Here is a 144,179-nt window from a genome sequence, read left to right on the forward strand (position 1 = left end):
TTTTCCCTAAGGATGGACTTTATTAACTGAGAAACAATGCTCAAGGTAAGAAGATTGAGGGAAGAAGATGAGGATTCAGGTGTGGTTTGGCCCTGCAGATACCAAGCTATTAACCACATTGGCTCTCTCAGACTTCTGGAAGAAAAGCAGGACATTAAAATATAGGGAAATGCCCACTGGAACAATGCAAAAATATCCTGCTGAAGAGACAACTTTTTAACGCATTTATGGACTGTCTGGTACTGATATGTGAGCACACAAGGGCCTAGTGCCCTCTACAGTCTTCCACTATAGGCTTCAGTTTTTACATTTAAATTGATAATGTTAGCAAACAGTAATTCCATACCCAAATGCACATGCTTGCTGAATACATTGGAAACAAAAGAAAGATTTCTTTTAAAATGTGTTTTATTTATAAAAGATACAAGAAAATTGCATGAAAAATCTGTGATTTAATTAAGTGACTATTCGATGAATATCCTCATAACCACCACTAAGATTAAGCACCAACTTAGTTGTGGTGACATGAAGATGTAGTCCCAGATACTTCACCACTCAAGCTCACTTGGTTGAGACCTAGCCTGGGGCAGTACAGTAAGCCCCTTATCCAAACAACAATAATATTGATCAAATAAAAAATACAAAGCAGCTTTAAAAACAGAGAACTTGCACTCCATTGCAGAAGTGTTAATATCTCTTCTCACAGAAGAGACAGGACATGAAGTCTTGTTCACAAAGCCCATTTCCTTGCTGTCCCCATCACCGCCATCCATGACTACCAAACTGTGTGGCTTAACTCTTTTACCTCGTGGATTCTGAGGGTCTGTAATCATAGGCATTGCCTGTAATCAGCACCCTCAATGCTTGCTGATTTCTGTGGTGTAAATACTTCTACTGATTTTCAAACTACTAACATGGAGCCCTGAGTGTAGAACTGGATAAAGATACCCAACAACTGCCTATTACCCATCAACGTAAGCCAGCAATACATATTATGGTCTCCATTGCATGGTTTTTCAGGGAGAGCCTGGGCATCTGGAGGTGACTCAACAACTGGGGGCTGAAATGGGGCTGAGAACATTTTTTAGTCACATGTCTGAAAGCTGAGTCTGACTCTCTGCTGGGATCTCCATCTCAGAACAGAATGCCTATCTATGGTGTCTGGGGAGACCCAACCTCCCTTACAGTAATCAGATTTCTCACATGGTGGCTCCAGATTCCAAAAGTGATTGTCCTTTCAAGCAGGGAGGAAATGTCAGCATTTTGTGGTAGAAGTCATGCAGACTGACTTCCAGTGCATTCTGTTGGCTCTGATTGAGTCAGTCACTAAAGCCAGCTCAGATTTTGGGGTGGGGGTCACATACAGGAATGTGCTGAGAGTTTTACAGACGGGTTTTAAAGTCACTGTACTTGTCACTGATTACAGCATTTACTGTTTGAATATTTCTGGAAACTGGGGTCATCTCTTTGTTTTTACTTGAGTTGTCTTTGAAATCTGTATTAATCTCCTGGCTGACTCTCGGGCTCTATCTCCCCCTTACAGTTATTTGTTAAGAGCATGGATCATTTGTCATGCCAAGTTCTCTCTGACCTAAATTTTACCCCTGGATATTTACAAGCAGCTTGGTGTGCTCTTGGTGTTCTGCACAATGGCAAGAGGGCTCCCAGAGCTGCTTATACTTGGGTTTTACACCAAGATAAAAAAGAAAATTAAGGGATGGGAGAAGAAAAGAAGCCCTCAGCCTGGCATCCACTTTGCCTTTCCTTCTCACCAAAAGTCAGAAATGTCAATGAGAAACTAATAGAGCTCTAAAATTATGCCTGCAGAGTGTATGTTTTTCCTAAAGACTTCTCAGCAAATGTACCATGTTTGCTTAGAGTTAAATGCTTGTGACATTGAGAGCTGCATGTTATCACACTCTCTCCTTAAATCAAAGCATATAACCTCATTAGGCCACCTTATAATTTTACTGGTAGTTAATAACATTTTTCTTCAAGATACGAAAATTAAGTAAATCGAAACAATATTTTTTAGTTAATTCTAAAATTACTTAAAGTTTAGCCTATCAGCCTTGTAAATTATATCTGTTCAGCAGTACAAATAGAAAGTCACAGAATCATAAATGTAGCCATCACAAAGATATGTAAGTGTGACTCTTAAAATGCTGACATCCAGTCTTGTTTGTCTACTTACCATTGTGTATCTCTCCTTCTACCATCCACTCTCAAATCTAAAGGAGTGTGCTTGTCCTTAGAGTAAACTTCCCATAACTGCTTCAACTTGACTCATCTTAAATTGTTGTCTGTGTTGTAGTCAAAGTCTAAGCTTCATTTGAGTTCAGGTGCCTAATGGAGGAGGGGGCTTCTTAGGCTGTTGGCAGCAGGGCTAGACCCATTTTCCCAGGGCGAGCGGAAAAAGAGAGATACCATAAGAGAGGGGAGCCATTATAGGTTTGAAGGGAAAACTGACTCTAGAGACCTACAAGTCTGACCCCAACTAACAATTTGAGCAGCAGTGGAAAGGCCCTTCCCTGATAGTGAGATTGATGACTAACTTATCCACCATCATAGAGCCCTCATCTAGTGCTGATGGAAATAGAAGCAGACACCCACAGCTAAACACTGAGCTGAACTGGGAAGGAGGGGAGGGGACTGGGATCAATATGCATAATAAGAAAAATAAATAAATAAATAATAAAATAAAATTGAAAGATACAAAAAAGTGCTGTAATATCCAATTCTATTATTCTTTTGGTTTCTTTGTTGGAATGCTTCATGAAGAGGTGATTGTCTTCATCCACTAGTTGTGTGCAAAGCAGGATCCTCAGCCTGTGAAACAGGACTGGTTGATTGTTCCCTCATATGTGTTGTCTTCACAATGCATCAGTTTACTATCTGAAAGTGAATGCTGGTCACTTTATTTAAAGTACACTCATGATCTGAGGGGCTTATATGTGCATGTTTCAGAGTTCATCCATTGTATTTATTTCCTTCTCACATTTTCTTTCTTTCACACTTTATTTTTTGTTACTTGATTTTCTTCTGGCATAGAATGTGGTCACCAGAATTTACAGTAGAAAATCTAATTTCACCCCAAACTCATTTGCTTTGTTTGTCTAGCTACAAAGTGTTAAGAGCAGTTTTCTCCCTGCCAGCCTGTCCTCACTGCTGCGTCAGCCCCAAATAACACCAGAGATGCTGTATTAGATATAATTCTCTTGGTCTGTTATTGGTTACTAGCATTTCTTATTGACTAGCTCTGTCTTAAATATTAGCCCTTTTCTATCCATCTAAATATTTCTACATGGTCTTATTTTACCAGAGAGAGGGGCCGGCATTCTGCTCTCTCAGTCCTACATCTTGAATTCTCCTCCCTACTTTTTCCTCTCTCCTCCTTGTCTCCTAGTCCCACCTATCTTTCTTTCCTATTGGCCAACAGGACTTTATTCATTAACCAATAAGAGAAACATATTTACAGATTGACATCTCCCATCAACAAAGATATTTTCATTACTTTTCTTTCTTAAGAGTCTGAGAGTTCTAGAGGAATATGTCCTAATGCTGATAAATCAGATTAGTGTTCTCAATGAAATATTGTTCTTTCAGTTTGTGGTTTCAAACCTGTATTTTAATGTCAATGAAGTTATTCTTTTCAAACAAGAATGCTTTTAATTGATTACTTTAGCCAGCATACAAATTTGTGATTCTTATTGTGATGTTTCCATACACATATGTCATTATACTCTGCTCTTAATCCTCTGGACTGTTTGATTCCAGCCTCCTTCCCCTTCTCACTGCTCCCCAAATATCCCCCCTTCTATTTTCATGTCCCGTATATTCTAGTACCCCACACTTTTTCCTTTTCCTCCCCCTTTCTGCTTATTATCCCATCATAGCTCTATTTTTACTCTTGTCAGTGTGTACACAGATGAAAGAAAATATTCATATTTGTCTGACTTATTTTGATTAACACAATAATTTCCAGTTCTCTACATTGTCCTACAAATACCATAATTTAATTTTTGTGACTGGATAATATTTCATTGTGTATGTATATACCATTTTCTTTATCCATTCACCTGTTGGTGGACATTTAGGCTGGTTTCATGTCTTGGCTACTGTATCACAATCAATAAACAGCAATGTGTTCAGGTCTCTGTGGGGGGCTGACTTAGGCTCAGCACAGATGAATCATATGATAGTTCTGCTTTTTGTGTTTTGAGGAACCACCCTACTGGTTTCCATAGTAAATGTACTGGTTAACATTTACCACAGAAGAAGTGTTCCTCTCTCTGCAGTCTTCAGCATTTGTTGTCACTTGTTTTCTTGGTGATAGACATTCTGTTTGGGGTAAAACTGTCTTGATTTGCATTTCCCTGAAGCCAAGAATATGGAACATTTTCAAGCATTTACTAATTATTTGTATTTCTTCTTTTTAAAAGTATCTATTCATGAGAGATGGTTCAGCAGTGAAGAGCCCTTACTGCTTTTTCAGAGAGCCAGAATTCAGGTTCCATCACCAACATGACAGCTGATAACTAACCAGCTGCAGAAGATCCAATGTCCTCTTCTTCTGCCTTTGTGGGCAGTAGGTACACAGGCATATGTGCAGGCAAAACACCTCTACACATACATTTTACTTAAAAGTTTAGAGATTATTTTTTTAAAGTGTCTGCTCAATTGATTAGTCAGTTTGGATGATGTAGGAGAGCTTGGAATATTTGTATTTCTTTCTTGATTCCAGGTCAGATGTTCAGGTGGCAAAAACATCCTCTCATTTTGTGAGCTGCCATGCTTATTGTCTCTTTCTTTTAATTTTGAAATTACATTTATCTGTTTATTAATGTATGTGGAAGGAGTGTGCATGTGTCATCAATGCAATAGGAATAGGACATTGAGTACATTTGTTGTTCTGACCCTATTAGAAAAGGTGAAAAAAAAAAAAAAAAATTGAATGGAGGAATTTTACAAACTGAAAATTTTCCCTTTTGTCTTATGTTCTGAACTATACCAAATCATTTTATATTAGTGTTACTTAATATATAAATTGTATTGCTATATAGGAAATAGAAGACAGTTTTGAAAAAAATTAAAAAGTCAAATCACGATTTGGTGGCATACACCCTTTAATCCCAGCACTGGGGAGAAACAAGCAGATCTCTTTGGATTCAAGGCTAATTTTAATCCTACCAGTCAAGCATAAAACCACTACCACAGTTTAAAGTCAAATTTGAAGCAAGCTCTAATAAAATACTGGCCAGGTTGATGGACTCTCCTGGCCAGGTCCATCTCAAAATGGCCCTGAGCCATGGTTTGCAGGGGGCTTAAGTATTTCCCATCAGGTCCAATCAGGGGCAAGTATATATCTTGTTGTATTTCCTGCCTATGTACCTCCCAACCACAAGTGGTCAATCATGTCTGGTGTAGTTGATGAGTCAAACAAACTTGTTTAGGGGAGTGAAAACTTGTGGCTTATTATCTTCCATAAACAATAGCCTCCAGCATTTCAGGAACTATCTGTCCTTGGACAAGAGGCTTGCAGCTCAGAGGCATTTGTTTCATGGATCTCTTAGGTATAGTCATTAAAACTTAAAATGTATCTTTGGCCCTCACATTAGACTGATCTATATAGCAAATTTCAGGCCAATCAGGGCTACACAGTGAGAACCTGTCTCAAAGCAAACTAAGTAAATGGGAAATGGCAATGCTTTTCTAAAGTAAATACATAAAGTAAATTATGTTTCATCTAGCACTTTCAATGTTTCAGATCTTAAGTTCCTTGATATTAGAAATGGGGTATATGCAGGGTGAGATACAAGAATCTAGTATCCCTTTTTTTTCAATGAAGGTATTCTGTTTCCTGGTATCATTTCTTGAAGAGGCTGTCTCCCCACTTTTTCAATTATCTTCATTTCTTCTTGTTGTGGTAGAACACTTTTTCTTCTTTTGACTCTCTCTCATTGAATCACATGAAGGCTGCTTCCAGCCCTCTCGCCTGGAAGAAGGACTTCTTTTGAACTACAGTTGGTAGTATTTGCTCTGTTTCTTTACCCTAAACCCCTACACTCACCTTCCTCCAACTCAAGGACATGTAATATATGCTGTGTATATTGGACCTCTTTTGTTTATAATAAATATCTGTCACTTTGTCCTTCTGCTGATTCAGTTTTGTCTTTTGCTTGTTTGACGCAAGTCAAGGTCATCTGGAGAAGAAACTCAGCTGAGAAAATGCCTCCATCAGATTGGTCTTTGGGCAAGTCTGTAGGCATTTTCTTGATGAATAAATGATTTGTGTAGGAGGGCCCAGCCTACTGTGGCCTGGGCAGGTGGTCCTGGCTTACATAAGAAAGCAGGCTGAGCAAGCCAGGGAACAACATTCCTTCATGGTCTCTGCTTCCGTTCCTGATTTCAGATTCCTGCCTTGACTACCTCAGTGATGGCCTACAAGCTGTAACCTGAAATAAATCCTGTCCTCCCAAAGTTGCTTTTGGTCATGGTGTCTTTATACAACTATAGAAAGCAAAGTAGAGCAGAAATTGGTACCAGAGAAGGACATGCTACTGTGATAGACTTGTCCATGTTGTTTGGTGGAGGATTTTAGAAGTGTTTGGAAAAGCCATTTATGTTTAAAGCTTAATGAATGTTTTGTGGGAGGTCAGAATGTTGAGAGCAATACAGGCAATGAAGGCCTGCCTTGTGAAGTTTCAGAAGGTAGTTGGAGAGTCCATCAGAGACTTTATTGAGAATCTTCCTGTAACGATTTTTAGTAAGAGTCTGGGTTTCTGGTCTGCTGGAGATAAAGAATAGGCTGTGGTTAACAAGAGACCAGCACCATTGAAGTGAAGCCTTTGTTTCCCTAGGACAGTTGATGCTGGTCAGCAGGGCTGAAAGATCCGATGTTACATGGAAGAGGCCAGCATTATTAAGAAGAAATCATCTGGGACTATTTTCTCAGGGTTATCACACAGAAGCTGTGATCCATGGTGATCAAAGTTGCGTCTCATGCTGGCAACCAAACTTGGTAAAGTGTAAGAATCTTCCATATGGTTCTGGGTTTGTAGCATGAAAGCGGCAAGATTGAAGGAGTTGTGGAGAGCACTGAAAGCTTGGCATTGTGAGATCTCAGGGGGAAGGGTCATTGGTGAAGGTGCTGCCTCTGATGCAGCAGAGACTTCAAGATTAATGGCACTGTGGCAGGATTGGAGTTTGTACAAGAGGGCAGGGAGACAGGTACTGCCTCAGTTTGAGTGAAGACTCGAGCATCCTGGAGATGCCAGGTCTGTGGGGTGACCACCAAAATCCGCAGTGGGTTTTGGAGTGGAGCTTGAGGCAGCTTGGGCTTACAAGACGAGCTAAGTGTCCTGTAGATAGGCAGAGCCAGAGAAGGGGAGCTGAGCAAGCCCTTTAGAGCGTGAAGATCACTATTAAACCCCAGGTGACAGATATGGGGCTACTTGATTTGTTATTCTGCTGAATGTTGATTTTGCTTTGTTTTGATTATAACTGTACCCTTTTCCCCTCTTGGAGTAAGGAAGTATTTAACTTACTTATTTTTATTTACCAGGAACCCAAAGTTGAGAGACTTTGGACTTTTAAAAATGATACTGGTTAAAGAAACTGAACTTTTAAAGTATTTGTCTTTTGAAAAGACTTTGGGACTTTTAAAGTTACACTATATTATATATTAACATGATACCTTGGGGATAAACAAGAAAGGAAATGTTATGGTTTAATAGTGATGAGTTTTGTGTCAAACTGACCAGTGAATTTCTTGTCAACTTGATATAAGCAAGGTTCATCTGTGAAAGGGGAACATCAAATGAGAAAATGCTTCTGTCAGATTGGCCTATGAGCAAGTCTGATTGCTGATTAATGAGGTAGGGCCGAGTCCATTGTAGTTAGTGTGACCTCTGGGTTCTGTAAGAAAGCAGGCTGAGCAAGCCATGGGAAGCAAGCCAGAAAGCAGCATTCCTCCATGGCCTGATTCTAAGTCCCAGCTTTAACTTCCTTCTGTGACTTACCTCAGTGATGAACCACAAGCTATAAAATGAAATGAACCCTTTCCTCCCCAGTTGCTCTTAGCCATGCTGTCTTTATTCCAGCAACAGAAAGAGAATGGTAACAGCCCCCTATCTGTTCTGCCTTTCCAATTCGCTGCTTTTTCATATTCTTCTCTTTTTGTACTCTTTAAGGCAACTTCAATTCTATTTATTATTCATCCTTGAGGTCTTTTAGTTTTTCATTTGAAAATGATTTTTTCTTCTCATTTCTAATTCCACTCACTTATAATGTTTCTAGTTCAGAAACACTACCATTTTGTGTTCTTTCAGACCTTTGTATTCCCTTTGAAACAGCAGTTTTGATCTGCTCAGTGGGTATGTTTCTCTGGTGTGTTTTGTCATCTGTAGGAATGTTGCTTCCTTTTTATTCCCTTTCATTACAACTCTCTTCATTTCTTTGTAGTGTGTGTGTGCATGCATGTGTACGTGCGTGTGTGGTGTCCATGTGTTCATGCATCTGTGTGTGAGTATGAGTTCATGTGGAGGCCAGATGTTGAAGTGGGGTGTCTTCTATTGCTTTACACCTTATTTTTTGAGATCAAGTCTCTCACTGAGCCTGGAATTTTAGGGTTCAGCTATGGTAGCTTTGTACCAGGGCTGGGTTCATAGATAGCTGCCATTGTGTTTAGCTTTTTATGTGTGTCTAGGAGGCAAACTCAGATCCTTGTCCTTATGCAGCAGGCACGTACAGACTGAGCTCTCCCCAGCCTGCTCACTGCATTTTTTTCAAACCTTGATTCACATACTTTGAGATAATGTTTCTGTAAAATTTGTTTTCTGAAGATTTTGAGGTGGTTTAAGACAGCTTTTCCAGTTAGATCATACTCTTAGCTGACTTTCCTTTGCCTTTGCTTCTTGTCTACTCAACTATGCTTCACCTCAGTAGTTCGTTCTCACTGTGGATCTCTTTCCTGGAAGGGGAGTCTCCTTAGGCCGTTTTTCTTTCAAAGGTCCGTCAATCTAGTTCCTCATTCTCTCCTTCCTCCAACACTCACCATATTAGGAGCCTCTTGCTTTCTCCTGCTTTGGAAGAAAGAAATATCCCATCTGTTTAGCTGCTGTCCTTCACCAGACTGGCCAGATCTTCCAGCAAACACCTTGGGCTATTCTGGAGATCTCTGGAGGCCTCAATGATTCCTGATGCTGATACTGCAAATACTTCAGGGTCATGAGCATTTGTTTGCTAGTGTCATTTGCTCTATTGTGGAAAGCTAAAGAATATAATGTCCCAAAAATGTGCTTCCTTGGGGTGTTCGGTGATTTTCTGTTTGTTTGCTCTGCTTTAATATGTTGTTTTGTCTGTTTTATATGAGGACTAAGAAACTGTTGTTTTGTCATCTAAAGTCTAAATTCTCCTAAATTCCCACCCCCCTTAATACCTTTTAAAACGCTTGTTATCTTGAAAAGCACATATTCAGCCAAAGGTAATCTTTTATAGATATCAAGTATAATCACCTCTGGCTATGTCACAGCTAGCAAATTCTCCTACTTTTATCTACACTGTTATCAAAGCCCACCAACTTGTCTTCCAAGTAGTGACACTACAGCAGTGGCTGTTTCGAAATATATGTCAGGTCACTCGCTTCTCAGCTCAGTTTCCACCTTTCAAGGACTATCACCTGGCTTGTTGTTTCCCTCCTGACCTCCTCCTCCCCTGGATAAGGCTGCTTCAGGCATCCTGGCCTCAGGTACTTAATCTGAGCTCTCACCTTGGGGTATATATGCTGCTGACCTCTGCCTCAAAACCCTTCTGACTTTCACTTCCTTTACTCCCTTCAGTCTCTGCTCAATTGACATCTATGCAGTAATGCCTTCCCTGATTTGACCTAAATCTTAATTGATAAAAGCAATGACTTTTCTCTCCCAATCTTAATTTCCTTTACAGTACCTTTAAACCATGTTATGTGTTACACATTAATTTTTTTCTTTTTACTCATAATGAAAATGTCATGAATGTAAAGAATGTTGGCCTCTTAAAAGTCCTGATTCAGACCCAATACAAAGCTAGCGCTCAATAAAGAAAAAAAAATCTGTTAATTGATTGAATAACTAAGTGAAACAAAGTATCTAGCATTCAATAGATATTGAACAAAAATTAACTCTTTTCTTTCTTCTTTCTTTTTCTGTCAAGGAAAAGAAAGTGATCTCTAGGGCATGCCAGTGTTCCCTATAAATTAGAAAAATCAACAATGAAAACAAATGTGTAATTAAACAAACAGCTTAAACGGTGACACAAAACCTCAGAGAAGGGGGTGGCCTAATATACCAAACATAGAGTAGTCAAGGTCAGAGTCTGAGAAGAGGCTGCAAAACCCATCAACAGACTGGCTTCTGTCATACCCCACCCAGTATTTAGAAACACTGATGCCCCCTGGGCTTTACCTAGAGACAGGGCCTTTAAGACAAAAGGTCAGGGTGTTAATCAGTCTCAGTGTTCTAAGAAGGCAGACCCACCATGTGAGAACATATCAAGCTATTGGCTAAAGATGCTGAGAGCCCTATTGGCCTGGTAGCATGGGCCTGTAATCCTATCTACTTCTTAGAGACTAAGGCGGGAAGATCTCAAGTTCAAGTTTAGAAACTAGGTAAAACCCTATCTCAAAATAAAGAAGTTGGTTGGAGTTCAGTGGTAGGGCACTTGCTAAATATGTGGGAAGCTCTCAGTCTAGTCCTATCGCTAGTACAGCAAGAAAGAGAAAAGGGGAAGGAAACTCAAAATCATTTTGACAGAGCCTTGATTTTGTGCTCCCTTGACTCCATAATTGTGATATATAATACATGTTTGTTATCTCTAGACCAGGGTGAATGGAGCAGCCTAATATAACAAGAGAGGGCTCAGAAGCAACAAGCCAGATCATTTAGTATTTTGAAATAGTAGCCCAAGAGTCTATGTGAGTTCCACAATATGTTACTTGAAAAAAAAAAATCCAGAAAAAATTACTATTAAGCAAAACCAATCTGGTGTTTTCCAATTTGTAAAATTTTTGCTGACATGCATATTAAAGTTGCAGATCCCAAGAAAACTTGAACAACAAAAAGTCCCAAAAGGGGCACAAGTGTCTGAAGTCTAGTAAGGGGTTAAGTCCATTTAATGTGTAGAAGTAACATCGGAATCATAAAAAGTGAATATGCACCAGTGGTTTTTCATTAGGAGTAATTCATTCCGATTTCCTCGTTGAAGTACAATCATGGTTACTAACTGATTAGCTAGAAAAGCTGGAGATCAACTCTCTAAATCTTGCTTCTCGAACACTCACACACATATACAAAATTAGCAACATTGGCACACTTGTCAACATGCTGATTGTGATTTCTAGGGCCACATCAGCTTACCTGTGATATTCATGACAAAAATGATGGGTCGGGCCTTTCTTTTTCAATGTATAAGGGCATGGAATAACACTGACTCCCTCCCACCAAAGGCTACTTCACTTCAGAAGTTAAGTCTAGAAATGCCCCAAACTTGGAAGTTGTGCTGCTCTTTGCAACTTTGGGGCAGATTCTTATTTCCACAACTTTGTGTAGTCCCCAGTGCGCTGGTGTCTTCTCTCCCTGGGCTTCTGATGACTTACCAACCAGGTCAACTGCTTTATACATGAGGATGGGAAAGAAGGGTCCAGGGACAACTAGCTTATCGTTTTTTGTTGTTGTTATTGGTTTGTTTGTTTGCTTGCTTGCTTGTTTTTGTTCACTTAAAGTTTAACGAGAAGAATAAAATCAGTAAACTAAATTGGGGATTCGGCTTTGCCAGCCAGTATCATCTGTCCTGGTCACCCAGCATGGGTCACATCTGCACCTCAAGGTTAGGTCAACTGGTAGCAAGAGGTAAAAGAAAAATCTTTCCTTGTTTCTTTGATATCTACTTTGGCAACCAGGTCTGCGATGATGCCTAGATCTTTGGGTCCTCCAACATGCAGACAACTGGAACTGTGAGGCCTCGGGTTGCCCCGGGTTCTCTTCCCCAATCTGCACCTCTCTTGCTTTAAAACCAATGCTAGCAGCTCAGCAGGGATGACTAACGGGCAGCAACTATCGCCAGATGAGAGAATCCTGAGAACTGGACAGCAGCGACACTGCACAGCGTCCACCACAACCCACAGCTGCTTTGCGTGGCCTCCTGAGCCAAGTGAGGCGCAGTAGGCGCGAGAAGGCCGCCATGACCCCTGTGGGCCTCCGTAAGAGCATTCTCTCAAGATGGCCTCTAGGGGCCCAGCGGCTCCCGGCTCCAGCGATGCTTTCCGCCACAGTGAGTGAGGCCTAGAGGCTGGGAGCTTTGGTTTCAGCTCCGCAAGCGGCTTCCGGGGATGGGCGTGTCTATGATTGGCCCCGCCCACCGCGGGCGGGCCCCTGGCGGCGTTGATCCCTGCCCGTCAGTCTGCCCGGCGGGGCGGGCCGCAGACCCTGACTGCGCTTTCGCACCGGGGACGCTGATCCCGGAGGGCGTCTGGCCGGCCACAGGGCCGGGGTGCACAGGCGGCGGCACCATGTTCTCCCTCAAGCCGCCCAGACCGAGCTTCAGGTCCTACCTCCTGCCGCCGCCCCAGGTAAGCGCTCGGTGCTCGCGCCTCCGCGGGCCGCCCGCTCGGGACCTGGACGCGAGCGACGCGGACTAGCGCGCCTCCCGGGAGCCACGGGCGCGGTGGAAACTTGTAGAGCTCCGCGGCGGCCATTCTCTGGCCGAAGTCCTGCGGTCCCTAGCCCTGCCGTGTGACGAGACCTTAGGGACCGTCCCGAGCTGAGTTTCTTTTCTTCAGGGTCGGCCACCGACCCAGCTGTGGCTACCAGATGGCTGCAGCGCCGCGACACCGGTAGAACTTACCTGTCTAGTACTTGTGAGCACTTAGAAAGCGGCTTGGGCTGTTGTAAAGGTGTTTATGGTCAGGCTCTCAAGTCGATAATGAGTAGATCTTAAAACAATCTCGATTGGGACGGGAAAGAGTTTTAAGTAGGAGATATGCCTGTCGCATGTGTCATCGCTTAGATGATTTGCCTTAGTGTCTTATGAGGGGGTGGCATTTGTATTATGCTTTATTTTGTCCATGTGTTTCAGATTGACGATAAGAGCAGTTCCGAACCGAAGATTAAAAAACTGGAGCCAGTCCTTTTGCCAGGTAAATTTCAGAATTCTAATGTGTTTTTGGACTGAAGTTTTACGGAACAGTGTTGTGGGGTGAACTTTTCCTTTCTATTATTTTTAAACAGTCTCCAGTTAGAAAACATTTACAAGTAAGAAGAAAATAAATAGGCTAGACATAATTGATGTTTGACTCAGAAAGTGACTTCCAAGAGCATAACTACCTCGTTTTCTATTCTGCCATCCGAAATGTTCATGTAAAGAAGTATCCAGTTGCTTGGGTAGTGGAAGCACTTTTTGCTGTACATATGTGTTAGCACCTCATGAATTCATGACTGACAATCATCATTTTTATGTGCTATGAGTATATGAAAAGCATGTCTGTGTCTCTAAGCTTAGCAGACATTGAATTGCTCTGCAGTTTTTTGTTTTGTTTTGTTTTTTTGAGGTTGCCAGCTGTGTGCAAATTTGTTTTTTCTGTTTTCAGTTTAGAATTTGTTTCCCAGTAGAGGCACTATTGACCTATCTGTCTGGGCAATTCTTTGTTGTGTGAGGAGCTGTCCTGAGCTGACAGCCATCCCTACATCTTTGGCCTATATCTGTTAATTGCCTATGGCACCCCATCTCTTGCTAACTAGCTGTCATGTTCTGAACACAACCAGAGTGTCTTCAGGCATTGCCCTATCTACGGGTGTGCACACGAGCGCCTCTTAGGGTCATGCTTGAGAAAGACTTGAGAACAAATTTACCCTAGATGAAGAACCTTAGAAATAGAAGTAGGGATTCATAGGGAACAATTTTACTGTGGAAAAACTATTATTTGATTAATTTCTTCACTTATGTACCAATTATGCAGTAACTAAAGAAAATCAGTTGTTTAATAAGATTCTTGGGCAAATAACCAGACATGTTGTTGGAAGGCTTATCTTAAACTATGACCAAATACCAGTTTGTTATGTCAGAAAAGAAATCCTAGAATCATTACTTCAATAAGATAAGTAAAACTTTGTAGATAGTAATTTAACAAATGTGGAAACTTAAAAAAATGTAGTCAGTAGGGATAAACAATTAAGGCACCAACCTTTGGCTCTGTGTAAGTAGATGTCAACATTTATTGTTTTTTAGACTTTATTATTAGACTTACATTTTTCTGGATTGTACTAGTGTCTTTTTGCTCAGTGTTTACTGTTGAACCCTTTCTGTACTGAGTAACCCTTGCTCCCTGTGCATGTTTTCTGTTGGTGTTCGCTACTGTAGGCATTTTAAAAACAGCAAGGGAGACAGTATGCCTGCTGACCAGGTGCCTGTGAGCTGTTGAACTTTGCCTTTACTTTCAACTGCCTGATTCTTAGACAACTGATCCCCTCCTCAACAACTCTGCTTTGACACTAAAAACAATGTTGTCTTAGCTGTAAATGCTCATTTCTTGTCTTTTAAAATTAACTTTTGAATGTAAGATATGCTTAGGAAAAGTGTCAGTGAGTATGAATATGGTTAAAGAATTTTCTTAGTGAAGAATTAGTCTTTAAAATTACTGATAAAAAAATTCTTCAGAAGATTTTAACTTCAGTTCCTGACTGTGAGTAGTATACTTTTCCTAGAAACAACACTGTCTGCTGTTTAATTGCCTGTTAAGAAACTTGCTGACCTATATTAGTTTTTCTTTCATGAAAGCTCATGTCATTCCTAAACTCCATACTTGCATACCTGGTAACTCTGATGTCCATTTTCTCTTTGCTCCTCACTTATCCTTACAGAACCCTGAGCTGATCCTGAATTACAGAGTCTTGTCCCTTGCCTAACCTCTAACCTCTGTTGTGCAATGTTTTACTCTTTGGTTTTTTTTTTTTTTTTTGGGGGGAGGGGAACGCCTAGTTTCCAAATAAATACACGGAGGCTTATTCTTAGTTATGGATGCCTAGTCTTAATTTGGTGTGTTTCTTGCCAACTTTTCTTAACTTAAATTATCCCATCAATCTTTGTCCTTTAGGGCTTTTATCTTTCTCTATTCCTGTATGCCTTTCTTTCTTACTCCTAGTCTGACTGTGTAGCGAGGTAGCTGGCCCCTTAAGTCTTCCCACTTCCAGATTTCTCCTATTTATATTCTCTGCCTGCCAACTCCACTTGTTCTTGCTTCTGCCTGGCTATCAGCCCTCCAGCTCTTTATTAGGTGTTTTAGACAGGCACAGTAACACAGCTTCAGAGAGTTAAACAAATGCAGCATAAACAAAAGTCACACACCTTAAAATAATGTTCCCCAACAAGCCTCTCCTGTTCTTACTCTCTTGTTCCCACTTTTCCATGCTCTTCAAGGTTGTGCTCTGGCTGAGCATCCCATTGTGATCACCTTTCTGTCTTAACTCTGATGTCAAATCTGTGATGTCTGTCTTCTGCCCACAGTATGGTACTCTACACATGTACACTGGAAAGCAAGCAGAAAGTATTGTTATCTAACCACCTAGAGTAGTGAGGGTTGTAGCTCATGGTAGACTGTGTGCTTAGCATGCTTAATATGTGCAAGGCACTGGGTTTGTTCCTTACCACTACAAAAAGGACAATGAACAAACCACTATAAAGACCTAAGCTAGGGCAGCACTCTTACTGAGGGTTTGGCTCATACAGTTCTGGTCTTCATTGTAGTCAGGGGTCCAAGTCACCTGTGGCTTTCTTTACCCAGGCACACAGAACAAGAAGTGATTGTTCAATGATATAGTATTACACGTTATGTTTTGGCTTACTGCCTTAGGTCCAAGGATATCCTACTTCAGTTGCCCGAAGTTTGAACTTTTAATTCAATAAGCAGATGAAAATTAGAACACAAAATCAATTGTTTTTTTTTTTTTTTTTTTTTTTTTTTGTGTGTGTGTGTGTGTGTGTGCCTTTATTATGTGTTCTGTTAGGCCTTAATGCTAAGGTTAAAATGACCCCATCATTTATTAAGTAAGGAAAATTGAAGAAAATGACTAGTAATTTAATTCAGATTCTGGTTTATGTTAGTAATTTTCAACTTTCCTGGTTCATGAAGCTCTTTGAGATGGGGGTTGTATTAAATTTAGCTTTGTGATCCTGGTATCTTACATGATACCTGAAATGTGACACTGAGCTATGACTGAGTGAATGATTGAACACAAGGACACCACCCTGCTTAGTTGGTCTATTACCTTAGCTTCTGGATTTAGGAGCAAGAGAAACACTGCTATTTCATGCTGGACATCTCAAGAGAATTGCATCTGAGCCTATAATTGGAGTAAAGTACTGTGTTAGCTTAGTTACCATTCTCTTTGTCATTAGCTCATTATATGAATCTTGTTTTCTTAGCATTATATTGTATAGCTGTCAGTCATTTCTCCTTTTAGGAGATAGAGAGTATTACATATTAAAGTATATAACTGTGTGTGTATTTATGTATGTAAGCATATGAAGACCTCCAGGGTACCAAGTTTTGTGTAGAAGGGAAGAGGTTCCTGAAATATAGGGATTGAATCTGCATCACAATAGGCCCAGAGGGGGGTCCCTTGCTGCCTGTGAAAGATTGTGACCTCATAACAGTCAATTTTGAGACAATTTATTCATTTAACTGATTGAAACAATATTGTCACCAGGTAGTGGTGTCGAATGCATGTAATCCCAGCACTTGGGAATCAGAGGCTGGCAGATTTCTGTGAGTTCAAGGCCAGCCAGGTCTACAGAAGTGAGGTCCAGGACAGCTACAGCTGTTACAAGAGAAACCTTGTCTTGAAAAACAAACAAAACAAAACAAACAAAAGAAACTATTGTCCAAGCTCTTTTTCCCTCTCTCTTTCCTTCTGTTTCCCTGGGCCAGAAAGGTCTTCCTGTCTCCCTCTTCTCTTCTGTCTTCTGTCTTTGTGTCTCTTTACCACATTTCTCTTTCCTTTCTCCTTCCCTCCCATTTCTAATAAAACTTCTCACTTAAGCTCTGTCTGCCTGGCATGTTTGTCCCTCACCTCGGTTACCTTCACCTGTCTTGGAATACACCAAGGTTCATCATGAGCTTTATCATAATAGTTACCTCCTAACTTTCTTGATTTGGGATATATTCTTTTGCTAGATTAAAAAAACAAAAACAAAAAAACTAAGTTGAAGTTGACAAAACACAAAGTTAGGAACTCTACTTTGTTTTCCACCACCCCCCCACACACTTTTAATGTACAGACATAGTTCAGAATATAAACTGGAAACCACAGGATGAGACTATTGTCAGTACCATTTGGTGAGCACCATGCAGAGATTGTCAGTTACTTGTCTCTCCAGGTGATCTCCTTTTGACAAATTGTTGTAACACAAGTCTACTCAGACATAATGTGGTCAGCACAGCACATCACTGCTTCCAAATCTGTGTAGGTTCATACTAAGGAAAGCATTTGGTGGTAGTCCCTGTCCTTTGATTCCAGAAAACCTGTGCCAAAGAATGGGAACACCAAAGGGAAAGAATGACCGAGGTCAGGCCTCTGGGTTCTGTCTTTGATGTCCATGTAACATAAAGCCGCAGAACTTCCTTGTTGCTAACCTGGTTCCAGGCATGCCTCTGACACCTGAGCTTACATCCTTGGCTGATGTACCTTAGAGGTCACAGCCGTGTCAGGCAAGGTACTAATTTGTCTTCATTTGACATGTGAGAGAACTAGGAAGAATTAAGGAAGCTGCCTAGTCCTCAAAGACAGGCAGCTGCTGTGCCTGGCTCCTATACTGTGGTGTTAGCCACAAAGCAACATGGCCCACCTAGCTACACTGGTGATGTTCACATATAGATTTATGCAGATTGAATGTCAGTCAAGAGAAAATTCTCTAATGAGATGAAAAGAGCCTTGTCTTTGGCTCTGCTATTTTTTTTTTTTTTTTTTTCAAAACAGTGACAGATTTTGACCCCGCTTGAGGGAAGAACTTTCAATTTCAGCTGCCAGAAAATGGAATGTCTTAAGAGGTAGTGATTTCCTGTTGCTGGCTTTGCTGAGGGGCTGGTAGAATGCCAGCAGCTTGGTGATTGGGATGTAAGATTTGCTGTGAGTAGGGCTTGGTGACCTTTGCTCTCTTCCCTCCCTGAGGCAGGATCTTTTTAAAGTCCTGGAGGTGGGAGGGAGAAGATTGAAATGCTGTGACTAACTATAATGGATTGCTTTGTTCAGCAGGTATGGAATGCCCGGTGTTGCTTGGCAGAGGTTTTTTGTTTTGTTTTTTGTTTTAGGAAGGTGGGGGGGGGGGGGTGTGGAAGGGTGGGATTCTGCCCTTACACAATTTCATTTTATTGAGTGAAGTGCTATAGTAGAAGAGAACAAAGGTTGTGAGGGCTCAGGATTGTTACCTAAGTCAGATTTGGGGTTCATCAAGGAGTGTCAGCAAAAGCCTTCTCAGGAAATGATTGTCATCTGAATGTAGATGTCTGCTAAGTTCCGGCCACTGTTCTGAAAGCCGTGTCAGCTCAGTTCATTTTTTCCCTTTCCAAGTAAAAAACCAACAGCACTCAGTTACAGAGACCAGCTAGTGGGTCGACAGTGAATGCCCTAATTATCAGATCTCTCGTGGTCACATCTGGGAAGTATATATCCACAGACCCTCTGGAAAAAGACTGCAGCATTGGTGCATAGCGGTCTTTATTTATTTGTTATGTATTCATTGTTTGTACCATTTATATATTGTTCTTTTCTTCTGCCTCAACCTACATCTCATATCCTCAGTTGGGTTGTGTATCACTTGCTTGTAAAACAGAAAACAAAACTGCCTTTTAAAGGGCTCATGTGATGCCCATTTGAAGATGGCTCCCTAGATGACTTAGGCTGAGTTTTGTAGTATTTCACAGATGTGCTGGTAGCATGCTCTTGGACCTGTGAAGAGTGTAACCAACTGCAGACTTTAGCATTAGACTTGAGCTTACCTAGAGCCTTCACAATGTACAGCAGTGCATTTTTCACGCTCCTGCTACAGATCAGCATGATGCTGTCACATCAGTCTTTCCACTGGTGCTTAAAAGCTCTCTGAACTTAAATAAGCTCCTACTTGAGCAGGATAAACTCTGAGGTCTTTACTGTAGATTTGCTAACATTCTGTCTGCCTTACTAACTTGTGTGATTCCAGGCTCTTTGCTCATTATGTGGGTCTTTGTCACTGTTGCCACACATTCTCTACTGTCACTGCCTTTTGTGTTCCTTATTCCACTCTGGTCCTTTCCTGAGACCTGCACTATAGCAGTGGTCCTGCCCCTGTGGGCACTGACTGCACTTACTGGATGTAGTACTTCGATGACAGGCTTTTTGTGTCTGTGTATGACCTGCACAGTCACCACCAGGGGCAGCACCACACATGTTGTTTATCTAATACATACCTCAGACTTGCAGTTACAACTCTTAAAATTAGGGTGAATCATTGACAGCTTACCCTATACTATTCTTGAGTGCTTGCCCAGGGAAGGCTTCTTGTATCAGGTAAACTGGACTGGTTCCCCCTGTTTCAAGCCATGTGTTGAATTACAGAAGACTTTGCCCTGGATTATTTTCCAAACTGAAATTTATGGGAAAAATTATTTCTGTTTACCAAATATGTATTGACTTTCTAATTCCATGGGGCATTAAAGATAACATGTACATTTTTTTTTTTTGTCATCCTAGGAGATTAAAATTTACCCTCCCTATACCATTTAGAGACGTTCTCTTTACATTTCTTTTCTCATTTTTCTTTCCAGGTAGAAGGGTTTTGAGAAAACTTCAGTGATTGCTTAGTTCCCTCCCAGGCCTTGGTACAAACTCTCAGCTAGCTCCTAATTTACAAAGTTTTGCTAGCATGCTTTTGCTTACTCCGTCCATATTGAAGCCAGTTTCCTATTGCTTGTCATGTGTACTCTGTTACTTCCCAAAGTTCTGGAAAGTGCTTGGTGATGTGTACTGTTTCTCTGTGGCTGAGTAGGGAGTTGGAGAAGTGATGGGAGCCAGTGTGAGCCATCCCTAGCACACCACCTCTCATAGCAGAGCTAGTATAGGAGCTGTCTCTAGGAAAGTCCATGGCCTCTGGAATTTTGCAGCTTTTAGTAGGAGTTTTCCCCTCAAGATCACTAATTACTTTTTTTTAATTTATTATAAAAAACATCAGAGATAAATAAAAAAATTACATACCAAAGACCCACTAATTTAAGTGTGAAGATGAAAATGTGCTTCTTGCATGGATACTCTTCATAAGTCAATGTGAGAAGAGGTTGCTTTGTGAACTCTTTCTTCCCAGCCTGTAAGCAAGGCTGTTTTTATGATAGCAACTAAGAACACCCCGCCCCTCTTTTGAAACTTTAGGAGCAGGCACTGTTGACAGCTGCAGCTCATTGGTGAGAGTAGTCTTGAGCAGGTTTCTGTATTCATCCTGGCACTGAGTGTGCCTCCTGGAACCCTTAGATCGCTGCAGCATTGCACATGCACCTGCCTTCAGACAGGAGCACTGAACACATCTAAGCTTTGTTTAAGGTAATTTAAGAGTTGTCATGTTTAGGTAGTCATCTGTAATGCAGGGGTCAGCACACTTTCCATGAAGTGCCATATAGTGAATGTTGTAGGTGTTGTGGGCCAGGTCTGTGTTATAAGTACTGTTTTGCCTTTGTCCTGTGAAGCAGCCAAAAGCAGCACAAGAATAAAACTTTTTTTATAAAGCAAGGAACTGTGGTTTACCATCCCAAGGAGCCCTATATGCATCCCTCCCCCTTCCTTTGTCTCATCCTCACTAAATTCAAAGGCTGGATGTTTTACTCCTGGCTGCATTGGTGAGAGTCCAATTGCTAGAGAAGGGCTGTTGTGGGGGTTGGGAGAGATAGGTGGGTGATTGGGTAAGAGATAGTCAGGTAGGTAGATAGGTAGAAATGGAAATAGAGATAAAATTGGCAGATGGTACTAGCATAGCCACAGTGTCCTAGTCCTGCAGCCCTTTATTCTTTTCTTACTATGATTGTCTCTGCCCCTTCCCAAGAAATCCTACAGTGTGACTTGACTTGCTTGTTATTAGGTGGTTTTTGAGTATAACTACATACAAGTATGAATGAATTATGAATGGTGCAGCTTGTCACTTTCTGTAGCATTGTTTTGAGAGTCCTTTTTCAAATAAATTGGTTGGGGTGGCACAATATGAGGTTAAGCATAAAGATTTGGTTACTGTACAGGAAGATATTTTCTGTCTGTAGTGGAAATTAGTTCAGTTATTTTAGTCATATAATTGAGAACAAAGGGGACAAAAGTTGATTATTCAGTATCTTAGATTGTGATAAGGCAGTTGGTAAACTCTCATGGAAGGAACTGTAGATAATGTCATTTGTTTCTCATTAGAATGCAATTAGGGACAACATTATGAATCTTTAATTCAATGTTGCTACTTGTTCTGTGTCACTATAACATATTTACATTAATGAAAGTATGTAGAAACGGGGACAGAAGGCCTTTGTGGCTGGGTTCCACATTCCTGGATTGCCAACTCTTGATGGCAAATCTTCTAAAAACATGGTAGCGAACACACAGAGTTTTGTTCTTGTCCTTACTCCCTGAGCAATACCATGCAGTGACACAAGCATTTTCATTGTATTAGGTACTTCAAGCCATTGAAGATGCTCCAAATATTGAATGTGAAATGTCCCACTGTTATTCATAAGGAACTTTAGCATCCATTCATAGGGTCTGGGAATCGATCCCCCATGGGTGTTGGGGGACACTTAATACATTTCACATTTATTTCTGTTTTTAAAGTCTTAGAGCATGGAATTGATTTAACCTTTTTTTGGTGCCAACTCCCTCATCTCTGTCATAGAGAAATCGTCTGCCTTCTTCTCATGTATACTCTCTAAAGAATCAGTCAGGACAAGCACCGAGAAGCCACCAATCCCAAATTATACTGTTCTCTGTGTGTCAAAGGACAGCTGTGCAGTTCTGTGATTACATTCTGCCTGTGTGTACCCACACGGTCCTCATCTTTCAACTCAACAGAGTACTTGACCAGATTGAATGACTGGTTTCAGCACTGCTCAGAGCCGCTTGAGTTCTGCTGCTGCTGGTTTTCTGTTGGGAGTATCACCTACTCACATTAAAAACTAAGCTACAGAATGTTGGGCTTTCTAGAGGAATAGAGTTGATGAGCTGGTTTATTGGTTGGTTTGTTTTGTTGTTGATCTAACCTAGGGTCTTTGTGTATGCTCTAACACCGAGCTGTGTCCCCAGCTATTGCATTTTAGGGACAGTCTCACCGTGTATTCAGGCTGATCTTGTACTCTGGGTCCTTCTGCCTCTGCCTCCGAAGTACTGGGTTACAGCACCACATCTGATTCAGTCATTTGCTTTGCTTTCCACTCATATCACTGGTTTTATTCCTTTTCAGTAAACCAAGGACTTTATTCAGCACTTTCTTTGTATCCACCTACCATATACTTGGTACTGTCCTATGCACTAAAATTTCAGCACTGAACAAAAAGTCTGTTTTCTGCCACCATTGGATGTATACTCCTAGCTGGGGAGGCAAGAATTTACTTAAAAAGCAAACGTGATCAAATTATAGCTGTGATGAGCACTGAAATTGCAAGTCTATGGTTCTGTGATAAGGGAGATTTATCTAGGCAGGGAGATTATTTTAAGCATTCTTGAGCATAGCCACTGTCTCAAAGAAAAAAAAAAATCTTCCAAGAGAGAGGGGCATGTTCAAAGACCCATAAATGGAAGCAGTGTGGTATACAAAAGGGATTCATAGAAGGCCATTGTGGGTAAATTGGAGAGGATGAGGAAGACAGCTGAGCAGGAGTTGGCATTCAGGGCCTTAAGCCCATGTGAAAGAGGCTTGTATTCAGGATGGAAATTTTCTCAAGTGATTTGAGCCAGGAATTTGACATGAGCATATGAATTAAATCCTCAGATAAATATTAGGGGTTGTTCTTAAAATTAGCCTCATGAATTTTTAGGATTGTTGAGTAAAATTTATTTATCATCACTCAGATTTATTGTTAACATTTTTGTTAGAGAAGACTGTTGAAACTAAAGTTCCATTCTTCATGAGATAGGTGTTATGGATTGTCAGCAAGAGGTTCTGGTCATCACTATGAAAACAGTTTTCAGGTAATAGGAGGTGTAAGTATCTTGATTCCCTGCCATGACACTTAAAATGTGCCTGTCCAAGCTTTCAATTCCTTTTTGAGAAATTGCTTCTGTAGGTGTTTCCAAATTTGCTTTTTCTAATCCCCCCCTTCTAACCCAACTTTATGTTAAAGTTTTATTGTTTACTCAGTTACAATTTGGAGTATATTTAAAGCAGTTTTATCTGCTGGCTCAGTCATCTCAAACTCCAGAGCTTCTTGGACTCATTCTATACCATACCCATCAAGGACACAAAGCACTCCCGATGCCCACGAATGCCAACAGCCAGGGGCCGCTCCTCTTCACAACTCCTTCAAATGCCACCAGTCATGAAGTCCTCCAGCAAGGGCACACAGTGGTTTGGGTTTTCTTGGCATATTTGTGGCTCACTGTGATTTTTCTTTCCTTTTCTTTCTTTCTTTTTTTCTTTTTTAGGAGAAATTGTTGTAAATGAAGTCAATTTTGTGAGAAAATGCATTGCAACAGACACAAGCCAGTATGATTTGTGGGGAAAGTTGATATGCAGTAACTTCAAAATCTCCTTCATTACAGATGATCCAATGCCATTACAGGTATTTATTTGTATACTGTTTAGTTTTGTTAAGGCCTTAACTCTAAGCAGAATATATTGTTATGTAAATAAGAGATATGGGAAATTGTGAAAAATTATCAGTAAATTGATGATATTGAAAATATACTCTATAAGAGTTGATAGACTTAAAAAAGAGGACATATGTGTGTGTAAGGGGTGGTAGATCTGGGAAGAGTTGGGAGGGGATGAATAGGATCAAAATACATTGTACACAATTCTCAAAAACTAACAAAAATAATTTTAAAAATCAAAATTAAGTGGAGAAGAATGTCACAACCTGCTTGAGGAATAGTGAGTGGAGTTTGTGAGTTTTGGTTTGTTTTCTTTTGGTGTAATGTTATACACCAAACTAGTTCTTTATATGTGCTCTGCTATTGAGCTAAGTCCCCAGTCCAGAGTCTCACTGTGCAACTTAGGCTGGCTTTGAACTCCTGATCTTCCTGCCTCTGCTTCCCTGAGTGATTGGTTACAACTCACACTAGGCTTAGTGAGATGATTTTAAGAACTCTGCTTCATTTATCCTTTGGAATATCCTGATCTTATATTCTCTTCAGTAAGGGAGTTATTTTCTTTCCTCCATTTTTAGAAATGTGTTTATAAAAACATATTCTTTTTGACTAATCATGAAGAGAAAATTTCAGTTATTTAGCTTAAATATTATAAATGTCAAACATTTTACTGATTTATTTGTTTGTTTTGTAATTAATTAGCTCTTTTCCCAGAAACTTGAATTCTACTTTTTAGTGTATAGTAAGAGTGAAAAAATATTGACTAAATTGTTTCTTTAATAACACAAACATTTCTTTGAGAGATCTTTGTGTAAGTATATTTTATTTCATGTAGTCATTCACTAATTTCCAATATTTTCTGCATATTCTTGTGTGCATTAATCTTCTGAATTATATTTACACTAAATTGAAGGCATTAACAAAGCAGGGAGACAAGCACACTTGTGTTTCCCCTTTGTTTTTGGCTTCATTGAATGCTCTCTGACCCAGACATACTGAGCAGGAGAAACCTTAAGTCCAGAACCGGTGGCAGACCAGGGCCTTGCTGACAGCTGTGTTTCAGTTTGGAAATGATCGGGAAGTATTTTCTAGGTGTGAACAGTGGGCTGTCACTCACCAAAAGCCTTCTCTACTGCGTTCTCCTTCATTCTCTCTGCCCCCTTCTGTCCTTTCACAGGGTCTGGGATACGCCAGGCTGGCCTCACACTCCACATGTAGTTGAGAATGAACTTGAACTTCTGATCCTCTTGCCTCTACCTCCTAAATCTTGGGATTACAGATGAGTTCCACCTTGCCAGAATATTACGCAGTGCTGGAAATCAGACTCAGGGCTTCTATCTACATCACAAGCCCAAAAGCCTTTTCTAAGAGGCAGAAGAATCACAGTTTTAAGGTGAACCTGAGCCAGACCCTGTCTTTAAACAAAACAGACTTTTAAAAAAATAACAAAACAACAAAAAACAGCAGTGATCATTATGTTCTAGATAGCCACTTATCACACTAGCTGTTATAAAAATCAGATATGATTTTACTCATTAAAGTCTGATGACCCAAGATCCCTCTTTCTTTTATTTTATGGCCAATTCATCTAGAACTAGGCATACACTTGTTTGCCTATAAAGAATTGATCATATTACATCTCTCAGATATTATAGTAACATTGTGGCATATATATTAATTTCCTTTTGTTAGAATAAAAGTGTGGGGAGAAGGTGTGGTAACCTATGCCTGTAATCGTAGCACACAGGTATCCACACAGCTAAAGAGTTTTAGGGAGCTAAAAGTCAGCCTGGGCTACCTAGTGAAACCCTGTCCCAAAACTCAAAACATGTATCCTCTCTCCACTGCCTACTAATGCATGCTGTTTGATGCCATTCCCTTCGGATGGATGGTCCTTGTTGCATAGCAAAGGATTTTGTGTTCCTTGGCAATTACTGTTGTTGTTTTTTTTTTTTTTTTTTTTTTTTTTTTTTTTTGTGGGGTTTTTTTTTTTTTTTTTTCACATTAAAGGCAAAGCTTGCTGTTACTGTTTTGAGGCCATTGAGAAAAGAATTCATTCACATGAATATCATTTTTCATTTCAGAAATTCCATTACAGAAACCTCCTTCTTGGAGAGCATGATGTCCCTTTGACATGTATTGAGCAGATTGTGACAGGTATGTGGTATTCTGCAGGTGCTCTCTCTAAAAGTTGTAGCTGAATGTGATGGCTGCACTTAGGAGGTGAGGCAGAAGTCTCACTTGAGTGCCAAGCTCAAGGCTATCCTGGGAAGCACAGTGAGACCACTTCATAAAATGAAATGTCTCTAAAAGTTGATTGAAATCCTGAAGTATTCCTTGAAGGGCCATCATCCCAAGTATTTGTGTTGGAACTTTATTTCTGTAGAGTTAATTTTACATTTATTCCTTTGTAAGTCCCAAGAACTCAACAGAGAAGTCAAGAAATTCTTGTAAAATGGAGATAAGATTTTTTAATTTATAAGTTGTGGTCTTTTTTTAATTAAAAATTCAACCATTAAATGTATCATTGCAAAGGTCCTCTAAAATATCACCAGAATCATAGAACTAGCCCTCCAAAGTTCTAGGAGCCACAGGTGGATATGAAAAGCCAGGAAGTAGTGTCCAGCAATAGGATCTGCTCCTGGAGTGGGGCCTGCTCCAGGAGTGGAGTGTGCTCCGGCAGTGGGGTGTGCTCCGGGAGTGGAGTGTGCTCCGGCAGTGGGGTGTGCTCCTGGAGTGGGGTTTGCTCCGGCAGTGGGGTCTGCTCCAGGAGTGGGGTGTGCTCCAGGAGTGGGGTCTGCTCCAGGAGTGGGGTCTGCTCCAGGAGTGGGGTGTGCTCCAGGAGTGGGGTCTGCTCCGGCAGTGGGGTGTGCTCCAGGAGTGGTGCTTCAGTGCTGGTCACTGCTGGAAAGTTGTTTAAGGATCTAAAGAGCATCAGGAATGAACGTTGTCACATTCCCACCCCACTATTTTTTCTTCTTCAGTGAATGACCACAAGAGGAAGCAGAAAGTCCTAGGTCCCAACCAGAAGCTGAAATTTAATCCAACAGAGTTAATAATTTATTGTAAAGATTTCCGAATTGTCAGGTTTCGCTTCGATGAATCGGGTCCTGAAAGTGCCAAAAAAGGTAATGCTGCTAAGCTTTATCAAATTCGAATTCTGTACTATCTTACTGTTTTTAGTTATTTGGGAGTTGTTTTTAAATAAGTATTTTTTATTTCATTTATGTGTGGTTATCAGAGGAGCAATTGCTGTAATTGGGTCTCTTCCCACCATGTGAATCCCAAGGATAAAACTCTGAGTCCTGAGGCTAGGCTGGAAGTTCCTTTCCCTGCTGAAGCCCCTCCTCGACTTGCATACATTTCTTAATTGCTCAGATGTTTAGGGTTACAGCCAAGAATATTAAGGGAACTATTTTCTTGTATTAGTTTATAGCTACTTTAAAGTAATCTATGTATTTTTATTAGCTACTAAAATATTAAAGATTCATATAGAAATAAGCATATTTTCTACTTTTTGACTGTGCTTGCCAGTTTCTTTCTTGGTTTAAAAATATGTTGAAAACTTGGAGATCTATCTGCTATAATTGCAACTAGTGAGGCTTTTAATTTAGTACTTTGTGAACTTTGTGAACAAAGTGAAAGCTAGACTCTGGCTTCATAAGGATTGGGCAAATGTGTAGTTGTGGAAGGGGCCTAATGCTTATTAGTGGTTTAAAGAAACCTTAATGATCTACTCCAAATGACTTGACAGATTTTGTTGACCCCTCCTGGAAGGCACCGCCCTCCCTGTGGAGTTGGGGGGGGGGGATGGAATGGGAGGGTGGTTGGGAAGCATGGGAGGGAGAGAAGGAGGGAGAGAAAGAGAGGGAACGGAGATCAATATGTATAATAAGAAAAAAAAATAAATAAAACAAACAAAAAGAAACCTTAATGAATGAATTTTATCCTGCAGAGGCAACTCAAAACAAGACACTTTTTAATTGACTTATTTCTCCCTCAATTTCCAGGGAATGTTTAATATTTACTTTTGCAGAAAAGTCAAGAGCAGACGCCATTTCTTTGGTTCCTTATTTTAGCTTTGCAATAGGATGAAGCTGGTAGATTACCTGCCTCTCTGTTTGGTATGATGCAGAAGATGCAGAAAGATACAAGAATTCCTGTGAGGAAAGCCTGCTTCCCTGTAGTAGGGACAGGACAGCAGCGTCCCTAATAGACTACAATTGAAGCAGTGCTAGCCTACCAAGGGTGCAGTCAAATTGTTGCCAGTTAAGGCTGTCAGAAATATCTTAAGGCAGCTAGCTGTCTTCATATCCTTTGTTGAGGAGGTGGTAGATTTGTCTTTAGAACCAGAGCCAGCAGTTTCTCCATTGGAAGGCAAACTTGAGATGGGTATCTAAAAATGCATGACTGCAGGGACTGGAGCAGAGTGACAGTAGTGTGTCTGAGATAATGTTTTTATCTGCAGTCGACATAACCATCCCATAAACATTCAGCTTGATAACTTTAGGCTCCTTTAGTGGTTGGGTTCTTAGAAGTGAATAGGTACAACACCTCAAATAAAATATTTAGCCAGGTCACTTTCTCAGACTTAAATACATACTTGTAATGTCATTGACCAAGGAAGTTAGAACCTACCTATGAAAACTGTATCACCGTGATGTGCCACTTGTTGACAGCAGGGATACCGCAATACTTACGAAATTGAGTTAATAGAGTGTTTTACCTAAGAAATCTAGAGTTGGCCCAATTTTCTTTCAGAAAGTTTAAAGCTCTTCCCCTCTTACTGTATTTTTTTCAGATGACATATTCAGTGAATGGAAGTCATAATTACCTGGTGTTGTAGCATACTTGCTGATTATGTTTGGTGTGCATTCTGTGAGGAAGGTTTCATTTTTCAGTTGTTCACATTCTTCTTGGGTGTCCTAGGTAGGGTTTCTATTAAACACCATGACCAAGAACAAGTTGGGAAGGAAAGGGTTTATTTGGCTTATACTTACATATCAGAGTACCATCACTGAAGGAAGTCAGGACAGGAACTCAAGCAGGGTAGGAACCTGGAGGTGGGAGCTGATGCAGAGGCCATGGAGGGATGCTGCTTACTGGCTTTCTCAGTCTGCTTTCTTTCAGAGTCCAGGACCAACAGCCCAGGAATGGCATACCCACAGTGGTCTGGACCCTCCCCCACCAATCACTAATTAACAAAATATCCTACAGACTTATCTACAAGCTGATCTTATGGAGGCGTTTTCTAAATTTAGGTTCCTTCCTCTCAGATGACTTAGCTTGGGTCAACTTGACATAAACTAGTCAGCACTGGATGGCAGGGAGGGTGTCATTGGATAACTCCTTCACAATGTGCTAGGTTTTCAAGATAGAAAAGAAGGGCAGGCTGTGGCTTCTTTCCTGAAAGAGTGCAAGTCTAGTCAAGAGGAAGCAGGGACAGATAAATGTGAAGGAACAGTCACAGTGGCAGCGTGACAGATGTGCTAGTCACCAACTGAACAAAGCACATTGTGCGTCAAAACCAAGCCTCTGACAATTCCTTTCCCAGTGTCTTACAAGAAAAAGCATCGCTGGGGCCTCAAAAAAGTACTCCTTGTCTTCTTTTCAGTAATGAGAAAGGAAGCTGTGGAAATAAAACAGAAGAAACTTCCCAATTTACATGTTTTAAATACAAAGTTATATGTGGCTGGCAAAACTCACTGGCTTTCTAAATTTCAAATGAAGTTTTTTGTGTCAGTTCAGTAGCAGCTGACCCCATAGCATACATATATCTATGGCCCTAGTTACTGGTAGACTGAGACCAGAGGATCTTGAGCTCAAGGTCAGCCGGTGCTACAAACATGAGGTTCCACCTCTGAAAAACCAACGAATCCTGCAATTATGACTGTGTACACCCAATGACAGTGAAGCAGGAGGATTGCCTGAACTCAGCCAGGAGTTCAAGGCTGGCATAAGCAACACAGTGACACCCTGTCTTTTTTAGAACAGTCACAGTGAGCATGAATTGGGAAGTAAAGGCTCAGTTTATTTGCTTCCTGAGGTCTTTAATGTTAAGTTGCCTATGGAAAAATGCCTTGGTTTTTGTAAGTTCTTCTAAGAGGATCAGCTATACACTTGGAATTCTGCAATGCATGACTGTGGATTGTTTTTGAAACACTGAAAGCATTTCTGTTTTTTGTTTGAAACAAGAGTGCCCAGAATACTAGATTGGCTCACTGGTTCACATTCTTGTTAAATATTGCTCTAACACTGTCTGTCTAATTGGCTCTTTTTCAGTTGTGTCATGACTAAATTAGGGTTAGTTTGTGCAACTGTATCACAGTGCTCTTCATCTTTACTATCTGTGCTCTGGTGGGAAATATGGTATTTGGTGAAGGTCTATCCAAAGAAAGGAGCTTAGTGATACAGAATTGGACATTGTCCTCATAGAAACTTTGAACCACCATTTCCTTTTGATGGACCCTTGCTCAAAACTAAGGTGGAAAAAAAGTTTGAAAAGATTTTTTTTAATTGAAATAGCTTCAGATTACTTTTAATGATTTATCATTTTAAAAATATATGGGTAGGTGGACGGATGGTAATTGAATTAAATATCTGATGTCTCTTTTATTTTCAGTTAGAAATGAATTTCATTCATCTAGTTCAACAGCAGAGCTGGAGAGATGGCTCAGTAGTTCAAGATTATCTCTGCTCTTAGAGCAGACCTGAGTTCAGTTCTCAGAACCCTTAACAGGCAGCTCATAACTACCTGGAACTCCAGCTCCAGGGGATCTCATGCTCTCTTCTAGTCTTTGTGGACATTTTAGGCACACACACATATACAGTTAAAAAACAAACCAAAGAATAAGGTTGGCAAGCCAGGCATAGTTGTATATACCTGTAATTCCAGAATTTGGGAGGCTGAGACAGAATAATACTGAATTCAAAGTCAACTTGAACTACATAGTAAAACACTTTAAAAAACAAAAATCAAAACAACAGACCAAAACCAGTCAATGTTGACTGTGATTGTATAGGCCAAAGGTCAACCTCAGGAACTATCCACCTTGTTTTTGAAACAAGGTATCTCACTGGCTTGGAGCTTGCTGTCAAGTAGTGGGCTAGGTTGGCTGGCCAGTGAGCCTTAAGGAGGTGCCTGTCTCCCCCTCTGCACATCTGAGATGATAAGTACACATTACTGCCCCTATTTCTCTCTCTCTCTCTCCCTCTCCCTCTCCCCTCCCCCTCCCCTTCCCCTTCCCCTCCCCCCTCCCTCTCTCTCGTTTGTGTGTGTATGTTGGAGATAAGTTTTCTCAGTGTAGCCCTGGCTGTCCTGGAACTTGCTCTGTAGACCTGGCTGGCCTCAAACTCAAAGATCTACCTGCCTCTGCCTCCGGAGTGCTAGGATCAAAGATGTGTACCACCATCTGCCTCCAACTCTTACTGTGGTTCTGGAGATCAAATTCAGGGCATTATGTTTATGCAGTAAACATTGTATGGACTAGTCTTACTAGCCCTGGTTCCTGGTTTCAGTTGTTTTGGCTGGCCTTGATCTCACCAGGCTGGCTTGAAAGTGGTAATCCTGTCTCGGTCTTCCATATGCTGGTAGGATCCCAGATGTGAGTACACCTGGCTTGGGCTGTCATTTTTGCCTGAAACCTGATACCTCCTTGGTCTTAAGCCAAGGTAGGGGACTTGATTTGCTTGCAGATGTGTTCATCATACCTTGGATTTGATGTCTCCAGTGCTGTGCTTGAACTGGAAGATAAATCAACTGTGGGTTTTCCCTTTTAAAAATTATTAATTAGGGAATATCTGTATAATAGAATAAATTTACATGCAAACAAGATCTTAAAAAGACTTTCAAAAGTCTCTTACAAGTAGAAGCCAGGAATTTGGACTTGGGCTTTTAAAACAGTGTGTTGGGGGAAATGCAAAACAAAAGACATTTAGCTTTCTCTCTTCTTTGGGTGTTCCACAGAAACAACATGACTCTCTAGATGCGCAAGTGTACATATATATGCCTGCACCATACAACAGCTCATGCATGCTTGTAGTCACGCTTCTGAACAGCAAATTCAATCTGAAATGCAGGCTCCCTTTCTTTTTAGAAAAGCCGCTGTCCTGGAAGTCATTGAACCAAACTTCAGTTTCACAGTTTTATTTGTAGTCTTTAAGTGTGCATGCTGTTAGACATACTTGCTTCTAGGCTAGTGTGCCACTGTGTGATTTTTAAAGGAGCTTTAGAAATCAGCTGTCTTGGGTTTTGCTTCACATATGTGCTTTGTGCTCTTTTGCTTCATAAAAATGTTCCATCATTAGTGATCTGTGAATTTTTCTGTGTAAGTGGACCTAGTTATAGTGGTGGGTAGCATTTTCATGATTTCACTAGTAAGTGATCTGTCTGCTAGCTTGTTTAGTGTGGTCACTGCTAACCACAGTGGCTGTCCAGGAAGTCACAGGTGATGCTACAGCACACAGAAGCTTCGGTTTCTTGGGCTCTATCCAGGAAAATTTGTTAAGAGTCGTGTATACTAGATATGGCTGTTTACAAGAAAGAAGGGCTGTTTAAGAGAAGTGAGCATGGCAGAGGGTGTGGCCCTAGTCAGTTAGATACAATGTATGCAGACTTGCTTTTGTCTACCATAGATGACTGATGGAACCTTGGAAAGGTTGTCTAGTGAGGAGGGCTGTGCAAGTACTTGGAAACCATAGCAGATCACCAGGAGAGCCAAGTAATAAGCCAAAAACACTTTTTTAGAAGGCAGTCATTAAGTATAGATTTCTAAAATTCAGGGAAGTTCACAGAGATACATAAAACACATCTGGCTTTAGGATGTAGTTACAGCAGCATAGCAAAATAGGGCAGTCATGAAAAGTGCATTAAGTGTAAACATGGCTATGCAGACATTGTCAAGGTATAGATTGAAAAGTTTTGCTGCTAAGTCCTTCAAAGAAGACTGTTGTAGTTTCTCCTGTTGTTGCTGACCAAAGCAACTTAAGGGAGAAAGGGATTCCAGCTCACAGTTCTAGGTTAGGAGCTTGAAGCAAACATCAGGTCACATTACACAATAGGAACAAGAATAGAGAAGCTTGCTTTTCCCACTTGCACTATCTGAGATTCCCTGCCTAGGAAATGGCTCTGCCACAGTTTAAATGGACTTTCCCATATCCATTAACCTAGTCAGGGCATGTCCAGAGGCTTGTCTCCCAGTGAGTCTAGGTTCTGTCAAGGTGACTATTAACACTAAACAGCACACAGGTTGATGTACAGGATAGGAATTGCAAAGAGGAATATAGGTAGTCTTATAAAGTTGTAAGTGGGACCCTTACAGGATGCTTTGTGGTTAGGCACTGAGAAATCAAGGCAATAGTATCGCGGTTCAATAAGGATCAGGATAAACAAATAGGCCGAATAGATGTTTATTCAGGGAGAAATAACTTACAACCTAGACAGATGAACACCAGGAAATTCAACCCGATGCTCTCCTCTCTGAGTCCCGCCAGCAAGAGAGCACCTTTCCTGGCCCCCTCCGACCTCCTTCCACAGGTCACTCCGCCCCTGGCTCCACCCCCAATGGGCGTGGTCAGTGCCACAGAACTATCTCCCTACAATTTTGAAGAAAATAGTCCATCATCTATTCTATCTTTGTGTGTCTAAAGTCTAAGTAACATATCTTTAACCCTAACTAATGAAAACTATAACCATTACTATCTGTCTTCAACTCCTTCAAAGACCACAGAAGGATAATTTATAAACTCTAGAAATGACAGAGACATCTCACTGCCTGGCCACCCGAAGTTCTTTTGTAATCTTCCATCTTCAGCCCATAGGCCATAGTGTGTCTGGCAGACTCTTCAGCAAAGCAGGAGACTTTTTTTTTTTTTTTAATATTTATAGTATTATTTCTTTTATTTATTTATTTATTTTTATTTAATTTTATATAACAAAGTCCAATTAAATGAAAACAAACATTTTACACAATATTTGGGAATTTGGGCGTCGTTCTTTCCAAACTACTTCCTGCTGGTAAGGGGCGCTGTCTAGGGGGATTCGAAGAAGATTCAGATATCCTAGCTGTAGTCTGTAGGGCTGTTTTGTCCAGCTGTTTGGAATGTAGGATCAGCTTGTACTCTGTTTCAGGCGGTCTGGCGTGATCAAACCACATTAGTCTGGAAGGAATCCACATCTTTTCATTTTCTGTGGAAACAAAAATAGAAATACTTTTCCCCAGTAACTTGTTCTTCAACTTAAATTTTGGAGTCAAAGCGTTTTTTTTTTTTTTTTTTAATTTATTATTTTACATGTCGATCCCAGTTTCCTCTCCCTCCCTCCCTCCCTCCCTCCCCTCCAGCCCTCCCTCCCTCCTTTCCTCCCTTTTGCCCTCTCTGCCTTCTCCCATGCACTCTAAACACCCTCCCCTCCCAACCCCCCACCACAATACCATATGTAGGGGAATGCCATCCAGTTGGGGTCATGTAGATCTGACAGGTCCTATGAAGTAGGGACTAGGGCTTCTCTCCTATCTATAGAATAAGGCAGTTATCCCTCCATGGGGGATATGTTTGCAAAGTCCTTTTGTGCACCAGGGGTACATCCTGGCTCCACTGTCTGAGGTCTCTTAGACTGCTCAGACCTTCTGGCTGAGACCCATATTCAGGGGGGGTCCGAGTCAGTCCCCTGTTGGCTTCCCAGCTATCAGTCTAGTGGCCCTTAGCTCCTCCTTGTTCAGGTAAGCTGTCTCTATGTACTTCTACCGCATGGTCTTGTCCTCTCCATCTGCTTCTGGGTTCTAGTTCGACTCAGTGTTTATGTATGAGTGTTTGCTCCTGTTTTCAACAGGCATTAGTTGAGGACTCCATGGAGAAGTTAGTTGTTGATCTCACTCTCCGGGAAGGGCATTTATGATAGCCTTTCCACGGGAGCTGAGATTGTTGGTTGGGAGCAGTCTTGTAGTTCCCTCGACCTTTCTTTGTGTTCAACTTTATCTTCAAACCAATATTGGCTCCCTCTTTTTATGTTCTCTCTCTCTCTGTCTCTGTCTCTCTCTCTCTCTTTCCTATTTTCCATTCCTAACCAGGCTCAATCCTCCTGGTCGCACATGCCTTCCTCTCCTCCCTCTCATTTTCTCCTACTTCTCTCTCCATTAGCTGTCCTCCCCCACTTTACCTGAGGTCTGGGGGACTTGTCCCTTCCCAGTTCTGTGAGGGACTTTATATGAATCTCTTAGAATACAACTTTTATCCTAGTTCCTCTGGTGATGTGAATTATAGGCTGGTGATCATTTGATCTAGTTCTAAAATCCATATATGAGTGAGTACATACTGTGTTTCTCTTTTTGTGACTGGGTTACCTCATTCAGGATGGTTTCTTCAAGTGCCATCCACTTGCCTGCGTATTTCAAGATACCATTATTTTTTTCTGCAGAGTAGTATTCCATTGTGTAGATGTGCCACATCTTCATTAACCATTCTTCAATTGAGGGGCATCTAGGTTGCTTCCAGGTTCTTGCTATTACAAATAGTGCTGCTATGAACATAGTTGAACAGATGTCTTTGTTGCATGGATGTGAATCCTTTGGGTATATGCCTAAGAGGGGGATTGCCGGGTCCTGTGGTAAACTAATTCCCATTTTCCTGAGGAACCGCCATACTGATCTCCAAAATGGCTGTATGAGTTTGCACTCCCACCAGCAGTGGAGGAGTGTTCCACTTTCTCCACATCCTCTCCAACATAAGTCATCACTGGTGTTTCTAATTTTAGCCATTCTGGCAGGGGTAAGATGGTATCTCAAAGTTGTTTTGATTTGCATTTCCCTGATAGCTAAGGATGTGGAGCATTTTCTTAAGTGTCTTTCAGCCTTTTTGATTTCCTCCATTGAGAATTCTTTCTTCAGTTCTGTACCCCATTTTTTAATAGGGTTATTTGGTGTTTTGTTGACTAGTTTCTTGAGTTCTTTGTATATTTTGGAGATCAGCCCTTTGTCGGATATAGGATTAGTGAAAATCTTTTCCCAGTCAGTGGGCTGCCGTTTGGTCTTGTCAACTGTGTCCTTTGCCTTACAGAAGCTTCTAAGTTTGAAGAGGTCCCATTTATTAATTGTTTCTTTCAGTGTCTGTGCCCCTGGAGTTATGTTCAAGAAGCGGTCTCCTATACCAATTTGTTCAAGGGTACCTCCTACTTTCTCTTCTAAGAGGTTCAATGTGGCTGGATTGATGTTAAGGTCTTTGATCCATTTGGACTTGAGTTTTGTGCATGGCGACAGACATGGGTCTATCTGCAGTCTTCTACACACCCTCATCCAATTGTGCCAGCACCATTTGTTGAAGATGCTGTCTTTGCCCCATTGTATAATTTTAGCTGTTTTGTCGTAAATCAGGTGTTCATAGGTGTGTGGATTAATATCAGGATTTTCAATTCGATTCCATTGGTCTACCTGTCTATTTTTATGCCAATACCAGGCTGTTTTCAGAACTATAGCTCTGTAGTAGAGCTTAAAGTCAGGAATGGTGATGCCTCCTGAAGTTCTTTTATTGTATAGGGTTGTTTTGGCTATCCTGGGTCTTTTGTTTTTCCATATAAAGTTGATTATTATCCTTTCAAGGTCGGTGAAGAATTGTGGTGGGATTTTAATGGGGATTGCATTGAATCTGTAGATTGCTTTTGGCAAGATTGCCATTTTAACTATGTTTATCCTACCTAACCAAGAGCATGGGAGGTCTTTCCATTTTCTGGTATCTTCTTTAATTTCTTTCTTTAGAGTCACAAAGTTCTTATTATATAGATCTTTTACTTGTTTGGTAAACGTTACACCAAGATACTTTATGTTGCTTGTGGCTATTGTAAAGGGTGATGTTTCTCTGATTTCTTTCTCTGCCTCTTTGTCGTCTGAAAAAAATAGGGCTACTGATTTTTTTGAGTTTATCTTGTATCCTGCTAGTTTGCTGAAGGTGTTTATCAGCTGTAGGAGTTCCCTGGTAGAGTTTATTGGGTCGCTTATGTAAACTATCATATCATCTAAAGCAGGAGACTTTAAACTGTCTTCTTGTATTTGCAGTTTGTCCGTCACTTTTTTCTGTGTCCTGCAGACTGTCTGGCAGACTCTTTCACGAAGCAGGAACTCTGTAGCAATGTCTATCTTGAATCAGCAGTCACTTTCTGTGGATCCTGCATGTCCAGTTTATACATCAAAAAGTTAAACAGTCCAGACAAGAGCAGTATCTTGTCTAAATGGCTAGTCTTGCCATATTGGAAGCAAACTCCATTACGAGTTTCTTCAATGTCCATCTTCCTTTCTGACGCAGGTGGTGTTGCCAGGAGCATTTATGTCTCACTGTCAAGAAAAACCCTAAACCATTTTAAATGCCATATTCTGTAGGTCTTTGAAAGGTTTGAAGAATTCCTATCTCAAATACATCTCTGTGTATCTTAAAAAACTTAACTAACTTAACTCTAAGCTTTGACTATCATGGGTAATTATCTATAATCTGTACTACATTATACATTACATTTCTAAATGAGCTATATAAACACAATACCTAAACAAGAGGAGAAATATACATCTCACAAAATTGACATTAAATTGTATCAATAAATGAAAATCAATTCCAAAACAAAGTATTCATATGTATACCATAATCCCCTTTTTACCTTTAAAAAGAATTGGCTGTGATCATTAACCATTTATAACCAAGTCCATTTAAATGAAAACAAACATTTATAAACAATATTTGGGAATTTGGGCATCGTTCTTTCCAAACTACTTCCTGCTGATAGGGGGCGCTGTCATGAGGTACCTAAGAAGATGCAGAAATCCTGGCTGTAGTCTGCAAGGCTGCCTTGTTCAAGCTGTTTTGAATGTTGGATCACCAGGAATACTGTTCCAGACTACATTAGTCTGGAAGGAATCCACAGCTTTTCATTTTCTGTGGAAACAAAAATAGAAATCCTTTTCCCCAGTAACTTGTCCTTGAACTTAAATGTTGGAGTCAAAGCATTTTTAAAATATATAAATTGAATTAATCCAGCAGCATTTCCTTTATCAGTTGTTGTTATTTTCTCAGCAGTCAAACAATGCAGAGACAACACAATAGCATACAGTAACCAGATTCTCTCTGAGCTTTTCATCTTTTTTTTTTTCCAAGCCTACGTATTTTTTTAAAACACACTGTAAACTTTTAGCGCTTTTTCTTAATGTGAATCTGTCTTTACTGTAAATTTTTTTCTTTTTCTGGCCACGAGTCTTTTATCTGGTAAACAACAACATTGATAAAATGAAAGTCTTTGTTGTTTCTGCCACGGTTTATCAAAGATGGTGGTGGCTATTTTACCTCCAGCAATGAGAGCTGTGGTCACTGCCTTAGTCTACGGGCAGCAAGCAGCAGGTTGCCAGCTTGGAGATGTGGTCACTGCCATTGCCAGCTCTCATACACACCAATGAATTGTTAGCAGAGTTTCTTAAAAGCCTTGCAGTTTTTTTGCCGCTTATGCTGAGTCAGGAATCTTCCCTTAAAAGGAGCCGTGCAAATATCTGCTTGTCTCTCGCAAAACAGAGTTCAACTGAGAAAAATGCTGCTACCAAGAAACCTTGCTTGTCTCTGTTCTTTTGCTTCTAAAACCCTTTTTTAAGCTTTTGTTAAATTTTAAGTGGAAGTTCTTATTAACCACGTGGGCGCCATTTGTAACGTGTACGGGTTTTCCGCCCCGCCGCCTGGTCTTGTCCCGCTGCCGCGCCAGCCCCAAATAACACACAGAGACTCTGTATTTGATATTATACTGTTGGCCAGGTACTAGTTTCTTATCGGCTAGCTCTGCCTTAGTTATTAACCCATTTGTGTTAATCTATGTATTTCCACGTGGTCTTCTTACCTGGAGCCGGCTGCCGCATACTGCTCTCTCGGGCTCTCCTGGTGTCAGGAGTGGGATGTCTCTGTCATTTCTAGAGTTTATATATTATCCTTCTGTGGTCTTTGAAGGAGTTGAAGACAGATAGTAATGGTTATAGTTTTCATTAGTTAGGGTTAAAGATATGTTATGGTATAGACTTTAGACACACAAAGAATAGATGATGGAATATTTTCTTCAAATCTTGCTAAATGTTAATGGACTAAATATTGATAAGTGTGATTCTTGATAACTGTTGTATAATATATTTTGCTATGTTAATGTTAAAACCCTTTTCATTTAGGCAGAAAAGAGGAGATGATGGGAGATGTCATTCTGTATATGTTTCTCATACTGGGTAATAATAAAGACTGTTGGCCAATAGGAAAGGAAGATAGGAGGGACTAGGAGACAAGGAGGAAAGAGGAAGTAGTAAGGAGGGTCAAGATGGAGAGCCCGGAGAGAGCAGTATGCGGCAGCTGGCTCCGGGTAAGAAGACCACGTGGAAATACATAGATTAACACAAATGGGTTAATAACTAAGGCAGAGCTAGCCGATAAGAAACTAGTACCTGGCCAACAGTATAATATCAAATACAGAGTCTCTGTGTGTTATTTGGGGCTGGCGCGGCAGCGGGACCAGACCGGGCAGCGGGTAGAAAAACCGTACACGTTACACAATAGAAGTTTTAGGAAGCTTTTCCTTACATTAAAATCTAGTAACAAATTATGTCTCCTTGGTTTATGTTTTAATTTTTTACAATAGGAGATGTTATTATCTGGAAGATACTTTAAAATATAGTTTAAGTAACAAGCTGACAGATACTTAATGGTTAATGAATTTGCATCAATTCACTCAAAAAACCACTGATTTGAAATGGCTAACAATGAACTTATCTTGCTGGCTCATTGTCAAAAGTATATCATTCTGGTTTATGCTTCACCTCTAAGTCATAGATAACCACTTTAAGAAAGGCCATCTACCCTTCTTGCTCTACGCCTTAGATTTCTTTTCTCTTCTTTGTTCACCTGAGGCTGTTTTCTTCCTCAGTTTCATCCATGGCTTGTAAGCATGGGAACCTGACCTTCATTATGTCCAGTAGTCTTTGAGAAAAGTATTGTTTCTATGTAGAGAGTTCCTTTGATGGTTAGGCATGCTCAGTTGTCAATACTTAGACAGCTCAGGAATTTCCATCATCTCATAGATGAAAAAAGAACCAATTCACGCAAGTCATAGCAAGTGCTTAGTAGGGCTTGGAATCAGGTTATGATTTGTTGATTTGCTAGCCCATGCTTTTCTAGTTGTATTCCATTTCACTGGAATGCTTTTTAAAAATGTACTTCTCTGTGCCAGTTATATCTTTATCTGTAGCTATATAGAGGTACTCCCAATTTTAATTTTTTATGGCTGTTGTTTAATATTTAGATTTTTTAAATCCCTAATGATTTTTTAAATCCACTAAAATTGAAACTTTGGGTTTTGTTATTGAGTGGATATGTTGTTACTGTCTTTTTTGGGAGAATGCTTCTTTAGCTTTCAAGTTTTATTTATGGATAAAATTATTCCACTTAAAAATTGAACTCAGCAAATACACACTGAATATGCACAGTGTACTACTTAAAGATTAAACAGTGTCTTGGGGACACAACAATTAATGAGATACTTGGCCTGAAATAGTTCTTTAATATTCTAGGTCACCAGGAAAACATGTAACTAGTATCTGTAGTCACAGTCCCAGAATGACTCTTCCAGTGGCCAAGGCCTTATTGTACATTTCATTTAACCAAGTGTGTTAAATTCAAATTCTAAATATAGAATTTTTCCTAGGTATGCCTTGCAATAGCTCATTATTCCCAGCCAACAGACCTCCAGCTACTCTTTGCATTTGAATATGTTGGGAAAAAAATACCACAATTCAGGTAAATATGAAAATACTAAATATTGTGACTAACTTTACATGTGTCCATTTTATTTGTATGTTTGTTAGAATTTTAGTGAGTGTAGGGTTATTGGCTTCACAGCTGCTAAGAAATAAACATTATGCACTAAAAGAGCTTACTGTTTGTCAATCTCTTGGAAGTGACCGGGCTGCCATAAGCCCTTGCTGTAGGCACTGGTTTATATTTTATGTTAAGTATATCTCCTGTTATTTTTATTTGGTAGCTCAAATTTTAAAACTGGCAGAAAGTCAAAAGATACCTGAAATCCACAAAATTTCTGGCAAAATATGATTTCATATTAAAACTGAAATGGTTAAAACCTTTTAGAGAACTTTGTTTAGATTTTCAAAATACTGACTTTCTGTTCTGAATATGACCAGTAGAAAGAAGATGAGCATTCATCAAAAAATAGATGTACTCTGGACAGTTTTGTGGTAATTAGTTTTGTTCATGTATGTGTTAGCTATGACATCATCAAGAAAAGACTTGGATTTGATCATGTTATTCTGTTTTAAATAGTGTGTTTTAGATAATGTCATTCCTAACACAGAGACCATGTATCTCCTGTTAGCCTCCCTGTGGGTTAGTGACTGGACAGTGACAGTTGCCAGAAGTACATATTCTACCACTGCTCAGGGAAGAAAAATTAATGAGAGATCCATTTGTCCCAGCAAGAGCTAGGGCAGTGGTTCTCAACCTGTGGGCAAACCTCTGTCTCCAAAAATATTTACATTATGACCCATAGCAGTAGCAAAATTATAATTATGCAGTAGCAGTGAGGATAATTTTATGGTTGGGGGGCTCACCGAAACAGGAGGAACTATGTTAAATTATCGAAGCATTAGGAAGGTTGAGGACCACTGCCCTAGAGCTTATAGATTTTCTATTGAACTGAAACTTTCTTTACATGTCTTACCTTACAATACAAGGTAGTAATTTGCATAACTTATGATGCAAGCACACAGTTCACTGTGCTGCCATGGCATATAAATGTGGCATTAGTGCTTGGGACAGACATGCTTTAAGAACATCTTCATGACTTTGAAAGGTACTTAGCAACACTAGAATGATATATGAAAATAACATCTCAGAACAGCTTCATTTTCTACTTCATAGAAATTGGATAGCACAATATTTGTGTCTTATTTTTCTTATCCATATGTACAGTAATTATAATTTAGTCTTGAACAGCACAGTTATTTTTGAAGTTGATATTTTTATGTACATTCACTCTGTATCTGGAAACAAAACATAAATCCTAAATGTCAGCCACAGAATGGTGATCACAAGCTCATTAGTGAGATACCCTGTTTCAAGACAGCAGCTAGTATGAAAATTTCCAGTCAGCCTTTGAAGCCTACTTCAGTTTGCTGTGATACAACCCATTTCTTCATGCTGCTTTTTTTCCTGATAGGTTTGGTGACTCAGTTAGTACTTTTGCAAAAACATGATAGCTTGGGCTCACCACATACAGTTTACTGTACTAGTGGTGACCTGACACCTCCATGAGTTACTTTTTAGATCCTTTCTCCTTCATCATGTTTTTTTTTTATAAACCAGTCCTGCTTCTCTTCTTGTAACTGGCTGATGCAATTGGATGATTAGTAATTACTTAAAACATTTAGGAGCATTTTTAATAGTACATCCTTCTAACTCCTCCTCCTTCAGAAAATTCTTCATAAGCATAGTTCTGGCCAAAGTTTTACTCAGTTTCCTCATAGGGTAACATCCTTTAATATCCTTCCATGCTGTTACAGAAGCATAAAGTGCATCCCTAAGATCAAAAGAAGCCTGAAATTTGCATACAGTGCAGTCACAGTTCATTAATTTGATGCTCAGTTACCTTCTCTTGAACCTCTGGATGGCACCTTGATCATTTGCTGGATTAAAGAAGTCCCCTTTTCAGGCAGGTAGATGGTGAAGGTGTTTCCACAAATAGGATATGAAGTTGGAGACTGTCCCCTGCAGTTGTCTGGAAAAGACTCTCCTACCGTCTTAGACAGTGTGAGGTTTTCTTTTGTGCCCAGTATCAGATGAGAGAGCCATTTCTGAAAGGACCAGTAGCCATCCACATACTTCAGTGAGCATCTTGATGTACAGGGCAGTGTGTAATTCTACAGGCCTCAGAACAGCTGTTGCACACAAACACCTAAAAATGTTACTGTAATTCAGAGCTGTCCCATTAAGACAATGTACATTTTTAGTGAACTTCATTAATTTATCATTTTTAGTAATATAGTCCTTAAATTAGTATCTTAGAATTAATTTTAAATGCTTATTTGAAAAAATTGTAGAATGCAACTATTTGGAATAGTATAGGAATTGTCAACTTATTGCTTGGGCACTTCTAGAGTTTTCAGTGTGACTATAAATGATGCTAGCTGTCAAAGCAGCTTTGTTGGCTCCCTCACAGGCTGTCAGGGTCAGAGTCTCTGCTAAGAACAACCTCATTATTTTGAAGTTATCCTCTTTACCCTTCTCTGTGACTTCTAATTACTACCGTACCATACACTTGTAGGCTTTCTTTGCATGTATTGACCATTCTTACTGTCTTTCTTGTTACATGAGATAATTCTGAGTGCCAGTGGAGGGATCAATTACATACAACCTCTAAAATAATGTCACATTCTAGGACTTGCTGTCTAAAATACCATAGGAAATGCCAGGGTCAAGAATGCCTAGTGTCTAGGTCCATTTAGTTTGTTGAAGAGCTCTATGTAAAACCTGTCAGGTAGCCATCAGGAAATCCAGGTCTCCTAAGATGACACACTTTGACCAGCTTGCTGCTGCAATCCTTCCGAGTGGTCCATGGATAGAGCGTGCCTTTGGGGCTTTTTAGGAAGCACTAGAATTTGTAGTCTGTGCCTCAGATTACTTACCTATTGCATAGGTAAGTATTGCATAAGATTACTTATCTATTGCATAATGAACTCTCTCCAAAGAAGACACAGAGCCAATGACAATGTAGTCAGTCCCAGCTGTTAAGAAACCAACAAGAGACACCTGCAAAATAGCACACATACATAGGACCCCATAGTGTTCTCAGTTCATGTTCAGAAAAATCTGTATTCATAAGTAGGTCTAGAGAAATAATCTCAAATAGTAGAGCATTCTCAACATGGTTTCAGAAATTTAGAAAACTAAACATGAACTCAGTTGGGGGATTTGCTGCCAAAGTGCTAACCCCCACAAATGAGTGTGTTCTTTATATCCATATTCTGTGATGGCTGTCTTGTTAAGTGGCCAAAGCCTGTAGTACAGTGCTGAGTACTGCAGTGCTGGCTAGAAGGCACCAGTACTGAGTACTGCAGTGCTAGATAGAAGGCACTGGTCTTTGGTCTTAATGTTTGGTCTAATGCTGTTTGCTATAGGTTCTGGGAAAATACCCTACATCAAATAGGGGAAAAATGTCTTAGAAAGAAAGGAAGAAAGAAAGAAAGAGGTATTGAGCCCTACTGAAAGTTTTTCTGTACTTATTGACTTATCATATGGGGTTTTTCCTTTACATTTAGCAATATGATGAGTTGCTTAATGCTCTGGAACTCTGTATTGATGAGTCACCTGAGTGTGAATCGGCCAGCATGCTTTCTAGGTGTTATGTTCTATAGAGAAAGAACTGGAGTGGAGTGGAATGTGAGGATATAAGCTAATTAGCATTATAACTTTTGTTAAACCCTGTTAAAATCAGACTCACTGCTTATTCTAAAGTAGAGCATTGTAAGGAGTAAAATTCAGAATCCCTAACACAACACGTCAGACCGTTGGTGGTCTAGACTAGTGCTCTCCAGTGATGGAAGTATCCCTTCTTTTGCACTGTCATGTGGGCTTTCCACCAGCTCCATGTGGCTATTAAGCACTTGAAAAGTCCTTAGTATACCTGAATGACTGACACTAGTTTTTATTTAATTTTTCTTTTAGTTTATATATAAATGGCCACTGTGGCTGGTGAGTGGTCCCATTCTTGAGCAGCACAGATATAGTCTAGCCTTGTGTAATCTTCTACCACGTCTGGCTTTCCTGCTCTAGTTGTATGGATTCCTTGATGCTTTACCATCATCCCACTTCTGCTCAGCATGCTCACCTCCTCCTTACCATCTACCTGGCAACTTTTGACACTTTCCTCAGGACTCTGTTCAGATGTTATCAAGTCAGGATAGCTGGCTTGCCCATCCCTTTCTGTATCATTATTGTACATAGTTTATTCAGTGCTCATAGTTTTAATACCCACTCCCTACTGTCTTGCTACAGCTTTCAGGATAACAGATAGAAAACTTACCTTTCTTTCTCGGGCCTTAATAGTTCATCTAAGTTCTCCAAAAGTATCTGTCTTATACCAGGAGTTAATGATGAACTTTTGAGAATTAACCATTGCAAATGGGGCAGCATGTTCATGTGATAATTATGCATTTTTACATGATATAGGAAAGAAAGAAAGTTGGAAACAATGGTAAATAAACAATTACTCTATGGCCCAAAGAAGCCCTTGAGATTGGACTCTTTGAGAAAGGGAGCATCACTGAAAGGTTGGGGGAGAAGCCAGTATCATGAAACCATTCTTCTCTATGAAAACACCATTGGTTTTGGTAGTGTAGAATCAGGTCAGGAATGTCAGCCTAGGAACTGCCACTTAAGCCTGTGGAAGTGAGACCCTGGGCCAAGAAGGTTATGTCATCACCCCAAGTCACATCAGGCTGGCTGGCACAGCTCCTCTCCTGTTTTTCGGGTGCTTCCAGACAGTAGGTATGCTCTTGTCTTTGGAAACATTCCTTGCTAAGGAAATGAAGTCTAGACCCTCCTCCAGCCTCACCACATGGGGCAGTGCTGTAGCCTCTGTCAGCTTCTCAAGTTGAGTAGCCATACAGTGAACAGATGTGAACATGATGCCAGAAAAAAACATTTTGAGGACTTGAAAACTGTTGGATAAATCTGTGAATTTCCTACCCTAGTATGAAGAAAGTAAGCAGATGACAGACTTACCCCTCAGTTTGCAACAGTGAGATAATTGAGGCTCAGAAATAGTTTCAAAATGGAAGATAACTAAAAAATAAGGGCAGTAAATGAAGAGCGAATATGGGCAGCAGGCATCGTTCATTAGATAAGGAAGTGCCTAGTAGGAAAAAGAACAGTGGCACAGCAGCATTAGCAGCCAGAGGGATGGCTTCAAAGTCTTCAGAATCAAGCTCAGAGGGGATGAAGCAGTAGAAGAACAGGAAAGGGAAAGATGTCTGTACAGTGGGCAAGGACAGGGGAATTGTGATGTACAGATTTTAGAGACATGACAGATAAGGCAGGAGGTCACACCTCCGGGTATGCATGTGACAGACGATAGAGCAAGCAAATAGTTCAACAAAACTAATATTGCTTTTCCCATAGCCAGCAAAGTTAATGGGGTGTCCTCAGGAGGTGGAGGAGTATGGAGTGGAGCTGGCAGTGGCAGCAGCCAGAGAACGCCACTGTTTGAAACTTACTCAGACTGGGACAGAGAGATCAAGAGGACAGGTGCTTCTGGATGGAGAGTTTGCTCTATCAATGAGGGTTACATGATATCAACTTGGTAAGTCTTATTTTAACAATTGTGCATGTATGCATTTGTGCACACAGACACACACACCTGGAAAAGAATAACCCAACTCTATTTCCATTGATAAGCTTACCAGTTATGGTTAATACCTGTTTTAAATAGGGTTTAAAGGATATTTTATTTTGAAGTTAAAGACTTTGTAATATAAACACATGGTTCATGGCATTTAAAAGATATTGACAGTAATTTTTTTATTATTGTTGGTAATCTAGTGAGTATCTGTTTGCAGTTTTCTTACAAGAATGCTATACACTGAATTTGAGTGATGTGTCCCATAGGCCTTTTAACATATAGTGTTCTTATTCTACCTCTGTTATACTTACGCATTTACAGATGAAACCAAGTTGTTCTGTGTAATTTCCCACATTCTAAGTATTACTGGTGTATCTCTCTGTTGTCCTTTAACATGGTCTTCTGCATACTGAGGAATAACTGGATCCAGACTCTGTATTTGCAAGAATGCTTCATTAGGTGGTGCTCTGTCCCCTGTGCATCCCATCTAGACACTGGCTTGCTTGCCATGTGTGCTCTTTCTCAATCTCTGGCTAGTGACTGCATCTGTGTGTGTACTTACAGTGCTGACCGAATGACACTATCTTTATTTCATTGAGTTCAGTTTTTAGAATAGTGAGCTGGTGCCCTAGAATTCTTTAAAAGTGACCTGGAATTTTTGTTTCTTTAACATAGTTTAGTATTGGTGAAGTTTTGAGAATGCTTTGAAACCATTGAAGTCTCCATTGGCTTGTTTATAATCAGCTTTCTTGGGGGCAAAATTGTGCTATCATGTTATCACTGGTTGATTCTCTACAAGGAACTTCTTGGTGTGTAGGTCTGGGAGAGGTATTTGGATCATGTAGTTTTCATCTTCTGCTTCCCTTTGGATTTCACCTTTCCAATCATCTTGTGCTAGTGTATGCCCTGAGAAGCACATGGCACATCCTGCCTCTGTCTACCTGCTGGGCTGTGTGGTGGAAAGAAAAGAAGAGAAAAGGGAATTTTTAAAGAGTGGTGAGCTTCCCCACCAGTAACTGGGTGAAGAGGCTACAAGAGGAAGACAAGGAGGGCCACGAGCATCTTTGTAGATTCACAGGTTGTCTTATGCACTGCTGTTGCTGTGAAGAGACATCATGACCAGGGCAACTATTATAAGAGAAAACATTGCTTACACAGGTTTAGTCCATTGTTGTCATGGTGGGGAGCATGGCAGCATGCAGGCAGGCACCAGAGCAATAGTTGAGAGCTACATCCTGATCTGTAGGCAGACAGGGCACGTTGGCCCTAGTGTGGGCTTTTTGAAGCCTCAGAGCCCACCCAGGGACACACTTCCTCCAACAAAGCCACACCTCCTAATCTTTCTCAAATAGTGCCACTCTCTGATGACTATTTATGGGGTACACCAGAGTACATCATTGTGTTTTAAGTATGGGACTCATCTTCCTTTTTAAAAAATCACTTGTGGTGGAGTGTATGTGTGCATGTAGAAACCAGAGAGCAATGGCAGGTATCATTCCCCAGACTTTATGCACCATTTTATTTCAAGATAGAGTATGTTAGTGGCTTAGGCTAGGCTGGCTGGCCAGAGAGCTCCAGGAATCTACTTTCCTCTGCCTCCCCATCCTGGGGAATGGAAGCAGGTGCCACCAAGCCCAGCTTTGTACATGGGTTCTGGGGTCAAACTCAGGTCCTCATGCTTCAGTGGTAGAAGGGTTACCAACTGAGTTATCTTCCAGCTCCTGTTTGAAATTAAGTTCTTAATTTAAAAATAGTGGGTTTCATAATGTTATTTTCTGACATATGTGCCATTATATTTTGTTCTGATTTATCCTCAGCTCCCTAATTCCTCTCCTGTTCCTTCTGTCTCCCTTGATGATCTTCCTCCCACAAGTACTACCCTGCTTTCATGGCGGATGTGTTCCATTACCTTTTCCCTCTTCCCCACTCCCTTTCCTCCCCTCTCATGGTCCCTTCCTAGTTTTGTGACCTTCACAAATATACTCACTCCTCATAAATTTAAATCTGTGTTCAACATATGAAAGAAAATGCAGTACTTTTTATGTCTGGCTTATGTCACTGAACAGAATGATTTACAGCTCCATCATCTTATTCAAATGTCTTGATTTCATTTTCCTTACTGCTGAATAAAATTCAACTGTATATATGGATCACTTTTTAATTCTCTAGTCATTGGCTGATGAGCAGTATCCTAGTTAGGGTTACTACTGCTGTGATAAAACACCATGACCATAAGCAACTTGGGATAAAGGGTTTATTTTGCTTACACTTCCATAACACTATTCATCATTGAAGAAAGTCAGGGCAAGAGCTCAAACAGGGCAGAAACCTGGAGGCTGAGGCCATGGACCAGCATTGTTTGCTGGCTTACTCTTCATGTAAGTTTGCTTAGTCTCTTTCTCCTTCCTTCCTTCCTTTCTTCCTTCCTTCTTTCCTTCCTTTTTTCCTTCCTTCCTCCCTCCATTTTTTTTTTAAGATTTATTTATTTATACAGTGTTCTGCCTGCAGGCCAGAAGAGGTCCCCAGATCTCATTGTACATGGTTGTGAGCCACCATGTGGTTTCTGGGAATTGAACTCAGGACCTCTGGAAGATGAACCAGTGCTCTTAAACATTGAGCCATCTCTCCATCCCTCTGTCTGCTTTTTTATAGCATCTAGGACTACCATCCCAGGAGTGGCACTGCCCACTGCCTACAGTGAGTGGGTCTTCCCACAGGCCGATCTGGTAGGGCATTTTCTAACTGAGGTTAAGCTATTGTGAATAGAGCAGCAGTGAGCATAGTGAGACAGGACTCACATGTGACATCTTTCTCTCCTATCTAGTCTTCCAGAATACTTTGTTGTGCCAAGTTCATTAGCAGACCAAGACCTGAAGATCTTTTCCCATTCTTTGTTGGAAGAAGGATGCCAGTAAGTGACTTCTGTTGGATGTCATTGATGCTAATGTCCACTGTTTCTGTCCAGTTAAGTGAGGATTCTGCCTGTCTCCTAGTTCTGGTGCTGGAGCCACTCTAACGGCAGTGCTCTTGTGCGAATGGCCCTCATCAAAGATGTGCTGCAGCAGAGGAAGATTGACCAGAGGTAAGGAAGGAAGGAAGCATGGTGCTCAGTGCACTCGGAAGCATAAACAAAAGCAGTCAAGGGAGGAGGCGTGGTGCTCAGTGCACTGGGAATCATAAACAAGAACAGTCAATGCCTTGAGAATCAGAAATAGTTGGTATCACACCACATTCTATACAAGGACTATCATTCTGAAAAGAATGAGTACACTAAATTCATCTTTGTTTGGTAAAACACTTGTCTTTAACATCCTTTCAAAGTACTGTGATTTCCACTTGAGGATAAATCAAACTTTCAAATTCATGTGTCTTATTTAGGTTTATGAAGTTAGAATAGTTCAGAAAATGGTTTTAATGGGTTCACACAAACAAGTTTGGCAATGTCTGCTAAAGTCAGCACTGACCTCCCTGTGACTGGCAGGAAGCTTCTCTTGGGTTCACTCATAGCCACAGGCTCACAGTTGACCTGGGTTCCCACCGTTAACCACAGTTCTCAATGCCCTCAGTCCTCAGCTACTACCCTTGCTGAGGGTTCCTTGCTGGCCCTGTGCCATCCACAGCCTGTTCTGTTCTCTCTAAACATCATCTGAGGTCACTGAAGGCCATGTCTTGAGTAGCCAGCACATTAATATTATCTCTAGCATGATATCTTCCAGGCCCTTCAAACTTTGAATCTAATGCTGAACTCAAGGATGTGGCCGCCATACTTCCCCAGCCTGATGACTTCCTGACATATTGTCTCCTTAGCTTTACCTCTAGGGTGTTTCTCTTTTCTGTGTCACATTTTATTGACTCCAGGCACCTAAAAACTACCCGGCCTTTTCACTGCCCTTCACAGTCCTGACAGACATTAAACAGGGCTCTTTCCTCCTGGGTCACCTTCTTCATGTTCCTCCTGAACACTCTGTACTTGACTGGCTTGGCCCTCATCCTTCTTTCTTTTCTGAGGCACCTTATATGGAGGTCAGGCCTTGCTGTTAGGCATTCTCTAGGTTTGCTTCACAGTTTTCATTTGATTTATATGTGATGGAGGTCTAATTACTTGCCTGTCTTCCTCACTATAGGGTGACACCATTGTATAATTAGCTCAGGAAGTATAAAATACTTGTAAATGTTCCGTCTTGACATGGATTTTGTTTTTACTAGGATTTGTAATGCGATAACTAAAAGTCATCCACAGAGAAGTGACGTATACAAGTTAGATCTGGATAAAACCTTGCCCAGTATCCAAGAAGTACAAGCGGCATTTGTAAAACTTAAGCAACTGTGTGTAAATGGTAATGACATTTTTATTTTGTGTACATATATAGTGAATGGGAATGAAGAATTACATGGGAACTATCAAGAAAAATGATGTTCCTTAAAAATATAGTAGACACATCTAAGGAGAAACCCAACATCTAGAAAATGAAGTTTAAACATCTTGGTTTTGGAGAGAAAAAACCCAAACCTGCTAAATGTCCTCCGAATTGTAAAAGATATTGACTATCTTAAAGAAGCATTTACTGCAGACAGAGATTCCTGAGATCAATGCACAAGCTTAGATTTTTAGATTAGTGGCTCAGCTCAGCATGAGTCATGTGTAACTTTAGAGTTCTAATTTAAGCAGACTACATGGTTACACTGCTCTGGACAGGATGTCCTATGAAGACATCTTTGGAGTAGAGTGGATCCTCTTGAAGAGAAACCCTGTGTTTCCTGAGCATGGGGAGAAGTGGCTTTTTTTGTGCCATGTCATTGATGGGCTGGCATTGTTGGGGTAAGAGAACTTAGCAGGAGTGGGGCCTTGAATAGCTGGGTACACCCTGGGCAGCGTAGCGTTAGACTCCAGGGCTGTATGCACACAGAGGTGACACTTTCCACTGTGAAGTGGAGAGAAATGGGGAGAGATGGGACTTGGAGCAACCATGCTCTAAAGTGGGCCCTACTCTAGGTATTGCTTTCTAGGGAGCCAGAACAGAGTTTTAGGGGCACTTGCCAGGATTTCCTTGGAAAGGCCAGAAGATAGAAGACAGGACTTAGGGGAGTGTTTTCTTCTGCTTTCTTATAGAACTGTAATATGTTACCTTGGTGCAGTGGCTCATACCTGTGACCCCAGCATTTGTGAGGTTAAAGCAAGAGGACCGAGTTGAGTCCAGTCTGGGCTTTGTGGCAAGACACTGTCTTAAAAACAAACAAGAACCAGAACATGTCTGCCTAAGTGTTTACTGAATTGAAAATGTGTACTGCTTCCTCAAAGCTAATTGTTAAATATGTGTGGGATATAGATTAACTCTTGTGTTGGAGTATAACAGCTGTATGTATGTATTACAGAGCCTTTTGAAGAAACTGAAGAGAAATGGCTGTCCTCACTGGAAAGTACTCGGTGGTTAGAATACATCAGGTTTGTTTAACTTTTTATTTTGAAATAATTGTAAGCTCACATGAAGTAAAAGATACTACAGAGAGCCATGTGCCCTTCACCTAGCCCCTCTGGGGAACTTCTTATCTAACTGGAGTGCAGCATTCAAACCAGAAAAGCAACATTGCTATAACTTGTAGATATCATTAGCACCTATTACAGTTCTGCCTTTCCCACAATCTTCCCCTAATCCATGCCCTTGTGTAGCTTTGTAGACCAGGCTAGCCTTGAACTCACATAGATACACCTGCCTTAGAGTCCCAAGTGCTGGGATTAAAGGTGTGTGCTACCACTGCCCAACCAGCCTCTTAAGAAAAAAAAAAAGTTTTTAATGATTTATTTATTTTTATTTTATGTGCATTGGTGTTTTGCCTGCATGTCTGTGTGAGGGTGTCAGATCCCCCAAAACTGGAACTATAGACAGTTGTGAACCATTCTGGGAATTGAATCCGGGTCCTCTGGAAGAGTTGCCACTGCTCTTAACCACTGAGCCATCTCTCTAGCCCCCAGCCTCTTTTAAAAAACGTACTATTGATGAATTTTCTGATATTCCATAAAGAATCGTTCCTGTTAATACTAGAGACATTCATACAAGTTCAAAGTATGTATGTATATAGTGGATGCTGAGTTTTGCTTGATTTTAAACACAAGATATATTTATGCAGGTGGACAGGATGTCTCAGGAGGCAAAGGCATATATATGTGGTAGAAATTTGATATTTAACAGTGTCTTCCCTCTTTCTTTTCAGGGCTTTCCTTCAACACTCAGCAGAACTTGTGTACATACTAGATAGCCAACATCTCTCTGTAGTCCTGCAAGGTAATTAAAACAATTCTTGAGAGTCCAGGGCAGCCCACTGTGTCTGTTGGCTGTTTACACGACCGTAACTTGCACACTGCTGACAGAATAGAAGACAGACTCTCCCTCTTGATAAACCCTTACTCTTTTCTGGGAGGTGGGTCCCTCCCCGACTGGACTGATACTTGATGCCAATTTCTGCAAGGCATCCTCTCAGATCTTTGCTATTTTTTTTTTTTAAATTCAGACTAATTTGTTTTAGCTTAAATGCCTACTGACTCATACTAAATTGTGACTCCAGAAATATAATTTGTGATCGAGAATTCAGATGAAATCACCAATAATTTTGTCCTTTTTTCAAATTAATTAAATTTTTTTCTTTCATTTTACATTTTGACCTTAGTTTCCTCTCCCTCCTCTTTAACAGTGAGTGTTCTCATCTTATTGGGACTCAGCCCCAGTTTCTCTATGCACAAAAGGCTTTGGAAGTACTGAGCCTGTTTCACTAACACTTTTAAAGTTTTTAAACCATTAATTGAGATCTGATACACATTGAGTATACTGATAACTTAGTAAATAGAGAGCCAAGGTTTTTTTTTTTTTTTTTTTTTTTTTATTGTGGTCACACACATGCATTGTCACCCTTGTGGAGAGCCAAGGACAGCCTCTAGTGTTGGCCCTTGCCTTTCACCTTGGACAGGGCTCCTCTGTTGATAGGCAAGCAGACAAGCTGGCCTGCTGGCTACTGAGCCCTCCAGTCTCTGACTGTCTCCCAGCAGGGGTGCTCAGGGATTACAGGTGTTTGTACTATCTTATCAGCTTTTACTCAGATTCCAGTGACCTGAACTTGCATCATCAGGTCTATACAGCAAGACCTTTGCCCACTGAGCCATCTCCCCAGTCCCCAAGAGTCATGCATTAGAAAATTTTCATCACCCCCAAAAGGTTTTTTTTGAGGGGGGAAGAGAGTTGAGACAGGGTCTCACTATGTAGTCCTGGCTGGCTTGTAACTTGCTGTGTAGACCAGGCTGGTCTTGAACTCCCACAGCTGTCTTAGTACCAAATCACCAGGTTACTTTTTAGATAGGCCTTTTCTAGATAGTTCATAGAATTGGGATCATATAGTATGTGATCTTTTGTCTATGCCTTCTTTCATTTACCATGGTGTTTATGAGGTTGATACATGTCATATGTAGTTTTAGAAGTTGTATCCCATTGTTTGTAAATCAGTTTATCTACTTACATGTTGGTGGACATTAACTTGTTTCCATATGGGGGCTGTCACATAGCATGCTGCTGTCAATATTCACATAAATGTTTTTGGAAGACATGGTTTTAAGTTGGTGGGTTATGTGGCATATCCATGTCCATCTTGTAAGGAATAGCCAAACTGTGCTTTGGAGTAGCTGTGTTCGTGGGGATCACAATTTGTGCCCCAAGTCAGGTCCCACCCCCTGTCTTCAACGAGCCAATAAAGAGTCAAATTAAAAATGGAGAGTAGAAAAAGGGGGATTTAATCAGTGTAGGCACATTGGAAAAGGGGACAAAGAAATCCAGTGACCCCTCAAGTCCATCTGACTGGGTCCTAACTTGAGACCCAAGTTAAATAGAGGACCAAGGATGTGCACACCTATGCAGTCCTGGTCAAGGTGTGGTCCCATCCAGCACTGACCCATCACTGCCTAGGCTTCAGTCTCATTCTATACAGTGGCTGACAAGTGTTAAAACTGTGTGAAGTCTCTTCCTGAGATGCAAGCTCACCCTCTGGTAGTACCATTTCCAGCTTAAGATTCTTGAGGTAGGGAAATTCTCATTTCCTTGGGGTTCATTGTTTTAACAGTCGGATAGTCAGATGGAGACACATATGTCTCTTTAAAATAGCTTTATTTCTGCCAGACTAGTTACAGCTGGATCACATTTTCTTTCTCAGCACAGATGAGGATGCTGATTCATCTCCATCCTTGCCATTACTGTCATTTATGTTATGTTCACTCAGGCACAGGTGAAGTGATAGTAGTTCATTGTGCTTTTCCTTTACATTTCTCTAATGTATTTCTTCTCTCTGTTGAGTTCTAAAGCTACAGGATTTATATTTTCTCTTTCTGTGTCCTGTCTGTCCATCCTTTTGTCTTTTGAAACACTAATTTAAAAACTTTGAAGCATAACATCTATTTTTTATAGTTCATGTTTTTATGTCATATTTAAGAACTGTTTGCCTAACTCAAGGTCACAAGGACATTTCCCTGTGTTTTGTTATATAGAACTGTTACAGTTTTAACTCTTAGAATTTAGGTCTTCAATCTATTTTGAATGACTTTGTGTGTGTATATGAGAGAGGGGGCGGTAAGAAGTTGAATTATGTCTTTTGCATGTGGATATTAAATAGCCCCAGCATCTATGTCTCTTTTATGTGGGTATTAAATAGACCCAGTATCATTTGTTGAAAAGACTTCATTTCTCCATTAAATTGCCTTGGTGCTTTTATGAAAAATTACTCATAAATGCCCAAAGTTTGATTTTACTATTATATTCCATTGAGCTTATGGTTCCTCAGTAAGCTTTAAAATTGAGACGCTTAACTATTCAGCTTGGTCTTTGAGGTTGTTCTAGTTATTCTGGATTATTGATATTCCTGTGTAATTTCTAGGGTTCAAAACAAAAAGGCCTACTGGAATGTTTATATGAGTATGCTGAATCCATAGATCAGTTTAGGGAGAATGTCATCTGTATGAAATTAGCCAAACTGAAATGAATGTCTCCCCATTTATTCTGATCTTCCTTCATTCGTCAGCAGTGGTTCCAGACTATACAAGTTTACACTGATTTATTAAATCTCCTGAATACATTTAAGGTATTCTTAGATATCTGTTTCTGTAGTTACAGTGTTTTCTTAACTTCATTTCCAGGCTTACTGTTTACTTATTGTTATACATTGAGTTCTTGTGATCTTACTTATTCTACTGGTCTTTTTCCTGGATTCCCTTAAATTTTTTTTCTTGTGTTTATGTGGTGTATGTATGCACATGTGTGTGGAGGCTAGAGATCAACATTAGATGTCATTTTCAATCACTCTTCACCTCACCTTTTGACATAGTGTCTTTCATTGAACCTGGAGCTCATAGATTTGGCTGGGCCAAATTAGCCAGTGAGCTCCAGGAATACATCTCTTTCTACCTACCCAGCACTGAGCTAATAGACACCCACTCAGCTTTTATGTGGGTGCTATGGATCTGAACTCAGGTTTTTATGCTTGCATGGCAAACATTTACCAACTAAGCCATCTATTCCTCATCCTTGATCTTTAATATACAGGGATTACATTGTTGACAGCTATAGTTTTTAATCTTTTTGATACTGTTGCCATTTATTTCTTTTCCTTGCCTAATTGTTCTGACTCAAGCCTCTTGTACAGTGTGCTATAGAAGTATTGAGAACAGACATCCTTGTCTCTTTCCTAATTTTAAGGAGAAAAGTATTCAGTCTTTTATCATTAAGGATGGTATTAGTTGTAGGGGTTGGGGAGATGTCTCTGATAAAGTTCCCTTTATTTACTAGTTTGCTAAGAGTTTTATTAGGAATAAATATAGAAGTTTGCCTCCAGATGATATTACTGACTTTTATTTTATTAATACGTTCAATAATGTATTAATTGTCAAATGCTAAAACAGTCCTGCACTCTATGGACTAATTCATAGATTTTCATAGTAATTTGTTATATTAGTATTTTGTTAATGACTATTACATCTATAATTTCAAAGGCTGTCAGTAGATAGTTTTCTTATCATTTTGCCTGGCTTTTATTTATCAAGGTAATTCTAGACTCGTTGAAAAGGACAATGGTTGAGTGGCAAGATACACAACCCTGATATTAGCTCTTGGGATACAGAGATAGGTGGACCATTGCCACCCTTGGTTTCATTGCAAGTTTGAGGCCAGTATAAATTACAATGAGACCTGTCTCAAAATGCAAAAAATCTGAAAAGAAAAGGAAAATAGCTATAAAGGGTGGGAAGGAAATGCTTGCCACCTTTTCATGTAATGGGACAATTCCATTCTATTGTTCACTTCTGAGTCACTGCCATGTGAAGTAAGTTGTCAGTGGAAAGATTGTGTTTTATTTAATATCCTTGACAAAACAGTAGTAGAATGTATTCTAGAAAGATGTTGTATCTCAAACGATACAACTGTGAGCAATGAACTGTATCTGCAAATAGTGACATATGAAAATCTGTCTAGAGTCAATGCTTCAGTGTGTAATGACATCTTCAGTGTAATGCAATAAATTAGGATAAAATATTGTAATCTGTTTTACTCACTGATGACTTTCTTTCTTTCTTTCTTTATTTTGGTTTATATGGATCTCATAGTTGAGAGTTGCTGGAACCCACTAAAATTCTCTTACATAGACTATCTAGAAGGCAATTTAAGTATATAATGTTGAGTTACCTAACTTACAATCAGGGTTTCTCTTGGTCATCATTTTCTTTCTATTTTATTGACAGAGGAGGAGGGAAGAGACTTGAGTTGTCTGGTAGCTTCCCTTGTTCAAGTGATGATGGATCCGTATTTCAGGACAATTACTGGATTTCAGAGCCTGATACAGAAGGAGTGGGTCATGGTAGGATACCAGTTCCTAGACAGATGCAACCACTTGAAGAGGTCAGAGAAAGAGGTAACCAGTCTCACTGCCTTACTAGACTTCTCTTAAAACAGCATATTTGTGTGTATGTGTGTGTATGAGAGAGAGAGAGAGAGAGAGAGAGAGAGAGAGAGAGAGAGACTAGGTGCAGGTCAGAGGACAACTTTCAGAAGTCAGTTCTCTTCTATCATGAGATGTTAGGGTAAAACTCAGGTCTTCATGTTCATGTGGTAAGTGCATTTACCCACTGAGCCATTTCATAGGACCCAAATTAGCACCTTTCAAATATACATGGGATAAAAAATTTGCCATTGTGAAAATGATAAGAGCCTCTTTCTTCAATCTTTCAGTATTGATTTAGCATGTCCTAGCTTTGTTAGTTAAAGGCTAATAGATTGGACTCCACATTGATATAAGATGACCATAGAGGCAGAGATGACCCCTGACCCCTGACCTCTAGCATCTGAGAGAACAGAGCCAGAGCAACTCCCTTCAAGCTGTTTGCCTGTAGGCTGTCTTGCAGTTTATCTCCTTTTCTCTGTAGGATGTCTTGCAGTTTATTTCCTTATCTCTGGGCCTTAGACACATGAGTTGGGTATTTAGTTACTCAGCCTTATAGCCCAGTTGTCAGAAAATCAAAACCTAGTTTGTCTGCACCATAGTGAGTATTTCAACTGAAAGAACATCATGGTCAGTGTTTCTAGGCAACAGCCTGATCCACCCCCATGCTTAATCCTAATGTAGGAGCACATGATATAGGAAAAAAAACAAGGCAACTTGACCCTACAAAACATAAGCCCACAACAGCTGATCCAACGATATTGGCATGGATGACAGAGACTTCAAAAGAATAATCAAAGAAGAGCTGACTGGACACCAGGATGTATTAAAAGACATTACAAATAAATAGCTGAGTGTGATTTTAAAAAGACAATTCAGGATCTGAAAGAGGAATTCAAGCGTCTCAAATCAAATTGAACTTTAGGAAATGAAACAATAAATTGAATAAACTTTGTTGGAAGCTTCACCAGTGGATTGTATCAAGTGAAGACAGATTATCGGGATATGAAAACATGGTAGATAAATTAGGAGACACAGTAAGCTTTGAAAAGTAGAAAGTAGGAATAGCACATACAGTATTGGGGGATATAATTTTAAAAAGACAATTTAAAAGTCATGGACATAGAAGAAGGAAAAGAGGTATAAGTCAAAGACTATTGAGTAAAATAATAGCAGAAATTTCCCAAATTTTGAGAGATGGTCATCCAGATACAGGATATTAAGCACTTTCGACTTAAAACAAGACTTCCAGATAGCATAATACAGCTTTTAAAAGTGTGTGTGTGTGTGTGTGTGTGTGTGTGTGTCTGCGTGTATGTGTGTGTGTGTCTGTGTCTGTATCTGTATGAGTATGAATGCAGAGTCTATGGTGGCCAGAAAAGAGCATTAGACTCTTCTGGAGCTGGAATTGTAAAGCCACTTGATGGTTCTGAGAATTAAACTTGGGTCCTGGACGAGCGGTGATGGTGCACACCTTTAATCCCAGCACTTGGGAGGCAGAGGCAGGTGGATCCCTGTGAGTTCAAGAAGCAGCCTGATTTACAAGAGCTAGTTCCAGGACAGCCTCCAAAAGAGAAGCTCTGTCTCGAAAAATCAAAAAACTTGGGTCCTGTGCCAGAGCAGTGTCCAGTTTATTTCTGTGATAAACACCATAACCAAAAGCAACTTGGGGAAGAAAGGGTTTATACCATCTTATACTTCCAGAGAATAGTTGATCACTGAGGGAAGTCAGTGCTGCTTATTGGCCTGCTTCTCATGGTTTCCTCAGCTTGTTTTCTTTTTCTTGTTGGTTTGAGACAGCATTTCTTATGTAGCTTTGGCTGCCTGAAACTTGTTCTTTAGACCAGGCTGGCCTTGAATTTATAGATTCACCTGCCTCTGTCTCCCTAGTGCTGGGGGGGGGGGGTTAAAGGTGTGTGCCACCACTGCCTTGCTCAGCTTGCTTTCTTATACAGCCAAGGACCAACTGCCTAAGGGTGGGACTGCCCACAGTGGGCTGGGCCCACCTATTTTGATGATTAAGCTTAAAAAAAAAAAAAAAAAAAAAAAAAAAAAAAGTGCTCTACAGACATCCCCCATAGGCCAGTCTAATGGAGATAGTTGCTCAAATGAGGTTTTTCCCAGGTGACTCTAGTTTCTGTCAGGTTAAGGAAAATAACCAGAACAAACAGCAAATGCTCTTAATCACTGAGTCATCACTCTAGTGCCATCATAATATATTTTAAAACACTAAATGAACGGAAAAATGAAAAACTATTGAAGGTGGCAGGATAAAAATGTCAAGTCACATAGAAAAATAAGCTCGTCATCATAACAGTGGATTTCTAAGTAGAAACTCTAAAGTCCAGGCAGCCTAAAATGATGTATTTTAAGCCCTGAAATAAAAAAATAAACAAAAAACCCAAAGCTATCAACCTAGGTTATTGTTACCAGAAAAATTATGCTTCATAATCAAAGGAGAAATAAAGACCATAGGAAATAAAGATCATAAGGTAAAATTCATTAAGCAGTCCCTGCAGGGAATACTGAATGGAATCCTAGAGAAAGAGAAACACAACCAGAAACAGTAAGCCCTACTAGAAGATTTGATAAGCAGGTGGAGAAGGAATCAAGGATTACAACAGGTGACAGGAGTTGGTTCATAGTTTTGAATAGTAACTCTAAACCTTAATGATTTTAAGTCTCTAATTGAAAGGGACAGACTATCAAGAGTGTTGGATTAAAAACGAGATTCCTCCCCTAAAAAAAACAAGATCCAAGTGTTTGTTGCCTGTAATAAACATACCTCACTGGCAAAGACAAAATGTAGTCTGAAAGTGGAAGGCTAGAAAAACATATTTCAAGAAAATTAAATCCTAAAGTAAGCAAGAGTAGCTGTCTGTATTCACATCCAACAAAGCAGACTTCAAAATTAGTTAGAAGACATAAAGTCACTTCATTGATAAAGGAAACAGTTCATCAAAACACCTAACACTTATAAACTGTTTCTAGCATGCATCAGATGCTAGAAACATTACTGGACATAATTGATCCCAATACAACAATTATGGATGGCATCAATACACCTTGTAGACTTGCATGTTTGAATACTTGGTTCCTGGATGACAAATTTATTTGGTTGGCTTTTATGGAAACTTTAGGAGGTAGATCCTCACTAAGGTAGGCCTTGAGGTTTATAACCTGAGCCTACCTCTTGCACTTCCTGGTCCATGGGACAAGCCACTGCCAAGCTTCTGCTACCATCCACTTCATAGCATCATCCCCACCATAACAGAGTTTATCCCTCAAACTGTCAACCAAAATAAATGTCCTGTGGGTTGCTTCTCATCATGTATTTGGTCACAGCAATAAGAAAACTAAGTAACAGAAAATTGGTAGCAATAAGGGGAGCCATTGCTGGCATAAACCTGAAAATTTCTAGGCCTTTGGAACTGATGTTCTGAAGGAACTTTGAAGAGTTTGGAGGTTCAATATAACATAGCCCCAGAACTCTCTAACACAATTTAATTCGAGTATGAGTGGGAAAGACAAGAGAAGTGTAGAAACATGTAGAGTGCAGACCATGCTCACGGGGTTCCAAAAGGGAACAAGGACTAGAAGCTGTTCATGGAATAGTCTGTCAGTCTAGCTGTGCTATGCTCAGGTCCTGAAAACTTGAGTGAGGCAGAACTCAAAAGTAATAGGCTAACTGGTTTAGCAGAGGAAATTTGAGGACAGCAGAGTACTCAGGCTGCAGAATGGTTATAGTTCACTCTGTTTACCCAGATTTACAGCGAGGGGAGCAGAAAGTGGAGCAGGATGACATTGAGTGTATTTCTGGCAAGGGAAGGAGTGTGAATCTGATTAAAGTTGTAGACAGAGATGTGCCACTGATGGGGAAAGGGGCTTGAACCAGATTAAAGTTGGTAACAGGGTCACTGCAGAATGGCTGACTCTTAAAACGACTAATGTCATGAAGGGGAAACCTTGAACTTTAAAAAACAGTAAAAAGTGCTTTGGGGGCAAGGCCTTGCCCAATGCACATTCATTTTTAAGAATTTCTGTCCATCAGAGCACCCTGCTGACAGACGGTCCTAGGGGTCAGTGGCAAGGAACTCAAAAGTGTAACCAAAATACCTGACTTACAGCTGTGCTCTACCTTGAGCTATCAGAGAACTTGGCATTGTTCACATGGTTACAGGCATGCAGAATGCAAGACAGGGGGGTGGGCTTTCACCAATTTTTGATAAAACCATCATTTTTTTTTATCGGAAACTGTTTCCTATGTGGACATCTGGATATGTTATGCCTGAAGCTGTGAAGGTGAAACCTAAGTTGCAGTGGGGACCCCAAGATATTTGAGATGCCAACAAGCTGCTGGCACTGTATGGAACTGGGCTGAGGGAGAGACCATATGTGTTAGAGGCTATAAACTCCCATGAGCACACATGACCTGTCACAAACCCCAAGTTCCAGGGTTAGAGCCACTTCCCCATGCTGGTTTTCAACCTTGCTTTGGTGTCATTTTATTTGTTTGTTTTGCTTTGCCTTGCTTCATTCCTTCCTTTTGAGTGGGAATGTTTACTCTGTACCAGTCTATGTTAGAGGTAACTTATTCTCTAATTCCATAGGGGCTTACCAGTAGAAGTTTACTGGGAGTCTCAAAAGAGACAGGGCTTTTAAATTTCTGAATAAGGTTAAAGCTGTGAGACTAGGGGACTTAGGGAGAGACTAATGCATTTTGCACCGAGCAGGTCATGAGCCTATGGGCATCATTGGTAGAGTATTGTGTTTGAATGTGAATGTTTTCGGTTCATATGTTTGGGCACTTGGTCCAGCTAAATAGCTGTTTCGGTAGGCTTTGGGATGTTTGGGTAGAACCTTGCTATCGGAAGCGACATACTAGTGTTAAGCTTTGTGAGTCATAGCCTAGCACTACTTTCTGTCTGTTCCCTGTGGCTACCATGCTACCATGCTTTTCCCACTGTAGACTATACTCCTTCAGACTGTTAGCCAAAACAAGCCTTTCCTTCCATAGACGACTTCTTATCAGGTGTTTGAATTTAGTGATGAACTGACACACCTTCTCCTGAATCCATAAGTCATTCAGAAAAATAAAAACAAAGCCAGCACAATTGAACTGAATCACAGAGCAAATGCATTTAATGGACATCTGCAGGGTATTCTACTTAACAGTTGCAGGATACACATCAGCAGCTCATGGAAGTTTCTCCAGAATAGATCCTATTTTAGGACATAGCATTCTTAGCAAATGAAAACCAAAATGGAAGAAGCAATGATAGTGGTGCCATGATACCTAACTAAAAGTCATACTGTAGAGCAAAAGAAACAAAACCAGCATTGGGCTGGCACAAAAGGACATGCAGTCCAATATGAAAGAAACAGCCAACTAAGAGATAAGGCCATACAACTGCAGCTATGAACTAAAAGCATACACTGGGGAAAAGACAGTCTCTTTAGTAAATGGTTTCTGGGAAAACAAGATTATCCATATTTAGAAGACTGGAATTTGATTCCTTCCTCTGCCTGAAAAAAAAAAATCAATTCAAAATGAATCAAAGACCTTATAATGTAGGAATATTGAATCCACTAGAGGAAAGCATTCAGGAAGTACAGGCACAGGCAAGCAGTACAGATTTGGATGAGGGGTAGAGGCAACTCTTACACAGTGCTGGTGGGTATGTAAATTAGTGAAGCCCTCACAGGAATCAGTATGGAGGTGGCAGCTTACAGTTCAGAGGTTCAGTCCATTGTCATGGTGGGGAGCCGTTCAGTCAGACGTAGTGTTGGCTACATCTTGATCAGAAGGCATCAGGAAGTAGTCTCAGACACTGGGAAGTAGCCTGGGCATAGGAAACCTCAAAGCCCACCCCCTCAGTGACACACTTCCTACAACAAAGCCACACTTAATAGTGCCACTCCCTATGAGATTATGGAAGTAAGTTACATTCAAATTCACAAGGTTTCTAAAAATCTAAAATAGGAACTACCTTATGATCCAGCTGTATACTGGAAGGGTCAAAAGTCACATACAAAAAGCATTGCCCATGTTCATTGGGAAGTCAGCTTAGGTATCCAGCGCATGTATACAAGACATAGTACAGTAACATAAAAAGGAAGGACCTGTAGTGCAACTGGAGGTCATGATCAAAATAAGCCAGACTTGGGAAGACAGATCACGTATTTTCTCTTAGTGGGGGAATTACTACTAGGAAATAGGGAGGGGATAAGTATAAGAGGGCAGGTAGTAACAGTCAACATATACATGTATGAAAATGCCATTATGCTGTCCCCTATTGTATAGAATTAAATGCTAAGCATATCCTAGCTAACTAAAATCACCTTTGGAGTTTCACAGTTCCTGGTAATAGACCATAGCAGTTAGAAACTGAGATTTTGAGAGGAATGTCTTTGTGGCCTCCTGGGCTCCCCGTTTTGCTGCAGAAGGCCCTGCAAATGCTTCTGGAGCCAGGCAGCCAGGTTGACTCAGTCAGTGTTGTTTCAGAAAGTACCCTTGATTAGTGGTAGAGCATGCAAATGAGTTGCCAGCAGCTGCTGCCCAGGAGTATAACCTCGGGCTGATGCCAAGCGGTTTTATGAAACTTGGGGAATTTCCTGGATGGTGAACATGCTGGTCAACCAGAAGTTACAGGGTTTGGCTGAGCATGTTGTGTTGCTCTATAGAACCACTTGCAGGATGTTTAAACACATGGTTTGCTTCTCCACAAAGTGTGCTTTTACCACACTTGCTAAGCTAAGAAGTTTTATTTTTTATTTTTTTTTTTTTTGAGACAGGGTTTCTCTGTGTATCCCTGGCTGTCTTGGAACTAACTCTGTAGACCAGGCTGGCCTTAAACTCACAGAGATCTGCCTGCCTTTGCCTCCCAAGTGCTGGAATTAAAGGCGTGCACCAATGCCGCCTTGCACTTTTTTTTTTTTTTCTTTTAAATTAAATGTGTGTCTTGACATAGATAGGTTTAATTTGTTCACATGGTCTTAGTTTAGCTCAGCCAAGTATTTGAGGCTTAGGTATTTTCTTGTTAGTCTCTTTAGTATCAATAATACTAAAGAATGCATGTGACAGCCAGAGGCCAGCATTAAATAATTCCTTTTTCTGTCTGTATATGCCAGTCTCCTTTATTCTTGCTATTCTTGGATACCACATGGCAGCTGTTAGAGCAATATCCAGCTGCCTTCGAATTCTCGAGACATACTTAGCAGTGCTGTGTGACAGTACCCGGATCTCACTGTTCGGCACATTCCTGTTCAACTCTCCTCATCAGCGGGTGAAGCAGAGCACGGTAAGTGACATGCTGGCTGTGACTACTACTTGTATATATGGGCATATACATTTTGTGTGTAGTGTGTATTAAGCATGTTCTCTCGTGTGTGTAGGTGTATGTGAATGTGAAGGCCTGAAGTTGATGTCTGGTGTCTTCCTCTGTCACTTTCCACTCTTGTGTTCTTGAAACAAATCTTTTACAGAACCTAGAGCTGCCCATTCTGGTTAGCTAGCTAGCTAGCCACCTTGCCACAGGAATTATCTGTGTCTCCCGAGTTTTGGGATCACAGAAATTGCTACCATCCTGCCCTGCTTTTACATGGTTCTAGGGTTCTAGGTTTCCAAATTCTGGTCCCCATGCCTGCACAGCCAGTGCTTTATCCACTGAGCCATCTCTCCAGTGCTGCCCCCTTCACAACTTTGAAATATAATTGAAGTACAGTTAACTGCATGTTTAAAATATGTGACATAAATTTTTACCTTTCAAAATAATTTCAGAATGCATTAAATATTCTAATTTTGTTTTTATTAATGAAGATTTTGTTTTCCTCTGCAAATTGCTTATAATAAATGTGTTTAAGGGTATCAGTTACTTTAACCACATTAAATTAAGTAGACCTTTGGATTTTTTCTTTTGGTTGAGTATCAGATACAGGGCCTTGTATATGCTACTGAGTTTGAGCCCTGGCTCAGTACCTCTCCATCGACGTTTTATTTTTCCTTTCCACTTTGAGACAATGTGTGTTAGTTACTTAGACAGGCCTTGACCTGGCTGTCCTAAGCCTCAGCTTCCTGCATAGCTGGGCTCACAGTACTGAGCTGGCTGCCTCACTTGGACTTCTGGGTTACTCCTCACGCATCTGAGTTGGTAATCAATAGCTGAAGACATTTATTTCCTGATAAGTCAGTAGGATAAAAGCTCTCTTTCTACTGTTTCTTACGGAGTTTTGCATCTCCTTTGCCTGCTACATCTCTGCAGAGAAAAGAGATGCAGGTTCAATATTCCCAGTAAGCCAAGATGTGGAAATACTTAGATTAATAGAAAAATGTGTTATTAAGTCAGAGCTAGCCAATAAGAAACCACAGCCAACGTCCAACAGTTTTATAATTAATATAGCATCTGCATGTTTCTTTGGGGCTGTGAAGGGTGGCAGGACCTGCCACGCCAGAGATTTAATCACAACAAAATGGCACCCAACATGGGGCATGAACCCACAACCCTGAGACTGACACCAGATAATTCAGGTAGTAAGATTTTGGGATTCACTACAGGCTGATTGAGGTTTATTTGGGGAGAATTCATTTACACAAGAAATAGTCGACTGCTACCGGTTCCCCGCTCCAAGGATCTCCTCTGATCCTCTCTTTCTTTGACCTGGAAGTGAGTAAGTACATCCAGGTCGGTACCCAGACCTAGACTTCACTGGTCATGCCCACACCTGTCCCCTCACCCCAATGGGTGTGGTCAGTACAACAGATGTGATAGGGTGGATATCTCGCTACAAGCAGCCACTATGGGTAGATTGCATCTGTTCGTAGAGCTGGAGGAAGAAGACTCAGGACTAAGAATATGGAGCCATTCTGGAGACAAGCCTACCACTGGTGTGAATCTTCCTGGGAAGAGCTCAGAAATGCAGCAGGGATGGTAGAGGGAAGCCTGAGGGTAGCTTCTGTGGCCTTGAGGGATCATCCACTCTGACCATCAGCTTTAGCTCTGAGGCCCCAGTCTAGGTTGTGTGGCCTCACAGCAGGAATTCTTAATTCTATTCCAGTCTAGAAAATTCTAGGTCTGTGGTTCTCTTAGAAATAGGCTTGAAAAACAAGTTCCACATCCGCAAATTGGGTCCATCATGTAAAAAGTAGTGCCTCTGGCAATGGAGTACTACTCAGCAGTAAAATGGAAAAAAAAAGGACATCATGGAATTTGTTCTTGTAGGGAAATGGATGGAACTAGAAAAAAACTTGTTCTGGGTAAGGTAAACCCAGGCCCAGAAAGACAAACACAGTATGTACTGACACATAAGTGGATATTAGTTGTAAAGCAAAAGACAACTAGACTAAAGTCCACAACTCCAGAGAGGATAGGTAACAAGGAGGGTCCAAGAGGGAAACATATGGATCTCCCTGGGAAGGGAAAATATAAGAGATCTCCTGGGTAAACTGGGGGGTGAATATGAGGGAATAGGAACATGAGGGCTCATGTTGGGTGGGTTGAGGCCTGATAGAGGGGGAAGAGTAATGAAAGATGTCTTGATAGGAGGGCCAATTTGAAGTTAGGGAGAAACCTGGTACCAGAGAAACTGCAGGAACTCACAAGGATGGCCCCAGCCAAGACTCCTAGCAATAGTGGAGAGGGTGCTTGAACTGGCCTTCTCTTGTAGTTAGATTAGTGACTACTCTAATTGTCGTCAGAGTCTTCATCCTTAGCGCTTGAGCTGGCTTTTGGGGAACCTATTCCCCATGCTAGGTTGCCTTGTCCAGCCAGCCTTGATGCAAGGGAAAAGCTTCATCTTGAACCTTTCTGGATGGAGATGGAGGAGGAGTGGATGAGGGGGCAGTAGATGGGAGGTGGGGGAGGGGAAGAGGAGAGGGAGGAGAAACTGTGGTCAGTATGTAAAATAAATGAAAAAATTTAATACAAAGCAAAAAAGCAGTAGTGCCTTTGGTCAACTATGACATATACATGTGTCCAGGTATGAGAGACAAAGAGCACTAGTCAGGCTATTTTAGCTAGGAGTGAGGAGCATCCTAGAGAGGAATACTAGACCTTGATTGATTAGGGACTTGGCTTGATTAGGGAAAGAATGAGTATGGGGTGGGCAGGTTTTGTTTCACATGAGAGTCCTCAGAACACAGGCAGCAAGATTGGTCAACACTGCTGCTTTGGAGAATCCAGGACTCCAAAGAAACTCTTGTTTCTGTGTTAGTTTTTACATTGATCAGATTGAGAAGGAAATCTTATGCAATCTATTCTATGTCTTCCTACAAAGATTTAACATTTCCTAAGGTAAATCTGAAACCCAGAGGCTCTAAAAGTATAGAAATCTTACTGTGTCCCTAAAATAAATGACTTCCCAGATACCTGCAGTCTTACCACCTCATGAGTTGTATGCCTTCATTACTGAGAGTTCACTCTTCTGGGCTTTTCCCCTTCACTGACTCATGCATGTCTGTCTCCTGTACATGCATGTGTACACATGTATGCATGTACGCACACACATGTACACACACAACTTAACCATTTCTCCATGATTTCAAGCTTCCCCTGCCTGTGATGTTATAATAACCAGATTGCTCTACATTTTTTGGAACATTTATACTTTGCACTTTTTATAATTTCAAACAAATTCTTGGCCTTTTAAAGGACAAAGTTTGTAAAAGATTGAAGTTTCCAAATAGACAAAAGGATCGGCCATATCTTTTCGCATCTTGTTGAACTTGATATAGCCTGCTGTCACTGCACTCAGATGTGGGTCCTTGTTCTGTGTCATTAGGGTGACTGCTTTCTTTGATTTTAGAGGGTCTGGGGCTACCTTGCAGAGGAGCCCATCTCTGTCCTATGCTATAGGACATGCTGTCACACAGCTGTTTCAGTTGTTCCATTTGCTGTTGTGTGAACCTAAGTTTAGGCTACAGCCTAAAGCCGGGATGTCAACAGTAGTATAAGGTTTGCAGTACCATTTAGTGAAATGTTTTGTTTTTTCAGTTAGCACCTTTGTCCAGAGTATAAAGCCTCCTTGGTGCCAAGGCTGGGAATGTGCTGAGCAAGCAGTGTGTCTCTTGCTCACATCCCATCATAATATTCAGAGTAGAATTGGTGCTTCCATGAGGGCTGAGTGCTCTAGTGACAAACTCTCCTGAGGGTGCAGGCACGAGAAAAGGTAGGGGTGTGTACTTCTCACATGTGTGTTTTCCTTACAGGAGTTTGCTATCAGCAAAAATATTCAGTTGGGTGATGAAAAGGGCTTGAAATTCCCCTCGGTTTGGGACTGGGCTCTTCAGTTCACAGCAAAGGACCGGACCCTTTTCCACAACCCCTTCTACATTGGCAGGAGCACGCCTTGCGTGCAGAATGGCTCCAGGAAGACCTTCAAGCGCACAAAGGTAAATTGCAGACAGCAGCACAGTAGCAGTAGAAAACCCATTCCCACATACCCAGTGCTATGTCGTTAGACATGGTGTCTTTACAAGTGTTAGACACAGGCACTTTGCCAGGAGGCAGCTAGTGCAGATTTTGAGAACCCTCCCTATCGCGGTTAAATAAGGATCAGGATAAACAAATAGGCCAAATAGATGTTTATTCAGGGAGAAATTACTTACAACCTAGACAGATGAACACCAGGAAATTCAATCCGATGCTCTCCTCTCTGAGTCCAGCCAGCAGGAGAGCTTTTCCCAGCTCTTTCTCTGACCTCCCTCCACAGGTCACTTCCGCCCATGGCTCCACCCCCCAATGGGCGTGGTCAGTGCCACAGAAGGACTCTCTCACTACACCTCCCTTTTTAACTGATGTAATAATATCTTAACTTTTTTCTTAGTGATCGAGGCACAGGCCCTTGAAGCTTTGTCAGCATAAGAGATGGCAGCTAGCCGCTCTAAGCCAGACTTCTTGATAGCATGCCCCTTCTTTCTAGAAATCACCTAGTGTAAAATTTTTCCTTACCCTCACAGTCTTATGAGCATGCACCAAAGCAAATGCTACTTGCATTCCTTCCACTTTCCTTCTGACATGGTGATTACCTTGGAGAGTCAACCCAGAAAGCTAGTTCAGAGAAGACCATCATAAGCCCCACAAGGGAAAGAAGGATCATGTCCTCCAATGGCAAACCCTCCCAACATCTATTAATCCTAGCGGGTTACACTATACCACTCGTCCTTTTGAAAAGTGGGAGCTCCAGTAGACTAATGCCAAGATCTGTCTTCTGTGCAGAAAAGCTACAGCTCCACATTGAGAGGAATGCCGTCGTGCCTAAAGAATGGAATCATCAGTGACCAAGAGCTGCTTCCGAGGAGAAACTCACTAATACTGAAACTGAAAACAGACTCACTGCAGCACACTGACAGCCAGAAAAGTGGAGTGGAACAGTATTTTAAAGAGTGGTTTTCCAGACCAGCCAACCTACATGGCATTATCCTGCCACGTCTCTCTGGAACACACATAAAACTGTGGAAATTGTGCTACTTCCGCTGGGTCCCTGAGGCACAGATCAACCTCGGGGGCTCCATCATGGCCTTCCACAAGCTCTCTGTGCTGGCTGATGAGGTGGACATGCTAGGCAGGATGCTGAGGCAGCATCGGAGTGGCCCTCTAGAAGCTTGCTACGCAGAGTTGGACCAGAGCAGGATGTACTTCAGAGCTACAGGTCCACACGACACCCTGAGGACACCAGAGTTTCTCTCCTCTTCTTTTCCATTTTCTCCTGTAGGAAATCTGTGCAGACGCAGCATTTTAGGGACACCATTAAGCAAATTTTTAAGTGGGGCCAAAATATGGTTATCTACTGAGACATTAACAAATGAAGAGTGAACAAAGGTATTTTCTGAACATACTGTAAGAAGTTGTACATTTCCCCCTATGAACTGAAATAGCTAATCTAGGCACTTAAAATGGTCATTTTATATGTAAGAAATTTGCACTAATATTTAAAATTCATTTAATCATGCTGCCTTCAGTTATCCTAGGGGAATGTGACTTTTGGGATTTTTGTCCTCTGTCTGGCTCATCTGGGTCATCTGCCACACACATTCCCCATTGTTACACCTGTAATCACAGTAGTGAGGTTTCTCTGCTGTGTGGATTTTGTCAACATCTATTTTCCTTCTACCTATTAAAGGTTATCTGATAGTCAGATTACAACCATAAGAAGGTGGAGAGGGAAGTTCATAAATTAGTATGTAAAGCATTTCCAGGACATCTGATAAAACTCCCAATAGGCCTCAGTTGGCATCTATATATTTTTCTCTGGTTGAACTTAGCTAATGAGGGTTTTGTGTTTTGGGGTTAGGCATTATTTTAATTCACCTCATTTAGGACCATAGATCACTGTGTTTCAAAATCACAGATTTGCTTTAGTTCCGTACACTAACTTTTAAAAATGCACTGTAACTTTAAAGCATTCATTGTAGCTAATTAAACCTAGAAGTGCCTTTGACATTGAGATAAGAGCAACAAAGTATCTAGAATAAGAAAGGGTAGTAGTCCCACTTTTTAGAGTTAGGGCATTCAGACTCCACTGCATATTGGGAATAGCTTCTTGCCAACAAGCTTTACCAATAGACAGTAATCTCCAGACCCACAATTTTGTCCTTCAGGAAGTCACCCTGCAATCTATGGGGTGCAGCCCTTACAGGCTCTTTAGGCATCAGATGCACAGCTCCAGCTGTGGCTGAGGTGCCCAATAATGGACAGGAGCATGCCACACTCTGAGCATGGGCTGCTGGGAGTGCATGATCACATCAGCTGGCATGCTGATATAGGCCAGCACTCCTGCTAAGAAATAACTGGTGGGGTTCCTGACATGGACACATGCACAGACTAGAGAAGAGGACTTCCCCAATTATTGCCATTTTAATGCACAGAGATGCTCCCCCCCCGCCCCCGCTGGTTTAGGGGACAATGGCAAGAGGGTGAGAAGCTCATCTGAAGTCCTTGTTCCAAGTCACACTAATCACCTGGCCAGCTTTACAAGGCCAAGTTCAGAAGCTCCCAAGTGTTGATGTGGGGAGGGCTTCTTTTCCCCATTTAAAGGTGGATAATTCATAGTGGACAATGGCAGTGTCTTAAATCACCACCTTGGATTTCAAAATATTTTATAGTAAAGTGCTGATTTAGTTGGTTTCTTTTCCTAAAACAGAATTTCTCCAGATAGTTTGACCTGTATATGTGCTGCATAGCCATTTCTTTTTTTACCTTTTCAAACTGTTTAATGATATTTTTGCATTTAACAGAGCAGATGTTCTTAAAGGACTCCTAAGAAGTTCAGATCTCATGGCTAACCTAATGTTTCCACCCATCTGTCACCTACAGAAAAAGGGTTCTTGTTAACTTCTACAGAAAGCATATCAGCAGTGAGGAAGCTCAGTCCCTAGCTGCACAGCAGCCCTGGGCCCTGAGACATGACGACACTCCCACTGGAACCTGACAGTAATTCCCCCATTTTCATTAAGCTATTGTGCTACTTCTATAAATTGTTCTAGATTTATTTGGGGGTTGAGAATTCATTTCTTGGTAATTTTCATCCCTTGCATTTACTTCAACTCCTTTAAGAACTTTGTTTTTGTTAACTTACAAAAAGGTCAGGTACTATTAACACTACTTTATGATGGAAATTACATATTTTTGTACAGAAATCAATTATAAATGTTTGTACATTTCCACTGGGTGGTTGTTATATCATGATTATTGTGCCACAGCTTACTGTGCATATTTGTAAAACAGCTCCAAAGTCCTAGTGTGACCTATGGTACAACTGCTTGTCACCTCTATTAGCAAAAGTGACACTGTGGTGGCAGAAGAGGTAAGCATGGCTGCATGCAGCATACCAAAGAGCTCAATGCCCCTATCTCCAAGGTCCTATGGGCAGAGCCTGTGCTGTTGGTGCCAATGCAAAGGCCGATGACACTGGACATTCTAGTGCTAACCCTAAAGGTGGGGTGTCTTACTGTTTTATGATGGGAACCAATTCTAAAACCAAAAATGCCTAACTTTATATAAGGAAAGGACATTAATTTGTACTGACAGAAGATGAAAAATATTCAACACATTTTTCAACAAGATCTTCTTGCTGTTGCAGTAACCTCAAGTACTTAAGACTTGGTTTTGAGATAAAAACCAAAACCTTTGTGCCTAAATACAACTGATGAGCTGAAATAGGATGAGCAGGTTGCCTGGATACTGCTCAACAGAAAGGATGTAAAGGGAATTCTGACTGCTAAATAAAATTTCCATTGAAACCATTTGTTGTAGTAGTCACCAGTATAGCAACTGGTGATGGGAGGCTTCTGCTCCTACCTGTACTTGCATATCCTTTATTCATCGTTCTTGAATATCATCTAAAATGGGATGGAGAAACAGCTTTCACATCAATTCAGAACTGGCTGTAGGCCACCTAGGTATCAATGAACTGTCCTAGCTGCTCTGACACTAAGGAATTCTGATTCTCTGAGTCCCTGGAGACTGGGACCCCACATTGAGTCCTGAGCCTGCTGTATAAAATCACCTCCTTCTAGGTCCCTTCTCCAACCTGAGGCTCTTTCAAGCAGTAGTAGTAAGCAGTCCTGTTACAATGTATAAAATTACCCTGATCTAGTCAATGGGGGTATTCCTAAAAGGATGTCCAAATGTGTTGGCATTGGTCTTGCCTTTGTTAATCTAGCTTCAAGTGCTTACAGATAGAGATATAAGAAGTAATGACATGGATTTATTTTATAATCCTGTTTTATTAACAAGGAGTTTTCCGAAGGCCACTCTGGCCAGAGAAGCTGGTAGCCTAACTGCAGATCTAACTTCTCAGCTCCTCCAAATCCAATCCCCCAGTCTCACCCCCAGCTCTGTAACAGACCACCCACTGTAGACTCCTCTTCCTTTCTGCCACTCATCTCCAATACATCACCCAGACCTCCTCTTCTAACCTTCCTTCCCCTTTCTCATTCCATTGTCCCAGCCCCCCAAACAAGAACAGGCACTCTCTGGGAACCCACAGGTCACTCTGGGCCAGGGAACCAGGTGGCCTAACTGCAGATCTTCACCTCTCTGCCCTGTCCTCTAAATCCAGCACCCCTATCCCATCCCTAACTCCCTAGCTAACCACCTACTGTGGCCTCTCCATCCTCTGTCCCCATCTCCAGCAGACCACACAGGAATCTTCTCCAATCTTCCTACTCATCCTATTATCCCAGCCACCAACTCCAGCAGGCATTACCTGAGAACCCTCCTACCAAGGCTGCTAGAGAAGCAAGTAGGGCAGCGAAGTAGGTAAGTGAGCTCCAGATCTTCATTCTCCATCCTCTTCTCCAAATCCAATTCCCCAGTCATCCTCAGCTCTGTAGCAAACTATCTGTTATGACTTCTCCTCACTCTCTGCCCCTATTCCTAGGGGAATAAACAGAACCTGGTGGGACACCCTGCTTTCTTCCCTTCTGTGGATCCTTAACCATCCCCTCACAGTCCATCCCCATTCCTAAATGTCAGTTCCCAACACCTACAAACACATTTTAACTGGAACTCTCAGTAGCTGCACCTAGCAAAATCCCTGAAGTTCCTACCAGGAGGCACATAATCATCACACCATCCTGAGGACCACAAAGGGCAAGAGGAACCAAGGAGCAAAACCCACTCAACCAGGACAAGACCAGATATCAGCATCTAGAATTACTGTCATCGCCAGGACTCAGATACCTAGACACCAATGTAAAAACACAGTAACAGCTAGGACAATATATATATATATATATATTATATATATATATATATATATATTATATATATATATATATATATATCTACTAGAGCCCAGAAAACTACCACAGTAGACCCTAAGAATTTAAAATAGCTGAAGAATAAGAGAAAGACCATAAAACAGCCTTTATGAATGATAGAGGTTCTTAGGAGTAAGTCTCTTCAAAAAATCTAGGAAAACACAAAGGAAATGAACAAAAACAATCCAAGACATAATTATGGAAATAGGATCAATGAAGAAAACCCAAACTGAGAGAAATCTGGAAGTGAAAAATTCAGGAAATCAAACAGGAACTTCACAGGCAACCCGTACTAACAGAAGACAAGAGATGGAAGAGAGAGTCTAAGACATTGAAATCATAAAAGAGATGGATACTTTAGTCAAAGAAAATGTTAAATCTGAAAAGACATCCCACTACAAAACACCCAGGAGACCCGGGACACTATGAATAATAGAAATAGAGGAAGGGGGAAGAAACACAGGTCAAAGACACAAAACATTTTTGACAATTCAGAAGAAAATTTCCCCATTCTAAAGGAGATGATTATCAGGGAACAAAAAGCACACAGAACACCAAATAGACTGGGCTAGAAAAGAAAATTCCCTTGGTACATAATAAAACTCTAAATTACAGAATAAAGAAAGACTATTAAAAGCTGAAAGGGAAAAAGACCAAGTAACATGTAATGGCAAACCTATTATAATTACTAACTCTAAAAGTCAAAAGGTCCCAGTCAGATATTCTACAAAAATCTAATTAGAGACCAGAGATAGCAGTCCAGACTTCTATATCCAGAAAAAAACTTTCAGTCAAAAGTGGAGAAAATAAGATATTCCATGATAAAACCAAATTTAAACAATGTCCATCTACAAACCCTACAAGACCCTAGAAAGAAAAATCCAATCTAAAAAGGTTAACTACACCCAGAAAAACACAAGGAATAAATAATCCCAGATGGAAGACACACACACACACAAACACACACCCACGCACACCACCACCACCACCACAACAACAACAACAAAATAATGGGAATCAGCAAACATTGTTCATTGATATCTCTTAATATCAATAAAAAAGACTGATAATGGAGGTGAAAACAGAATACATCCTGCTGCATTCAAGAAACATGTTAATATCAAGGATAGATAACTCAGAGTAAAAGGATGTAAAAAGATATTCCAGCAAACAGACCTAAGAAGCAAACTAGCATAGTCATTTTAATATCTGGCAAAATAGACTTCAAAACTGTTCAGAAGACACAGGGAAGGACATTTTATAGTCATCAGAGGAAATATTTACCAAGAAGACACTGCAAATACAATGGCACCCAAGTTCATAAAAGAAACACTACTATAGCTAAATTACATATTGACCTTCAAACACGCTTAGTGGGATACTTCAACACCTCACTCTTGCAATAGGTCATCTAGGCAAAAACTAAACAGAGCAATTGTGGATCTAATATGTTATAAACCAAATGGACCTAACAGAAATTTATAGAACATTTCACCCAAAACCAAAAATATACCTTCTCAGCATTCATAGAACTTTCTTCAAATTGACCATATACTCTAAGATAAAGCAAGCCTCAATAAAGACAAGAAAATTGAAATAACATCTTACATCCTATCTGACCACCACAAATTTAAGCTGATTAACAACAGAAAGCTTATAAACTCATAGAAACTGAACAACTCACTACTGAATGAAAAATTAAGAAAGGCTTTCTAGAATGGAATGAATACACAAAACATCCAAACTTCTGGGACACAATGAAGTCAGTGCAAGTTCATAGCCCTAAGTGCGGACACAAAAAAAAAAAAAAAAAAAAAAAAAAAAAAAAAATCAGAGAAATCTCATAGTAGTAATTTACCAACACACCCAAAAGCTCTAGAACAAAAAGAACCCAAGAGGAGTAGATGGCATGAAATAAACTGAGGGATGAAATCAATAAAATAGAAACAAAGAGAACAATATCAAGAATCACTGATACTTGGTTCTTTGAGAAAAATCAACAAGATAGATAAACCCAAACTAACTAAAAGGTCCAGAAAGAATATCCAAATTAGCAGATCAGAAATGAAAAGAAGGACATAAGAGCAGATACCCAGGAAATCCAGAGACTCACTGTGGTGTGAATAGGTCTAGCCCCATAGATTCATGTGTTTCAGTGCTTGGCTCATAGGGAATGGCACTATTAGGAGTTGTGACCTTGTTGGAGGAAGTACATCACTGTGCAGGTGGTCTTGGAGGTCTTATATGCTCTAGTTATGCCCAGTGTGGAACTCAGAGACCGTTTGATGCCTGTGGATCAAGATATAGAACTGTCATCTCCTTCAGCACCATATCTGCCAGCATGTGGCCAAGTCCCACCATGATGAAACTCTAAGCCAGCCCCAGTTAAATGTTTTACTTTATAAGAGTTGCCATGGTCACGGTATCTCTTCACAGCAATAGAAACCTCAATTAAGACAGTCACAGGACATATTTTTAAAACCTGTGTTCTACCAAATTGGAAAATCTAAAATAAATGTATTATTTTTCTCAATAGGTACTACTTACCAAAGTCAAATCAAGAACACATAACCTATTTAAATAGACTTATATCCCCTAGTGAAATAGTAGCAGCCATTAAAATTTCCTGAACAATAACACAAAAGCCCAGGGACACATGGTTTTAACACAGAATTCTACAAGACTCTCAAAGAAGAGTTAATGTCAATACTCCTCAAATTATTCCACAGAATAGAAACAGAAGGAACACTGCCCAATTCATTTTATGGGGTCATAGTTACCCTGATATCCAAACCACATAAAGACTTAACAAAGAGAATTAAAGACCAATTTTTCTTATGAACATAGATGCAAAAAATCTCAATAAAGTACTAGAAAACTGAATCAAAGAACACATAAGAAAGATCATCCACTGTGATCAAGGTTTCATCTAGAAATACAGGGATGGTTTAACATAAATCAATAAATGCAATCCACCATATAAACAAACTGAAAGACAAAACCACATTAGATCATCACATTAGATGAAGTAAAGGCCTTGACGAAAAGCCAACATCCTTCATGGTAAGAACTGGAAAGATTAGGTAATACAAGGAACATACGTCAACATAATAAAGGCAATTTACAACATCAACTTCAATGGAGAGAAACTCAGAGTAATCACATTAAAATCAGAAGTACTATTCAATATAGTACTTGAAGTCTAAGCTAGAGAAATAAGACAACAGAAAGAGATCAAGGGAATACAGATTGGAAAGGAAGAACTCAAAGTATCTTTATTTGCAGATGATATGAGAGTATAATAAATGACTCTAAAAATTCCACTAGGAAACTCCTGCAGCTGAAAAAGATTTTATGCAAAGCAGCTGAACACAAAACTAACTAAATCAGTAGTCTTCCTACATACAAATGAAAAACAGACTGAGAAAGAACACAATAGCCTCAATTAATATAAAATAGCTTGGTGTAACTCTAACCAAGAAAGTGAAAGACTTGTAGTATTAAGAAGTTTGAGATAAAAAGAAGTTGAAGATAGTATCAAAAGATAAAAATATTTACCATGTTAATGGATCAATAGGATTAACATTGTATAAATGGCCATCCTACTAAAAGCAATCTGTAGATTCAACACAGACCCCATGAAAAATTCTACCACAATTCTTCACAGATCTTAAAATGTCAATTTTCCGTCTCATACTCACATACCCCCACACACACACACACTTACAAAACAACAACAAAATACACCAAGGCAGCTAAAACAATCATGAATAATGTAAGAATTGCCGGTGGTATCACCATCCTTGGCCTCAAATTTTACTGCATAGCATGGTATTGGCACAAAACAGACACTGATCAACAGAAGATCCAAACATAAGTCCACACACCCATGGACACCTAATTTTTGATAAAGAAGCCAGAAATACACACTGTTAAAAAAAGACAGCATCTTCCACAAGTGATGTCTTTCAAACTGGATGGCTGCATGTAGAAGAACCCAAAAGGAGCCATAATACCCCACACAAGACTCAACTCCAAGTGGATCAAAGACCTCAACATAAAACCAGATACACCAAACCTGACAGAAGAGAAAGTGGGGAGTAGCCTTGAACTCATTGGCACTGGAAAAGACTTTGTGAATGGAACACTGTTAGCACAGACACTAAGATCAACAGTAAATGGGCCCTCTTTTATTTCATTCCTTTCATTTAACCTAATGTCTGTCAGGTTTATCCATGTTGTTGTCAACAATAACACTGCCTTATTTTTTTCAAGTCAGAATAACAATATCCCATTATGTTAAATAAAATATATGAGAAATACTCAAATTTTTCTCACTTTCCAAATTTTCTCTTTTCACATTGAAGTTTCATTAGTGTACATTTGCATATTACTGTATCAACTGCCACAATGCTTAAGTTAAAATGTGGGATTAATTACTATTGTGATCCATCCTGAGAACATTATTTAGCCTCCATCTCATACTGTAACCTGTAGGTAGGAATAGGACCTTGGTAAGGCTGGAGGCTGGGGATATAGCTTGTTGCTCGAGAACTTTCCTAGCATGCATTACACCCTTGGGGCAGCCCCTCAGGCACATGTGCACACATATGCATGTACTTGTACATGGGTGTGCATGCACACGTGCGCATGCACACGTGCGCGCGCGCGCGCGCGCACACACACACACACACACACACACACACACACACACACACGAGGCTCCCACAATATAATGTATATGAAGTGTTTAGAATCATGCCTGGAATGCAGTAGGAGCTATGGAACCATCTAGTTTGATATTATTATTTGGGAATGTTAAGGTAAAAGACATTCTATAAACTTGTAACAGAGATTATACAGAGTGCTATATAAGCTCTAAAAAGGAATACTAAGGTTTTCATCATAATTGTATTTAACATTGATAGACGATAAATCAGAGAAAACTTTGAATTCAACATAAAATGATTAAAGGAGTACCTTAATACTAAGTTTGGATGTAACTGACCTTCACAATCTCATAGAGCATGACACTATTAGGAGGTGTGGCTTTTTTGGAGTGGGTATGGCCTTGTTGGAGGAAGTGTATCACTGTTGGTGTGGGCTTCGAGGTTTCCTATCCTCAGGATACTACCCACTGTCTCAATCAACTTGTTGCCTGCAAGATGCAGGATTCTCAGCTACTACCCCAGCACCATGTCTGCCTACATGCTGCCATGCTCCCCACCATGATGATAATGGACTGAACCTCTGAAACTCTAAATGAGTCCCCTCAATTAAATGTTTTCCTTGTAAGAGTTGTTGTGGTCATGGTGCCTCTTTACAGCAACGAAAACCCTAAGACACTAAGTGACAACTTTTATTGAACCCCCTTCTTAAACTTACCAGGCCTTTAAAAGAGGAAGTTGATGAGAGTGAAGCTCCTATTCTGGCTGAGGCAGGAGACTAACTGGCATCAGAGGGACCTGGATTAGTGGTATGGTGTTGTAAAGCAGTATCCTTAAAGCATTTCTGGGGACATGGAAAGGATCATGAGACGACAAAACATCATTTCCCTGGGAAAGTTGACACTTAGAAGATTCTCCAAGACCATTCCCCCATTTTTAAAAGAAGGGGTAAACAGTTGCTGGTGGAGGGAACTCTTTCTAGCCAAGCTGAAGAGTGTATTCTTAGACTGTGCAGAGCTCTAGGGCTGCTGCTCCCAGGGGCTATCACCTGTGCTGTGGGTGGGCCTTGTGGTGGTACAGCTGCTTTTTTGAGCCATCCTACTCCTATCGCCCACATTTCTATTAGTAACCACAATGAAAAAATAAAGAAATAAACAAGTAATGAGACTTCATGAAACTGAAAAGCATCTGCATGGCCAAGGACATCAGCATTCAGACTAAGTGGCAGGTTACAGAAAGACCACTGGACTTGGGTGGCTTCTCATTCTTTCCCAGCTGTCTCTGATGGCCTGTTCTTAGGCCACATCTATTTCAGTAAGGTATAGGGTTAATTTTCACAGATGCCAGAGACACCCTTCCTGCAAGAAAGAAAAATGAAAATCCAAGGCGGTAGGGCTTGTTTGTTTGTAAATAATCAGAAAAAAAAAAAGTTTTTGTACCTGCATTTGCTGTTGAAAACACTATTTCTGACACCTCAACTGGAATACTCTGGGTCCTTCATCCCTTGAATAAAGACTTTGTGCTTTTGCTTGTGTGAATCAACATCTGTGTCTGATCCCTCTCAGCTCTGGGGACCAGAGTACATTGTTTAATATCTTGTTATTCTCATCATAACTGCCAATAGCCCCCTCAGTATACAAATTTAAGCAAAGACCATGGAGTTGTTGGTTTTTATGTTTGTTACACATTTTATTTATGTATGTGAGCACGTGTATACCATGGTACATGGGTGAACTTCAGGGAACAATTCTTGGAAGTCTGTTCTTTCTTCCTATGTGGGTCTTACAGTTCAAACTCAGATCAGGATTGGTGGCAAGCAACTTTACACCCTGAGCCATATCTCTGCCCTACTTACACTTCACACCGGTGTGTTTATTAATCTGATTGTTCCACGAGAGATAAAGTGAGATACTAGTGGCCAGAGCACTCATAATGACAGCCTCATTTTGTAGCCCGGTCTGACCTTAAACTCAAGGTTAATCCTCCTTCCTCAACCTCCCAAGTGCTGGGATTACAAGTGTGAGCCACCATTCCAAGCTTGAATAGCAGGAGTATTTTCATGGACTAAATAAAATGTGATATTTTGTTTATGATCTAACAAATAAAGCTTGCCTGAAGATCAGAATGCAAAGCTAGTCACACAAGTCAGCCATAGAGGCAGAGGCAGTCAGGCAGTGGTGGCCACACCTTCAATCCCAGCACTAGGGAGACAGAGGCAGATGGATCATTGTTAGTTCAGGGCCACCCTGAGATACGTGAAATTGATCCAGTCTAAAAGAGAAACACTCACACAAATGTGATCCCAGCACTTGGGATCCCACGCCTTTAATCCCAGCACTAGGGAGGTGGAGACAGGAGTGACATGGCCTGGTGGAGAGAGGAATGTAAGGCAGGAGGTGACAGGAGCTCAGTGCAGTCTGAGGGGCAGAACAGTCTGAAGATGCGGTCTGACCATTGGGAGAGGTGAGAACGCTATACTGCTGGCTGCTTTGCTTCTCTGATTTTCAGCTTCAACCTCAGGATCAGTCTCTGGGACTTTATTATTAATACCAATTAGAATTCATGCTACAATAAAGGTCTCCCCGTCTTCTCCATTCTCTAGTAACTGTTGCTATATACTATATTGTAATTTGTTATTTCCATATTTTCCTCCTCCCCAAAAACTTCTTTGTGACCACAAGAGCCAGAATCATATGATATTAGCTTTCCAGGTTTTAAACCAGTCAGTTCATGAGGAAAGGTAGTGATTTGGTAAGCATCCCTTTGGCAAATGGGCAGCAGAGCAGGGTTTTCAATGTCAGAGCTGGGACTCATAGAGGTGAGGCAAGAGGAAGAGAGGCCAGTAGACAGCTGACTTCACTTTCAGGACTGGGCCTTTGATGATGTGGTCCACCTCACAGTCAAGGGGGGGGGCCCAAGGGGATCCTAGACTGACTTTTGACAAGGTAGGAACAATTGGGGAGAACATTTTTTCTCTAACATCTTGGCACACATTTTTAATCACACATAATCCAAGCTTGAAGCTCAATACACATCATGACACTACAACTGGAACACAATGGATTCTTCCTCCCTTGAAAGAAGGAATTTATTTCTGGTTGGTTTTTCTTTCCCCTTAAGGAAATCAGAATTTCTATCCTTTTTGGACAATCATAAGACAAACCCAAATTCAGGAGTCTACATTGCCAGGACATTTAGTAGAGAAACATTATTTGTGTTACTCAACAACAAAATAAAATAAAACAAAAACCTCTAAAAGTTCATCGTGTTCACTTTTTCCCTCTGGCTTTTTTTTTTTTTTTTTTTTTTTTTTGCCTATTAATATGGAGACATTAGGCTCCTACAATGCCCATGGAGATGTCTACATTTTCAACAGTCCACCCACCGTGGATCCAGCAGATGCCAAGTTCCGTGACATACAAATACTGTACAAGAATGGGTCATTCCCATCTCAGGTGTCAGGACAAGTCACAGTGCGAGCAGTGCAAAAAGCTTTGTCCTCTTGAAGATCTTGTCACAGTGGATGATGAGATGTCCCCAAAGCGACATCTTTCAGCCAAGACCTTTGCTCTTAGCACCGACTGCAACCACATGGCAGACTTCCACTTCGGCCCCCAGCTTCTGTAGTTCGTCCAGCCAGATCATCTGCTTACATGAAAGGCGATCACTAGGGCCTTTAACTTCCACCAGCTGGAAAAGAAGTTTCCAGACTTATCAAGATTTTACTGAAATGGAGAGGGACCCAAGTGAGCCTCAGTCACATAAACTGCTGCCTATGAAGATGGGTCAGTCTACACCACTGAGCATATTTACAATAGACATGCAGCTGGGAAATCCCTTGAGAAAGTATTCTGTGGGAACTTGATGGGAGATGTCATTCTGTAAATAATGTTTCTCTTATTGGTTAATGACTAAAGCATTGTTGGCAAACAGGAAGTCAAGATAGGTGGGAGATTTAGTAGAGGAGAGTCAAGATGTAGGGATTTGAGAAGAAGGTCTGAGCCCCTCTCTCCGGTAAGATAAGACCACGTGGAAATGGTTTAATATTTAAGACAGAGCTAGCCAATAAGAAATGCTAGTAACAGGCCAACAGCTTTATATTTAATACAGTGTCTCTGAGTATTATTTGGGGCTGATGCGACTGTGGGACCAGGCTGGCAGGAAAACTACTCGCAATAGGAACTAGACATTTCTGGAGAATCGGCTCACAGAGTTAGTAGCGACAGAATTTAAAGTGTGCACCGGGTTGCTATTCCCTGTTTTTAACCCCTCAATCTGTTATGCTTGTATCTGAACCCAGATTTCACTTGTGATGTAGAGAAGTAGGATCTAGTCCCTGCCAGTCATCCCAAAGGCTTCATTCTCACCAGTCTCTCCCTACCCCAGGACCTCACATGATACTTGCTAGGGACACATCTCTGTTCATCACATGCATGGTTTCTTATGTCTCTAGGGTCTGCATAAGCTCATTTTACAGAGACCTACCTATCTCTGAGGAGGGTCTTCCTGGCTACTTCTCCGTGATATTTACTGTTAAGACCAAACTGTCCCCCTTTTCCATGTTTTTTAAAAGATAGCAGGAGGAGGTATTATCAGAGGGCAACTTGCAGGAGTCAGTCTGGGGTTTAACTCAGGTTGTCAGGCTACGTGGCAAGCACCTTTAGCTACCTTGCTGGCCCCTAAAGTGTTTATTATGTACCAGGTGGAGGAAGGTCAGTGCTGTTCATTGCTAAGTTAGGAGACAGCAATAGAAACAAGCCGGTGAAGTCAGGAAGTGTGTGCATGTGTGTGTGTTTCCCCAGGGGGTGGGGGTGTTGAAAACAGGGTCTCTCTATGAAGGACTAACTGCTCTGGGAGTCAATATGTAGATCAGGCTAGCCTTAAATCCAGAGAGTAGTCCATCTCCTCCTGAGTGCTGAGATGCAAGCAGGACAACCTGATTTTGATCCCTGGAGCTCATTAAGAAAGCATGGCATGGTGGTACACACTATCCTAGTGCTTGGAGTGGGTAGAGATACGGATCTCTAGGCTATGTGAACCAGCAATGCAACTGAAGAGCAGTGAGTACTCCAGGAAGGTTCAGAATATAGAATAACCCATCTTATTTTGGGTACTACAGGGAAGCAGCGGACTGATCCTGAAGGACCCCTGGAAGCAAGCCTCTTCTCCTAAGCCAGGCTTGCCAGCCAGACGCAGCTTACCTCCAACCTGGAAACTCACACAAATGAGAGTAAGAAGTGGACCTTGGCGAGGTGGAGGCCATTCTTTCAAGACCATGGTGCTAGATTCTGCTCTGATACCAGAAAAATAGCCAGTGAGGGCACCTTGTTGGTGTTCATGGAGATTGTGTACCTAAATCTACAAGGTTGGCAGAAGTGGGAATGGGCAAACATCTCAGGTCTAAAGGAATTGAGAAACCAGGTAACCTTTTATAGTCACAAACTAAGGGGGGAATCAGAAACTCAGGCTGAAAAATTAAATTCAGTCCTTTACTCAAAAGGCCTGGAGTTTCATACAAAATGATCAAAAATATTCTCATCAAGGACAACACAAATGGAACTCAATAGTCAGCTACTCCCCAGCAAAACAGTTATTTCAATCCACACCCCTAAGCAGATAGAAAAGTGTCTAGATAGATCACAAAATAAACATAAAATGTAAACACAGAGCTTCTAGAACAAAATACAAGAGAGGCTCTCCATGGTTTCAGAATATATAAGCAAATCTGATATCTGACACCAAAGGTATAGTCCATTAAAGAACACCTGAATTTGGTCCAAATTTAAAATTTCTGATCATCAAAAGACACTAAGGAAATAAAAAGACAAATCACAGACTAGGATGAAATATGAGTCAGAAAAAGGGGGAGAGAAGGGAGGAGAGAAGAGGGGGGAAGGAGGGGCAAGTACAGGAGAGATATGAGCACATGTACAGTGTGTCACAAAACCAACCAGCAAATGGTGACAGGGCAGGAACAGGCCCGGCCAGGGAATGTGGCTTGCTGTGGACTTCTGAGGTCCAGGGTCCACACTGTGTGAAGCCCTACCGCTAAGTGTCTTGTAGCTGCTGACTTGTTCTAGGAACAGGATGTAGGTACTGGTAGACTATCACCCCCATGGTGGGGCGGCATGGGACTGACTGCCTGTCTTGCTTGTACCTCAGCTCCTCAGAGAGGCCTTTGAGAAGCCTTGCCTTCAGCCAAGTGGCTATCAAGGAATGGAATTCCATCCTTCCAATAGCCATAAAGAAAAGCCGAGCACATGGACTCTGGCACAGCTGCTGATAAAATTACAAACGGCCTTCTCTACTGACCTTGCAGCGATGGTTCTCAGAATTCCACACCACCAAGTCAGGGAGGCCCCCTCGGCAGTGCCGAAAGTCAGCAACCAGACGCCTGCACACACCACTGAGGACAGGACCCCCAAGGCAGGAGACAAGATCCTAAATACAGAACAAAGGAGAGTTACCCACCTGCAGGGAAAACACCCTAAAATGGGCTTGAGTGACCATCAGAGTACACCAGTACAATTCAACAAATGCAGACAGGTTCCAGGAACACCACAAGTGGCTTTGCTGCTCAGACCAGGCTCCAGAGTCAGTAACAAAACCCCAGAGGTAAGCTCTGGCAACGAGTTCTCCATCAGCTACCAACCTCTGCCTGGTGTGAACATCCTGAGGCACATCTGATGAAGGAGAGTGTGATTTAGCACTCGGGAGTCATCAGTGCTTACAGAGGTCAGCAGCTTCAGGGCACAGAAGATTCACCACCACTACTACCACCCCCATCTCCCCCCACCCCCTCGCCTTCAGCCACAAGTCAGGCAAAAGGAAAGGAGAGGAAACTGTGAGAAAGGCATCAAGCTGGAAGTTTTTGAATGTCCCCATGTATCTATCACTGATGGCACTGATGGTGGCATCCAGGCTTGGGGGATGGAATATCGCCACACACCACACACATGCATGCACATGCTCAAACACATCTCTGTGCATTTTCATATAACTGCCAAAACAGTACTGTGAAGGAATGAATGACCAGACTGCAGGCAAAGTATTACCTGAGCTTGCTGAAGGGAAGTAAAGCGGTCCCAGCTGACCAGGGAAGCTACTCTGCCTTGCTGGGTCTGCCATGCCTCGGTCACCCAAGCCCGCAGGCTTGAAGCAGGGGCACTATGGATCAGCTGCAGCCTGGCTTCCAGGGCCTGCTCCCGGTTGGAGAAGAAGCTGTCTGTGCACAAATCCAGTGGGGACGCCTGTGCAGAAGAGAAAGGAAACTTGTCTAACATGCCTGGGGAGGGCACTCAAACTTCAGAAGCTAGCCAATTGGCTAGCACATTTTTCTCAGAAGAGATGAATAAAAATTATCAGATACAGTCGGGCATTGGTGGTGCACGCCTTTAAACCCAGTACTCGGGAGGCAGAGGCAGGCGGATCTCTGTGTCTTTGAGGCCAGCCTGGTCTACAGAGCAAGTTCCAGGACAGGCTCCAAAACAATAGAGAGAAACCCTGTCTCAAAAAAACAGAAAAAAAAAAAAAAAAAAAAAAAAAAAACCAATCAGATACATGCAGTTCTTATCTTGGGTTTTTAGTGGCATGAGCGGATTGCGTGTAAGAGGCCTTCGCTGGGTACTGCGTGGACAGGTGTTCAGCAGAGGGTGTGCGGTACTAAAAGTTCAAAATGTAATGTTGAAGGGAAGCTAGATTTGGGGTTAAAATCTAACAGTTCCCCTTTAAAAATGAAAGGTCTTTCCCCATGCAATTAGCACCACTGCAAAAAGATCCCAAAGGTAACCAAAAAGCCAGGTTGCTATAGGCTTCATAGCCTCTTGCAGAGGTGGGTATGAAGGACAGGAGGAGAGGTCCTACCGGATGGTGCTATTAGGTTACCTGGTAGGCATTTCTGAAGACATCTGGTATCCCATCCATGAAGATGATATCCCATAGCAGGAGGCCACACAGGGTGCTGAAGGTGGATCCTTCCCCATGAATCCCTACAACAATGTCACACAAGGACGAACAAGACTAGCTTCATCTACTTGTTCAAGAACAGCATGTGGCTAGGCATAGTGACACATGCCTTTAATTCCAGCACTTGGGAGGCAGAGGCAGGTGGATCTCTGTGAGCTCAAGGTCAGCCTGGTCTATATGCTAAGTTTCAATACAGCTAGGACTACACAGAGAAAACCTGTCTCAAAAAACAGAAACCAAAAAAATAAATAAATAAATAAAAGACTACCATCATGACCTAATGTAAACTCTATTTTGGGGAATTTATAATAATTGAATAATTAAAAATAATTGAAACAGGGTTGATTTGAAGGTCATGCTATTTTCATGCTATTTCTAATTCATTCATCACACTATATTCTTCGTATATAGCTTTATTTAAGGAGGAAACTTCAAATGAACACTGGAAATTCACAAAGCAGTAGTTCTCAATGTTATTGGTAGACAGCCTAAGAGGCAGGCTTGCTTTAACAAAGCAGGTTCCCTCCCTCAGCTAGAAGTTCTAAATGAGTGGGCAAACTAGGCTGGGTGCAAAATTCACAAGTTGACTCTGGCTCAGGCCTCTGGCAACCTACAAGAAGTGTTTTCCCAACAGGACTGACAATAGGAGGCCAGGCATTCAGAGCAGCTGGCAACCTCAGACTTACCCCCCCCCCCCCCCCCCCCCCCCCCCACCCTTTCCATCTACTCGGTTTACTCATTCATTAAGCAGCTTTGGCCTGATGAGTTTGGCTCAGGGTTCCTGATAGGCAAGGCTTCTACAGAAACTGCCAGCTGTAAAGACCTAGTTCCAATGCCCACCAAGTGCTGAACACTTGGATCACCAAGGGACCTCAGGGAACGGTTGTGTCCTACGGTTACTGCAAGTCAGCAGCAGGGTCTGGAAGCGACGCAGGTCTTGGCATAAGACTCCAGACCTGTCCCTCAGAACCCTGACTCATCCAGCATCTCTCCAAGCTTGGTGTCAGCACAGCTACACACCCAGCTATGTGGCCACTCCCCACTCTCCTATCATGATCACACGGCAGTAAAGCTCATGGAGAGCACAGGGGGAAAGCAGCATGGGTGAGGTGCTCAAGAGTCTAGCCTGCTGGCTTCCTGCTCACCAGGAGCACGGATGGAGGAGAGAGAGGGAGGTGGTGGTGGTAGCCAGTGGCTATGTTCCTCTACCCTGAGCTGCAGAGCTGTGCTATGCCTTTTTTTCCCCTCTCAGTTCTGGCTCCTGCCCCTCTGGCCCGTTTCCATGATGCAAAAGGACAGAGTGAACACGGTCAGCCTGGCTAAATCAAGTCCTCCAGCTACCAGGAGTGTTCACAGCAGGATACCCATCTCTGGCCTGCTAGAAAAAGAGCTGGGCCTAACTTCCAGGTTTCTGTCCCTGTGTGACTATCAGTTGGTCACTGACATGGAGGTCAGAGTTGTTCCCAACCTCTGCTATGCTCTGAATTCTCACTGCAGTCATTTTTGGTGTAATCCTCCTGCCTTATTCAGAAACAGCTTCCCCTGGAGGGTTTGAAATTGCCTCTTCACAAATCCCTCAAGAATGAAGCCCAGCAGCTAGTTGGCTCACAGTGGCTACATCAATTTTCTAATATATTTGAATATACATTTAAAACATTTTGTGTGGAAATATTTAATGTTCTGGAAAAAAGAATTGCCTGTTGCTTTTCAGGCTCCTGGCTAAATTGGAAGCATTTTTCTGTGTTCCTTTCATAACTGCCCTTCCTCTAGCCACTGACAGTTTACATGTCTGGGGCCTGACATTTCCATTCTGTTCTTTGATTTCTAAGGTTTTCAGGCTCACTGCACCTCCCCCCCCCCCCAGTCTTCACGGAGTCAGCACTTCTGCCCTAGAACACGACCCTTCCCTGCGAGCAGAAAAGATGTGAGGAGATTAATCTCAACATCTAACAGGGGGAAACCCTGTTCTGTAAAATCCTGCCTTCACAGCCCAACTAACCAAGACTCCACACAACACCACAGAGCTCATGGTACTGGAGTCGCTTCTCACTAGTAACCCTACAACATGGGAGTGGGGAGAGGTCTACCTGAACACAGGGACAGCACAGGTGTCCCCAGGAGAGAGCCATGAGAGCCACACAAGTACCATGAGTGGACATCTGGGATCTGCTGTGATCCGGGGTAGAGGAGGATGGTGGAAAAGCCTGATTGGGTATGTGTGGCCAGCACACACTCTTCTCCACCTTCACATAGCACTGGGATCAGTGTCATCCATGACAAAGTATTTCATAAAAAGAAAAAGAAAAAAAAAAAAAAAAAAAGGCCAGGCATAGAAGCACATGCCTTTCATCCCATCACTCAGGAGTCAGAGGCAAGTGGATCTCTGTGTGTTCGAGGTCAGTCTGATCTTCATAGTGAGTTCCAGACTAGCCACGGACACACAGGGAGACTCTGTCTCAAAAAAGAAAATGAAACACAGCAAATCCTGGGGGCTGTCCAGGCCAGCTGGTCTACCTTGCTCCTTGTCAGACACCAGGCAGGGAGCTTGAGCTGGCAGGAATTCATCCTCCAGGATCGACTAGAGTTTTCCTACCAATTAGATCTTACAAAATGGTCTGGGATGGACATTTAACTTTTTCAATTAGAAGATGAGTCTCAAGCCTCTACTTTTCTTTGGGCTATAGCGAAAGCATCACTTACAGTATACTCACTGAGCCCAATTGGGAAGGAAGACCAAAAGGGCAAGAGAAGCTGGTGGTCAGCAAGTACACAAACTCAAGGAATTGCCCACTGACATAAGGAATTAGCTGATTATAAAAAAAAAACAAAAAACAAAAAACAAAAATAAAACACCTTTTCACTACTGTAATGCAATAGGGCTACCACTCTGACAAGAGAAATGTCTGAGCAGCTGTCATTCTGACTGCACATTCATCTCTGTGACCAGTGGGTCCAACCACGACACATGTGGTCTCACTACCCACTGCTCTGAGGCACCATGGTAGTCAATGGATCCTACAAGAGCCTCCTATACACAGGCCAAGGAATTCTAAGAGGAGAGCTAACTAACCCCTCAACCACCTGACTGCCCATCACAGAAGGCCCTGGAGCATCCAAGTCAGGAACACTGCAGGGTGGAACCAGTATGTTTTACACTCATACATGTGTTTTTCTCAAACAAACATTCTCATCTCCCAAATATGGAACTTAGTCAAATGTATACATCCTCCACTCACCCTGCTAGGCATACAAACACATTCACCAGGGCTAAGTGTCACCTTTCAAAGGGCAGACCTACCCTTCGGGACGGCATGTGTCCCATGCTGAAGCACCCCAATGCCTTAAGGGCAGCATAGCAGGACAGGTGGAAGGGCAACCACAGGTCAGGTCACCTCACTCTCCAGCTAAGAGACTGTGAGAGGAAACGCAGCAACTGGACTTCAGGGTCCAGAGCGTTGTGGCAAGTGTGTAGCTTCTGCTGTGGCTAGTCACATATACCAAGTCTCTCAATTCTATGTTAGTCAACTTGCTACCATAGTTTCTCACTGAACACTCACATCCAATGAGCAGACTAGCAGGGCCCCTCAGATACTGTGTTCTGGGGAAGCCAGCAGAATTCCTTGTCTGCAAGCTGTAAGCATTTCAGAAGGTGGCCTCTGAATGAAACCTACAGAATCCCAAATAGCCAGAGGCAATCTTGACCCTGGTCCCTGGGTCAAGTTTAGAGACATAAGTATCCATCAGCAGCTCAAGGCAAAGTCTCACAGAAGCATAGGGGTGCCTGCCTTCTCCTGCACCAAACTTGCATACACATACCTCCACTACTGCAAGCACTCCTCCTACACATGCGTACATACAACTCCAACAAGCACACGCCCATAATTGCACACACTCTTCTCACAAGTGCACACGCACTGGCCCCTCCCACCAGGAAAAAGGAAATGGGAGCATCTGGAGGGCTGGAGGGCTACGGGCTAGGTGAGAAGCAATACCGTGTGTTCTCTCCCTGACTTCCCCTCGGTTAGTGGTGCCACAGATTCATTTAAAAGTCCCTCTGCTAAAGGCAGGGGACAGGCGAATGAGCAGCCACCAGTCACGGGAAGAGAAGATGGAAGAACTCCCAGTCTGACACAGGTCTTCCCTCGGGTCTGGTGTGGAGCTCATTTCAAAAGGAACTCAAAATAGCTGCTTTTCCCAGAGGCCTCTGAGGGTGTCTTTCAGGCTCCTCACACCAATGAACTCACTGTGTGCCTACTAATCTCCAAACATACTGCCCTGTGCCTCAAGGATGGCTTTGTCACCAGGCAGTCTCTTCCAGGACAATCTGTCCTTTCTCACCATCTCTACCAACCCCCAGCCTCTGGTGGCAAAGACCAGATCTTACTCCAACCACCCTACCACAGAGCACCATCCTCAGAGCCAGCAACACTGTCAAAACAGCAGAAGCCCTAACAAACAACAGAAACCTTTTTCACAAACCTCTAGCCAGATGTAGCATCTACTGAGGTCAGAGAGGAGAGGAGAGCAACCCACTACCGATGAGCCACCCTACAACACTCTTCTGCCATTTGCTGCATGGCTGGGCTGCAGGAAACCCTGCTCGGCTTACCCTGGTCAAAGCCACTCCGCCTGTAATAGTGCAGTGCCAGCTCCTCCACAGAGCATAGGACTGTGGTGGGGTTGGTGGTGTCTCCAGCCTCGATGACAAACACAGACTTGCCCATTCCATGCTGGGGGCACAACCTGCCCGTGATGGTCACCTAGAATGGTAGCAAGAAGTGTTACTCGAAGTCGGGCATGGTGATGCACACCTTTAGTCCCAGCACCCATGAAGCGGAAGCAGATGGGTTTCTGTGAGTTTGAGGTTAGCCTGGACTATATACAATGAGTTCCAGGCCAACCAGGGCTACATAGTGAAACTTTGTCCCCAAAACAAAACCAAATACACCTTGATTAGCCTTCTTCAATGGAAGCCCCTGAAAACCTGCCTGTGACATCCTGGGGATAAACGTGCCTGCTCCTGCAGAACTGAATGAATGGCATGTGACGCTCCCTGGCTCACTCACAAGGAGGTGACTGTCCCATCCTTTGACAAGCATCTAAGAGGCCCCCTGAGAAGCAGGCAAAAGTGGTAGGTACTTCTGTGGCCCAGCCCTGGTGTGGCCATATGGGGCACCTCAGGGGTATCAGAGAGGGCAGCAGTATAATGAACAGATACAATGGTGACACCAATGTCCCAGGTGAGCAATAGGCCATCCTGAGTCCAAGAGGAAGAACATACCAAAATGATTTCCAAGGGCCCTCCACTCAGAAGAGTCTTAAGTAAATATGTTTAAATGGAGGACATCCAAAGGAGAACTGGGAATGTGGTCTGAGTTTAACCAAAAATAAGCAAAATCCACCCAAAGGGCACCTACATGCTTAACATCTCCCATGGCGATTTCTGGCAGCTGGCTTAAGAGGTGCTTGTATTTTCTGCAGCTTGGGGACTCTTGCAGGCGCACAGCTCGCTGGTAGAGTGACAGTCGGTGTCCTGTCCGCACGTGGGGATCTGCCAGGCCTTCACTGATGCACCTAATTGCCTAGCAATTAACAGGTCACATGTCAGGCTCCCAGAAGTCAGTCCTAAAGACAGTAGCTGTCGATCTAGTGACAAGAGTCTTCACAGCTAATGCTGCCATTTAGCAAATGGGCAAACAGTGCTTGGAGAAATGTAAGCTGTCTCCTTAGGCCATTCTGATGGCTTTAACTTTAACCTTCACTGTAAAACATGCTGCCGTACAACAGACCTGCCGTCACTCACGTGACCAGAGTGAAACCACCCAGCAGGAGTGAAGACATCCCAGGAAGACACCTATGCCCTTCCCTCTCTCTAGCAGATTATGGAAACAGTAGGCTCCAAGAAATTGACATTTCCCTATGTGTCTTGCACTGAAAGAAAAGGCTGGGGCCCTGGGGCCAGCCAGAAAAGGGGCATGCCTCTTGGAACAAGAGTGTACACAGCTCTGACAACTTGTCAGGCCACCTAGCAGGAGAGACTGGAGTTGTGACAGGAAGGTCCACCCTGGGCAGGGCCACACCTGGTCCAGAACTGTGTGGCTCTACAGCCTCTTGTCCTCTATTTGTTTTCCTTTGTGTACACATTTAGTTTTATTGTAATAAAGCAATGTGCATACTTTAACCTTGAAAATTGAACATTAAACAAGCTTGTTTCATATTTAAATAAAAAATATCTTAAAATAAAAATAAAAAAAAGAAAATTGAGCATCACCTTTGTCCACCCAGTGGGGAAAAAATTTAAAATACACAGAATCACAGTGGTGGGCCGGTGGAGGGGACCTGGGGAGATGGCTCAAAAAGGCTACAAGCTGCTCCTCCAGAAGACCCTGTTTCAGTTGCCAGCATTTACAGTGGAGTACAACTGTCTGTAATTCCAGTTCCAGGGAGCCTGATGCCCTCTTCTGGTGTTCAGAGGCACTGCATACATGTAGTGCACAGAAAAAACACCCATACATGTATTAACTTTAAAATTATAATAGGGAAAGTCCACTTCAAATAGAATCACACAGGTTCTGTGAGTGGCAGGGTTCCAGTCATCACTGGAGAGAACTTCACTTTAAAGATGTCACTTCAGGAGGCTGGAGAATAGTGACAGAACACTTTAGGTTCCTGGCAGCCACATGATGGTTTACAGCCACGTTTAACCTGGGTTTGAGGGATCCAATGATCTGCATGGACATCATGCACTTACATGGTGCATGTATGTACATGCAGGAAAACACTCACACAAGAAATCTAAAAGAATTTAGATTCCTGTATTGTCCATTTAACATCACAATTATACAAACTATAAGAGAAGCATGTTGTCAAAATGCCCCCCTAAACCACCAACACCCCATCCCCCCCTTTGCTGACCTTTTATACATTTTAAAACATTTCCCTTTTTACTACCAGGAGAAAATAGACAGACACATGTTGGGAAAGAAAGGAGGGAGAGGCTAGAATTCCATGTAGGGCTACAAAAGGCCAAGCACCCTCCGGCCTCTGGCAAGGCAAAGGGAGAAGCAGGTCTTCCCCACAGGCCACAGTGGTGTGAACCCCACATAGTTTTCGTTGAGACCAGAAAGGATAAAGATAAATTTAGAACAGAAGAGTGAGGAGTCTGTATTTTGCTTAATTTGCTGTATTTTTTCCTTAAGAGTCACGGTGTTAAGAAAAGAAAGCCCCAAACAGGGCAACTGAGTGGAGTCAGGGACAGCTTTTACTCTTAGTGACTAGAGAGAGTAAAAAGAAAAAACAAATAAAACAAGGGCTAGACTCCATCAGTGTTAATAATCTTCTTCCTCCTGTCTCCTCCCCCTCCTAAATCATCATCTTCCCCTTCATCCCTATCTCTGACTACCTCTCCAAGACTCTGTGCCTGCAGAGAATGGTCAGTAAACCAGTCGAGGACCTCTGGTCCTTCACGCTGCCTCTCTGTGGGCCACACCCTGCACTTAAGGTGGGTGTTTTGTCAGATCCTCTTTGAGGGCCCACTTGATTTCTCAGGTCTCTGATGTCAGATCGCCACCCTCACTTGGATAAAGTTCTCTGGAGAGAACTTTCTCATCCAAATAAAACTTCTCGTGGGCAGATAGTGTCCCTCCTCACCTGCTGTGACAGTGCTGTCATTCTTCCCAAGCAGTGCAGATCTTCATGGACATTGACATGGTTGTTACCTAAAGGTCTGGGATTTGGAACATCAAGTCTAACCTCTTCTGAAAGAATGGTTGGCAAAGTTTATTTTATTCTATTTCTGTTTTCCTCTCAACTTATTAAGTCTATTTCATTTTGTACTTCAGTGTGTTCAAATGCTTCTTGCTGGCCCTTTCCTGAGGTCTTCATGGTCCCATCATGAGACTGAGCTCTTTCTACTGACTGGCCACCAGGGCCAACAAGGCACTCCTGGGCTGTGGGGCTGTGGGGCTGTGGGGCTGTGGGGCTGTGGGGCTGTGGGGCTGTGGGGCTGTGGGGCTGTGGGGCTGTGGGGCTGTGGGGCCTTGCTGCTTGCTGGAGTCAGCTGTCCTCTGTTAAACCCAAACCTCATGCCAGAACCCTGAAGATGGACTGTGAGTGTGTGTGTGTGTGTGTGTGTGTGTATTTGTCCTTTTCCAAGGTGGCTACACAGAGTACATTAGACAAAGAATGCTTTTTGCTATTACTTATCTCTGCAATTGACCTGCAAGGACAAAGCCTAGCTTATTAGTGCTGTCAGCACCCAGGCTCTGATCCTAACAAGCCCATTAATGAGAGGACCCCAGTAGCTATGTCCTCACAGAGACCATGATCTCAGAGACGCTCAAGTCACAGGCTAAAGGAGACTTAACTGCAAGCCTTAGCCCTGTAGTTCTCTGGACATCACCTGGGAAGCTGTGAGAGTTACACACACACACCTGACCTCAACAACAGAGCAGGGGACTCCAGAGCAAGTTAGACAGCAGTGACTCTCAGGTGCAGGCAGGACCGCAGAGTGGAGGGAGGTTCCCTGCTCATGGGGAGAGGAACCTACAAGTTCCTATTTTCTAAGGCTCTTCGCAGCTAAGCCAAAATATGAAAGCTCCAGAAAGACATTGTTCCTCATCTACTAAGATGAATATACTCAGAAAGGGGGTGGGGGTAGGAGGACAATGTTGGTAAGGATGTGGAAAACCAGAGCCCCTGTGTCTTACTGGTAGGAATGTAAAACCACAAGTTTGGTAGCTTTATAAAGAGCCAAACATGAAACTGTCACAGGAGCTAGCAAATCCTAAAGAGTTAAAGGTACATCCCTAAAGAATTAAAAATAGGCACTCAAGGAGTAGTGCAGACCCCATATCCATGGCATCAGTGTTCACAAAAGCCAAAGGGCAGAGGGCACTTGAGCACTCATTCACAGGTGACTGAACAAAAACACTTGGGTCTGCACATGCCACAGCATCATTCATCCATGTCAACAAGTGAAGTCACAATGTGCTGGAATAAAGATGGAACTTGGAAGCAAGCACCAAGTCAAATAAACCAGGACCCTGGGTTATGGGGGTGGCCAACCAGCTTGTTGGGAAAGGGTTAAAAGAGTCAGGCTGTGTTAGCATCCATCAGTATGAGGCAGAAGAGATGGTAAAGCAGCTGCTGCACAAGTGTAGGGACTTGAGTTTGCATCCTCAGCATCCATGGGAAGCAAGGCACTGTAGCAATCATTCTTTTGTAATCCTAGCAGTCCTCCACAAAGATGGGAGGGGAAACAGGGGAATCCCCAGAGGCCCTGTCTCAAACAAGGTGCAAGCCGAGGACCACTATCTGAGGTTGTCCCCTGACCTCCATATTCATGTTGTGGCACTCAAATACACAGGAGAGGACATACACGCGCACACACACACACACACAGTAAACTTAGAGAACAACTTAAAAAGACAACCTGAGGAAGGAATGACAGCTCAGGCCTAATTGGGTCTAAAGGAGTCAAGAGGAGTAAACAGATACTGCAGTGCTCTTGGTCCGAGCAGAGACACCAGGCAGGAAAAGAGGCCTGGCATGGGGAAGGATGGCCAGTGTGGGCCCATCTCTTCCCAGGGGCAATGGCTACCAGCAGCTTGTGTCCTGTAGACAGACATAACACATAGAAGACAGAAATATGGTGACAGGATACAAGGGCTGTGGGTACAGCACGGAGTTACCAGGAAAGGACTAAAGAGAACTCAGCATCCATGAAAATTAACTTTAGTGACCTGTCTGTTCCTATGACACAGACAGGCAAGTAGCATTCCGAGAACTGTGAACAAGAGGGTTGGAGGAATTGGCAACATCTTGGGCTGTAACTGAGATGAAAGGCAGAGGTAACACAGACACATATGCTCTCCCTTCCAAGTGGTTCTAGGCCTGCAACCACCCTACCCTGTTCTTTAAGCCTCAGCACCACACCCAGCTCCAGGACAGAAAACATCGTCTGTTGGCCTCTCATGGGCACCTGAGGTAATAAGGCACTGGTTTAGCAGAGAGTAGTAAAAACACTACATCATAGTCTCACATTCCGTGGGCAATGTTGTTTTCCACTCTTCTCTCCCTGATTCACTTAATGTACCACTGGGAAAACAAAACCTCCCTAAGACACAGTCCCCTCCATTCAGTTCAAACACAGGGCTAGAAATGGAGACGGTCAGGGAGGGAACCCGCAGGGCAGCCACACAAAGAGTCACTGTTACCCTCCTGGCTCAGAGGCAGTGCCCTCAAAGGGCCCACCCTGCCCAGCCACATCAGTGACAGAGCCAGTCTATTTTAAGTCCCCAAGATCCCTGGGGTCTGCCAGAGAAGGTGGCCTGTTCCAGAGGTGGGGACAAATGCCCTGCAGAAGCACAGAGAGATGTGATAAGAAACTGTCTCTCCTCAACCTTGTTTCTAGAAGCACTGAGTAACAAGTAAATAAAATCACCAGTTCCAGGAAGCCATAGACCCTGGGGTCAATCTGAGAGAGAGAAAGAGAGAGGGGAAGAGGGGGATAGGGACACACACAAACTCAGAGAGAGAGAGAAAATCAATATGAATCTGCAAGAGCTGAGACACGTCTGACCCTGCCTCTCCTTCACTGCATTTCCTGGGACCCACTGTCAATCCCCCTTCCCCTCCCAGTGAGAGCAGGTGGGCAGCTTTTATGAATGCCAGTGTTAGAATCATTTCTGCTATTTTGGGGTGGAGGATGGGCTTGAAAGAACTCCATCAAAGAATATTAACAAAAGGAAAAATATTTTCTAATTATATTTAGAATTTGTTTTCATTTATTAAGTTTTATTGTATTGTCACATTTGCTGAATTAGTGGTTTCTAACATTCTGATAAAAATTAAATATTTAAATTTTTTTATCTAGAGAACTTATGTATTTCCATGTATATCAATATATTAATAAAAAGCATACTTTTTTACTGTTTTCACAGAACCATAGACTGAGAGGAAAAGGAAATGGGGAAGTGCTGCAATTATGTTTTAATTATAATAAAGATAAATGTCTAGACACAGTGGTGCATGCCTTTAATAAATAGCAGCACTTGGCAAGCAGATACAGGTGGATCTGTGTGCTCGAAGACAACCTGGTCTATATGGGGAATTCCATGATGGCCAAAGCTGCATAGTGAGACTCTGCCCCCACCAGGAAATAAATAAACAAGTTAACTAAAGAAAAGTGCTTTCCTAGGCTGTGGCAGCTCAGTGGCAGGGTGCTTATAGAACTGAGGCCCTCAGTTCTATCCCCAATGCCATTAAAAAAAAAAAAAAAAAAAGCCTTGGTATGCCCCTGCTTACTGCTTCCAGACGCTTCAGGTGCTGGTGGAGGGTTAAGAGCTAGGCGATCCCACCAGCGGCCTCTGCTGTCAGGACAGTAGATTTTCTGAGAGAGGAGGCTTTCAAGTTCCTCCACTGCTTCCTATGGCAGCAATAAAAACAAAACAAAACAATGAGACAATTGTAAATGCTAGAAGCATCGGCTGTAATTATAATCGGAAGTCAACAGGGCTGGTACTGTTCCTAATGAAGGCCAAAAACCAGGGCTGACAGGCAGGAGTGTGAGATGTTCTCCTACATGACCACTTAGCTGGCTGAGCATCTGTACTTGACCCCAGGTCCTGCCTGGTGGTGCTGATCCCTCAGAGGTCTGGGAGCAGACACAAGTCTTCACCAAGCTCCCTCTGTCAGTTCAAGGCCACTGAAGACCCTGGCAGTAAGCACTGGCTATTGCTGGCAAACGCTGACACTCTGGCAACCCAGCAAGCCCTAGACCCACTGAAGTTTGAGGCACACTGTCAGGCACACAGGAAGGGAAAGAAGTCTGCAGTTGGCATTGTTTGGGGAGGGGGAGGGAACACCAACCAGCTCCCAAATAATGACACGGAGATATTATTAATTATGGATGTGTGGCCTTATCTTAGGCTTGTCCCACTAGCTTTTTTTTTTTTTTTTTTTTTTGGCTTAATTTAACCTGATTCTATTTATCTACATTTTGCCTCAGGGCTTTTTACCTTTCTTTCATTTTGATGTTCTACATTCCTGCTTCCTCCTTGTCTGGGTAACTGGTTGGCCCTTGACATCTCTCTGTCATTTCCTTTTCTTTTTCTTTTGAGCCTAAATTCCTCCTCCTACTTCTCTCTCTGCCCAAAAGTTCTGCCTTTACTTCCTCCCTTGCTACTGGCCATGCAGCTTCTTATTAGACCATCCAGGTGCCTTAGGCAGGCAAGAGAAAACAGAAACACATCTTCACACAATTAAACAAATGCAACACATTTTTACATAGTTACATAAATGCAACACATCTTTGTATAGTTAAATAAATGTAACACATCTTTGCATAGTTCAATAAATGCAACACATCTTTGCATAAATAAATATTCTGCAACAGAGACCCTTTTCCTTCTGTTTCTGACTGTGAGTCAGAAACTCCAACACAACTGATAAAGCAATAATTGCCCACAGAGACTGTGCCTGACGCCCCCACCCCAGAGGATGTAAAAACAATGAAATCACATCCTCCTTCAACCTAAATCCCAACAACTCTGTAAACAAAGCCACCTTACACTTTCAAAAGGGAATGTTTTAAGGTAAGCCAACCAGCTTGTATCATTTTACTTAATTTTCAACTTTGCTGTACCTTTAAATCCTGTAAACTATAATGCATTTTTTAAGAACTGAGCTTAAAAGCTTCAGAATGACAGATGTGACATCAAGTCCACAGAGATTCCTGGGGATTCAAGAGACCCAAGGTGAAGATGCAGTCTTTTCCTCTTTGTAAAATATCATTTGTCTATATAGAAATGACACAATAAAAGGGAACTCTGGCAATTTCTTAATCTTAATCTAAGGATGTGACCCAATTGTTATTTGTGACTATAAACTATCTCCAGATGATACATGGCTGATGATAAGGGGTGTGAGCTTCTTTGGGGGGGAGCTTTTTACCTGCAAAATCTAAGGGACCTACAGAGCCTTACATCATGCTCTGAGGCTAACTGGGCTCCTCCCAAGCTCTGTCCATGACCAAAGCTTCCCAGTGTGCACATTCAAGTCACAAGCAAACAAAATGGCTACTGGCACTGGCTGTCTTCTCTCTACCAATCTAGGGCAGCAGGGTGACTATATGAAAGTAAATAACCTTTCATCAGGTTCCTTGTGCTGATGTAAGAGTGGGAAAAGAGCCCAAAGGCTTTCACTTCCATGAGTATCACAGTCCCACCAGTGAAGGTGGAGGAGGGACATGGGAGATGTCATTTGTAAATATGTTTCTTGTATTGGCTAATGAATAAAACACTCCTGGCCAATAGGAAAGCAAGATAAGTGGGACTAGGAGACTAGGAGGAGGGAGGAAGGCGTAGGGAGGAATTCAAGATGCAGGACTGGAAGAGCAGAGTGCCGGTCCCTCTCTCCTGTAAGATCAAACCACGTGGAAATGGTTAGATTAATAGAAATGGGTTAACATTTAAAACAGAGCTAACCAATAAGAAATGCTAGTAACAGGCTAACAGCTTTATATCTAATACAATGTTTCTGTGTATTATTTGAGGCTGGTGCAGCTGGGACCAGGCCAGCAGGAAAATCTACTCATAACAAATGGTGTTGCAATGTGGCTAATAAGAACTTCCACTTAAAATTTAACAAAAGCTTAAGAAAGGGTTCTAGGAACAAAAGAACAGAGACAAGCAAGGCTTCTTGGTAACAGCATTTTTCTAGGTTGGACTCTGTTAGAGACAACCAGAAATTTGTGCGGCTCTGGCTCCTTTAAGGGAGATTTCCTGACTCACCATAAGCAGCAAAAAACTGCAAGGCTTTTAAAGGTCTCTGTTGTTAAACTTAATGGTGTGTACGAGAGCTGGCAATGGCAGATGGCAGCATAAACCAAGGCAGTGAGCACAGCTCTCAGTTCTGGCAGTAAAGGTACCCGCCGCCATCTTGGATAGACCATGGCTGAAACAACTGTGGCTTTCATTTTAGCAATGTTGTTGTTTACCAGATAAAAGACTCGTGGCCAGAAAAAGATAAAGATTTATAGTAAAGACAGATTCAGATTAAGAAAAACCACTAAAGATTTACAGTGTGTTTTAAAATTATAGTAGGCTTGGGAGAGAAAAAGAAACAGGATACAATGGTTTAAAAAAGAATAATAAAAAGAAAGAGTAGCTGGGTGTGGTGTCACACACCTTTAACTCCAGCACTCAGGAGACAGAGGCAAACAGATTTCTGTGATTTCAAAGTAACCTGGTATACAGAGTTAATTCCAGGACAGATAAAAGTTACACAGAGAAACCCTATCTCAAAAAATGAAAAAATAAAAATGGAAGAAATAGAGTAATAAAAAGCCACGTGAAGATGGAAAGCACACAAAGAGTCTGGATACTGTGTACTATGGTGTTGTCTTTAAATTGCTCAATTACTAAGTAAGAAATAATTGCTACAGTACACTTGATTATCAATGCTGCTAAATTAATCCAATTTATATATTTTAAAAATGCTGACTTCAAATTTAGGTCTAAGGACAGGTTACTGGGGGAAAGGGATTTCTATTTTTGTTTCCACAGAAAATGAAAAGCTGTGGATTCCTTCCAGACTAACATGGTTAGATCAAGCCAGACCTCCTGAAGCAGTGTCCCTGGGACAAGGCAGCCTTGCAGACCACTACAGCCGATTTTTGCATCTTCTTAGGATCCCCATGACAGAGCCCCCTACCAGCAGGAAGCAGTTTGGAAAGAACGACGCCCAAATTCCCAAATATTGTTTATAAATATTTGTTTTCATTTAAATGGGGTTGGTTATAAATGGTTAATGATCACAACCAATATCTTTTTAAAGGTAAAAAGGGGATTATGGTATAGATATGAATACTTTGTTTTGGAATGGATTTTCATTTATTGATACAATTTAAGGTCAATTTTGCGATATGTATATTTCTTCTCATGTTTAGGCATTGTGTTTATATAGCACATTTAAATATAATGTATAACAGTACAGATTATAGATATTTACCTATGATAGTCAAAACTTAGAGGTAAGTTACTTAGGTTTTCAAGATGTATTTGAGATGGATAGGCATTCTTCAAACCTTTCAAAGACCTACAGAATATGGCATTTAAAATGGTTTAGGGTTTTTCTTGACACTGCTCCTGGCAACACCACCTGCATCAGAAAGAAAGATGGACATAAAGAAACTCATTATGGAGTTTACTTTCAATATGGCAAGACTAGCCATTTAGGTAAGGTACTGATCTTGTCTGGATTGTTTGACTTTATGCTGTATAAACTGGACATGCAGGACCCACAGGAAAGTGACTGCTGATACAAGATGGACATTTGCTACAAGGTTCCTGCTTCATGGAAGAATCTGCCAGACAGTCTGACACAGAGAAAAATTACTGACAAACTGCCAATACAGATGGACAGTTTAAAGTTTCCTGCTTTGCTGAAAGAGTCTGCCAGACACACTATGGCCTAAAGGCTGAAGATGGAATATTACACAAGAACCTCAGGTGACTGATCATGTAGCAAGCTGTCTCTGTCATTTCTAGAGTTTATATATTATCCTTCTGAGGTCTTTGAAGGAGTTGAAGACAGATAATTATGGTTATAGTTTTCCTTAGTTAGGATTAAAGAGAAGTTAAATATATAACTTTGGACTCACAAAGATAGGATAGATGATGGAATATTTTCTTTAAATCTTGCTAAATGTTAATGGACTAAATATTGATTATTGTGATTCTTATTTGATAACTGCTTTGTTATATATATATTTTGCTTTATTAAGGTTAAACCCTTCTTTTTATTTTAGACAGAAGAGATGATGGGAAATGTCATTCTGTAAATATGTTTCTTGTATTAGTTAATGAATAAAGCACTGTTGGCCAATAGGAAAGCAAGATAGGCAGGACTAGGAGACAAGGAGGAGAGAGGAAGTAGTAGGGAGGAGATTCAACATGGAGGACAAAGAGAGTAGAATGCTGGACCCTCTCTCTGGTAAGATGAGACCACGTGGAAATATTTAGGTTAATAGAAATGGGTTAATATTTAAGCAGATAAGAAACTAGTAACTGGCAAACAGCATAACAACTAATATAATGTCTCTGTGTGTTATTTGGGGCTGGTGCAGCTCTGGGACCAGGCCAGCAGGAAAAACTACTCATAATAGGAAGGCACTCTAACCTCATACATGCGAAGTCTCTCCAGCACTTCAACAGCCCGAGAGAAAATCCTTGTGTAAATCCAGCCAACAGTAAAACAGCGCAGAAAGAGTGGCAAGGCCTCATGGTATCTGAAACAACAATGAATGCCTGAGGTTTAACAACTGGCTTATAAGAAAATTGTAAGAAGTGACAGAATATTGAGCTTCAATCTTTTCTTTCTTTCTTCCTTTTTTGGGGGGTGGGGGTTGTTTTTTAATTTTCAAGACAGGGTTTCTCTTTGTAGTTTTGTAGATCAGGCTGGCCTCAAACTCACAGAGATCAGCCTGCCTCTGTCTCCCAAGTGCTGGGATTAAAGGCGTGTGGCACCACTGGCCAGCTGAACTTCAATCTTTAAAATGATATATTCCAATACTCTGAGTTGCATGTACAATTTTCTGCATCACAAACTTATATCATCACTGCCAAGGCCCTGCCCCAGGACACTCAGTGGGGTGAGATAAGAATGCCTAATAAGATTTTAACTGAGGTCAGCATTTAAACCTCACCTACAAACCCAGACAAGCCTTCAAACTTCCTAAGATTGGCAACAAAGGGTGGGTGTAACCTTCTTTAAACTTTAAAAATACATTCTACTACTTTCTGTAAATACTGCCACAACTATCTGAAGTTAAGTTCATTTTGTAACTGACATATAAACACAAAAACTGTGTAACTAATGGAGTGTGGCATGATATTTCAATATGTACCAACTCTGTAATCTAATTGAACCATTTACGTCTTTAAATATTACTCTTCCAATTGTGTTTTTATTTTGGACAGTGTCTCAGGTTCACTGCTGTTGTGACGAAATATCATGACTGAAAGCAACTTGGTGATGACAGGGTTTATTTGGTTTATGTTTCCTCATCACTGTTCATCACTGAAGGAAGTCAGGACAATAACTCAGACAGGGCAGGGACCTGATGTAGAGGCCATAGAGGAGTGCTTCTTACTGGCTTGCTCTTGAAGACTCACTCAGGCCTCTTTCTTATAGAACTCAGGACCCCCAGCCCAGGGATAACATGACCTGAAATGGGCTCCTCCATCAATCACTAATTAAGAAAATGCCTTAAGGGCCTGCCCACAGCCCAATCTTATAGAGGCATTTGGATCCCTCTTCGAAGATGACTATAGCTTGTGTCAAGTTGACACAAAACTAGCCAGTGCAGGGAGGTGTATATGTCTGTGTTAAAGTATATAAAGGTAACTATGCACAAGGAGGCCAAAAGTTGACACTGGGTGTCTTCCTCAATCCTCCACTTTTTTGTTTTGTTTTGTTCTTAATGCCTTCCTGAGCACTGATCTCAAGCCATGGGTTCCACCCTAACACTGGAAAACAAACAAACAAAAACCCACCCAGCACTCACCTCAAGGAAGGGTGATTCTTCAGTTGGTCCCAGTTCCCTTTTGCACTCTGAAAGAGTTCCTTAGCTTCTTCCCAGTTCCCCACCAGACATGGCAGCTGAAATGTCACTCAGCAAGTGTGTGGCCGCTGCATATCTAGGGAAGATGCCATGGGGGTCTTAAGTCAAGGAGTCCTTCCATGACAATTCCCACATCATGGCCAGTGGCTTATGTTTATGAGAGTGTGAGGGATGTACAGGACAGACATGGTGGTGCCTGCTTTCAATCCCAGCACTGGGAAGCAGAGGGTGGATCTTTAAGTTCCAGGTCTGCAAAGTGAGTTCCAGGCTACCTAAGGCAACCCAATGCATTTCCCCTTCTAAAACAAACAAAACAAAACAAAAAACCACAAAAAAAGTAAGATATATTTAAGTTGGACCAAGTGTGATGGCTTAATATAGCTCTCTCCCATTTCTCAGAATGGCTCTGATGGTTTCAGGCTGCCCTAGTAAGAAGACAGACTCATATACACTGTAAGAACCCAAAGCTGGCCCCATTATATAAACTCCAAAGTAATTGTGAACGCTTGGAGGAGACAGTGATGATGAAGCTTTATGAACTATTTCAGTGGAAGAAATATGACTTTTCATTACTTCCTTAGCTATGAAAATCAATGACATGTGACCAACAGGCTCTGAAATACAATGATAGCATAGTCATTGTACTTTGGGGGGAAGAGAAGCTTGCAATACAGTTAACATTAACAGAGGTCAAGTTTGCTCACAAACCCAAAGTCCTCAACCCGTGGTCATGATCATCAGAAACACATTTATGTTTTATAATTTGTGTTTTCCAATGGTTTTAAAAACTGAGACACCACTCTGTAAAATGACTTATGAAGTGGCAATGAAAATAAATTTATGGTTGGGGATTCCTAAGGCCATTGGAAATACGTGTTTTCTGATGGTCATGACCCAGAGGTTGAGAACCACTGCCACAGACACAATTATTTATGATATGCTACTGAACAATCCAAGGTCAATAAGGAAACAGAAAAACATGGTCACTGACAGAGCACTCTTCTGCCACACACAAAGTCCTAGGTTCAATCCCCAGCACTACATAAACCAGTTGTGTTGGCACACATCAAAATGGGGGATTTAGAACTTCAGGGTCATACTCGGGTTCGCAGCAATGGCAGCCTAGGCTGCACAAGACCCTTCTCAAAAGAAAGGAAAACGTATGGAAGTTAGGGCAGGCAGGTGGTACACCCTCCCTGCCTCAAGTCATCACCAGGATGGGCAGCATTACACTCAGCATCACAGCTGATCTAACTTCCACCTGAACCAAGCCCACTACACTTTACCCCATCTCCCTCAGCTGCCACCTGGCTAGTCTTTGTCACCACTGGGACTCATCTGTCCCAAAGCCACAGCCTTGCTTTCCAAACCTTTCTCAATGGCACATAGACATGCTGATGTCAAACAGTATTCTCCTCCCCATGCCCAGCCTCCTCCCTGCACCCACTCTCTCCCCACCTTCTCCCCATTCCCAGCCTCTACCCATTTCCTCACCTCCCTTCACCCACCAACATGCCCATGGCCACTCAGAGCCATCTATCACCAATGAACTATGTTAGCTTCAAAATTTTGACCTCAAATATTTCTTCCATTGGCTGTCAGCCAAAGCATCCCAGCTAATTTAATTTACTACAAGCAACGAACCCTCTGGCTCACAGCACCCAGGCTGCCCATGGCGGCTATAACATGTTGAACACAAGCAATCTGTGTCTTCATGAACTGCATATTCATCAGGAACCAGTCAGTCCAGCTCTCTTGGCAGCTCATCTGGGCCATACAATACTGGTGTGCACACTGGTCTCTCCTCTTTGTCTGTGCCCAGAGCCTTGACTTCTGCAGAAGGAAATCATAGGATGGGGGCTAACTGGTCCTACTCAACTCAAAACCACAGTTTTGAGTGGATACTAAGTCTTATCTTTGCTCCCTAGAGGCCAGTCTGACAACACTGCAACAAAACTGTGAAACTGCCTTGCCCTCACATTCCCTTGCAGCATGTCAAGGGTGACACAGGACAGCATCTATTGAGCGGCTAGTGGTACCCCACATCCTGCCCCCTGGCCTTGACTGCTGTCCCATGTTCCTCTTCTAATCATCATCTCATGATGACACCATCACCCCAGACAGAAGGCCAGAGCCAGTCAGCCCCATCCACTCATATCTACCTCCTTACATCCAATAACGATCAAGTCATTTCTGCTTCCAAACTATTTTTGATAGACTCAACTGTGTCCACATGTCACCACCATCCTTCACTCTGACTACCAAAGTCAAACTAGCCTTCTTCAGCTCTCCTGCTCCCCTCTGACTTCTGCTCCATAAGACTGCTCTGGTGAAAAACATGGAATACCCCCTTCAGCAGCTTCCCAATACCGGGAAGACCCCATCTCACCGTGGTCAAGCATCCTCTGGTCCCTGCAGCTTGTCCTTATACTGCTGCTCCCCAGAGCCAGAAGCCAACTATTCCATGCCTCTGTGTTTCTGCAACTCAGCCAACTATTCCATGCCTCAGGTTGCCTTCTTGGTGAATGCAAGCACACCTGGTCCAGGCATGGCTGCCTTCCCACTCTCATGGCTTGTTTCTGATGTCAACTCTCCAGGGCCAATCTAACACTACTTACAAAGTAGAACTTCTGCAGCCTACCTCTCAATGGTCAGATCATTTTTTAAAAAAGATTTATTACTTTTATGTGTATGTGTGTTTTGCCTACATGTATGTCTACCTGGTGCCCACAGAAGCCAGGAGAGGGTGACAGATGAGACCCCCACCCCTGGAGCTGGTGTGACAGATGGTTGTGAGCAGTCATGTGAATGCTAGGAAGCAAGCTAAGTCCTCTGCAAGAGAAGCAAGGGACCTTACCTCCTGAGCTGGCTCTACAGCCCTGTCACATCATTTTATATACTGTAATTTTCCTGCTTATTACTTCCCCAGTGAATGGTACCCATAAAGGCAGCAACCTTACCTCCTGATACTCACTACCTAGGGCATAGGAGGCTCATTGCACTCAATAAGCTTCACTGAATAACTGACCACTTACCTCAAGTGCAAAAGTGGGCAAAGGCTGTCAGGTCAGCTATCATGTTACAGGGTTTTATAATATGGCACTTTCAGAGGTCAACTAAACCCAATTTAATTAATAACCAATGGAATTTTAATTACTTCATTACAGCATAGGTACTTTCCAGTAAAAAAAAAAAAAAAAAAAAAGACAGGAGACACCTGCAAACAGGGTAAGTCCTTAGGACAGAAGATCTGGCTAGAGACTCACTCCAACTGAACACAAGCAAGACATTAGAAGCAAAAGGCACTAATATTGGCTTCCATCAACACTGATATGATTCAATTGTTCCAATGACTTCACTTCAGAACACGAGTGTTCTGAACAATACTTAACTCTCCCTAAAGCAAAGGTCTGAATCAGTATTGGTTAAATTTGAGTTACAACTCTTAAATCAATAACCAATAATCAAAAGTTACAAAACTAATTTTTCTTATAAAAGCTGCTTTTTCTTTTCCTTCTTTCTTTCCTTTTTTGTTTTTTTTTTTTGTTTGTTTGTTTTGTTTTGTTTTTTAAGGAAATACAACAGCACAATTGTATACAATACACATAACCAATATTCAGGTGAGTCAAGAGCATAGGGCAAGGGGACTGTGATTACCAGGCCAGGCTAGGCTACTAGGCAAGAAAAAATCCTATCTAAAAACAAACAAAAAGGCAATAAAATAAAATATTTCTTTCCTTAAGACCTATACGATTTTTTCAATCAAAGCCCACTGCTAATCAAGCCAAGATTCATAAAATCCACCAGGTGCTGTGTAAACCCCAAATTCTACCTCACCACATACATGACCCTCACCCACAGGCACAGGTTCTCCTGGGTCTGCCCTGAATGCTGTGACTGGGAAAACACATTCTGCCTCATTCATCCCAACACATCCACAAGGCAGGGTGGCCAAAATGCTGTGTCACAAAAGTGTTTCCTGCCACAGCTACTCGGGAACAGAACCCAGTGGAAACTTTTGAGCTATAACTCGACTTGGCAGCCTTAGTCTAAGTGCATGTCTGCATTCTTCCTGTAGTTGCAGAGAACACATGAGGATGATAAAATCCAAAAGTTTAAAATGACTGCGCATGCACTCCATATTTCTACATTAGCTAGCGAGAAAAAATAGCAAGACCTCTGATTAAATTTTAAAAATGCACACAGATATCATAATGACTTAGTGCGTCCTCACCTGATAAGGTCCTCTCTATCCCTGAAGATCTGGGTTTTCCGACTGACAGCATATTGAGGAAATTCCATTCGGCCCAGATTGACCAATAGCACAGTAGAAAGCTGACCTTGACCCCCACAAGCAGCTTCTTCATCTTCCATGGAGTCAGTCAATGAAAACAGCAGCAAGATCCGGGAAAACACAGCCCTAGGGCCTTTACAGACCCGCAGTGACCGTCCAGCTAAGCCTTTAGCTCTAAGATACAACAATACAACAGTACAAAATCACCTCTCTGGCTTGTAAGCATTTGGGCATAGATTTTACAAACTATTTTCAGCTAAAACAAAGAGAACTGGTAGCCACTGTTCTAAACATGCAATACCCTCTGCTGTGTGACAATTGAGTGTTACTTAGCCTTTCTGGAGCTCAGAGCTCTGCTTAGGACATAGAGGAAAACAGTTGAATGTTTATCTCCAAACTGTTTTGTTACATGTGGTTTTTACTCAGTAATGGTGCTTCCTTCCCCAGAATAGACTATGTTTCTCTCTCTCTCCGCTTTGTTTGTTTGTTTGTTTTCCCCTGAGATAGAGTCTCTCTGTGAGACCCTGGCTGTTTCAGAACTTGCTCTGCCGACCAGACTGGCCTCGAACTCATCACAGATTCACCTGCTTCTGCCCCTGAGTGGTGGGAGTAAAGGTGAATGCCTCTACCACCTGGCTCTAGTGATTATTCATCTGAAGATCACCTGAAGCCTGGGAGCCCTGACACAGGTCTCAGCACCACAAACAGCAGCAGATCCCTTTTGTTGTGTGCTCACTCATCCTCTCATGCTTTCTACTGATTTTTAAAATGATGACACCCATTTCTTCTCTATTTGTGTGTGGGCACATATGTGCCATATATGTGTAGAGGTCAGAGAACAGTTGACAAAGTCAGCTTTCCTTCTATCATGTGGGTCCTGGGAATAAAGGTTAGGCTCTTGGCGGCAAGCGCTTTTAACTGCTGAGCCACTTCACCAGCCCCTATAATAAGCTTTTGAAAAATTAAAGGTAATTTGCTCCCCAAAAAGAGAGGGGGGGGCAGGGAAGGATGGAAGGGCAGAGGGACAGAGGGAAGGGGGGACAGAGGGAGGGAGGGAGGAAGGTAGAGTGAGAGGAAAGGAGGGAGGGAGGGAGGAAGGAAGGAAGGAAGGTGAGATGAAGTATTTAACCATCACTAACAGAAGCTCTTGGCAGCAGCAGCTAAGATGAAGTGCTACAGGCACACTCAAGGTATGGTGCTATTCCTGTTTGCAAAGCCATCTGGAAACACTCCAGGACACCTGCAGTGCATCTGGAGGTCTGAACTAAATTTAGGGCCACAGCACAGGGCTCCTTGGCCTCAACTCCTTGTTTGGGGTTGGAGGCTCTCCTGTGCATTTTGTAACACTGGCTTTCATTCACAAGACGCCATTAACACTGCCACTCCCCCAGTAGTGACCACCAGAAACTGTCATTAGCCAGATGCTCCTGAGGGGCAAAGTCACCCCCAGTTGAGCCCTAGCGAAGACTTCACACCTTCTCACCTAAAGTTTCTCAACAGAATGCAGCCCTTGATATCTAGGAGCACTGATATCCATCAGTGCCACTATGAGAGTCCCAAGGTACAAGAGCAGGCTCCAGGACGGCAGCAGCTGATTGAAAACTGCTCCACAGAGGCTGCCCAAAGCACCCACTCCTAAGTTGGGGTGCAGCTCTGGGCTGCAGGAAACTATGCAGGGTCTCTTAGATTAAGAAGGCATAAATTTCTGTGTCCTCAGTGGGGACCCATAGCCTGCCACCAGCCACAGGTAGAATGGTGGCAGATAATCTTCAAGGCTTTCAGTAAAAGTTAAATATCCCAGAAAGCGTTACCATTGTGCAACTTCAAATCCAATGTTGAAAATTGTTCACTTTCTTTCTCTTATTACACCTGGTAAGAATATAAATTCTGGTAATGAAAGCCAGTCATTTTAATGCACATCTACTTTATAAAACATGACATACAATATTTCTTTTAGTTTAAAAATAAAAGCAGACAAAAACAGTATTTTGAAAACGAATAACATACAAATGGGAGTCCTTTATGCAGAGACACATAAGTAATATACAAAATAAGCTTTGGAATAATTTGTCTTAGGCTAAAGAAGATATACTCTGATCTTATAGATTTCATGGTAAAAGAACTCCACAGGTTTTCATGACCTTCCCTAAATTAGCAGCTCAAACATTTCCTAAAGATTAGAGAAACCACCTAGAGCACTGGGTAAAACTTAAGGAAAAAAAAAAAGATGCATATAATCCTGGCTCATAGCACTCCAACAAAAAGCTTCGTAAATTTAAAATGTGACTGACAGCTGCCCTAAAGGCTATAAGACCAGCAGTCACAGCTATTTTTAGTTGTCTTAAATAATAAATTATGAATATGCACCAAAGATCTATGCCTTTGCTTTATTGTCTACTGGCTTTTCTTGCTTCTAGAAATTAGTAACCTTACAACAAAAATTTTGGATAAAGCACTGAGACAGCATAGTAAAGGGCTTCAGTTGTCGACTGCAATGCAACTGGCATGAGCAGCCACAGTCTGAAGTGGTATGCACACAGCATCTTCACTGATACAATGGCCACAGACCTTTTTAAAATCACTTCTCTGATTCCAGACTGAGGCTTGCTCCAGGTGCAGACTGAGCGCTGTCTGGCCAGTTTGAGAAGAGCATCTACCAGCTGCTGCTTCTGCCCAGCAGAACTCACCAAGTGGAAGGTTTTGGCCAGGGCTTTCAGCTCAGGAGCAGAAAGGAGTTCAAGTGCATCAGGGAGTTCTTGCAACTCAGACTCTGAAACAGTTAACAACAACCAGAAGTTAAAAGAGGTTTATGGAATTTACTATTGTCTAACATTATTTACTTGGGGAAGGAAGAGAATTAGCTAGATGAAAATAAAGTGAATTTTCTCTATAGAAACTGTAGTAACCAGCACTCAGAAGGTAGAGGCAGGCTGAGCTCTGTAAGTTTGAGGTCAGCCTGGTCTACAGAGCTAGTTCCAGGACAGGCTCCTCCTGTCTAGAAAAACAAAACAAAACAAAACAAAAAAAAAGAAAGAAAGAAAGAAAGAAAGAAAGAAAGAAAGAAAGAAGCTATAGTAAGTTTTCCAAAACAAGCACAAGTTTGCCAGGAGTTCACCAAAACCTTTCCATTGAAGAGAAGACTACAGACAACAACCAGATGGTGGTGGTGGTGCACAATTTTAATCTGGGAGGCAGAGGCAGGCAGATTAGGCCCTGCAACTAGAACCAAAGAAATGCACCCTGACCCTGAAACCAGTGCCAAAGAAACACAATTTGTCCCTGGAATCAGAGCCAAAAGGCTAAAAATGACCAGTGAAAGAAAAAGTTTGGCCCTGAAACCAAAACCAAATCTGACCCTAAGCCTGTGCAGAAAACCAACCAATCCCTAAGCAGGAGAACTAGTCTGAGCAGGGATTGAAATCTGACCAATCCCCACCCTGGAAATCTCCCTGGAAAAACTCTGCCCCTAAGAAGACCTATATAAGCCTCGTGTTTGTTCAGCTTGTGGCTGTTCGGCCGCCTGGCTCTCCTCTCTTGAATGAGGTTTGGGTGAGACCTTCTTTCCCCAGAGCAGAGATGACCCTGGGTAGAGCAGAGTGGAGCAGAGCTGTAACAATTTTTGCCAAGGAAACCTTCCCCTAGTGAGGCAAAGTTGTTACACTCTGCTCTTGGGTAGACAGGACTGGAAATGTAACAACTTCACTAGGGAAACACTCTCCTGTCAGAGCAGAGCTGGTACCCTGGGGAAGCCTTTCCTTGAAGCAAGGCTGTAAGCTGCTATGCTTACTGTGACCTGTGGTATTCCTTGGCTCCCGATTGCCACAACACTTTTCCATCCAAGCTGTAACACTTAGTATTCTGTGCCTCCTGAGTGCCAGAATGCTTGCCATCTGAGCTGTAACACTCAGTGTTCTTTGGCTCATGAGTGCCAGAATCCATCCCCATCCCATTTGAGCCCTTGAAATGCTTACACACAAAGTGACCAATCAGCTCTCCTCTACTTAGCCCTCTATTCCATGATGCAGAGTGGAAAGCTTTACATGGGCTCAGTCCTTTAGCATCCTGCTATGGTGAACTCGATCGACATCAAGCTGAATACACTGGGCTGAGTCAGACCCAGCCATGTGTCTTTAAGACATTCAGTTCCGGGCAGTGTCTTCTTCCTCCATTTGTATGTATTTACTAGGTGTACGGTTCTACAGCCCTGGGGACACTGCAGTGAGCAAAGTCCTTAACTACAATAATTACTCATGCCAGGCAGGAAAGGTTGGAATAAAGAAAAACTGCTAGGTGCTGGACAGATAGCTTAGCAGTTAAGAGTAGTTGCTGCTCTCCCAGAAGACTTGGAATCGGTTCCCAGGAGAATGGCCATCTAATTCAGCTGCAGGTGACATATCCCTCTGGCTTGGGCACCTGTACTCTCAAGCACACACCCACACACACATCTATCAGAAATAAAAATAAGCCTTTTTTTTTTTTTTTTATGAAAAACAAAATTAAATGAGGCCAACAAAGCTTGGCAGGGTGGGTGGCTGCTTTACACAGGATAGTCAGTGGAGAATCTAATGTAATGAGGGATAGGTTTGTACAGTAAGGCAGTGAGTACTGTTCTATGTAGAAAAGACATTAAATTCAAGGTTATGAAATGAGAATGCATTCACCATGACAAAGACTACCAAGTGTGGCTGCAAGATGCAGAGAAACAACCATGAAGTGTCCATGGCCAGCCATCCAGGCGCTAGTTTTGGTAAGTTATATAAGTCCCCAGTGGCATGCCCTCAGTCAAACGTGTCAATCTATAGAATTTTCATTAGCTCTTCCAAGTCAGGAGGAGGCAAGAATCAGCTTCAACCAAGGAATGGAAAGCATGGCTGACCCTTCAAGCCAAGCGGCTACTTTGTAACTCCACCCCTTCCCCCAGCCTGTTCCACTTCTATCCTATCCAGCCACACCCTGGCAATCACCCAACACCATCTTTACCTACTGTTCCCACTACAAACTCTTTCCCCCAAAGCCATCTACTGTGATTGTTTATTTTGTCAAAAGTGTCCACAACTTGAACTTGGCTGCACACCCCTCAGTGTCCCTATGAATCTTTCCATCCAGTACTGTACAGGACAACCCAGGGTACCCTTAAGAGAAGACAGATTCTCTAGTGTTCACACAGCTCTAATTAAACTCAAATTCTCTAGGCAATCAACATACAGGGGTGCGATATGTGGACATGGTGGGGTAGATATTTTTAGAGGAATACTTATTTCATCCCAGCTGGCTTGGTTTTGTCAGAGATGAGAAACTTGAGCAAGGTGAGTCAATATCTTGTCAGAAGACAAGAGCTCAAGAGAAATGTCCTCTTCTATGGTTCATCCCATCTCCAGGAGACTACATTTGCACCAGGAAAACAATGGCAGTTGGCCTATCACTGTTCTAGTAGCCTTCACTCAACCCGACAGTCTTAAGTCACACGACAACATGTTGCCCTAAACTAACAGCTTCTAGATATTTTTCCTAAAGCAATCACTATTTAACAAACACTAACAGGGAGATGGCACCACACGAACATACTCATAGAAATCCCATTGACAGCAATTCTGAAGTTCCATTTTCCTCTTAGCTCCTCCCTCTAACCATACCTGTCTGGAGAAAGCCCGAGTCCTCTAATTCTTCAACCACAGGGGTTAAGTCTGAGGCAATCTCTTCATATTCCAGTTTACTCATCTTAATCCAAGTTAATTTACGTTGAAAGAGCCTTACATACAACTTCTGACCACTAGCTGCAATAAAGTTCAAAAAAACAGCAAAAAACATTAACTTTCTTCTCAAAATCATTTACAGACTCCATTTAGTTTTAGACATGAGGCAAATATATATTATTAGAAATATACACATTTTTACTTTATGTGTGATAATGGCATTTCATGGTATAAACCATTAAAAATCTAACATGTCAATGAATACTGGCCATATTAAAACTTCTAAAATCAAATCCCCCTACTTTTTTAGGGGGGGGGGTTTAGACAGGGTTTCTCTGTGTAGCTTTGGAGGCTGTCCTGGAACTTGTTCTTGTAGACTAGGCTGGTCTCAAACTCAGAGATCTGCCTGCCTTTGCCTCCCAAGTGCTGGGATTAAAGGTATATGCCACCACAGCCAGGCTACTCCTCAGAGAAGCCCTTCCCAGAATTACAGTCATTTTGTTCTCTGCTTTTAGTTTAACACATGTGCCTGCTGAAGTCATTTTGGAAGAGAGAACTTCAATTGAGAGAATGCCCCCACCATACTGGCCAGTAGGCAAGCCTGTGCTGCATTTCCTGAACTGATGGTTGATGACTAACATGGAAAGGCCCAGCTCTGTGGGCAGTGCTTTTAAGAAAGCAGGCTGAACAAGTCATAAGAACAAGACACTAAGCAGCACTCCTTCATGGCCTCTGCATCAGCTCCTGCCTCCAGGTTCCTATCCCATTTGTATTACTGCCCTTGAGAGGACCAAGCAGATGCCCTAACAGGATGCACAGTCTTCTCTCATAGATCAGGGTTCAATTTCAGTTTTCTGAGGGTGCCATGGACAATGTACAATCAATCTCCAACACCCACGACAGCAAGGACAGGGAAGTCTGTTACATGCAGTACCAGGTCTGAATCACCATCAACAGATAACAAGGACAAAGCCTGGGACTTGTCCAGGCCTGTCCAGAAATGTAACTATAGTCTTGACCTGCCCCTAACTAGCCCTAGCCAATTAGGACACACAAATAAGACTGTCATTTGCTTAAGCCAATTGTAGATAAAATGACCTAACTGCCTTAGGAACTCCCCTTGGCTATGCTTCAAAGGAGTCTGCCTGCTCCTCTTGTGGCCACTGGCATCGTGCCTGTGTGGAAGGGATGGCCTGAGCATGCTGGAAAAACGTTCTTGCTTGTGGGACTTCTCCAGGACCTTAGCACTATGACCTCCCTCACTGATGGACTGTGATGTGGAAGTGTAAGCTGAAATAAACCTTTTTTTTCCCCAAGTTCCTTTGCTCATGGTATTTTATCATAGCAACAGAAACTGAAAGGATGAAAATACAGCCTAACTCTCTTAATGACCGATAAAAGTTAGGAATTAAGAAAAAGTCAATCAGCATGTATTTAAAAATCACCTTAGCTACATGCAAAGCTTAAGAAAAAGAAAAAACACATGAAATAGCTTGGTCACGATGACTGGTTTCTGGAAATTATTATTATTCATAGTCACCTAGTTTCTGAAGACTGTTGTTATCCACAACAACAGTCTGGGAACTGTTATGGGTCATCCTGTCCACAAAGAAAATTAATAACTAAAAGATGGGACTCATAGCAAGAAGGGAGAAACAGAGAAAACAAGAGCTTCTGCCAATGATATAGGTAACTCCCTGACTGGAAAGTACATTCTCCCAGCCACTCAAGGACAAGGTTCTTGAGAAAGGAAAAAACCCCTAACCTTGCAGGTGTGCTAAATCTCTGTAACCTAGGAAATCTTACTAACCATCCAAGTTTTGAACTATCCCATGGCCTTGCTTTTAGGCCTAATGAAAATATGAAAATAACAGGCTAGCTTTGAAACTGGCCTTGTTAGCTTTGATGTAAATCCTATAAAAGCTATCTCAATTCTGCACTAGAGGTCCTCAGTCCTCTACTCCTGTGTATGACTGTGGACCCCAGTGCACTTGAAATAAAAATTCCTCATGCTATTTGCATCGAGACTGCTTCTCGTTGAGTGATCTGGGGTGTTGCATTTTCTGAGTTGGAGCGTGAAGAACCATGCTCTGTAGGTCTTTCAAAACCTTAACTAAGACAATATACATTATTCAACTTTTGATTAAAAGAAATCTGAGTTTCCTCCCCCAAAATACCTTGTTTTGATCTATGCAAACCTACTTAATTAACCTATTTAATACCTCCTCAATACCTAGATACCTCTAAATTTCTGCTAACTACAAAGGGATATAATTACATTTCTTGAAATTTCAACATTTCTTTCCTTTACAGAAGCAGAAGCAATTAGCAGCAGCAATTTTCACCTAAGATATATTGTACATGGCCAGGCATGATGTCAGATACCTGTGATCCCAGCACTCCAGAGGTGGAAGCATGAAGATCAAAGTCATCTTCAACTACAGAGATTGCCCAGAGCTACACAAGAACCTCCCTCAGAAAGACATTTTAATGGATAAATCAACAGCAAAAAACAAAAACATGTTGTATATGATTCTTCATAGAGAGCAACACAGAAGAATCTGTTCCTATTTCTTTTGTTTGTTTGGTTTGGTTTGGTTTTTTTGAGATGGGGTTTCTCTGTGTAGCCCTGGCTGTCCTGGAGCAGAGATCCTCCTGCCTCTGCATCCCAAGTGCTGGGATTAAAGTCATACATCCCTACTGCCCGGCTCAAACTGTTCCTACTTGTAGGTTTTGGAAAAGCAGCGTCACCAACTACAGTCGGAATCCAACCAGAGAATTTCTACCACTCTGGAAAAGGAGTGTCTGTTAGTCATCACATCCATCTTCTGGTGAGAAGCACACAAACAGTCAGAAGCCACAGACATATTTAACTGTGCACACAGAGCTATTTGCATATTCAAAAATAACGCCACCATGTCACCTGGTGGATTTTCTTAAATTTTCAATGTCTCCACAGGGCCACACTTCATTAGAAGTCAGCATGGACACCAAAGCAGCTCTTCTTACCTAAACTCTGGAGCCTCCATGGCTTGGGACTAACAGTGACAGCCACACAAGGGTGGAGCTACCGCTGGCTGCCAAGGATTTAAGCAACAAACTGATCTTTTTTATTTACCAATTTAAGCTTGCATTTTCCCATTTCTTCCACACCCCAACTTTACTTACCACTGTAACAACTTCTCTGGGGAAACCCTCCACCAGTGTAGCCCCTTACAACCACCCCCACCTGAGGATTTTATTGTCCTTGAAGACACTGGATGCTAAACAGAAACCATTGTCAATGGGAAAGTTGGTCATGGAACAAAAACATTGTTATACTTCTGTGTACTGGTTCTGTAGCTTTCTTTTGTTTGTTTTTAAATCTGGACACTGGTCATCTCTTGACCACCACCAAAAAAGATATAAGAAATAAGATAGCATGAGCCATACAGACCTTTAACCCCAGCACTTAGGAGCCAGAGGCAGGCAGATCTGAGTTCAAGGCCAGACTGATCTACAATGCAAATTCCAGGACAACCAGGGTTACACAGAGAAACCCTGTCTCAAAAAAACCAAGGGGAGAAGAAAGCTACTGCCGTTGTAATTGAAGTACTGCTTGCACAGGAGACATCACCAGGCACAACAACTTGTTTTGATTGGGCCCATCCTTGACACAGACCTTGCAAGAGGCCCCACAATGCCCCACAGGGACTCCTTGTGGTCATTACACTACTGCCCCTTACATCACACACAAATGAGATAAAGAAGACCTGGAAAGCAAACAGGCTGAAGATACCTGACAGCTGGTAAAATTTAGTTATAATCCCCTTCTCCTGGTCATCGAAGAGCTTCATGTCCTCTTCATTCTCAAGGATGGCATGGAGCACCAGCAAGAAGCTCCTTAGGTAGTATGGGTGGCTCAATGGGGGCTGAGCTGCCTCCCTGGGAACATCACAACTGGATCCCTGCTCCAGAAGGCTGCAAGCAATTTGTCTCTTTAAGGCACTCCCACCTTCCCCAAGCTCTTGGCTGTTGTTCCCTGTAGGGGTATCTTTGGGACTGGTGGATTCTACCTCCTCCCCAGACATTGGCATTAGACCCTCAGTATCAACAGTCTGTTGAGCAGCCCCCCCACCCAGCCCTCTGGCATCTTCTTGCTTTAAAAGACTGTCTTCCAGAGCAGACTTTATGTTATTTGAAAGAGTTAAACCTAATGAAAACAATGTGGCAGCATGATCTGAAGATGCCCGGGTGAGGGCTGACTCCCTACAGGAAGCTTCTTGGCTTTCATCTTCTGCTATTTGACTGCTCTTTACCTTGGGTTCAGAAGCATCCTCTTCCTTTAGAGATGCACAAGAAAAAATATTTTCCTTTTGAGAACAGTTCAAAATCTCATCTTTGTCCTCCATGTCTGAACAGTTATCAACCAGGTTGGTGCCAGCTGTGGACGGAGAACTCCATGGACAATGACTGGCTAGTCCCTCCTTCTTATCCAGTAATTTTTTAACTTTTATGTATTTTCTTGACAGTTTAGACGACAGACTTCCCAGAGACATAATTTCCACACTCTGATTTTGAAGCTCATTTTGATTTTTGCACACCGAAGCACCTTTAAAATAGGGACTGGTCTGCTGCTGTGTGCCCAGTTTTGAACATTGCACAGGGATTAAAGTTATCTTTGGTGGTGACAACTTCTGAGGTGCTATGTCTTCTAAAGCAATACTGGGTAAGTCTGACCTTGGCACAGTCGGGTTCCTTAAGCCAGCCTGCACTGGCTCAGCCTCAGCAATGTCACCATTGTTAGTACAGGACTCATCAAGATGCCGAATTAGGGTCGTACCTAGGGACCATTTTATGACAAATTGAACATGCAAGTTTAGCAGGTGGTGCACTGTTAAAATAAGAAATAATCGAATGAGATCGGCTTTTTGTAGTTTTGCTGGCTGATAAGCTTCTACGGGGTCTTTTTTGGTCAGGTGATTTCCCTTGTGACATCACAACTACCAGAAAGAGTGAACGACCCAAGAAGAAAATTCGGGTAATCTCAGGTGAAGGACCGAAATGTTTTACTTTTACTCCCTTGGCTTGAATTAATAAAATGTGCTGGCTACCACCTCATCAGATAAAACAGTGGCATCCCGGGTTTATTTTTACTCTCCTCTTGAACTAATGCAGAGTGAAATAGAATTTGGTGTCGGTATTCGTTCAGTTTCTCCTCCCTACAAAATAAACGAATGAGTTAAAAATATGTTTACGCATTAACAGGTTCGGGGGACAACTGAAACGTGGAATGGCAACTTCTGGAATGAGAACCCTCAGCTTGACACAGATCGGGGCTGTCCTGCAGTTCCGCGCAGGCTGTGTCCCTTGCCTTACAAGGACCGAGCTTCACTTACTTCCAGGCCCTTTCTAGAACCATTCTTCTTAAAAGAGGACGCTGACTCTCTCAGAATCTTGAAGTCACTGCAGTGGAACCCGGCACAGCTGCGCACAAGGCGGCACAGAAGCGGCAGGCCGCCCCAGCGTCACGCTGCAGGCAATCCCAGCCGATCTCCGCGACTGCACTCCAAGGCTCGACAAGTGGAGGCCAGAGCGATCGAGCTGAGGGACAAGGAACAGCGAATGCTCCCCTACGGTTTGCTAGATGAAATATAATGTGTGTGTACGTATGAATATGGCTATAGGGGTGTGTGTGTGTGTGTGTGTGTGTGTGTGTGTGTGTGTGTGTGTGTGTGTGTGTGTGTGTGTGTGTGTGTGTGTGTGTGTATGTGTGTGTGTGTGTCCAGAGCAATCAAGCTGAGGGACAGCGAATGCTCCCTAGCAAGGCTAGATGAAATATGATATACCTATGTATGTGTACATATGTGGCTATAGGTTTTGTGTGTCTGTGTGTGTGTGTGTTCATAAACTAAGGTAGCACAACACTAATTAACCCTTTGTGGGTGATAAACTGGGGGGGCTATTGTAATTCCTTTTTGTTTTGTTTTTTGTTTGTTTGTTTTGGTTTTGGGTTTTTTTTTTTTTTTTTTTTTTTTTTTTTTGGTTTTTTTTTTTGGCAAGACAGGGTTTCTCTTTTTTTTTTTTTTTTTTTTGGCAAGACAGGGTTTCTCTTTGTAGCACTGGAACTCACTCTGTAGACCAGGCTGGACTTGAACTCAGATATCTCCTGACTCTGCTTCCCAAGTGCTGGGATTAAAGGTGTTTGCCACCATGCCTAACATTCCTAACACAGCTGAAAATTAATTCAAGGAGATATAGATAAAAATATGTTAACCATAATAAACATATTAAAATTAATTTGACTTAATGGGGAAAAAGGGAACAGAGAAAGTCAGAAAAAAAGAGAAAATAAATAACAAAACCAAATAATGACATTAAATGGTCATTGATTCATATAATCAAAAAGTAGTATTAATCACATTTGACTTAAAATGTAGTTACTATGTGTCACATACAAGAGCCTGGTGTAGCAATTTGAATTTTGAAAAATCATGTGAATTTTAAATCCACAAAAATACAAACCCCTAGGATTGCATAATATTCAAATCACTACTAAAAGTCACACCTTAAGGTATAGAGAGACCAGAGGATTACTCAAAAGCATTTATTCACAGGAAAAGGATATACCAATAAATCTATTTTGAATAAAACTTCGGGAAAAGTTGCTGGGTGTGGTGGTACTCAGCTTTAAGCCAGCAATTGGGAGGCAGAGGGAGCTAGAGCTGAGTTGGAGGCCAGCCTGGTCTCCATAGGCTTCCTGGAGCTGCAGTTTGGCCCTGTCTCAAAAACAAACACAAACTTGGGGAAAACTTTTAATGTCATATTTGTGATGTTATACTCAAAAAATGTCCCCCAAACTCATGTGTTAAAACTATTTGGCCAACAGGGAAATGCCTCAGCAGGTAAGACCTGGTAACCTGAATTAGAACCCCAGAATCCATATGGTAGGAAAGAATGAACCTGAAAGCTGTCCTTTTACCTCCAGACCTGTGTGACATCCTGAGGACAGAGCCCTAAGAGAGTGGATACAAGTAGCACCATTGTAGAAAGAATTTGGGCATAGGGACTATGCTCAGAGGTTAACAACATGCTGCTCTGGCAGAAGACCTGGGTTCAGTTCGAAGCAACTATATTGGGTGTCTCACAACTATCTGCAGCTCCTGTCCCAGGGAGCCAATGTGCATGTGTACATACAGGCACTCACACGTCAAGGCTTGGGGGAGGAGCCCTGCCCTTCTACCTAACCACCAAAGGACAAAGGAACAGAATTCCATTTTGATGCCAATGTCTCCCTCACCAGACATCACTTTGTCTGAACTGTTATGAACTAAATTATTTGTAAAGCACCCAAATTTAGTTCATTTTAGCTGCACATGCACACTCAGAGACCTACCCAACCTAGTTCTGTCCAATTACAGCCATGTTCAGCATTAATAAAGGACTCTAAACAGATCTTCACCATTGGGTTTGTTCTCTGTAGATGAAAAAGAACCTTTCTGGTCATTCTTAATCTTAAGTCTCATTCTCCATCCACCTGGATTAAGGCTGGTGAATCATGACATTATCAGTGAAAGGCATTTTTCTGAGTGGGGAGGTCTCAGCAATAGACACCTGGTGACCCCAGGGGACTCTGAAGATAGCCAGTCTGTATTCCAAGCTGTACTGAACCTGTTGCTTCTGGCTTCCCTGCTAGATCATATACCTGCCCTCTATATATCTTACTATGTTAGCCTGTGCTAACCCTTTGTCCAGGTATTAAGATTTTCCAAAGGGGAAAGGTAAACTACATACATGAAAGCGCTGTTTTGTGAAATAACAGACACAATAGTGGGAGAAGAAAATCAAGACCTCAAAGGACTATGTAGACAGCTGGTTGTGCAGAATGTGATTGGCTCTGGGTGCTTCTCATAACAGAGGACATGGTACATCAGTGCGATCAGCTGGTTAGCACTAATGCAGGCAGGGGACTGGGAAGCTCATACCTCTTTCACACCCAGAGAAATCTAGACAGGCTTTCTATTTGGTTTTTGTTGTTGGGGGGGGCGGGGTGTGGTCTAACCTGGCCTCCAAATCACTTTTTAGCTAAGGAAAACCTTGAATTTCTGATCCTCCAGCCCCCCCATCTCCTGAGTGTCAAGTCTCATGTAGTTCCCATCAAGCAGAGGCAGGTCTCTGCTGGCTACTTAAGTATTTATTTTTGTCGACTTAACACAAGCCAAGGTCATCTGGGGTAAAACAAAATGAAACAGGACTGGCCTGTAGGGAAGTCTGTGGGGGCACTTCCTGGATTAGTGATTGATGAAGGACCCAGCCAAGTACAGATGGTGCAACCCCTGAGTAAGTGGTTCTGGATTGTGTAAGAAAGCAAGCTGAAGAAGGCACAGAGAACAAGGCAGTACATAATGTTTCTCCATGGTCTTTGCTCCGCTTCCTGTCTTCAAGTTCTTGTCCTGTGTTCCTTCAGTGACAGTGACAGTGTAAGTCCTTTCCTTCACAAGTTGCTTTGGTCATGGGCTTTATCAAAACAACGGAAGCAAACTAAGATCGGTCTCAAAAATTTTAATATAAAACAGAATGACAGAAATTACAGATTTATACATAAAATTCAAGTATATTACAGCTTTAATTTGTGAACAGAAATGTCCTGTTTTTTTCTTCTTTATCTTTCCTGGTTGTTTTGCATCATTAATCTGCATTTTTACTTGATCTTGCAATTTAGAAAAGAATGCCTGAGATGACTTTAAGGGCTTGTCTTTTCGTTCATCCTGCAGTTAAAACAAAACATAGAGATGTTACAAAACATGCTTATGTAAGAAAACCCAAAGCAGAACTGTCACTATGATCACAAGAATAAATAAATGCACAAACATGAAAAGCCACTACAAAAACTCAAGTCAGTAACCTTAATAAATACATGCCATTATTACAACACCTTTGTACATTAGGAAGAAGAGAGGAGAAAAGAACTTGCTGCCAGGCCTGTCACTGTAAACGACTACAGAAAGCCTGAAGGATGCCGAGGCCACCGCTGAGCAGTGTGCTCCAGAACCCAGAGGCAGCTCTGACAAATGAGTTGAGAAGGAGCCCACTGCATGCCATGAAGTCCCCTAACAGGCGCCTCTCCCTACTCACCTTTAACAAGGACACTTTGCCTGTTTTGGTCAACTGTTTGAGCTTCTCTGTAGCTGCTGCTCTGCTGGACTTCCCAGGCTGATCCGGGTTCTTCTTTTCAAGCAATTTTCTCCGCTTCTCCTTCTCCTTTATTTTCAAATGTTTCTGATACTTCTTTTTCCTCCGTTCACGTTTCTTGTCTGTAGCTGTTTTCTCAGCAGCTGTTTTTACATCTCCAGCTTTATTTTTCTCCTATTTAAAAAAAAAAAAAAAAAAAAACAAAAAAAAAAAAAAAAAAAAAAAAACAAAAACAAAAAAAAACCCAACTCACCAAATGAATAAAAACACTAAACAACCATCATTCTGGTTATCCCATCTGCCGATGAATGGATGAGAAAATAAGTATGCACACAATGGCCAATGGTTGGATGTCTGTGGCACAGTGTGTGAGGATTCAGAGCAAGACCTTTTTGGTTCCAAGGAACTCTGCTAACTCTAAAGCCTATACTTTGCCAGAACTAACTCAGAGTAAGAGTTCAGCCCCAAATGAATTCGCAAAGGAAACACAGAGATAGGTCCTCAAGCAGGCAGTCCCAATAAACACAGGTCACAGGACATGTCTGGTTCAGCCTTGGCTCTAAGCTGTGAATGGCAGCCTCTGGGTTTTGATGAGGGAGTCCTAGAGATCAATGAAGTGAGGAAGCAGGGAACCCTGTCTGCAGTGAAGACTGATATCCTCATTTCTCCTGTGCTGTCAGCTCATCATACCAGGTTATCACAGGCACAAGATTGCAAAGCCTCTGACAGAAGTGCTGACTGTACATGTAACAAAACAGGTGAGACAGAAAAAGAAATCCAGATGCTACTCCAACAGAGAAGACATGGGCCTGACAGAAGACACTGTTTCTGTAAGGCAAGAATTTCCATGTTCAGGGGTCAGAGGATGTCAGCACCTAGTACATCCAAGGTGTTCCAGGGTCCAAACGGTCTATTGGATTCTAGACTGCAATGCTAGTAAGCATTATTCTGCTCTTTATGATTACTATGAACAAAATCAGCATGGAGGTGGGCAAATACTAAAATATACTGGATTTTCACAAGACTGAAACAGGCACTTTAAAACATTTACAATAATCCTCATATCTGCAACTTACACTGATGCCTAAATACACAAGATTAGTTTCTAAGTATTGTGTAAGTAATTACTCATCTCACTATGTAAGCACCCATATTCACAAGAGGATTAATTCCACCCCCAAGTTCTCATACGCTCAAATCTTACATATGAAATGAACTATTTATATTAACTACACTCATGCCTCCAAACACTTCAAATTGTGCATGGATTACATGAAGCCCTCCGACAATGAAAACACTACACAAATAGCTGTTGTAAAGTTTGCACGTGTTCAATATAGATTCGGTTTACTTAACTGAATAATATTTTCAATCTGCAGTTGGCTGAATCCATGGATGTACAAATCAGTTGCAGAGGTATGGGGGGAATATATCTTGACATTACTGAGATACACAAGAGTAAAAACTAAAACTCAAGGGAAGTCACATTAAATGAATGCAGATCTAGCTACAATGAAGCTCCTTGCAGTCACTAAACATCCCACACTGGCTTCTTACCTTGATCTCCTCTGGGGCCAGGAGGGCTGCATCACTGACACTCACGGGCGCTACTTCCTCCATAGTTATGGCTGGCAGATTCGACACCACTTTAATTTCAGGAACAGGCTAGAAAAAAAGATGAGGCATTTAGTGGGGAGAAGGGAATGAAGCAAACATCGTCCAAGAAGTTCTCTATGGAGCTGACTTCTTCAGTATATATGCTATGGTTGTTGGCTTGGTGTTTTGGGGGGGGCTCCTAACAGTGAGAGAGGGGTGTCGCTGATTCTTTCACCTGCTCTTAGGACCCTTTTCTTTATGGGTTGCTTCGTCCAGCCTTGATGTAAGGATTTGTAGCTATTCTTACTGTATCTTATTGTGCTGTGTTCAGCCGATATCCCTGGGAGGCCTGCTCTTTTCTGGGGGAGAGGGGAAATGGGGTGTAAGCTGGACGGGTGGAGGGAGAGAAAACTGTGGTCGGAATGTATTGTATAGAAGAAGAAAAATCACACATTGAAAACAAAACTAAGACATTACAGTACTAACTGGAAAGACAGTCATGACAACTGGTAACATCAAACAATTTCAATAGCATTTACATCTACAGATCTATACACTACTTCTGCGAGTCAACTATTACTCCATATCACCAATGTGGACATTCTTAAGCAATCCCATCTACTTAATAAAATATATTGATTTATCAGCTTGCCTTGTTACAGAAAAATCTAAGTACTCCGAAGAAATATATGAAAAAATGCTTAAGAGAAAAATAGATTGCTTGATAAACAATTCAAGCTACTAGAAACCTATCTTTATATATTAGCATGAAATGGTATTAAATTGTTTGTAAAAACTAAAATAATGTATATGAGGGAAAGTTAATGCTCAATTTTGTGAAGGGCTATATGGGTAATCATTGCTACTGTCATTTCAAGACCACAACATCTAAGCTACATCCAGAGGACAATGTTCCAGGGAAATGTCATAAGAGCAAAGACACTTAAGAAACAGAACAGGATTTCAGACTCTAAGCAAGAAGAAAATGTGGAATATGAAAACAAAAAAACAAAACAAAAAAATCTCTTCCAATTGAGCCACTGTTAATACTGTGATCCTGCAAAAATCAAAGAGAAACAGAGAAGCAATACAACATGGCAGCTGGTGAATAGTTCATATCTGCAGATATGGTATATGAAAAGAGGAACCTACAACAGCCATTTGCATTCCAGAAGAGTAAAATGCAAAACAACAAAATCTTTTAACCAAGGCAAAACAGAGGCTGAGGAAATGGTTCAGTGGGTTAGATAGTTGCTATAAAAGTGAGAGGATATAAATTCAAATCACTAGTCTCCAGATTTAAAAAAAAAAAGGGGGGGCATATCTGCACAGCACTGGAGAAGTGGAGACAGCAGAATCTGGGAGCTCACTGACTATCCAAAACAGTAATCTTAATATTCAACGAAGAGACCGTGTCTCAAAAGATATCGTGTAGAGCAACAGAAAGACACTTGATGTTTTCCTTTGGCTCCTGCATGCGTCTGACATCTAAATCAGTCTTTGGTTTGTGACATTTAAACACCTTCACAAGAGACACTAAAGGGCAACATGTGAGCAACACCAACAGGTGGTCCGAGCCTGTTGCATGGAACCACAGATGGCTGTAAGCTGACAGAATTTCAAGGAGTCAGGAGATTCTCAGGCAGCCCAGGAAAACTCAGGACTGGAAAGGGGACTGAGAAGTCTGGACTGGACAGAACACATTAAGCAGCACAGAGCACATGGGCCCAGTATTAGTTAGTTCTGCCCCTCCCTCATTCCAAGCTTCAGTCTGCTTATCTGCAAAAGGGACACAGTAGAACACCTTCGTGTTTTGGGCAGCGACAGTGATGCAAGCAACGCACCTAATATGACTTGCAGCAGCTGACAATCACTGTGAGGGACAGACACCATCACACAATTACACACAACTGAGAGTGCCAGGAGTGGAGGAATCACTGAGGCTCAGAACTGAAAGTGACCAGGCGGGGCTGGTGAGCTGGGTGAAGCAGTAGAGAAGGCAGATTTAACCCAGGAACAGTGAGCCTCCCTTATAGAAGCCCTGCTGTAATGTAGAGGAGTGTGTCCTGACACCACCTGAAATGTGAGACTCCCCCAGAGCTCAGAGCTATTAGTTCACAGATGCTGTTTCTCCCCTGAACTATTCATTCACATACCGGTTTGGGGATGAAGTGGAAGTTTGATAAGGCATCCAACTGGAGGAAGAGTGAATCCATCATCTTCTGAATTTCTACATGTTCTGGATTATCTTCTTCTTCATTTTTTTGCTAAGTGAGTAAGGTCAGTATCAGATGAGTTGTTTAACAGTTTACCACAGACAGAACATTCAGCCAACATAGTTTCTCTGAACCACAACTTTAACTATGCAGCAACATTCCAGCCCACTGTGAGGCAGGCAAGATCTCTGTGAGTTTGGGGTCAGACAGGGCTACATAGTGAGATCTTGTCTCAAAAGCAAAAACATAAAAACCCCAGCCAGGGATGATAAATCTCAACTCTCAGAGGGTTAAGACAAAAGTACTACAAGTTCAAGACCAGCTTGGGTTACACAGTTACTTTGTTTTAAAATGGAAGAAGAATGTTCCAAAAGCAAAATTACAGGTATCAGCATCATAATGGTGCCAACACCTAACAAAGACTACAAGGGATACATGTTTTATTATCCATTACCTCTGACATTAGAACTAATAGTCTAAAGCCTTGGGTATTTTCCTCTAGAAGTTAAGCTACTCACAGTTGGATCACTAAATTTAAGGAAAATTAACAAATGTTGTTGAGGATGAAGAAATTTGAACCCTAAGAATTACTAGTAGCAAAGTAAAATGATATAGCCCCAATGGTAGCAATTCACAGAAGGTTAATGAGTTAGCATTTCCCTCCTAGATATAAACTCAGGGAAACTAGATAAACACACACACACACACACACACACACACACACACAGAGAGAGAGAGAGAGACAGACAGACAGACAGATAGAGAGGATTTATTATATACAGAAGGTGGGACTAGTCCACATGCTCATCAACTGAATTATGAATCAAGAAACTGTGAAACATACAAAAGTGGAATATTATACAGCAATAAAACAGAAATGAAGTATTGATATATGCTGCCAATATAAAGACATAATGCTAAATGAAATTCATAAACTGTGTGACTTCATTTATATAGGCAAATTCACAGAGCTAGGGTGTAACACTGCTGCGAGGGGGAGGAACAGGAAGCATATTGGTGAACAAGGATGTGGGAACCACAAAGAAAAACTACAGCAGGTGCTTCTGAATTATTCAGTTACTTAGTTTGGTTTTTCAAGACAGAGTCTTACTATGTAGCCCAGAACCAACTACAATACCCTTCTTATAAGTCCTCTGAGTCCTAGGATTCCAGATGTGCACCATCATGTCTGACAAACTGTCAAAAATGGTTTTATGTTATATGAATGTAATTTATTCAAGATTTATTCAGATTACTCACACTGATATGGAAATGACAGCCATTTAATTCTGAGTCTGGTAATTTTATATTTGTTTTTCCCTGTCCACAAATGTGTACTGTGAAAAGCTAAGATGGTCTTTTGTTTGCTTGTTTCTGTTCTTCATAATTCAGACAAAGGCGGGCGGGGGTTTGGGATGGAGACATAACACAGGAGTAAGAAGTTACTGGCTCTCTGTGCCTGTGGCCCAGGTCAGATGACATGTCATTAGCACTCATCCCAAATAACTCAGTGTGAAGAAATAAAACAGACTAAAGATCAAGATAATTTCATAAAAGTACAAAGTACACCAATTACTTCAAGTATCAAAGAAACAGGGTTTTAGAATTACAGTATCTTGTAAGAATTGCCAGAAAGTCAATAGCTGATTATATGAATTAAGATTACCAGCGCTCTTTGAAGAACGAGACCCAACTCCCTTGCATTCAGTGGAGCATTAGGAGCCCTCTATTCCCAGCACCTGCTGTTACAGGTATCTGAGAGCAACATTAGATCTGGACTGACTGAAGGTCTGGCCCCGCTTCTATTTCTTTAGCAGTTACAGCCTTGCCTTGGAGGTCACCTAACCTGGTTGAGTTTGATATACTCCTGCTCATAAATCTCAGCGAGGCTCAGCTTACTCTTCTCATGATCTAATGTTAGACGCTTCTTATATTCATAGGCATCTTCTTTGGGTTTCTCTTTTCGTTCTACATCATCCCAAGCCTAGAATAAAAATATGTTAATAGAATCCAACATTTATTTCTATGTGCCATAAGAATTATAGCAAAGAAATTAGTTTTCAACTTCAAAAGTGATTGTCTGGGGCTGAGGATACAGCTCAGGTGGTAGAATGCTTGTGTTGCACAAATAAAGCCTTGGGTTCAATCCTCATCCCATATAAACAGGGCACAGTAGGCCCTGCCCACAATACCAGCACTTGAAAGGCTGAAGCAGGAGAATCAGAAGTTCAAAGTCATCTCAGGTTATTTAGTGAGTTCTGGGGCCATCATCTATGGGCACATGAAATCCTGTCTCAATAATAATAATAATAATGTAAAAAGTGCTAGATGTGATGGCTCACACCTTGATCCCAGAACTTGAGAGGCAGAGGGAGGTAGATCTGAGAGTTCTAAACAAGCCTGGTCTGCACATTATTCCAGGACAGCCAGGGATGCCTGTTGTAAAACAAAATAAAATAAGAAGTGATTCCCCATCCCCAAGTCGCACATAATAAAGCACGATGAGCAAAGAGAATATTAGCCAAATACTCCTCTGCCTTTATTTTAAAATCAGTCTTTCTCTTAGTTACCAACTTTAATTTCCTTGCCCTCACAAGTGCCAAGCAAGAGTTCTACCACAGCCACACCACCAGCGCTTAGATTTATTTTATTTTAGAGCCATTTCTTCAGCCCACCTTATTATGTGATGAAATTAACCTAGTTTTTGTACTTCATTCCAAATTGCGAGATACTCTCATATAGTGCCCTCCTATTCTTGCTCCTCCATTTTAGACTCATTAAGGAAGTGTCTCTAGTAAGACAAATGTCACATACTTGTCATATAATGCTTGTTTTTATTCTTAACTTACAAAGCCAGATCAATTCCCCAAATTTCTGTGCTGGGCCATTAACATCTGAAAAGATCCACCCTTGATTTATTACAACAGATACTGTGCCCAGACAGAGGGGGTCATGGGCATGACCACAGCAAGCCAGATGCCCATCATGAGATTCAGAACAGATGATACTGGCAATGGCTCTGGCCACCATTCCCTTCAGGCACTACTTTCTTGGATATGAGCAAAGAGCTACATCCTACCGTGAAGGTGAAAAGACCTGTATCCAGGCTCAGGGCTTTAAAGTCAAGAGGATCAAATAAAGATTAAGAAAGCATTGTTTCTAAACACTGCAGTGGGAATTAAATAGAAACCCACTCCATTCTTACTGACCTGATCTCGTATCCTCTGTTTAATGATATCCTCTAGATGAAGGGTGGTTTCCTCTGTGATTACAGGGGCTAAAAGAAATATAGTGAGTTTGTTAGAACAATGCACACCAGAACAGGGATTCTCAAATCCATGTTGGACCCACAGTATAAACAGCACCTGGGAACTTAGTAAAAGTGCAAATTCTTAGGCTAACCCTACAGCTTTTGTCTATCTAAATCAGACAGTAGAGAATTTCTTATAGTGTTCTGTTTATAGGCCTGCACTCTGTCACAGTTCACTGAATTGTTAGCAACTAAACTGTAAACCCTGGCTACCAAAGCAAGTTCTTTTTTGAATCCACTAAGCCTGGTCTACAGAGTAAGTTTCAAGACAGAGCAACATAGAAAATAATCTGTTAAAGAGAAAAAAAAGAAAAGTTCAAATAGGTTTACGTTTTATTTCTGTAAAAGAAAAAGCGGAACTCCCTCCCCACCCACCCCTTTCTGTATTGACAGTGTGTGTATGTATGTGTGTGTGTGTGTGTGCGTGTGTGTGTGTGTGTGTGTGTGTGTGTGTGTATGTATGTATGTGTTGAGCCTTTGTCTCACACAGCCCAGGCTGGCTTCACTCACACTTGCCAAGTAACACAAAGATGACTTTGAACTTCTGCCTCAAGCTCTCAAGTGCTAAGACAGGCCACTATGCCTGGGATCATATCCAAGAATTCAAGCATTCTACCAACTGAGCTATATCTGTAAACTTGAATGTAAACATTTCCATCCCAATGCCTTGGGACATCCCCCTTAGCAGTTAAGTGCCAAGACATTGGCAGCTTTCCTTCTGTGTGAGTAGATACATGTGCACATTCGCATAAGTGTCATGTGGAGGTCAGAGGTCAACCCTGATTACATTGCTAGAATGCCCTCCACCTTTTTTTTTGAGGCAGGATCTCTAACTGAACATACAGACATCAACTGCAGACTAGCTGGTCAGCAGTCTCCAGCCATTCTCCCATCTCTGCCTCCTCAGTGCTAAGATTACAGGATCTTTTTGTGGGGGGTTCTGGGGATCCCAACTTGGGTCCTACATGCTTGCAGAGCAAGTACTTTACCAACTGAGCCACCTCCCTAGCCCCTGACAATTTTTTTTTTTAATGATGAGGGAGGGGCATACACTGGAAACCCAAGGCAAAGACAGCAAACTGCTAGCAACTGGCAAATTCAGTTAAATGGCATACCATGATACTTTTCTGTATGGTTGCAAATATTTAAAACAAAAGACAGGGATAAAGCAAAAACAGCTTAAAATCTTCTGAAATGGAACTACAGGAAAAGCACAAAGGCAGACACACTGCAGCTCAGTAGGTACCATACCCATTCTGACAGCATGGTCAAAGTGTAGAGTCTCTTCCAGAAGGCTGTTTTCTGGCCGCTTCTGCGCTGTTACTTCCCCCTGAAGCTGCCAAGGCTTTTTTTCCAATAATTCTTTTTCCAAGGATGCGATTTTCTCATTCATCTAGGAAATGAGACAGGTGTTATTTTGACATGCTATGCTTATAAATGTACCAAGCTTATTTGGGGGCTTTGTTCTATTCAAACTATCGAAATCTATACAAGCCACTAGCACAATTAATTTTTACAACATCCTGATGTGAATCTTGTCTGGAATATGCATACACTTTGATGGAGCCTGGCTCTTAACTCCACATCTGAATTTCTCAAGTCTACCCTGTAACAGACAAGTTTAGAGACATTAGCAGACACGAGGCCAGGTTTATATTACGGAGTCCTCCTGTTTTCCCACTCATTTTTCTGCTCGCTTGTGAGGTCTGTCCAGGATCCTTTGTAAGTAACAATGCTTTCACTTTAGCCTTGCTTAGCATTTGCCTTTGTTGCCACACCAACAAGTCTAAAATACGTGGTAGGTAACAGTGGACAGTTTGTCTTAGTCTTGTTAAAGAGATGTTTCTAGAATCTTGCCAATAACCATGATGGCAGCTTTAGTTGGACCTGGTATATTTGTAGTTCACTGAATTAAAAAAAAGAAAAAAAAAAATCAGGTGAAATCTCCCTGACATCCCTGGAACCAATCATGATTTTCTCCCTCCATGTCTAAAGCCAAGAACCATGCTTGATTACCTCATAACTGAATGAAAAGACGGAGGCCCATCTGACTGTGTGGCATTGCTCTCACATTATTTTGGATTCACAAATCACACCCAAGAATTTGGCCAAAGGCCATGTGACATTTATGTGTTGAGTCAGAAACGGTTAGTTCTGTTTACAAATTCTGCTTTACTTTTTATATGTGGGTATTAACTAAACTTTGCATTATTTATTTCTTGAAGGTTTATATAATTTCTCAGTGAGACCACATCTTTTTGGGAGTCAAGGAGAGGAGTGAGGTGGGAAGACATTAGGGTAGTAACTCATTATGAAGTTATTTAACTTCCTATCTTTTCTAGGGACACGATGACAATCCTGAACTTAATTCTAATTGCTTTAGAAAAATTAGTCTTGATATTTCATTTTCTACTTGTTCTCATTTCTGTGTGATATAAATTTAAGACTAGTAAATGACAGAACCAAAGGACAAGAGCCAACCTAAAGTCACTAAAACTAAGTTGCATATTGTCTATCTGGCACTCATTTAGAGCCACAGGATGACTAAGCAGAAGCATACCGGACAGGAAAACAAGCACAGAGAAAAAAATGATTTTACAAATCTGGCTCCAAATGAAGGCTATGGGCTAGGAAATGGAGGCACTAACTTACACAAATTACTGGAAGCTTTTCATATGGTATCTATATATAGTACATGCAGGATTTTTTTCTTAATGAGAAAGAGCAGGCCACATAGCCCAGGCAAGTTTGATGCTCACCATGTAGCAGAGGTTGTCTTTGAACTCCAATCCTCCTACCTCAGTTTCTCAAGCACTGGATTTACAGGAAAGCACAACATTTAGCTCAGTATACACAATCTTTAGGGAGCAAAACCTTTGCTCTTAAAAAAAGTAGGTTAGTTAGTGAGTTTCCACCATGTTGAATATGTAATTACCTTCTCCTGTCTCTTTTCAAAAGAGGATTTAACTTCATCAGATTCTTGCTTTACATCTAAGGGACTTGTGTCTTCAGCCTCATCCTCTGGCAAATTGAAAGTCACTCTTTTTGAGCCTTCTTTATGCTGCTCACTATCCTCACTTTCTTCCAGGTCGTTATCTTCATCCCTATAAGACCAAGATGGTTATCAAAGACAAGCCACTAGCAAGACAAAGATAAATATTTCCAACTGTAAAATACTTCTTAATACCTAATGTCATTCAATATTCAGAACTACAGGGTTGCTGTCTCCAAGGAATAAAAGGGAATCTTCTTTTTCATTTTTAATTTATTTATTATTATTTCGTATGCATGACATGTGAGGTCAATATGTGTTCCACCACAGCATGCATATGGAGGTCAGAGAAAAACTTTTGTGGGTTTAGGAGACCAAATTTAGGTCACCAGGTATGCATGGCAAGTGCTTTTCTCTAGGAAGTCATCAACTCACTGGCCCAAAAGGAAGAGATTCTTTTATTTGTTTTTTGTTTTTTTGTTTGTAGACAGGGTCTACCTCTATGTAGCCTTGATTGTCTTTGAACTCCCTTGGTAGTCTAGGCTAGCTTAAAACATATAGACCCACCTGCCTCTGCCTCCCAAGTGCTATGATCAATAGCAAGTGCCATTACACCTGGCTGAGGAAGAGATCTTTAGGTGAAATGCTTGCTATGTGGAAACAGAGTAGAAAGCACTAATATATCGAATACATTATTTGTCAACCCATGATAAAAAATGCTTACATAAAGATAACATTAGGAGCTGGAAAGACGGCTAAGAAACACTGACTGCTCTTCCAGAGGGTCTGGGCTCTATTCCTAGCACCCACGTTTGGCTGATAGCTTGGTATCTCCAGTCCCAGGGGATCTGACACCCTCTTCTGACCTTTGCAGGCACCAAACACAACACTTGGTGAGCAGACATACATGCAAACCAAAAACCCATACATCTTTTGGTATTGCAGCACACCTTTAATCCCAGCATTAGAGAGGCAGAAGCAGGTGAATTTCTTGAGTTCTAGGCCAGCCTGGTCTACAGATCAAGTTCCAGGACAGCCAGCCAGGGATACAGAAAAATCCTGTTTCAAAACAAAACAAACCCAAAACAAAAATAATGTTTTATAGGCTCAAAAAACCCAATTGCAAAGTCCTTACTTATAATATAAAAAGCTGACTGTTACTGCTGGTGCAAATTTTCTTCTTTAAATAATCGCAATGTCCCTTGAAATTCAGAGATATTTTTCTCTCTGATAGTAGAGACTCTTTTACTAGATTTAGAGTTTAACCTCTGTTATATATGTGGCAAGTGAGTACATATCTTACATCTATGACTAGACCACTCCTGCCTAAAAACTGAAGGAAGATTTAAAATGCTCACGTTTCAGAAATGCTTTCTTCTGCTTCCTCTGCAAATTCTTCCTCTTTGTTTGAGCCCAGCTCATCATCGACACCAGTGATGCCATCATCACTTTCAACTGGATCGAAGAAATCTTTGTATTTCAGATTTCTGGAACTTTTATTTGACTAAAATAAAGAAGATTTTTTCAAAAGTTTAAAGATAGACAATTGTATAAAAGCATTCAATATGCTTATGTATATTATACACATACAAACTGCTAACTTTAATACTACCAAAAATAGCTACTAGCAAAACTAGCAACTAGTTAACAACCTTAAAATCCTAAGGATAACTGAAGTACAATATTGAAAATATACACCTACTTATAACACATAAGAGTACACTATTCCATATCTCAAAACTCCTAATTACCATTATATAAAAAAAAAAAAAACAAAAAACAAACAAAAAAACCTAACCTCCAAACAATTAGATCAACCATCTTTATAAGCCTCTCTCAGCCATTTATTTCTTTTGTGTGTGTGTATGACTTTTCAAGATAGGGTTTCTCTGTATTGTTTTAGAGTCTGTCCTGCAACTTGCTCTGTAGACCAGGGTGGCCTCAAACTCAGAGATCTGCCTGTCTCTGCCTCCTGAGTGCTGGGATTAAAGGCACACACCAGGCCATTTGTTTCTTTTTTATATTTATTGGGGTGTGTGTATGTGGAAGGAATGTTTTTTGAGGCAGGGTCTCATCACTTAGCCCAGGCTGCTTTTAAACACATAATATTCCTGCCTTAGTCTCCCACTTACAGTGTTTACACTCCTGTACCACTGGCTCAGCATTTAAATTAATTTCAATTTCCTTTTTCAATACTACACTTGTGCTCTAATGAATTCTGAGGCACATTAAATCTCTCCTTAGGAAAACATGACATTTAATTTGAATGTTTCTTTTCCTAAAACCTTACCTTAATCTTCTGACGTCCAAACAGCCCTCCCCCATCTTCATCGGAATCAATGTCTTCAAAAAGTCAATCTCCTCATCATCATCATGTCTTTCTTCTTCTTTTTCTGCCTTTTCTAGGAAGCTCTCCATTTCAGATAGCTTGAAGAATTTATCATCCACTACAGACTTTTCTCTTGGTTTTCCAGGTGGTTTGATTTGCATCTTGGTCTGCTGTTCCAGTTTGCTAATATCAAAGTCCAGGTCAGAATCCTCATCACTGAAGCTGGGGCTTTTCCTTGGGTCAGGCTTGTTTGAGCTTTGGGCTCTCTGACCCTCCTTAGGAGCATCACCACCCACATCTGACAGCTGTTCCTCGTCCTCTGCATCAGTCTCTAGGTTCTCCTGGCTCTCAACCTCCAGCTCCAGCTCTGAGGCCTCCTCTTCACACTCTTGATCTTCACTCTCTGGGAGAAGGCTGAGATCTTCATCCTCAATTGTTTCACTAACAGCACTCAGGAAGTACTGTAAGATTGGTTCATTCTGCAGTTCTAGCTGTTGCCAAATCTGCTCATCATCAAAACTGTTTATCTCAAGTTTTTGTAAAGGACTTCCAGAGATTCGGCCACTCTCTAATATTTTATTAAAGTCATAAAGAACTTTGGTTAAGGAGGTAAAGTTTGATGCTAGTCCATTTTGAACCCTATTAAGAAAGGAGATTAAGTGAAATGAAATATTCACAATAATATTAAGCATTCTGAAATAAAAAGAAAAATAAAAAGCATACCTTATTTGCAAAATAAAATGTAAATGAAGCATAAATTTTAAGTAAAGACTTTGGCTCACAATACCGTGCATCTTGCACACAGAAGAATCTGACTTTACTGTATACATTGTAGGCTGAACAATCACTCAGACACTTGCTTGGACACACCTACTAAGTCAGCCTCAAATTCTCAAACCTGCATCCAGGCAGTGGTGGCACATACCTTTAATCCTAGCTCTGGGGAGGCAGAGGCAAGCGGGTCTCTCTGAGTTTGAGGCCAGTCTGGTCTACAGATTGAGTTCCAGGACAGCCAAAGTTACACAGTGAAACCCTGTCTCCAAAAACAAATTCCCAAACCTTACATATACTTTTCTTTTTTTTTCTCTTTCAGACAGGGTTTCTCTGTGTAGCTTTGGAGCCTCTCCAAGAGTGGCATTCACTTTGTAGATCAGGCTCACTATACATACATCTTATTACTTATTTGGCAAGTGACTCCCATTTGGCTGTAAGTTTGGGACAATTTTTCTAAAGATATGGCATCTGAAATAAGACCTACAGATTAATATCTCTAGGTAAAAGAGACTACCTACTTAACATCTGGAAACATGTATTGTGGTTTCAGATATGAGTTCAGGCAATATGAAGAACAGCAAGACCCAGACAGTTATACTGTGATTAAAGAAGCAGAGTATAAACCTGAAGTTACAGATGCTTGAGGACCAAGACCTAAACCATGCAGGGTTCTGAGATGAGAACTTGTCGATTAAGTATAATGAGAACAGAGAAAGCTGCAAACAGAAGGATGAAATGATGAAGTACAATTTGGAAAGAGAAATAACAATAAGGGTAGGTTTGTGAGAAGGCTTGAGCAGCTTCCCAAAGGATGACAGAAGTTTATGCTGGAGTCACAACAGTGAGTATGGCAAATAGGAATCAAAGCCTAAATATAATTTAGATAGGATCCACAGGATGCTAACTAACGGATCAGACAGAGGAAATACAAGACAGAGAAAAATGGTAACACCAAGGAAGTAGACTAGCTGACTATGAATAAACGAAATGACAGAATTTGCCAATTACTGAGGCAGTAAACGTAACTTAGTAGAAATGGGTAAATGACTTCAGGGGAGAGAAGAGTATAGAAGGGAGGTGAAGCTCTATTTTTGACACAGTAAATCTGTAATTTTAAGAGTATAGAACTGCAATATAAATCTGAGTGACACTTTTCCAGATTAATCTAAGTGCTAAGAAGATGGGAGTCTGCCCTAATTTCAAACTCAGACGTGAAAGTGCACTGACAAGCAACAAGTACATACTTTCAATACAGTTTAATGACTGGTAAGCGGTGGGTATTTTGAGGACACACACTCAGAAACTGCAATCAGCACGGAGTAAGGTAGCATGTGTGTCATACGTCCCTCTGATAACGGAGCTTTGTTTTATTTCAGTAGCATACAACTGGGGAGATCTGCACTGCACCGCTTTCACTGATAAAATTTCGACAGGCCAAGAGAACAAAAACTGTCTGAAATTGGTGCTAAATGACCTGTACTTCCCTTCCTGTCTTTCAGAAGTTGCCGAATGCCGGCCCGCCCGGCATGCGTGCGATGCGGGCCCGCCCTCCCAGGCCTGGATCTACACTTACGTGAGGAAACACTCGGGTCGGCTGGTGGCTTTCTTGACTTCCCTCAGACACCGTTCCAGGGTCTGTCGACGGGTCACGCGAGGTGCCATAGCTGGGAACTACAGCGGCACGCGAGAGCTGAGAGCCGACTGGAAGCCGTCCGACAAACAGGTGCCTTCTACAACCTGAAGCTTACAGCCAAAGGTTCCGGGACGCATCGTTTCCGGCCCTGCACCCAGACGGTACCTAGACCAGCGAGCACCTTCTATTGGGCATGCGTGGAGGCGGGCAGACAAACCGAAAAGATCTATTGGCTATCACGGTCGCCTCGGCTCTTTCACCAATGTCTTGTTTTGTATTTCTAAGAGAACTACAAGTGTTGTATGATTGCTTTCCTTTTTTGCTTTCGATACAATAAGGTTTTTAATGTAACAGAAGAGCAGCTCGCTCCGCCACTGACTCACCTTTCCCGCCCTCTGTAGACATCGGTCAACCTCCCGCCCTTGTGGCCCCGCCCCTTGCCTTACGCCCCGCCCCTCGCCCATACCTTCTCCCAGATCTCTTCCGCCCCGCCCATCCTGTTTTCCCCTCCCACTTCAGCTTTAAACACTCCCCCGGGCCTCAATCTCCGGTCCCTGGCTGCTTTCCTAGTCAACTCTGCCCTGCTAGGTTACTGTGTGAGCCTGATGCTTCACGAAATGCAGCGCTTAGTGAAGGCCGCCGCGTTGGCTGTGGGCGCTACAGGTGAATAGCGGGCATTGTCAGGGGCGCCGGGGCGCGGGGCGCGCTGGACGGGAGGCCACGGGTGACCAAGGCCTGGATCTGAAACTCCTAGAGCTGCGTTCCCTTAGCGTAGAAGTTCCTTATTTACCCTCCTCCTGCTCTTGTGTTGCCCTTGGCAAACGTGGACCAGACAGGGAATCTGCCCACGAGTACAGGCAAAGCAGGGACAGTAGTAAATCAGAAGGGAACTTCGCCTTAGGAGACAGGAGAAACCAGCAAAGTGGCAAGTCCTGAAAAGTCTCTCTGACTCCAAGCATGTTTTACGCACCTACCTACCCCATTATATTTTTTCATTGGACATAAAGAGGAAAGAAACATTAGGAAGGATTTGTAAGTTCTTTGAGTTCTTTTGACCTCCATATCTTTTATTGATAAGCAGAATCGTGGTGACAGATGGCCAAGTTTTTTGCCTGTCTCACTTTCTTCTCTTCTGTTTTCTTTTCTTCCTTTCGGTGGTAGTTACTATATCCTCAGCCCGAGATCTTCTATTGGGGAGAAAATATAAGGCAGTGTGGTCCCATTACATTAGCTAGCATGCTCCAAAGTTACTCAGGGGAATGAACTTTTTTTAGTATTATACTTCCTGTCTGAAAAGTTCTGTCTGCTCATCTGTTGAAACCTACACTGTTAGTCACCTTTCAAAGTCGGTTCTCAAACGAAATTTTCTTTTGTTTTTGTTTTGTTTTGTTGTTGATCCCTCTAGCCTTTCTGGCCAATCACAAAATTCCTTGTCTGTCCTAACAAGTTCCCAAGGCAAAATCATGAGCCATAGGCAAAAGAAAAAGAAAAAAAGTATGCCTTAATAGATTTTGCTGCCTTATTATCAGTTTAGTACAGTGAGACACACACACGTGTGTGTGTGTGTGTGTGTGTGTGTATAAGAGAAAAAAGTATGGTATCAAAAGACAGCAGAGCACAATAGTTTTTGTTTGTTTGTTTGTTTTGTATATTTTAGACAGGGTCTCTCTGTGTGTCTCTGGCTTTCTTGGAACTTTCCAGGGTGGCCTGGAACCACAAAGATTTGCCTCCGCTTCCCGAGTGCTGGGGTTAAAGGTGTGTGCCACAACTGCCCAATTTGACAAAGCACAATAGTTAAAATGATTTTCTGATTAACATCTAATGCTGAAGTTTTGCTAATATTTCCTGATGGTATGCTTTCTGTATGCCTGATCAAAATATATGTCACCATCTTAGCTCGTCATATGTTTCATATTTTTTTCAAATATCTACTAATGCAGAATCACATATTCTCTCATAGCAAACTCTCACTTGGAAAACAGGCATTGCTTGTCAGACATACATTAATGACATTAAAAACTGAGATCTGGGTTGAGACAATAGCTCAGTTCTTAGAGTGCTTTCTTCATATGCACAAAGCCTGTATTCATTCATCTCCACATAAACCCCCATGGTGGTATATGCTTGTAATACAGGCACTTGGGAAATAGACAGGAGAACCAGAATCCTCAGTGGCTGTGGTAGCTTGAATGTAATTGGTTCCCACAGTCTTATAGGGAGTGACACTGTTAGGAGGTATAGCTTGTTGGAGTGGGTATGGCCTTATTGGAGGAAGTGTGCTACTGTGGGGGTGGGCTTTGATGTTTCCTATGCTCAGGATACTGCCCAGTGAGTCAGTCAACTTCCTTTACCTGCAAGATGTAGGACTCTCAGCTACTTCTCCAGTACCGCGTCATCCTACATTCCATATGAACCCTGTCATGGTGATAGTAGACCCAACCTCTGAAGCTATAAGTGAGCCCTCTCAATTAAATGTTTCCTTATAAGGGTTGCTGTAACGAATACGGTTTTTCGCCTGCCGCAGCCCGGTCTTGTCCTGCTGCCATGCCACCAGCCCCAAATAATACACAGAGACTCTGTATTTGATACAATACTGTTGGCCCGGTTACTTGTTTCTTATCGGCTAGCTCTGCCTTAATTATTAACCCATTTCTGCTGATCTATGTATTTCTCTTACCAGGGAGCCAGCGGCATACTGCTTTCTTCAGACTCTCCATCTTGACTCCTCCTCCCTACTTCCTATTTCCTCCTTGTTTCCTAGTCCCTCCTATCCTCCTTTCCTATTGGCCAACAGTGCTTTATTATTAACCAGTGTGAGAAACATATACAGAATGACATCTCCCATCATCTCCTCTTTTCTGTCTAAATAAAAACAAGGGTTTTAACCTTAACATAGCAAAATATATTATACAACAGTTATCAAGTAAGAATCATAGTTAACAATATTTAGTCCATTAACATTTAGCAAGATTTGAAGAAAATATTTCATCATCTATCTATCTTTGTGTGTCTAAAGTCTAAGTAACTTATCTTTAATCCTAACTAATGAAAACTATAACCATAACTATCTGTCTTCAACTCCTTCAAAGACCACAGAAGGATAATATATAAGCTCTAGAAATGACAGAGACAACTCATTGCCTGGTCACCCGAAGTTCTTCTGTAATCTTCCATCTTCAGCCCATAGGCCATAGTGTGTCTGGCAGACTCTTCAGCAACGCAGGAAACTTTAAACTGTCTTCTTGTATTGGCAGTTTGTCAGTCACTTTTGTCTGTGTCCTGCATAAAGTCTTGCAGACTCTTCCATGAAGCAGGATCTCTGTAGCAATGTCCATCTTGAATCAGCAGTCACTTTTCTGTGGGTCCTGCATGTCCAATTTATACAGCATAAAGTCAAACAGTCCAGACAAGAGCAGTATCTTGTCCAAATGGCTAGTCTTGCCATATTGGAAGCAAACTTCATAATGCATTTCTTCGATGTTCATCTTCCTTTCTGGTGCAGGTGGTATTGCCAAGAGCAATTATGTCTCACTGTCAAGAAAAACCCTAAACCATTTTAAATGCCATATTTTGTAGGTCTTTGAAAGGTTTGAAGAATGCCTATTTATCTCAAATACATCTCTGTGTATCTTGAAAACCTAACTTAACTCTAAGCTTTGACTATCATAGATAATTATCTATTATCTGTCCTACATTATACATTACATTTCTAAATGAGCTATACAAACAAGAGGAGAAATATACATATGACAAAATTGACCTTAAATTGTATCAATAAATGAAAATCCATTCCAAAACAAACTATGCATATCTATACCATAATTCCCTTTTTACCTTTAAAAAGATATTGGTTGTGATCCTTAACCATTTATAACCAAGTCCATTTAAATGAAAACAAACATTTATAAACAATATTTGGGAATTTGGGCGTCGTTCTTTCCAAACTACTTCCTGCTGATAGGGGGCGCTGTCATGGGGATCCTAAGAAGATGCAGAAATCCTGGCTGTAGTCTGCGAGGCTGCTTTATCCAGCTGTTTTGAATGTAGGATCACCTGGTTCTCTGTTTCAGGCGGTCTGGCTTGCTCAAACCACATTAGTCTGGAAAGAATCCACAGCTTTTCAATTTCTGTGGAAACAAAAATAGAAATCCTTTTCCCCAGTAACTTGTCCTTGAACTTAAATGTTGGAGTCAAAGCATTTTTAAAATATATAAATTGAATTAATCCAGCAGCATTTCCTTTATCAGTTGTTGTTATTTTCTCAGCAGTCAAACAATGTAGAGACAACACAATAGCATACAGTAACCAGATTCTCTCTGAGCTTTTCGTCTTTACGTGGCTTTATTATTACTCTGTTTATTTTACTTTTATTTTTTTCATTTTTTGGCATAGGGTTTTACTGTGTAACTCTTATCTGTCCTGGAATTTACTCGGCATACCAGGTTTACTTTACAAATCACAGAGATCTGCTTGCCTCTGTCTCTTGAGTGCTGGGATTAAAGGCGTGTGCTACAACACCCAGTTCCTCTTTGTCTCTTTAAACTCATTTTATTTTTTTTCCCATGTCTCCTTATTTTAAAACACACTGTAAACCTTTAGATTCTTAATATGAATCTGTCTTTACTGTAAATTTTTATCTTCATCTGGCCACAAGTCTTTATCTGTTAAACAATAACATTGTTAAAATGAAATTCATATAGCTGTGTCAGCCACGGTTTACCAAAGATGGTGGCGGGTACTTTTACCGCCAGCACTGAAAGCTGTGCTCACCGCCTTGGTCTGCGCTGCCACCCAGAAAGCATGCTGCCGGCTTGGAGATGTGGTCACAGCCATTGCCATCTCTCATACACACCAATAAACTGTTAGCAGAGTTATTTAAAAGCTGTGCGGTTTTTTTCCTTTTATGCTGAGTCAGGAACCTTCCCTTAAAGGAGCCACGCGAATATCTGCTTGTCTCTAGCAAGTCAGAGTCCAACCGAGAAAAATGCTGTTACCAAGAAACCTTGCTTATTTCTGTTCTTATGTTTCTAAAACCCTTTTTTAAGCTTTTGTTAAATTTTAAGTGGAAGTTCTTAATAGCCACGTGGGCGCCATTTGTAAGGAGTATGTTGTTTTTTCTGCCTGACGCCTCCCGGTCTTGTCCCGCAGCCGCGCCAGCCCCAAATAACACACAGAGACTCTGTATTAGATATTATACTGTTGGCCAGTTACTACTTTCTTATCGGCTAGCTCTATCTTAATTATTAACCCATTTCTGCTGATCTATGTATTTCTCTTACCAGGGAGCCAGCGGCATACTGCTTTCTTCAGACTCTCCATCTTGACTCCTCCTCCCTACTTCCTATTTCCTCCTTGTTTCCTAGTCCCTCCTATCCTCCTTTCCTATTGGCCAACAGTGCTTTATTATTAACCAGTGTGAGAAACATATACAGAATGACATCTCCCATCAGGTTGCCATGTTCATGGTGTCTTTTCACAGCAATAGAAATCTAAGACAGCTTTAGACCCAATTTGAGATCAACCTAAGATACATGTGAAGGGGATTCCTGCATAGCAGGGGCTCACTTCTAGACCCCAGATTCAACACAAATCACACCCAAACACCTGTTTTCACAGATACCCTTCATTACACTGGGAGGAAAAGTGACTGCTTTCTGACTCAGGCAGGGCCTTGCAGGTGTCATTTTTAAGAGGAGGAGAAAAGGGGGAGATCTTTGTTAGAATTGGCTAGGATGCAGTGGTAAAGGAGACTGGGGGCAAGGAACAAGGGGGAGGGTACAGGGGTATTTTTCCTGGAAGGACAAAGGACTACCTCTAGACAAGAGGGACAGATGTGGCACATAGGAAGGCGGCAGTTTATAAAGGTAAAGGGGTTTGCAAAAGTAAAGGGGCAAACCCTGTGTTAGGATGAGGTGTTTAATTTTAATTGGGCATGTTAATTAGGTGTGCCAAGGGATCTTCTGAT

At 41.7% G+C, this 144,179-nt stretch overlaps 3 protein-coding genes across 3 annotated transcripts; 1 reads left to right on the forward strand and 2 right to left on the reverse strand.

Moving 5' to 3' along the window:
* Positions 1–12,505: 12,505 nt before the first annotated feature.
* Positions 12,506–70,132, forward strand: LOC127215505 (myotubularin-related protein 10-like). The gene is given in 19 exon segments (XM_051175924.1): positions 12,506–12,604; positions 13,111–13,171; positions 23,664–23,800; positions 25,913–25,985; positions 26,813–26,961; positions 40,525–40,593; positions 40,595–40,616; positions 46,011–46,191; positions 49,055–49,116; positions 49,119–49,141; positions 49,224–49,312; positions 50,437–50,567; positions 51,604–51,673; positions 52,441–52,511; positions 56,993–57,162; positions 64,321–64,390; positions 64,393–64,490; positions 68,393–68,575; positions 69,402–70,132. Coding segments are annotated over 19 exon segments (2,316 nt in total). The 5' UTR covers positions 12,506–12,544; the 3' UTR covers positions 69,999–70,132.
* An 11,542-nt stretch (positions 70,133–81,674) lies between these two features.
* On the reverse strand, positions 81,675–119,591 carry LOC127215506 (fanconi-associated nuclease 1-like). Its single transcript, XM_051175925.1, is given in 16 exon segments — positions 81,675–82,305; positions 84,928–85,056; positions 85,671–85,865; positions 86,500–86,603; positions 91,190–91,340; positions 91,998–92,162; positions 97,888–97,917; positions 97,919–98,008; positions 102,763–102,871; positions 104,150–104,229; positions 104,231–104,282; positions 108,441–108,674; positions 111,069–111,270; positions 114,134–114,274; positions 117,972–119,007; positions 119,009–119,591. Coding segments are annotated over 16 exon segments (3,018 nt in total). The 5' UTR covers positions 119,171–119,591; the 3' UTR covers positions 81,675–82,167.
* A 3,128-nt stretch (positions 119,592–122,719) lies between these two features.
* Positions 122,720–138,299, reverse strand: LOC127215507 (U3 small nucleolar ribonucleoprotein protein MPP10-like). The gene is given in 13 exon segments (XM_051175926.1): positions 122,720–122,828; positions 122,830–122,940; positions 123,308–123,538; positions 124,922–125,029; positions 127,117–127,227; positions 129,023–129,160; positions 130,386–130,453; positions 131,738–131,879; positions 133,422–133,590; positions 134,837–134,982; positions 135,769–135,830; positions 135,833–136,446; positions 138,155–138,299. Coding segments are annotated over 13 exon segments (2,028 nt in total). The 5' UTR covers positions 138,244–138,299; the 3' UTR covers positions 122,720–122,789.
* Between the last annotated feature and the right edge of the window lie 5,880 nt (positions 138,300–144,179).

The sequence above is a fragment of the Phodopus roborovskii genome, unplaced genomic scaffold (genome assembly GCF_943737965.1).
Source record: "Phodopus roborovskii unplaced genomic scaffold, PHOROB, whole genome shotgun sequence".
In the NCBI taxonomy this organism is placed as follows: Eukaryota; Metazoa; Chordata; class Mammalia; order Rodentia; family Cricetidae; genus Phodopus; species Phodopus roborovskii.